The sequence below is a fragment of the Pseudorasbora parva genome, chromosome 7, assembly GCF_024679245.1.
Source record: "Pseudorasbora parva isolate DD20220531a chromosome 7, ASM2467924v1, whole genome shotgun sequence".
Classification (NCBI taxonomy): Eukaryota; Metazoa; Chordata; class Actinopteri; order Cypriniformes; family Gobionidae; genus Pseudorasbora; species Pseudorasbora parva.
Genome location: NC_090178.1, coordinates 21,944,626 through 22,088,804, shown reverse-complemented (window position 1 = coordinate 22,088,804; position 144,179 = coordinate 21,944,626). Strand labels below are relative to the sequence as shown.

Sequence of the window (144,179 nt, the reverse complement as noted above, 5' to 3'; positions counted from 1 at the left end):
AAAGCTGTTAGTTAATAGATGTCCCTCATGGCCATGTTGGCCCGCTGACCAGACATCGTCACGCTGTAGCAGTACAGCAAGTCAGTCAGCCACTGCTCTCGAGTCTCTCCGCCATAGAAATGCTGCAAAAACAAACGACAGTCAAGAGAGTGTCGGCAGATCAAGTTTAAGATTTCCTCTATTGAAGCACAGTTAAATTAGATGCATGCATTTATAACCATTACGTATTATGATGTGCCATAATGCTCTTGAGGAACCATATGCTACCGTTAAGTCCTGTATGATGTGTTGCAGTAGATTGCCGTTGGCCATCATGTGGTTGCGTAATTGAGTATGCTGAAGAAGTAATGACAGGATCTGAGCCAAAACGGGGAGCTCTTCCTCACACAGGTCGCACACACGAAAAGACTGCAAGACCAATCGCAGGAGCCTTGGTACCGTACTCAATGCAGCAAAACAAGCCTCCCACACGGCATCCCTGAAAGACAGATAAACACACGTTTTTTAGTGCTTGATCAGAGACCACCCTTTTTTTTCTTTTGCGTTTTTTTAAAGCCAAAGTTGCAATAGTCTTGCCTATTGTGAGTTTAACAGCTTCTCAAACAAGAAAAAATGTAGGGCGGGACTTGTTTTTGTCCACCGGGAATTGATTGGATCATTGGGAGTGACAGGTTGCCCTGCCCTCGCTAGAAGTAAATTTGATTAAGGATTACGAGGGCGCATTAATTGAAAAAATAATGATTATATGCAAGGATATATAATTTATAATAATGAAATATACCATAAAAAAAAAGATTTTGATTTCATGGTGACTTTATTAACCACAAGCCCAAGTTTGTAACTAAGATTGCATATGCTATATGTAAAAAAGTTATGAATTTATTAATAATGGGTTTATATATTAATACACAATAATGACATTATTATTTAAAATAATTGTAATTAACATCTCATATATTGCAGAGAAAAATAAAAAAGACACGTTAAATTGCGTTAAAAACAAGCAACTATTTTCAAATGTTTTTATTTATTTATTATTTTGCTTTCTTCAAGAGACGGCCCTTTTTGGACTTTCCCCAGTCCTGTTTTCCAAATTCTCTTTGCTGTATTATCAAATAGTATTTCTTTGTGTACACTTTGTGGTGTATAAATGTTACTCTATGCAAATATTGTGTGTGTGTGTGTGGGTGGGTGTGAGCATGTTTGTGAGCACACCTCTTGCGGGCACTCTGCTCCAGTTGTAGAAGCAGATTGAGCATGCTCAGGCAACAGTCAGACAGGAAGTGGAGGAGTGTTTCGCTGGGCAGGAAGTTGACATCAAGTAACCGGGGAACACACCTTAAAATCGCTGCACACACGCAGTCTGGCACCACGGCGAGTCCACACTACAGAGAGATGCAGAGTTTCACAAAGGGTGTCTGGCTCCACTGCCCACTCGTATGCAAAACATTCAGTAGAAAAACAAGTTCACTCACCAGATTCTTAATGATGGCGTTCTGTATTACATCAAAACACTGTGCACGAGATCCCAGGGTGTCCAGGCAGTGACACACAACCTACAAACAATGTAGAAATATTTATGAACAGAGCAGGTAAATTAAGTTCACGCACAGAACAGTTAGGGCCGGTCTGAGCACCTCCAAATTCTGTGTAAACGTGCAATGCTGCATAAATGTCGTACTTAAATATGCAGCTCTGACCCACCTCAGAAGTTCCGTGTACATGAAATGCACCCGTAACGTCAGCACAAAATGTATCTATTGTGATGTACTGTACAATGCACCTGGAAAGTATTCACAGCGCTTCACTTTTTCCACATTTTGTTATGTTACAACCTTATTCCAAAATGTATTAAATTCATTATTTTCCTCAAAATTCTACAAACAATACCCCGTAATTATAACGTGAATTAAGTTTGTTTGAAATCTTTGCAAATGTATTAAAAATACAGGAAAGAGAAGGGTGCAGAACAATTTCTGCAGCATTGAAGGTCATAAAGGGCACAGTGGCCTCCACCATCCTCAAATGGAAGAAGTTTGGAACCACCAGGACTTTTCCTAGAGTTGGCTGGCCGACCAAACTGAGCGATCGGCGGAGAAACTTAGTCAGGGAGGAGACCGAGAACCCGATGGTCACTCTGACAGAGCTCCAGTATTTCTCTGTGGAGTGAGAAGAATCTTCCAGAAGAAAAAAAATCTCTGCAGAACTCCACCAGGCAGGCTTGTATGATAGAGTGGCTAGACAGAAACCACTCCTTAGTGAAAGGCACATGACAGCCTGTCTGGAGTTTGCCTAATTTTGCTAAATTCTCTGGTCTGATCAAACAAAGATTGAACTCTTTGGCCTAAATGGCAAGCATCATATCTTGCAGGAAACCACACACCATTTATCACCTGGCCAATACCATCCCTTCAGTGAAGCATGGTGGTGGCAGCATCATGCTGTGGGGATGTTTTTTAGCGCCAGGAACTGGAAGACTAGTCAGGGAAAGATGAATGCAGCAATGTATAGGATAACGACCCTAAGAACACAGCCAAGATAACAAAGGAGTGGCTATGGGACAACTCTGCGAATATCCTTGAGATGACCCAGCCAGAGCCCAGTCTTAAACCTGACTGTACATCTCTGGAGAGATCTGAAAATGGCTGTGCACCGATGGTCCTCATTCAACCTGATGGGGCTTGAGGGGTTCTGCAAAGAAGAAGGAGAGAAACTGCCCAAATTAGGTGTGCCAAGCTTGCAGCATCATATTAAAAACAACTAAAGCCCCTTTCACACTGCACGTCGGACCCGCAATATTCCCGGAACATTGCCGGGCCGCCTTCTGTGTGAAAGCAACCACGTCCCGGAATTGATTACCGAATTGAACCCGAGTCGGGGACCTAGTAACATTGCGGGGTTCGACCCGGGACGAGCGCTGTGTGAACAAAAGCCAAAACTAATGCCGCAACGTGAAAAAACAACGCTTGTTTTTTCAATAATACAACCCTGCAGTGCCAGAAGAGCTAGTCTGTGTTTTAAACGCAGAAAGTGTTCGTATACAAAAGAAACTAAAATTAAACAAGCAGAAACGTGCGTAAACTGGACAAGTCGAGACAACGGAGCTCCTTACTATCTGCGCTGAAGCTGAGATCGCTCGCCATTATACGTCACATCCGGATGTCACGTGTCAACAAGATCCGGGACCGGTACGGGTTGTGTGTGAAAGCGCACATATTACGGTATTTCGCTGGCAGTGTGAATGGACCAAATCTAGCGGCCCGGGAACAAATGCCGGGTCGCATTATCCGTGTATTTGCCGGAATCGCAGTGTGAAAGGGGCTTAATTGATGCCAAAGGTACTTCAAGAAAGTATTAATCAAAGGCTGTGAATACTTGTGTATAGGATTTTTAAAAATTATATTTTTAAATAAATGCTGATCTTTATATTATTCTTAAAAGTAACACAGGTTATATAAAAAAATCAGCAGCATACGTTTCCAACATTGATAATAATGGAGTATTAAATCAGCATATTAGAATGATTTCTGAAAGACCATGTGCCACTGCAGACTGAAGTAATGTTAAATTAATATATATTAAAATAGAAAAACATTATTTTGCATTGTAATAATATTTCACAATATTACAGTTTTTTCTGTATTTTTTGATCAGATGATTAAATAATAACCTTGATGAACTTGAGACTTCTTTCAAAAACATTAAAATTAGTAACATTTCCAAACGTTTGCCTTTTTCGGTACTGTGTGTATGTATAAGTATATGTATGTATATTATATTTACACACAAAGTAATTTGTCATCATGTCTTAAGTTTAAAGACAACAAACAAAATTATCTGAAATGTTTATAGAAATTAAGCTACACAAAAAGACTCAATAAATGGAAGCTAAAATGATTTTAGGATCATCTTCAGAAGATAGTAATTTCACAGACTGAAAGCTGAGAGACAGGTGACACTTTTTCTATCTCAGTCTACAAAGAAGCTTTGAATTATACATCACAACATCTTAACATCTGACACACACGCTCAGTTTAGGTCAGACAAAAATAAATCCCCTGGCCCAGACAAAAGAGAAGTCTGCAGAGAACAAAGAATCCTATAGCACCACACACACACACACACACACACACACACACACACACACACACACACACACACACACACACACACACACACACACACACACATATATACAGTGATAGGCTCAAAGGGTTGGACACCTTGCCACTACAGCCGGTGTGTTGTAATGGAAGTTGACACTGGACAGATTAGCGACACCCTGCCACTCTCTGAACTGATATTTTATGAGCACAAACAATAAATAAGTGTGTGAGTGTATGTGTGTGAGAAATCTAATAGTGCTAATAGGATTAGGGCAGATTAGATTAAACAGATGAAGGCGGAGCGGAATGTCATTCAGAGCAGGTTATTATCAGACATTAATCAGGCTAACAGTGTTAAGAACACATTACGCATGCTTTAGATTAGAGACGCCTGATTGGCAATAAAGGAATGGACCCCCAGCAGCCATGTGCTCTCGCTCTCTCACACACACCACTCAAGCTTAATTTGATGCTAATTGCCAAGCTATATATCTGAGAAACAGTAAGTGAGAATTTTCTTTAAGAGTGTGATGTGAAATCCCAGTAGGATTAGAAGCAGCCTTTTTAGCACATTTTCCTGTTTTAGAACATTAAGATTTTCCAGCAGAGCTGTAAAAAAGGTGCTAGAATTACTTTCATAAAAAATTTAACTGATTTTATTTAGTGTAAAGATTTAATATAAAACTTTTTTTTAAAATACACTATGGTCAAACGTTTTTGTTTTTGAAAAAAGTCTTCTGCTCACCAAGGCTTTATTTATTTGAGTAAAAACAGTAATATGGTGCAATAGTATTACAATTTAAAATAACTCTTTTGTATTTTAATATATTTTAAAATAGAATGTATTCTTATGAATTTCAGCAGCCATAACTTAGTGTTTAGGGGTAGGAATAAAATAAAACAAATTATATTATAATAAATACTTTTATTCAACTTATTCACTAAATTAAGTGACAGTAAAGATAAGACAGTAAAAACATATATAATGTTACAAAATATTTGTATTTCAAATAAATTATAAATCCTTTGGAACTTTCTATTTATCAAAGAAAAATTCCAGAAAATTATTAAGCAGCAAACACTAATAATAAGAACCATTACTAATAATTGAGCACCAATAATAACAATTAATAATTAAGCATCAAATCAGCATAATAGAACGATTTCTGAAGAATCATGTGACACTGAAGACTGGAGCAATGACTGCTAAATCACTGGAATAAAACGTCATTTAAATTGTAATAATATGTCACAATAATTACTGTTTTTACTGATTTTCTTTGATCAGATTAAAAAATACAGTTATGGCTTGGGTATACTTCCATTTTCCGCATTCTGCACCGTCTACTGTGCGTAAACCTTTTTTTTTTTTTTTTGAGTGTGCGCATACACTCTTTCCACGATCTACTGGACTTTGTTTTAAAGCGCATGAACTGTTATATGCGCACTGCCCCTGCAGCCAAAAAAATTGGGCTAAATCCAGGAAGCCCCAATGACAAAATTACATAACATGGAAAGTGAATGGTCGAAGTATAGTTTGGACTTTAGTTAACATAAGAGTCTTCTTTCAAATTATATTACTTTTTTTAAAATTATAAATAAATGTAGGGGAGAATTTTCCTCATTAAGGCCCATTATTCTACATCAGCCTCACCTGCTGGCATCATCTCCCCCGTCACTCCTCATTACCGTATCAACGGCGATGCCAGCCATCCCTCTACACATATACTGCCTGATTGACTTGGACACAAAAAATGAAAAGTCCAGAGAATATTGCATGGAGGAATTAGCTGTGTGAGTGCAGTAAAAAGAGGGGGGCAGTGAGAGTCAGACCCTGGCCTGAGGGTGTGGTTTTGTTGGGTTTTAATTCCCGTGTAAAATGTCAGGTGGTGATGGTGTCCGCTGGCTGGCATTAGCATTTGCTTTAGCCAGGAGCGCTCTGATAACCAGCCCTTATTGAAATATGGACACCTACACCGGTGCGATGCGATAAACCTTCCCTTGCTCAACGAACTGGCCGTCTCCAGGGAGAAACTAAAACACACTTGTGAGTGGAATAACAACCCAAGTGGCCCTGCGCTGATTCAAGTGAACACCTGCTTCTTAGTAGAAGTTGAAAATTCCACCATGTTGGCATGAAAAATACAATGCGAGTAAGGTGAACAGCATGACCTAATGTGCAAAACACTGCTTGGTTTAAAAACCAAGACTTTTTTTCACATGCACGAGAAACTCTGTACAAACTAATTTTCTAGTGAGCACAGGAAAATACGGTTACCGTTTCCTGTTATTGTATATCTAATTTTCACATAAAAGAATTGTGCAAAAATATTGTTTTTGAGAATATTTCTTTTGAAGCTACTTGTGCATACCCAAAAGTGCTATTAGAGCAATTTAACTCATTTATTTAGTGTGATTAATTATGAACAAATAACATTAATATTAGCACAATTAACTGTACCCAACTTGTACGTAAATTATATATTAAAGCGATAGTTCACCCAAAATGAAAATTCTGTCATCATTTACTCACCGTCAATCCAAACTTGAGTTTCTTTGTTCTTCTGAACACAAAAAAAGATATTTGGAAGAATGTTTGTAACCAAGCAAGCAGCGAGAGCAACCATTCACTGCCATAGTAGGGCATATACAGGTTTGGAACAACTTGAGGGTGAGTAAATGATGACATAATTTTTATTTCTGGGTGAACTGTCGCTTTAAGGAATTTTCCTGGCTTGACTCTTGAAGGTCTGTTCACAATAAAGTGATGTCTGAATTGTATTTTTTTTCATTTTCATATTCACATGTGATTATTGTGAACAAAAGAAAAAATGCGGTATCAGGTGAACCTGTGCAATACAACAGAAAGCAGACAGGCGAGCGGATTGACACCAGAACAACCAAACGACTGACACGAGCCAGACTAACTGACAGAGGATGAGAGAGGAGAGAGGGACGCTCCCAGGGGACAGAGTGGATGACAACAGGATTAGAAGCATACGCCAGCGATTGACAGCAGAACAACTGACATAACATGCATGTCGGGACTGGCAGATAAAAGAAAGAGAGAATCACCTCCACCACATCCCAGTGATGTAGAAACTGCTCCAGGGTGGTAGCGAACACACTGAGGGGCGAGAGTGTGGAGGTAGGCAACAGGCCGTCTTCATCCGTGTCCTGCAGGGCCCGTAACATCTCAGAGGAGAAACCTGAAGCAGAGGATCATGGGAACGCCTCTTTATCAATATCAAGCATGCTGTCAGTACTCGTATCATTGAACGCGACGTCTGATGTGTGTGTGTGCGTATGCAAGTGTGTGCGCACCTGTTAGTGTGGTGAAAAAGAAACTGAGGTAATCTACATCCTTCACTGGCACATCCTGTGAACTGCTCAACCAGCCACTCAGAGGAGACCTGCAGGGAAGCACACACGCATTACTGTGCAGTGGTCCAGCACTGATCCGCTCTCCCGTTACACATCTCACACTGTACCTGTGTGTGTGCGTGTGGTGAGAATGTCAGTCTAAAAATACTGGCCACCTGAGATCCTTCATTTCCTTTGAAATCAAGCTCCCACCACAAACACTCACCTTCAGCAAATGAGAACACTCACTGTATTAAGGAAATACGCTGGGGTCATCCTCACAATATAGCAGACAACACTTTAAAACATTCCTGAAGCACAGGATCATGTTAATAATTTAAACCGTTATGAATCAGTGTACTGATTCATGATTCGGATCGCCAATGTCACGTGATTTCAGCAGTTTGACTGCAGTATGCTAATCAAATCTTTGTTTTGAAATCGGCCCATCACTATACAAGTCGTTATTTAGTTTTTTTGCGCACAAAAACTATTCTCGTAGCGACGTCTTTAGTGTCTTTTATGGGTCTTGAGAGAGGAAATGACATTGGTGTCAATGAAGGCCTTTCTGAGCCATCGGATTTCAACAAAAATATCTTCATTTGTGTTCCGACGATGAACGGAGGTCTTCTGGGTGTTGAACGACACATAGGGTAAGTAATTAATGACTGAATTTTCATTTTTGGGTGAACTCACCCTTTAAGCAGCAAATCAGCATGAATGATTTTTAGAACGATCATGTGACACATCAAATTACAATCTTGAGGAAGCCATCCTATTAACAGCTCACTGTCTCTGCACATTAAGCTGGGATAGAAAAAAAAAACTTTAACATCTAAATAATTACACAGCGCCGTTGAGCTGTAAAATGTATGCATGATTTAATTTTATTTAATTTGTTTACAATTTCACAGCTGGTTTGTTACAGTTGAAGCCTGAAAATCACCCAGGTAATTGCTGTGATCAGGCACAGCGGGCAGGAGAACCAAGAGGTCACCAACAAGAACGTCACAGGTCAGTCCGACATGGGCTACATATGACTTTGGACTGATATGTGTGCGTTCAAGGAATTAGAGGTGGACAAAGTACACAACTTCATTACTTGAGTAAAAGTACTACTGGTCAAATATTACTCTGTTACAAGTGAAAGTTGTAAAAACAGATTTTTACTTGAGTAAAAGTACAGAAGTATTTGTTTTTAAAAGTACTTAAGTATCAAAAGTAAATGTCCTTTTTTATGTCAACACATTATTGTTGTATAAATGCACATTATGCCATCATGGTTTAAGCCAGTCAGTGATGCTCCATCAGACATACTAGCATACGACTAACTTAAACTCATTTAAATACTTGTATAAAAGTTACAACGCTCTTTACAAAGCTGCTGTCACTTTAAGGCTGAATGCACAGATCCAATACACTGATACACATCTGATATTCTCCAACTGTTTACCTTCACTTAAGACATAATTAACTTTGTTTATGTGAATACTCGTCAAAAATTTTGCTATAAACTATAAATCAGTGTTCAAAAAATGCAGTGAAATCATTGAACTTCACGTGACTCTACAAGGGCGATTCCCGAAAGGCTTTCTGCAAAAACCAAACACCTTTTAAAGAAGAAAAAATTTGTGATCGACCGATATAACGGATTCCCGATATTTTTCCCGATATTTAAGCATTTTCCCATAATCGGGTATCAGTTTTGTAATATCGGATTTCCCGCCATCTTGTGGACGTTTTGAGAATTGCATACAAGCGCGCCATTAACGGACTGTCTGAGGGGAGATGAGTCAACAACGGTGTTCAAAGGTAAAATAACCTTCATCCCTTAATTAATAAACTTTGTTTAACATAACATTAATGCACAATTGAGATTTGAACAAATAAGACGTTATGAGATTATATGATGTAGTTTAAACTTGGCGCTGTAGAGACGAACTCACTGACAGAGTCGTCAGGTAATCCGTCATGTCACAATAAAGACGTAACTTCACATGAATTAAACAAAACAGCCATGAATGAGAGCATGTTGGAAGTAAAAGTGCTGAACTTTTTTCTCTCTCTGCGTTGTTTATGCTGTCACGTTCAGCCGTTCTCTCACTGAGTATTCTTATAGTTATGGGAATTAATAGACTCAACTCTCATTTATGTTCTCCATTTGAAAATATTAGACTTTATAAATGTATTTTGCCTGTTGTTAATATGGCTGTATTTATAAATAAAAAGGTGAAACAGCATTAATGTTAAAAAGACTGCACTATATTTAAAAAAATGCAAATTTTCTCAGACTATTTATTGATGTAAATGTCTTTTGTTCTGTATGTAAGGGAGGGAAACTGCAAAAATTACATTGTTTAAAAAGCTTAGTTTAGTGCTGTTGCTGTAACTGTAAAAAACACAAATAACACAAAATAAATATCGGTTCTATAGACATCCAAATAATCGGCACAAAAATATCGGCACATAAACATCCAAATAATTGTTATCGGTTATAAAAAAAATCAATATCGGTCGATCACTAGAAAAAATCATCCACTGACTTTCAAAACTGCTACAGAACCAACTTTCGACTTTGATAGAAATGTAGTGGAGTAAAAAGTATGATATTTGTCTTAAGTTAAAGTTAAAGTTTCCAAAAAAAATACTCAAGTAAAGTACAGATACTCAAAAAGTGTACTTAAGTACAGTACTCAAGTAAATGTACTTAGTTCCTGTCCACCTCTGGATTTTTTTGGCAAGATATTGTTCAAAGTGATCATTTATAGTCAAGCTTTTCTGAGAAGGAAATCAGAAAGAACCCGTGTGTGTGTGTGTGTGTGTGTGTGTGTGTGTGTGTGTGTGTTAAAGCTATTCAAGGACAATCCACACAGTCTTATGATTCTCCCTTATAGATGTGGATCAGCCTCAAGGCCAATAAAGTGAATGAATATCTGATCTTTTACTTGTTTTGATTTCATTTCTCTTGTGATTGTGGAATGAGCATGTGCTGGACTTCCTTAATGCATACTGATTGGCATATTTCCCATCAACCCATTAGTAAAGGGGCTGGACACACACACACACACACACACACACACACACACACACACACACACACACACACACACACACACACACACACACACACACACACACACACACACACACACACACACACACACACACACACAGAGAGAGATGCACCTAGAAAAAAAAAACAGTGCTACTGTTCACTCTTTCTGTGTGCCAGACAGACACAGACACACACACAGACAGAGACACACACACACACACACACACACACACACACACACACACACACACACACACACACACACACACACACACACACACACACTCTCTCTCTCTCTCTCTCTCTCTCTCTCTCTCCATGCCTAGAAAAAAAACAGTGCTACTGTTCACTCTTTCTGTGTGCCAGACACACACACACACACTGTCTCTCTCTCCCCCTATAAACTACTAGCCCCATGGCCACCATTCAATACTCATCAAGAGTTAGTCTCATTTAGCAAATGTGATCAAAGTCAAATTCTTGTGAAGGACAAAATGTTCAGTTCATGTTGTTCTGAGGATTGGCTCTCTTAACGGCATGTCACGCAGTTCTGCCATGAACAGAAGCAGCCTTAAGTAATGCTTAGCCTATCGCAGGGGAATCCTGTCGCCGGTCCAGATTTTTTCAAAAGTGCAGTCGGTGTGAATTTACTTGCCGTAACATTTGTTTTGCAATTTCGGTGCAACTTTTAGTGGGGACCTTGACGATCGTTCCATGTCTCATCCAAAGAGCAATACTGCCCTCTGTAGGTTTCTGAGCATTTTTAGCCTAGTGTCGTTGTTATAAGCAAACAGAGAGCCCAGAGGAAAGGCAATGTATCCTAGACACATTCACACAAGCCACACAGGGACTCTAAGTCACACAGCCAGTGTTCTCAAACATTGCTCCCTTTAGGGTTTGAGGGGAAACCACAAATAAAAGAGTGGCTTTAGGCTAGTGGCTAAAAGAAACACAGTGGGGACGCAGCATGTCACAAAGATACACACGCAAATGTACTTGCACACAGCCTAAGGCCCTCAGCACGCAGAAGAACTCACAAAGGAATATTCTGTCAATCAAACATAACTAGTCAAATAGTAAATAATATATATAAATAATCAAACGTGGATACTTATGATACCAGTCTTCTTGTAAGACTTTCCCCATTTGTTGTTCCAAATAAGGACTAATCAAAATTATAAAAATGTAATTGAAATTTGATAAAATGCACGTCTTTATAATGCTTTTTTCCCTGTTTTGTCTATTTCCCTAATTTTGTCTATGAGATGGCACTGATATTTTATTATTATTTAAATACTATTATAGTACTTGTTAATATTCTGAACTTGCTTTTATTTATATACTGTCAGTTAATTGTTTGTCATTAGTATTAGTTTTCTATTTGAAATATTTTTATTTAGCTATAGTTTATTTTTATAACAGTTTTAATATTAGTACTTCTGCTTAAACTACTTTCAATAGGCTACCAAGGAAACTTCCAATTTTCACACGTTCTTCATCTAATATTTTACTGTATTTCAGGTTTATTTTTATTAGCAAAATTGATGTTTAATAGATTTTAGTTAACAATAATAACAATAACAACACTGATGAAATGACAGTATCTAAGTAAGGTTTCTTTGCAGTTTCATAAAAATTAAAATCTTTATTTCATTAATCAATTACTTGTTTATTTGTGGTAGAGTATTCAACAAGAAAACTACTCATAATGCCCATGATATCCCTGATCCTTTCCAATGTGAGAACTTCTTGCCAAAAACTGCAAAATACTAAAATGTTGTATATACTAAAGAAATCGATAAAGCGGAATCTACTGAACTTACTGCAGTATGACCTCTGCTTCACTGCACAGTGACTCGTGGCTCCGTTCCGCCTCATTACCGCCAATCACAGATAATGACTAATGGTCACGGCCAATCAGAGTTAAGTGGGAGAATTGGCCATCCTCTGATTGTGCCACACAGTGCTTGGCTGTCTCCGATTGGTTAAATTGTTTGATTCTATTAGCAGTGAAAACTCTGGGGCTACTGTCTCCTCTCGGCAGTCGCAGAAAACAGAGTCACGTTCTAAACATATCAGTCAGATGAAGACAGATACTCCCCTTCCAAGGCTGAGCTGCACATGCATAACCAAGTCTTGGTCAAATCCACATTAATGCACTTATTTCCCCATGTTAGCAAGTATTAGGGTTACACTTTATTCTGATGGTCCACTTTAGACATTATACTAACTTTAAGTAACTTTGCTACATTGGGAACTACATGTCAACTACCATTCATTAGAATATCATTAGACTGCTAGGTTAGGGTTAGGTGTTAGGGTTCGTGTTAGTATGTAGCTGCAAAGTTATTTATAGCCACGTTGTTTAAATAGCAAATGCACTCGCGCCCATCTGTTTGCCCATGGTCTGAAAACGAGGTGTGTTCAGGTGCATTGTTGGCACATTGCTATTTTGAGGCAACTGAAATCAACTGCGCCTGGACCAACTGAAACCTGTTCTAAAGTCAACAGCACAATATTTTTTGTGTTATTTCAAGGGCGAATTAGTAAAATGCACCGATAAGTGGGTGCACAACACACATACACTCTGCTTATCACACACAGGGACGCACAGCAGCACACAAACCTTTTTAAATATTAAAAATAAAAGGATACTTCTTCCATGTTCAGTCTTTCTGCTGGCAAATTTCGCCATATAAATAGCGAATCCACCATAGTGTAAGCACAACTGGCTTTTAAAGGAAATGAGAGAGGGGACTCTGATTGGTTTATTGCACGTTATGCCCAAAACAAACCAATGACTCATTAAGACACTAGGTACAGCCCTTTTGGACCATGTGCCTGGGTGTGCGGACTGCTTTTTTTCCCGTCGTTAAACTAGCAAAAGCAGTTTCAGATTTTAGATTCTCAGATCATTAAAATAGGCATCAAAAAAGTGTCAGCAGATATTAAGTGAGTCTACTAATACTCTACAAATGGCTAGATGACATGTTGCAAAGTTCCTTAGAGTTAGTAGAATGTCTAGAATGTCTAAAGTGGACGATCAAAATAAAGTGTTACCATATTATGTTTGGCAACGGTCGACTCATGAGAACTATACTAAGCAGGAGTGTTTATGAAATATATGCAGGTATACTGTTTTAAATGAATTCTCTTTTTCTATAGAACAGCACAGTTGTATTCCTAGCACAGTTCATTCAATAATGCAAAGTAAAACACTTCACAAGTGATTATGCAAACATACTTGGAATACATTTTTTGCAAGGTTTTAGAAATATTCTAAATGTCAGAGCGGCACCTTGGAGGCAGACTTTAGGACTGCATTAGTGCATGCTTATGTGTCATAACCCTCATACCTCAGGTGTATGGTGCGTATTAGTGTGGTGGCAAGGCTAGCAGACACTCTTCCAGTGTTGCAGACCTGGCTGAGACAAGCCAGAAGCTCTGTGGGAAACGCTGGCAGGAAATGGAGAATCTGAACCAGCCTCTTCTGGGACTCCACAGGCAACACAACCACACAGCCCTCCTGTGGATCTGCGACGTGGACACATACATATATATCACACAGATTAGCATAAACTGAAAAACATTAATATAACAGCTATGCTCAGCCTGAAAAAGTTCTATAATAATGTTAACCATATTTTTTAAATACAATGAATGTATACAATAATAATACTAATAAATAATACTAATAAATACAAAACTACTACTAAAACGACTTTAGAAATTCCTAGCCCATGGTAAATTGCCCTTTGGGGTTAATGGTTCTATTTTGAGATTATTCATTCTTATTGTGAAACTTGATGAGACAAGAAAGAGCTCCACCTAGTGACAGATTTATCTAACTGCTAACGCTCAACAGTGAAGGAAAGAATGTGAAAGAGAGGAAGGAAAAAAAAGAGAGAAAAAGTTGTCCTGTCAGTGATCACAGATAGACAGACATTATTAGCTGCTGACGCACACTACTGATGTCATGAGTGCAAACACACACAAAGAGAGCGCTGTGCTCCCGAAACACAAAACTACAGAACACTTATATCACACACAGAACCGGAGACACCACCACTCTAATACTCTCCCTCACTACCGGCCAATCCCATACACAAGACTCTCTCATGCACACACACCCACACACACACTATAGACATTATGTGCCAGAGAGACAAGCGCACAGCCATCTTTAGAATTTTGTCTTTGAAACTTCCGTTTTGCGGCAACTCTGTATATTTCTATGGCATCGCTTTTAAAGAGAAATTAGCTGGTAAAGTGGGAGTTCCTAAAAGTTATCATGAGCATTGTAATGTTTGAAGTGGATGTCTTAATAAATGTAGACTGGGTAGATTTTAAAATGATGAATGGATGAAATGTTTCTTGTTGTAATGCAATTTGTCATTAGCATTGTAATGAATGGTTCATTCATAAATCTGTAAGATCTTACCTTCATGCTGTGGAAATACAAAGCAGAATACAGAACACAACAAGTGCACCGCTGAAAGGGGCAGGGCTACTATAGACCTAATGTAGTGAGAAAGTATTTTTTTATAGGCATATATGATTACCATAAAGACTGCAGGCATTTTTCTGAAGACTCTGAAGAAGGTCTTTGTTGCCCCTCGCGGCAGCTGGCTGTACTGTCTCCAGCAGTTGTGCTGAGAGCTGAGGATTCCTGTTGCCCAGCTGAACCAGCTGTACCGGCAGTGATGCCAACCAGCGTGCCAGAATCCTGCTCCTGTAAGAGAGGGAAACTTCAGTCTCTTCTCATAATCACAGGGTGCACTCAAACAATAAAAAGATGCTAGGAAAAATGTATGGCAAAATTGTAAGACAACTAAAAAGTCAGATCACACAGATAAAGAAAAAAAAAACTAAAAATATATAAACACACAGGGTTTAATATGAAGTTGGCCCAACCTTTGCAGCTATATCAGCAAGTTTAGGAGCGTGTATGGAAATATTTTTGACCATTCTTTTAGAAGCACATTTGTGAGGTCAGACACTGATGTTAGATGAAAAGGCACGACTCGCAGTCTCCACTCAAATTCATCCCAAAGGTGTTCTATCAGGTCAGGACTCTGTGCAGGCCAGTCAAGTTCGTCCACACCAGACTTGCTCATCCATGTCTTTATGGATTTAGCTTTGTACACTGGTGCACAGTCATGTTGGAACAGAAAGGGGCCATCCCCAAACTGTTTCCACAAAGTTGGGAGCATGAAATTGTTTAAAATATCTTGGTATGCTAAAGCATTAAGAGTTCCTTTCATTGGAACTAAGGGGCCATGCCCAACCGCTGTAAAGCAATCCCACACCATAATCCCCACTCCACCAAACTTTAGACTCTGCACAATGCAGTCAGGCCAGTACCGTTCCTTTGGCAAACCCCAAACACTGACTCGTCAATTAGATTGCTAGACAGAGAAGCATGATTGGTCACTCCAAAGAACAAGTCTCCACTGCTCTAGAGTCCAGTGGCAGGATGCTTTACAACACTGCATCCGAAATTTGCATTGCACTTAGTGATAAAAGGCTAGGATGCAGCTGCTCGGCCATGAAAAACCCATTCCATGAAGCTCTCTACGTACTGTTCTTGAGCTAATCTGAAGGCCACACAAAGTTTGTGATTTTTCATGGCCTACCACTTTGTGGATGAGTTGCTGTTGTTCTCAATTGCTTCCACTTTGTTATAAAACCACTAACAGTTGACCGTGGAATATTACGCGGAATAATTATAGACTTACCTCACGGTACCACGCTTAAATTCACTGAGCTCCTGAGTAGTAGTAGTATTTAAATGTATTGCCATATCAGCATTACTGGCTATTACATACTAAACATTTAACTACATAATTTCATAATTAAAATATAATAAAAACAAACATTTAAAAAACAAACAAACAAAATGTGTACAATTTTATAAAAGATTATTTAAATGTAATTGTGCTAAAAATGGTAAAAAAAAAAATTTTACAATTAGATCTTTTTAACGTTTTACAGTCAAGTTGGTTCTACAGTATTGACATTTTGGTGCTTCTTCACACTTTCTAAGCTCCTGAGAGTGACCCATTCTTTCACAAATATTTATAGAAGCAGTCAGCATGCCTAGGTGCTTGATTTTAAACACCTGGAGCCATGGAAGTGGCTGGAACACCTGTATTCAATGATTTCGAGGGAAGTCCCAATATTTTTGGCAATATATTGTATATAAAAATGGGTTAAGGGAAAAATGGGTTTAGGTCCAGAAAAAAATGTGGGCACCTACCTAGCAATATGAGGGTGGTTATGATGCTCTTGAATGTAGAGCTGACTGAAGAAGCGCAGCAGAAGAGTGCGGACGCTCACACCCAGGTTCCTCTGCTGGTACTGCACATACACAGCCTGCAGGAGGTCATCTGTCACCACTGGAAACACACATATACACACACATTTTATATTCAGCAGACCTTTATTAGAAAATAACACTTTGTCCTCCATAAAGAAAAGGCTCTTGCCTCGGCTGCGCTGGGTGACAATCATCCTCCACACCACCTCCAGTAAGGCTGCCAGGTGCTTTGAGCTCAGCTTGCCCCCACTGGACAACGTCTCCCTAATAAAGACCCTGATTGGTCCAAGCCAGTCAGCATCTTCAGCTGCTATGTGATCCTGGCCCCTAAGACTGAGGGTCACCATAACTTGACACAATGTGACGTTTACCGCCAACGGTTCCACGTTAGCCCCAGGAAACGTTTCGCTTGCTACTTGCTGCCTAATTCTGAAAATGTAAAAAAAAAAAATAGATAGATAATTATCCTCATATAGCGCAGTAGTTCCCATCCACTAGGAGGCCGCAAGGGTGACTTCAAAATATATAATTATTCTTATTATTAAAGGAACAAGGCGACTTTTTGGGACTTTAGCTTATTCACCGTATCCCCTAGCCTGGATGCCAGCGGAACTCAGCCCCGCCCAGAAACTGAAACTGTTCAGACCAATGAAATCATCAGGGCGGACTTTAGACGATGATGGACAGATGATAAACAGTAACGCAATCATGCACATCATCAAAGGCAGATTGGATTATATTTGTTCAAATCCTAAACGGAGAGCTTGTTTGTATATGCATTCACCTTCACTATTTCTCTCTGAAATGATGATCATGTTGGTAAGTAACTGTGTATACTTAAATTCTCTTTTTTTACAACACCGGCAAAGATTGTTTATTTCAGCGTGCGTGCAGACAGAGTTGCCAAGTTTTTACAACGAAACCCACCATCTAACGTTACTAGCCCAAAACGATAGCTTTTATGGGGGGTTAATAGTCGCTTCAACCCGCAGACATGAAAAACAACCCGCGGGAAAAAATGTGGACTTGGCAACACAGTGCAGTTGAATTCTGTTGACATTTGACAACTAACGTAATGCGTTGCTTCGTTGCTCTGATTGGTTGTAGGTCTATCCAATTATTGTCTTTCCTGGTTTGGTTGAAACCCACCCCATAATCACAGCCCAATGGAGCAGTTTCAGACTCATATTCTGACTAGAATTGAGTATGACCACGTGAGGCTATGTATCCACCAGATTCATGCATATCATTCTCATCTCTGTGTATCCCATAACTCTGTCGGACGCACCCACCGCAAGCCTAGCTTAACACAAAGATTGGAGGTAAACAGGTCCATCTAGCCTACTGCTCAATAAGTGACACAATAACGCCAACATTTTACTATTTACTAGTTGTGATGTGTATAGTTGCATCGTGTACTAAGACAGACGGAAAGTGAAAAGTTGTGATTTTCTAAACCGATATGGATAGTTGGAACTACACTCTCATACGGTAGCAAAGTTCTGTGATTATTACGCAGAAATTAGATTATAGTCCCAAGCCATAAAAGCGAAAGTCCCAAAAAATAGCGTTCCTTTAATATATTAAAATAATATATTAAACGTATCTAGAAAGTGATCATTAAAGCTGCTGTCCGTAACTTTTTTTGTTCAAGATTTACACAAATGATATAATGAAAAGGTACAACATGAATCCATTTTCCAAACTGTGTTTTTGTCTTACTCTGAATCATTATAGAGTATGTATAATAAGTGTTTATATTGGTGCCATTTCAGACCAGACTGATAGGAACCGCTGCGGTTCCTAAACAGAGAGCAGTAGCTCCGGCTTCAATGTTCTTCCACAAGACCCATGCAGTTCTGTTTATTAACCGCAAGAGCGCAAAACTTTACGGACGACAGCTTTAAGTTCAGTAAAGCACAGTTAGTTTACATAAAGCACATAGAATATATAACATATAATGATGTGCAATAATGTATACACTTTTTATAACTATGTAATCTACTTTTTATTTATTTATATATATATATATTATTTTACACATTTTGTTCAGTTGGCATAACAGTGCTGGGAGAGAAGAGTCAGTCAGTGTCAGTGTTTTTTGTTTGTTTAGTTGGTTTGTAATATGTGACATTTTTTAAAATAAAAATGTGTGGGAACAATCGTAATAAATTTATAACGCTTTCAAAAACATACAATCAATGCAAACAAACACTACGTGGACTTTTTGGTCACCTCTTTCCATCAGCTTTCTTCTTGTGTCTTGCCACTTCTAGGAGGCCATAGGGGAAGTTTTTCATGAAGTGCTGTTTAAAATCTGTCAGGTATGAGTTTCGGAACCAGACAGCCTGCCCAAAACAGAAACAGGGTTTATGTTAACGTCCCTGGCTGCATAACATCAGTGATGGAGCCGCTGCAGTGTAAGTGAACGTACCAGTATGTCCTGTTGATCTCTCTGTGGGGTGAGTCTTCTCAGTAACTGCAGAATGGTGAGGATCTGGAACATAAGAGCCATGGACTCCGCTGAGAGCAGGTGGCCACTGTCCGTCCGTACGCGCTCTCCACCTGCCGCCTCAACCCAGATCTCCAGCAACAGAGGCACCAGGGTTCCTGCAAAGCCCTGCACGGTCTCAGCTGAGCAGAGTTCCTTATTCATTCCAGCCCCTGGCTTAGAGTCTGGCCTACACAAAACAGACATAAAAAATGGACATTCTGATTATGAAACGAGAAATTAGTCAGCAATCATTTACTGTAACAATAAAACATACCTTAGGCGATAAGTGGAGCGTGGGGTGGGCATGGCTCCAGAATTTTCAAACACTTGGATGCTGCCCTTCCCAAAGACATGCTCCTCCCAACTCACATCTACAGGTGCCACTGAGCCTTTCTCTCCAGCCCACATTCCAAGGCCCATCCTACTGGTCACACCTTCCTCCAGAGGTCTTTCCTCAACAACTGCCTGCAGAAAATTGCCCAACCTGCATGCACAAATTATTATAGTACAATAAACAATAACACTGTAAATTACACATAAAGAAGGGGGAGAAAAAGCCAACATTTTTGGCACAATACCTTAGCAGCACAGTAAGTCTCCATTGTTGTGCTGTAACAGAACGATTTGTGCTGATAGTCAGAGCATAGCCCCCTTTCCCAGATTTATCCGGCCCTGTTCCAGCTTTCCGCCTTTGGGAGATGAGCTCCAGAAAATTGGCAAGCAGAACTGTATGTTTCTGAGACAGAAGTCCAGGATAGTGCTCAAGCAGCACATCCAGGACCCGGAGAGCATCTTCCTGAATGGGTTCTGAGATGTGGGTCATGGCACAAGTGAGGTGGGCGCTGAGCAGGGGGAAGAAGGGTGCTACGCGTTCGGTGGGGATGCACTGAGCGATGAAGCGCAGCAGACGCACAGCAGCTGCACGCACGGAGCCGTCTTTGTCTGTGAAGAGCGCCGCCACCTCGGAGAGCACCGCTGATGCATGCTGCTCTACCAGAGTAGGGTTAGCTGAGAGTAACTCCCGCAAGCCCACCAGAGCTCCCTGCTTCACGTTACTGTTGAAGTGGTGCAGTTGGGACAGCAGATCCTGAGAGAGAGGGAGACAATGGAAGCGTAAAATAAAAGATAATGAACTAGGGGTGTAAATTGGACATTTCATCTTGATATGATTTGACACCTGATTCTCTTAGCTGGTGATACAATATTTGCAGATATCTGAAAACATGTCATAATGCAGCAACAAATTAATTAGATTCAGGTGCACTGCTAGCAACATATCAAGATTACAATTGTATGTGTCTATTTTGCACAACCTGTTACATTCTTATTAACTCACAAATGCAACCAAAATATAATATTAACAATTAACATTTAATTGAACTCTTCAGAAAAAAAGTCTGTATTTCAATTAGGATCTTCCAATACTCCAGTTTTGGAAAGAAAAAATACATAAATAAATAAAAAAACGTAGAGAGTTAAAACCTATAAAAATTTGATGACAGCTAATTGACAATGCAGATGTGGCTAACATGAGTATGTCAAAATAAAGGTAAAAAAATACCATTTGGATAAAATATATACGCATATATACATATATCAGTCAAATTGCATTGATACGTTGCATTGAAAAAAATAAGGTTAGGGGTGCAGACATATCGGCCATCATATTGTATCGGCTGATATATGTTCATTTTTTGTGTTATAGTTATCGGCTTAATAAGAAAATTTGGCAGATAAATAAAATTCCGATAAATAAAAGATTATTTCCTTCAGTTGAGACACTTAAGATGTGCACTGTTTTGAATTGCTTTTAAAATATTCTTTTGAATCACTTCGAAAAAGAAAATACGGTGCAATTCTTGTGCAGCACAAGTCTGTCATATAGGCTACATACAATTATCTTGAGAACATTATAATTTTGTGCTTGGGTTTTAAATTTGGTTCTCTAAATTTGGATTTAGATGTATCAGCCAAGATATCAGATATCAAATATAAAGAATTATTGGTATTGGCCAAAATGTTCATATTAGTGCATCCCTAATATTGCTAATCATTTGATCAATTTTAATTTCACATTTTATCAATTTGAATTAATCACATAAACGTTGCACACCTGTGTGTGATAGGTGCGTAGGAGAGCAGGACAAAAAAAGTCCAATTATCAACAAATGAAAAGGGAAGTCCCGCACACTATCAACTTGCAGTTAAAAGTGATTTATTATTGCAACGTTTCGATCTTTCTCAGGCATGCCTGAGGAAGATCGAAAGATCGAAACGTTGCAATAATAAATCACTTTTAACTGCAAGTTGATAGTGTGCGGGACTTCCCTTTTCATTTGTTGATCAATTTTAATTAACCACAGAAAGATAAGGGTCAGTGGAAAGTGTGAGAGTGTGCTATCTGTACCTTGATGTTGAGATGCCTGTGTGTGGTCGGTCCTGAATTCCCATGCTTCAGCTGCTCTGGTAAATGGATAGTTTTTGATCTAAAGTTGACGTCTGTCGCATTGTCAGCTTTTGGCTTCTTTAGGCCAACCTTTAGCTTATTTTTCTGGAAATCGCCTTGCCTTTTTCTCTTTTTACTCATTCTTCAGTTGTTAAAAGAAAAAGAACTGTAACAAAAATAAACAACACTAATATGGATTTGGAGCATCACATACTAGTTAAAATATAACATGTTATAAAGGTAATAAGGTTTAATTCCATAAGCCTTATATCTAAATTATTTTCCAGACCAAAACAGTATAAAAACATTACACACAGCAAACAAAATGGTCCAGCTCTTCCTGTGTATATTGCATTGTAATGGAATATGGTTATAAGAGCGCCACAACAATCATCACAGTACATATAATATATTATCAGCTTTTAGAGTATTATCAGTATTAGACGATTTACATTATTAGATCTATGCTATAAGCTATAAACGTTTGATATGTTGATTACTTTTTACAACAGTATGCAAAAATAGTGTGTCTATCAGCACTACACATTCATAAACAACGCACTATCGGCCATTAACGCAATTGCAAAAAGACATTTTACTCATTTTGAATACGAATACCACAAAAGAGCAACGACTTTAGATAAGTTTATTTTACTGACCACAGAGAATCACTCGTGCTGCTGTTGAGGCATCGGGGGGGTCCTTCGCCTCTATTGCGACAAAAGACTGGCTAAACAGAAGCCTGATTAAATTTCACAAGCAACTATTTTCTTTCACTATTTACTTAATAAATACATAAATCCAAACATTTACAGTGTGTTATATTTTAGCTTAAATATCTATGTAGATACTGCATTGCGCAGTCACAAATCAAGATTGTAAGGCAGTCTTTTGTCAGGAGATGAAAAAGAGCTCGCTTCAGAATTAAAGTCATGAGTCCAGTCAGGTTCTCTTCACTTCATATGTGTGTCTCAAAAGTTTAAAGCAACTCTGTTAATTTGATAAGGATTTAATCATATGTACTGTACAAGTAAAGATCGTAACGCCGGTACTGGGGGCAGAATTGCGTTATAACGATCGTCCTTTATACCGAGGACTTTTATTTTGTAAAGAGACGGGAAACGGACAAGGGTCTTTGTTGTGTTGTTGGTTATTTTAGCCCGGTTTCTCGTCTTGTTCTAATTTTCAAAATCATACACGCTTTTGCCAAACACAAGGTTAGTAAAGCAAGGCTGAACAGGTAATCGTTTAATAACGCTTTAAAGAGACGTACTGTAGTAAGTTTTCTGTGCAGTAATCGCCCTTCATGTTACAATAAGTGTAAATGCAGCTGCGAATGGTGCAGCGTGAAATCGCCTGATTTTTGTTGTATTGCCGCCATTGTTTATTTTCGCTAACAGCCGAGAGATAAGGACCTTGTATGTTAGTTGCAAAATAAGTTGTTCCAATATCCCTTTGCATGTGTTTTAATAACATCAATAGTGTAATATTTGGCAATTTGTCTTTTACAGCATGGACGCTCGACCAAATCCTAATAAGAGGAGCAGGTCCGGTGGGAAGGTGAGCTATAATAGTGCACAATATCACATCAGGCCCACTCCATCAGCGGTATCCTCACCCTACCCTGTGGATCTAGACCATTTACAGACCTAGTTCTCAAGCAGTGATCACATTTAAAAATAACAACAGGAATTGATTAATTATAAGTTGGCCCCTTCTATTAAATGTAAATGTATCTATACATGCATGTTATTGATCTCATTGCAAACGATTTAATAATTTATGCATGTTTTGTTTTATACATGCAAATTTATCCATATATATAAAAAATACACATACATACATACATACAGTACAGGCCAAAAGTTTGGACACATAACTATTTGTAATGTTTTTGAAAGAAATTTCTTCTGCTCATCAAGCCTGCATTTATTTGATCAAAAATACAGATTTTTTTTTAAATATGGTTATGTATTACTAAAATTTAAAATATTTGGTTTTCAATTCATTATAATTTAAATTATAATTTCTTCCTGTGATGCAAAGCTGAATTTTCAGTATTGCTATAAATTTCCTTTACTATCATTTTTTTTATTAATTTAATACATCCTTGCTGAATAAAATTGCTGATTTATTTTAAAAAAAGAAAGAAAAAAAATGACTGACCCCAAATTACTAACCAATAGTGTATATTGTAAACAAATTCTTTTTTCTTTTTTTACATTTGCTGCTGCTTCTTTTTTTTCTTTTTTTCCCTTTTTATTCATCAAATTATTATAAAAAATTATCACGGGTTATAAAATATTAGGCAGTAGAACTGTTTCCAATTTTGAAAATGAATCATATTAGAATGATTTCTGAAGGATCATGTGACACTGAAGACAGAAGTTATGATACTGAAAATTCAGCGTTGCATCACAGAAATAAATTATATTTTTGAATGAATTTAAAGTATAATAAATTGAAAACCAATTATTTTAAATTGTAGTAATATATCACAATATTAAAAATTTTGATCAAATAAATGCAAGCTTGACGAGCAGAAGAAACTTCTTTCAAAAACATTACAAATAGTAATGTGTCCAAAGTTTTGCTTTTCTCTGGTGACATGCAGGACTTTCCCAATTATTTAGTTCACTTAAACCAGGGGTCCCCAATCTCAGTCCTGGAGGGTCACTGTCCTGCACAGTTTAGCTCCAACCCCAATCAAACACACCTGAAACAGCAAATCAATGTCTTTATAGGCCACAGTAAGACATTGATTAGCTGTTTCAGGTGTGTGTGATTGGGGTTGGAGCTAAAGTGTGCAGGACAGTGGCCCTCCAGGACCGAGATTGGGGACCCCTGATTTAAACCCTATCCCTGCCTGGACACCCGCATTCATCTGCTGCTGTTGTTGAGTACAACTACCGCATCTTAAAATACAATTAGCAACTGATGCATAGAACAATGAATGTACATTCCAATTAGTAATGGGAAGTTCGGATCATTTTACTGACTCGGATCCTTGAGTCTAATCTAATCAGAAAAAAAAAATGTCTTAGTCATTTAGTTAATTTCAGCAGAATATAAGTGAAATGTAACATGTTAATAGCCTGTCGAGGGATGAACTAACGACTCTGACCTAAAGACTCGGGAGGTGATCTAATCACGTGCTTCCTGTATAGAACCTATGGAATGCTGCGCATATGCAGTCAACACAACATGAAAGAATCGACCTCTGAGACATCTTGTTGTTCTCAAGTCATAAATATTTGTTCGAAATAAACACAAAAACCTGTGGTATAGGTGTTTCATGGCCGTATACACAGTCCTCCATCATACAATCTTCAATCAACTGATAGATCAAGATGTTGAGTGAAGGGCAATAGCAGCAAAATATACAAGAATCAAGAAGTAAAAACAATTGCTATAATAAAAAAAAATTGCAGAGGGGGAACCAAATAGGCCAGAAATCATTAGACCTCTGGTGTAAAGTAAGGCCATTTCAATATAGAGGGTATAATTAATTTTGGTAATTCGTGCACTACTCAAAACCATTTGTAATTGATTTGATATTGTTAGTGCTTGAATAATTTCACCAACTCACCAATGTGTCATCAAGCTCAGCCTGACACGGTGATGCAAATTGCCTGTTTGATGGTGCTACAGTTTTAATAAGAGGAATCCCCTCTTTTGTATACTAGCTAGCATCATCATTCAGCTGTTATAATACAGATCTTTCAGCAAAATGAACTGGAAAAAAAGACTGATCTCACTGTGACCAACTGTATTTGGCATAGTGTTGTAGAGGTGTGGGAATCCTGCCTTTTTCTTCTTTTTTTGCTGAACATGACACATTCCTTCCTTCTCAAATTGTTAATCTCTAAGAGATTAATAGTAAAATATGAATCTCTGCCCCTAATGGATATGCTATTCAAAACGCAAATTATTCAGTAACAATGTGAGCATTAGTGATCATCTCACATTCATTGCATAACATGTATTAATGACATGTATAAAAAGGATCCTAAAGTGGCTTAAATGTGTTTTTTTTAATGAATTCAAATATTTTGAGCATCAAATCAGCCAATTAAAATTCTTTCTAAAAGATCACGTAGCTGAAGACTGGAATAATGGCTGCTGAATTTTCAGCTTTGCCATCAAGGGAACAAATTACATGCAAGCATTAATATAGTTATTCCAAATTAAAGTAATATTTCAAAATATCAAATAAATGAAGCTTTGTTGAGAACATACTTTGTTTGCCTGATAGAGCCCCATTCTTTGGGAGATGAATAAAGCACTTATTTTTTTCTTCTAGCATGAGAGTTTTTGGCGAAGAGACACTTTGTGTTCTCCCGTCCAAGGACTGTCAGCCTCTACTCTTAAAGTGGAGCGTCCAATTCAAGCAGAGGAGGGCGAGCTCTGCTCTTCACCTCCGTACCTGTTATATCTCTCTAATTCCTCTCTATTTCTCTCCCCCACCAACGATTTTATTTGTCGCCTGTGACAGAAAAAGCAGCAGCTCTACAATGGTGACATAGGTAAGTGCCACCCTCAGAACCCCTCAGTTCTGCCCTTCAGCTGTGCCTGGCCTTGGTAATGTTATTGCCATGTGCCACTTCTGGGTGTTTCAGAGCTTTTGAGCTTCAACCCTGAACACGTCACACAAGCACAGCTCTCAAACTAGCACCTTTTTCAAAACAATGCTTTGCACTGTGTACATATTTGAACTGCGGTGTGCCGAACAACATTAGAAACACAACATCAAGCTCCTTCGAGCAACATTAGAAAAATCAAGACCTGTTTTCACCATGTGCTGTAACCTCAGGTCGAGATCCAAATATACCAGGAGATGGAGTATCCCACCTTCGATCCCCTTATGCCCACTTAGGGTCATCTAACCATATTGATTGTGGCGCCCTGCTTAGAGCGTGCATTAAGCTGCCTAAGGAAAGTTAACAGGAAATTCCTTACATTTTATGTGCCACATTCCTTGAACTCAATTAGAACAGTTACTCTGCTGCAGTGTGATCGGCTGAGGTCTCAACCGATGTGCTTTTGATGTCACACTTTGCTTGTGACCAGAAATACAGCGGGCATCACTGCAGCGTTTTTTTTATTCAAATCTGTTGTTTTTATATGTTGTTCAGTGTTAAAGTGCAGAGATGTGTGGCTCACTTTTCTGACCACAATTTTCCATCAAATGTGACTGTTGCCTATGTAGGCCTGGTGGTAACTGATGAACGAGTGCTTTAAGTACTCCGCTAGTTTTGTTTTTCAGATTCAGTAACCACTTAGTACTTTTTCGGTAGGGTGGGTGCACTGTCAACTGTGCTTTTAAGTCCTGGTTCAATATTCCTGCCCATGTGCTATTTGATTTTACTAATTCATATGTTTCATCAGTTTTCACCACCAAGAAGGGATCCATCCAGACCATCCCCAGCCTGAACAAACGGCTCAAATCAGTCACAGACAGTGTTATTGGTGAGTAATGAAGTATATTTTCTTTCCTGGTATTCTATAATACAGCTTGCCGGTAAGCACAGCTCTGTGATCAGCAGTAAATGCTGCTCCATCTGAAGGCCAGAGGGCGCTCTCGAGCAGAAACTCCAAATATGCTCCACAGAAGTACAAAAACACAATTCATTCAAGAGAATCCCTATAGGTATCATACTGCCTATAGCTGATTAAACAGAAGATTGAAACACTTTGATCAAACATGACTATTAAATACATGACTATGATAATATATGGTTTATCGGAGTTCTTCAAGGCTTCTCTAGTATTTTCATTATAATAAAGTATTTATACTTCAATGTTAATTGACAGCCTTTATCACTGTACAAAATATGAAATGTTGTCAGCCTTATTCTGTGTAAGAAGTCATCCTCTTTCAGAAGGATTCTCAACTGTAATTATAAAGTAGTTTGGAGGAAAAACATTAAATGTGAGTTTGAGTTTTGTTGGACAAGAGGTTCATAAATACTTCTCATATTTGGACATGTTTGACATGCTTTGCTTTCACAAAAGCATGTTATAAGCATTTATACCTCGCAGTGTTTACTACTGATTACAGAGCTATGCTTCATTGACAAGCTGCGCATAAAAAAAAATATTTTAAGTGTATTTTCGGGTTAATTTAATTGTGCAGCCCTACTTTAAATGGAGTATTCATATGATTGAATGTACAAATGTGCTTTGTGTTTATAGGTCTGCAGTACATATGGGAATATCGAAGCCCATCTAAGTCAGCTCCTCCTCATTACCAGTGTAAACTGTGTGCACTTCAGCAGCTGCAGAATGAAATGGCTATTCACATCAGCGGCTGGAAGCACAGCTTCAGATACATGGTATGATCTTCACAATCACTTCCAGATAGATATCTTAGATTATCTCTGCCCATGCTTCTGATATAATACACATCCACATTATAATTATTATTGTTGTTGTTTTTTGGAAAACAGAAGCAGTACTACAAAGACAAGGTTCCTTATGAGGAAGAGGAAGCGCATAAAGATCCATCCATCAGGAAAGCCATTAAAGCTGCTGCTGCCGAAGTGGAAAAAACTGAGGGAAGAGGTCAAATTAAGGTGAAAGATGCTGATGTGCCCTGAAGATTTTGTGTCTTACACATGTAAGACCTTTTAATTATTTATTTATTTATTTTTCTCTTCCAGATGGTGCTAAAAGAGCCATGTGACGTTACGGCGTTTCAGGGCATGAGTAAGTCAGTTGTCTTGTCATACACCATTATATATCCATTATCTGTTTTATTTGGAAAGGCATAATCTTAAGTCTAAAAATACACTACAGCATAATGTTTGATATCGTCCAACTCGATGGAATCAAACTTTGAGTGTGTGGCCATCATGCACTACATGATTTTCTGTTAAATCTGTCAGCTCAAATCTAGAGTTGGCTTGTCCAGACTAAAAATCTGGGCTAAAGTAATGTGGTGTATCCCAGCCTTAATGAAAATAAAGCCGGTTGTTGATGTAGAAATTTCAAAAAAACTTGGGGTAACCCCTGTCACTGACACTTATTCAGTCTGGTTGGATGACATTACCATCATCAGAAGACATTTCATAAAGAATAAAATAATTTAATTTAACTAGGCAGATTCATATTATTTTATTATTGCATATTTTTCCAGTCTAGTTAAAAAGCAACTGGCTTCAACTGGTATTTTTTCTTAATATTCTGCACTCAAGAGCAACTGCAGGGGCGCTATATAAATGTTGGGGCGGCAGTGGCTCAGTGGTTCATGTAGGTTGTCTACAAACCAGATGGTTGGTGGTTCAATCCCCGGTTCCACCTGACCAAGTGTCGAAGTGTCCATGAGCAAGACACCTAACCCCAGCTGCTCCCGACGAGCTGGATGGCGCCTTACATGGCTGACATCGCCGTCGGTGTATGAATGGGTGAATGGGAGGCAAAAATGTAAAGCGCTTTGGATAAAAGCGCTATATAAATGCAGTCCAACTTAGGGCTGGGCGATATGACGAAATATATCGTCTGGACGATAGAAAATGTCTATCGTTTTATATAAGGCTCTATCGCTTACGCCACGATAAGGCGTTTACGGCAGAACTTTACGTCAAGATGCACCTCACGCCACGGCATGCCCATGCACGCTGCAATACATAAACAAACATGGAGAAAGACGGTAGTAGACGCGGTTCAGATCAGGGTAATTCTCAGAGTAATTATGCCAGAATAGTGACATAAGCGCTCAAAACAAACTTCAGACACAGACGCTGCAACGGGCTTTTACGCGTGGCACACCATATAGCCATATATTGAAATATTTTAATGGCAGGTGTAGGGATGGCGAATTTGAAATAACAGCCGCGAGCCGCGCTCCAGCTCTCTCTATCTCTCTCTCACACACACACATACACACGCACTGTCCTCCTAGCGCTCCCGTCCACTCACGTCACTTTTTTAAAATCCCCCACAGCGCGAAACACGAGTCCCGCAAACGCGCCGCCGAGGAGCTTGTTTGTAATCTGAGGACAATGGCTCCTTAGTTTCGAAATGGTTTGGTCAAGGTGATGGCGTTAGAAAATAAAGGCGTTTGTCTAGCGTAAGAAGCTCATTTGAAACATTGCCGCGGCTCATTTAAGAAAATGACAGCTCCGAAGAGACGTCGCGGCTTTAGTTCGAGGTAGTGCTAACAATAATAAAAAAAAGACGATCAACACCTTATGTGTTACCACTGAAATGTAGATATTTCCAAATGTAAGCCCATCTTAAGCGAAATGCACGCTTCATACTGTCGTCTGCTCTGGCTCTAACCTCGAGTGTTTAGCCTGTTTACTTTTTGCAAACCTTGTGAGCGCACAAACCCAAACGCTGTGACCTCGCGTCAAATGTTTTTATTGGTTTATTAAGTACAAACAGGCGAGTTATGGAAAATTGAGTGTGAGGAATATGTTCACTTCACACAAAAAGATTTTGGAATGAGATGGCTAACTGTAGTAGCGTTTAGTCCACTGTATAATAGCCTAATTTAGAGATCACTTTTCTTTTTTTTTAACCGACAACTTTGATCGATTAACGTTGATACGGTCAGCCATCGGTCAAACGGTCATCGGTTAACATCCCTAGGCAGGTGTTAACTTTACCAACAGTCTTGCTTGAAAAAAAGGATCCTTTATTTGTTTTGTATATCATTTCAAACTGCATTTCCACATTGCAATTTTGTATAGACTATTTATAAACTGAATTAACAGAAAAATTGCTATATCGTTATGTATATCGTTATCGGGATATCAAATGAGCTATATCGGGATATGAATTTTTGGCCATATCGCCCAGCCCTAGTCCAACTAGGGCCATATCTTATCGTTTGCGATAAGCAGATTTTGAGCCCCATTGACTACTATAGTAGGAAAAAAAACACTATGGTAGTCAATGGGGCTCAAAATCTGCTTGTATACAAACATTCTTCCAAATATCTTCCTTTGTGTCTTCAGAGGATTGGTAGTCAAGAAACAAGTCAGTGTTTGTGCAAGGAATTTCATTAGTAGCAGAAAAATAAACGGATATTGTAACATATTCGGTTTATTTCTTGTCCATATCTACATAGATGTTTGCTCTATCTAAATTGTGAAGACATTCTTAGATCATCTGGCACAATCCCAATATCGCTTTCCTCTTAGCCTCTCTTACCTCCAGTTCCACAAGACATACACTCAAAGTAGTCATTTTGAATCAGGAAGCCTCATGACCCATTAAACTGGGAAATTGAGAAAGGGGAAAGTTCATGGGCATGTTGTCTAACCATATTTGTGTATTCAAATATACTGATGAATTCTATGTATATGCCATCCAGTTATTTATTCTGATGTTTGTTTTTCTTAGAGTCCGCACAACCCAATCTAGGATTTACAAAAACTGGTATTCTTGGGCCTCCTCCCAGAGGGTTCAAACAAGGTATTCTTGGGCCTCCTCCCAGAGGGTTCAAACAAGGTAAGTGTCTCACCAGTGTGTTTGTTTGTGTTGATTTAAAGCGAATTATGTAGAGAAAAAAAGTGTTATTTGAAAAGGGAGCCAAAAGTGTATTTGGCTGACCTTCTCCTTGCATTCTCAGGTGGTCCATATGGAGGTTCCTTTCAAGATCCTATGTACATGGGGGATTTTCCACCCCGGGGTGGCATGATGTCTGATTTCCCACCTGGCAGGCGTGGAGGTATGGATGGTCCTCATATGAGGAGAGGTCATTCTGATATGGAAGTTTTCACTAGCCCTGGTCGCTATGGTAATGGCATGTCTGGACCAGACAGGGGGATGATGGAACAAGAGGACAGGCATCGTTTCCCTGACGATGGACCCATGGGCATGGGCCCTGATGGATTTGGTCCTGGCCAGTGTAATGATGGTATGGCCAGACCTTTCCCTAATGACATGTCTATGAACAGCAGCGGGGACAGATTGATGGGACAGGGCCCTAAAGGCCTGGAGAGCAATAGCCTCCCTGCAACACTGCTCAAATATCTGGTATGGTTTTCTTTTGCATATACAGTGTTTGTCGAAGCACTTCATTTGTTTACGTCATCATCTGTTTGGAGTTAATAAACTTTGTGTTTTCTTGTTTTATTATTAGGACTCTTTTCGTATTGAGAACGAGGACGATGCTCAGATTGTCTTAAAGGTCACACAGAAGCTGACCGACGTTCTAATGGAGTACCGCCTCAGAAGCATTTCATCAGTAAAGACTTCCAATTATTACTTCTCTTCTTCTTGTTCTATTTCTACTTCAAATTGCAATTCTACATCCTGTTTACTGGCTCAGATCAAATTTCAGGAATTGAATTGGAACTTTAAAAATCACAAATTCGCTATGACAAACGACTTTGGATATTCTATGAAAATATTTGACCTCAGAATCTTAGTTGTCCCAGATTAGGTTGTACCCATAACTGCAGGTAATTCATCAAAGAGAAAATGCACAATTTAGTCAAATACTTCTAGTGTGCAATTGTAAAAACTGGCTGTTTGGGTGATTTAAAGAAGCAAACAGCAGTTTTATATTTTTCCTTATGTTGGTCCAAGCTTTCAGTGAGTCAGTTAAACCACTTGCAATTTGATTTGTTTTTTTGTGAACAGGATGTGGGGACTGTGCTCCATTTCCTTTAGTCTTCAGTGGTCTCAAGCCAGTTTTACATTTTTTATATATAAGTTTGTATAAATATATTTTAGTGCAAAGTAACCATATACCTAAATCAAATGCTAATAAAGGATAAAGACACTAAAATTCTTAAACTGATTAGTGATTTTTGTAAAGCCGTAATTAAAAAGAAAGAAGAGAAGAGTAGCAGCGGATATTAATGCTTTTTCCACTTCCTCATTCAAGCTAAAATTACACCCTTGTAATATTCTTTTTTTCCCCCTTGAAAGACGTGCCATTGTCTTTTGTAAATCTACCATTGTCTTTGTAACCTTTTTAATCCAAAATTTGTCAAATTTTTCCCCACCATTTTTTTACTGTCTTGTGGATATATTTAGTTGTACTGTCCTTACTGTTTTTGTGTAATGCTGTGTTTTTGGAGTGTGTGTGTGTGTGTGTGTGTGTGTGTGTGTGTGTGTGTGTGTGTGTGTGTGTGTGTGTGTGTGTGTGTGTGTGTGTGTGTGTGTGTGTGTGTGTGTGTGTGTGTGTGTGTGTGTGTGTGTGTGTGTGTGTGTGTGTGTGTGTGTGTGTGTGTGTGTGTGTGTGTGTGTGTGTGTGTGTATATATATATATATATATATATATACATACTGTTTTTGTGTAATGCTGTGTTTTTGGAATGTGTGTGTATATATATATATATATATATGTATGTATGTATGTATGTATATATGTATATATATATATATATATATATATATATATATATATATATATATATATATATATACATATATACACATATATACATATATACACATATATACATATATACACATATATACATATATACACATATATACATATATACACATATATACATATATACACATATATACATATATACACATATATACATATATACACATATATACATATATACACATATATACATACACATACATATATATACACACACACATTCCAAAAACACAGCATTACACAAAAACAGTAAGGACAGTACAACTAAACACATTATATAATATATATATATATATATATATATATTATATAATGTGTGTGTGCATTTAAAAAAAACAACGTCTAAAGAAGAAGATCTAAAGAAAGACAACAAGTCATCTATCACATGATTAGCGTTGTCTATGAATTATTAAATTAAAAATTTGTTCTTGCATCTGTGTTCAAGTCAAAATTTGAATTGTTTTTCAGGTGCCAAGTCTGAAGCCCCTGCCCTCCATGAGTTACTCATCCTCATGTCCTCCAAACAGTTCTAATGATAGATTCTCCAGCGGCATGCCAGGTATTGCACATTTAAAGGGTTAGTTCACCCGAAAATGTAAATTGTCATTAATTACTCAGCCACGTGTCGTTTGACAAGACCTTTGTTCATCTTCGGAACACAAATGAAGATATTTTTGTTGAAATCCGATGGCTCAGAAAGGACTTCATTGACACTAATGTCATTTCCTCTCTCAAGACCCATAAAAGGCTCTAAAGACTTCATTAAAAAGCCCATCTCACTACAGTGATTCTACAATAAGTTACTGAAGCTTGAAGTTTGTTTTCACTTAGACTACTCTACCTTCACAGGTCCATCAAGATTCTACAAATGAACCCTCACGTGATGGATGTAATCCAGGCCTGGATGCAGCCTGCTTTGCCTGTTTTTGACATGGCTTTCTTCACTTTGTTCATGACCAAACCATTTTTTTTTCTTGACCTTTTAGGCTGTTTTGTTTTTACACTGTATAAATAGGTGGCTTTATTTTAAATGATTACTTTTTCTTTCTTTCTCGCTTGAGACATGAGAATGGAAACGTATTTGTGTGCAGTTATTTGTAATCGCAACCATTTTTAGTGAGTGATTTAAACAGTCTTTAAGCGAAGTCAGTGGAATCTTCGAACAATGTGACATCTTGTTCTAAAGCTCTGTTGCTGTTATTGTAAAATAAATTCATAGTTCCTTAAAGAATCTTATTGTTCCTTTTGTATGATTTGTGGAAGCAGTTCCTAAATCCATTGAAGACATTCTCACTCCAATCCAGTTGTCCCATAGTCTGATTAAAGCATCTTGAAAACTTGAAATTAAGATCTTATTTGAATCATGGGAGCAAACACCAGTTATTTTGCCAAGACATTGGAAAGACAATTTACTGGAGAGATGATGTCTTCATGCCCAGTCCATACCCTACAAGGTGGTAAAAATGTTCATGATTAAAATAGATGTACACAGTCCTCCTTCCTTATAGAGAGTACATATGTCAACATATTCCACAGCCTCTCATGGGAGAATGTATGCTACATTGCTTGTACATTCCTGTGTGGATTCAAATAACTTGACTCTGTGTCTCTGACATGTAATCCTCAAACACATTTTCATTCACTTCAAACTTCACAAAATTGCAAATTGATTATGAATACTAATAAAAAAATATTTCAGAAAAACACTATGATTTTTGTCTTCACATCTCCATCATTTTAGCATTTGGATGTTCTTTTATATCACTGTCCTCCGGTTGAGTTCAACATCTTCATTAGGGTCGAATGGTGTGAATTTCTCTGTTTATTGGTACAATGAATTGTTAATATCTGTAGCTTCCTTACACTGGGAAATGTGGTAGGTTGCATTAATGGAACACAACCATACTGATAAAACAACAAAACACCCTTGTTGTTCGATTTTTAATTATTGTTCTTAAATATTCACGTAGACCATTTTCCTCTCATTTTCCCTTTATGTAGTCCATTGCAAATTACATTGTATGTATGAAGCTGCATCACTGTGCCATTAATGCAGTTCTGTCTCAGCCTTAAGTGCTCTTGGTAAGCTTTATTAATTATCAGGCATATAAAAGGCATGGTGTGTTGAAGTTGATCATACTAGTTTCATAAACAGTCCTTGATGTGCATTTTTAAATGCAAATTAATGATTTTTTAATGACAAATTAAAGACTGAAAAATTATCACTGAAATTGCATGACATTTCAATCAAATTTAATTGCAATATAACATCAAAACAAATTGATCAAGTCACGAAGACATTGGAAAACAACTCAAAGTGGTTGTTTTAGAAATAGGAATGTATATGTAAAAATAAAATAAAAAAAAGGCAAATCAAAATACTGCCAACCATACAAACATGGTCAGAAACCATTTTGAACATTGTTTGTAACATTTCTGATGAACTTCAAATATATACAGTCTAACTGAATAACTCAAATTTAATTTTAATATGCAAGACAAGAGGTCTGTGATATATTGTTTTTTTTTTTAATTGAAGCCAGTAAGCTGTATGTTCAGCAGCAACAACTGAGAGAAAAAGGCAACAAGTGCAAGAGTTTTAAATATGGCATTATTCATTTAGAGTACTCCTTAACAGTTTGGCAACCATTGTATGAAACAAATATTGAGGTCTTTTTTTTTTTTTTTGTATGCTCCTTCCATTCGGTACTCTTCTTCACAGGGCATCTTCAATTGTTGTACCCATAATATTGCTAGAGCATATTGCTTGCCAAATTTCTTAATGCACAGCTTATTACAGCATTTGGCGTGAGAACACTTGTTCTAAATCTACAAATTAATTAGTAGTCCACATTAACATGGATTTAACACCACTGCTGGTGTCTGAAGGTGCTGAAAAAAAATCTCACATCTCACAGTTGTTCAACATGTGCCAATTATCTTCTCCATCTGTTGACGCGTGATGCAAGTGAGTAGAATTTTTGCTCCCATGAAAAACTTGCCATGAAGACTCTGGGCTTGTCTGGCAATATCCTCACATTCGAACTGCACGATGGCTTCCCCAACGCCATTGCCCTGGCTGTCCACAAGCAATACGATTGCATTCTCACAGATGTTAAAGCGCAAGAAAAAATCTCTCACCTCTTGTTTCCTGATATCTGCAGGAAAATTGCGTGCATATACACACGACATGGTTAAATGTGTATTTTTATATGGCTTTGGCCTCCAGGCTTTAGTACATCTGTTTTTGCTGAGTATTGCAAACATTTCTTCTTTAGTAATAGATGACACTTCAATGTTTTTTAAGCCAACAGTCGTCCCATTCATGTTCAGAGCTGAGGTGTGATCTTCTGCACGCTCGAAGGTAATGAACGCAGTGCTTGTCCTTTCTCCCCACTTGTTTAATAAATGTTTTATTCTGTGGTTTGGGATTGCATGACAGCCGAAAATGTTCTTGATCTCCGTCTTGGTTATATTCCTTGAAAGATTATCGACCATAACGCAATGTTCGTTTTGAGGGGACGGAAAGTTTCGGCAGAATTTTTTAGGAGATCCTGCCGAGGGTTGTTCATCCGCACTTCTTTTGGTTAAGAAATCTCTAATTGCGTTTCTATCCGTGTTGACCTTCTTTTGCTCTGGGAAAGCATGAGGTCTGATGTTTTGCATGCCATTTTGAGACTCCTCCACAGCATCAGTCCACATCTTCTCATGGGCAAGTCTCACCTCAACATTGAATTCTTTGAATTTTCTGTGGCTGTATTTCAGCCCTTCCTCAGCATCTGCAAAACTTGCCAGCTTCGCCAGACAGCACCAGCCCAGTTGCAGTCGGACTTTCGTAATGACCTCCAACACCGGGAGTCCCCTTAGGAATTGGTAGATCTCTTGTTTGGCAACAGAGTCAGGAAAACCATAAAGCCGAAGGTAGCCTGGCTTACATGTACTAAGGTTTTCTCCACTGCTTTCATGCTCCTTAGATGCCAAGTCATAAGTAAGAATATGCTGGGTATCTGTATTTGTTTGGTTGTTAATTGTGGAATGGCTGATTGTTTTTGGAACGTTATGGTTGATATCTTCAGGCATTTGGCTGGCCGGACTTTGGCGATTCACTTTGTTGTAAGAATGCGGCCCATGAATGGCAGCCATTAGACTTAGCAAAAGAGCTGCATTGGTGTCAGATGGCATTGATGGTACTATTTTAGTCTCTACAGTGGACTTTGGTTTCCTCAGTCTTGACTCCATTTTTCTCTTCAATTCAGCCAAACTGCTGATATGTAATGAAATAGCAGAGCCTCTGAGGAGTTTTCCAGAGTAGCGCATAGCTAGTTGGCCTTCTCTCTCCGTATTAAAAATAATGAAAGCTTCCCCCATCTCACCACCGATGATATGAACACCGCCCTCAGGTATGTGCAAGCCATGGAAAAACCTGCGAATATCTTCAGATCCTGCCTCTGTGTTTAAACCTTGCAAACGCAGAACCACTACTGTCATGATCAAATTCTTCTTACAAACCACTGAGATCTGTTAAAAAAGGCAAAAAGTAAACTTTTAAATAAGTTTCTCGAGCAACAACACACACAAAAAACACAAATCGTGTACAAACTACTTTTTGTTTAAAACTTTCAAAGAGTGCAAACAAATTCACATCAGAAAATTCACTTCCAGCTAAACAATCGAAAAAAAGTACTCAGACCTGTACTTACCGTTTGTTTTTCTTTAAAACATATACTTCTTACAAATTTTATTCTGCACAAGACTTTCTCTGTCAGAGAAACCACGCGGTAACCTGCAAACAGCAAAGCACGCGTCCGGTCTGTGGCGGGTAACCGCTCAACTTCCTTTCAAGACTTTTTAAGAGGAGCACGGCAGCGCGCACGCAACACGCGTTTCTGAACGTAAACAGGAACAGATACGTCATTCAGCGTCATCTGCACCATGGCGACGGGGACGCTGAGAGCTTTCGTGTGCAGTTGCTCGATCGTATTCCTGTTCAAATTAAACACCTTTTCTTGCCAGCAGTTTTCTATATCTGTCCAGCAGCCTTCGGATTGTGGTGCTGAAAGTTATTTTGATATTTCGAGCTTGTCTTGTGCGAAATGTGGACCGAATCAAGTCAACAGCAAATCAGGTACGTAGAACGCGCTAACAGATTAGTTTGCTTTGTTTTGACCAACCCAGCCTGCACATGATAGAAGTTTTACGCTAGAAAGAAGTAATTTACTGAGATATCGATATATCTGTTGTTCATTTAACCTAGATTCATGCGAGTATGTCTCTGGTCAGGCACGCGAGCTGATAAAACGTTATGCAAATGCAGCTGCTCATAACACCACAATAAATAAATACATGCTAAATGTAGAGAGGTTTATTTGTCATTATTAAACCTGAAAGTTTTATAACATGCTTCATTGTAAACCTGCTTGTACGTTGTGTATATTTCTGCCATATAGGACTGACATGTGAGTGTCAGACTGGTTTCAGGGTGCTGGTCAGTAATGGGGCGTCCATCACGTGCCAGCAGTGTCCAGAGTCCAGTCAGGTACTGTTTTGAATTTGGATTACTCATTTGACATCCCATATATTGTTACTGTATTAATAACATTAAGAATACTAATACTATTTTACAATAATATGATTACTCTCATTCGCAGGGGGTCACTCAGGATGGATATGGATGCATCCGTTGTCCTGGAAGTGTAGGGGTGAATGGCAAGTGCCAGTGTCCTGAGGGAAGCGTGCTGGGTAGGTAAACGGTGCACAGTTTTAGGTAAAAGTTGCTGTTTTAAATAAAAAAATAAATAATTGTATGGCATCTTATTGTATTTGTCAGTGGAGAGAGATGGAAATGGGATTCCATTAAATGAAGCGAGATGTGAAGCATGTAGTGCGACAGTACCTGCTTTTTCTGCCCCTGATAAGACAGGCAAAAGGTAAGACTGCCATTCCTATCAATGACACTGGGTTTTCATGTTGCATAAAAAGTGATTACTTTTGTCCGGACATGTGTATGCTTAGGTGCGTGAGATGTGAGGACTCATTCATCAACTCATCTCAGTCATGTGTTTGCGGGGCATCAAACGTACTGGTGAGAATTTCTTGCATTTGTTTACATTTATGTATTTGTTTATGTGATGCATTTGAAGTGATGAGACAATTCACACTGTTTACAGGCAGGAGGGATGTGCTTCCCTACAAACAGTTTGCCTACTTCAGTTGCCTCAAATGTCATCTTTGGCCAACTGGTAAGAGTCGAAAGTTGATACTATGAATTTGTTTGTGTACTGTTGTTAGTGTGCTTGGGTTCATTGTTTTAAAGTGTAATGTGTGTTTGTGTTACACAGACCCTCTCTCTTCCATCAGCATGGTTTTCAAGATTCATGTATTCTTCAGCAGCTGCCTGTTTGGTAAGTTTCTACACACACATGCATTTTCATCTATTTAAAAAAAAAAAGACCTGTTATATGACCTTTTACAAAGTGTTGCATTTGGTAGTTGTGCAATAATTTTTTTAATCTATTCGTTAAGTAATCGTTATTCACTGAGAATAAGGATTATATAGTTTGTTTGATGCTAATGTGAGATGACAAATAATAAATATTTTTGAATTAAATTAACATTTAAACATTACCTTGTTATAATAGTGCTTTAAAATTAATATATTATGTTATATATTATATAACTGTAACTATATAACAAATTTGGTTATATTAATAAAACTATTAATATAACCTATTAATATACTATTATACTGTTATACTATTAATTATATAACACACATCTTAATACCTCTTAAGCAAACTAAGCATTGAACATAACCTGTTCCGAGGCAGTTTATGTTTAGAGACTTAATGTAAATACCTAAAAAGTTACCCCTGTTTTTGGAACCAAAAGTTGAGGTTATTTGCTTACTTACTCATAAAAAATACCTAGGTATATCACATAGCCTGCTTTCTGGAATACGCCCCGATTGCTCTGCTGGATCATTGTGTTGTGTTGACCATATGTTATGCCCCTCACCATAACCACATGATTTTAAGCCCACTATTACTAATTAAACTTCTTGAGGCAAATTTTAACTATCACTGAATAAAAAACAAACCTTTTCCAATTTTAATAAAAAAAAGTATTCTTTTGCAAAAGAAAAGTCAGCAGTCATTCCAAGAGTGGCTGCAGAGTGTGTTCTACAACCAAAACATTTCTTCCCTCCATTATACTATCTCTAACCGCCAAGGTCAACACTCTGCTTCTTCTGTTATTTTCCACAGATAATAAACACTAGAAAAACTTTCCCACATTTCATACTCTTTCACAAAGCCGTTCCCATGCATAGCAAACATCACACAATTGATGTTTTATTAACAAATTTCGGGAGAATTAAACCTAATTAAACACAAGTGGAACAGGCTCAGATAATTAAACCTAATTGAATACGAGAGGAGCATGTTAAACTAATCAGTTAATCAATGATAGGAGGTGTATATATACAACTGTAGCGATAACAAGTCTCGGGGAATAATTTATTTAAATGGTACTCATACTCATGAGTCTATAATGTGACTCGCTGGTTGTATATTAGTTATTAATTTTATAACGGGACTTTTAACCCTGTTATTATCAAAGTCGATTTCAGTCATCCAGATTTTCCTCTCGTCTCGCGAGTGGAAAAGGGGATTTCTTCATCGAATATCAATCTTACAAACTCGAAGAAATATAAATCTGTTTGATCAGGACAAATAATATTTCATAAGTTTTTACAATTTGTATTACTGAAATAGTAACACAAAAATCAAGCTTAATTTGTAGCTAAGATCTTACGTCATCAGTGACTTCAAATCCATGAGCAAGGCATTCACTTCAATGTAATTATTGGGTTTTAATTTGACACTAGAGTATACAAAACTACGATTTCACACAGGGTGAAACATGCATATATGTGGGTAACAAAACAACATACAGGGAAAAATCTAATCTTAACGAATAAAACAAAAGTAACATAGAATGAGAGAGAGAGAGAGAGAGAGAGAGAGAGCTGCAGACAACTTTTATCACGCAGTTCTTTCCAAGAGGCCCCAACTTAATTCATACTATTCCCGTAAACAGGAATGCTCAAGACAACCTTTAAGCGCAGTTTGATTGCGAAATAGGATACTTGCATTTAAGTTTTAGGTGTGTAGGTCTGTTGCTGTTTCTTAAGGATCTCTTCAAGGCAATGATGCTTGGATTCCGGGTGTGATTGCTGGTCGTGTCTTTCGGGCAGGTTTGCTCGTTTCTCCTTGCCCGCTCTCATGCTCAATCGTTCATCTCTCCAGAGTGGCAGAGTGGCAGAGTGCCATCTCTTCATCCCATCTCTCAAGTTGGAAGCGCCGAAGCGCGGGTCTGTCTTTTGGCGGAAGGTGCTCGCAAAGAGTCATTGTGGGTCTAGGTTTTATAGATGAGATAGGCTGAGATAATTCAATCAGGAGCAGAATGGGTCACAAGACCCCCTCTGTTCCTATTGAAAGCCCCCACTTTCTTGTGACTCAAACAAAGATGGGTGATGTATTAAGAGCCCATCTTTCTTTCTTTTCCCGGAAAGTGTATAGTTTCATATTGATGCCATTTGTCGCATCAATATGAATTCGGTATTCAATATTTAAATACCGAATTCATTGCCGTTGGGAGTCCGCGATTCCAATGATACCATGAATGACAGTATTGAAATTCGAGAATGCAGAGATACAGAATTTACAGTTACTAGCCTACAGAAATTGATTTCACATGCAGTAAACATCCAAGTTACTTCAAAACATCATATAAAACATTGCATCATCACAATACATATATTTGGTACATTGAAGAGGTAATTTAATCTAAAAGTCCATATATTGCTGATGTGTGTTCTCAGAGCAGTTTCTCTGTGTATGTGTGTGTGTATGGGTCAGAGGTCGAAAGCAAAGGGGGGTTGTTTGGATGACGTGTATGCTGCAGCCCAAAAGGCCTGAGGTGTCCAGGACTTCAACACACAAAATCCTTTCTTTGGGGATTATAATGTGGCGCCTCATCAGTTAATTAGTAGTATAGTTGCAGTACAAGGGACTTCTGTAGGGTGATTACATCATCCCAGGATACGTGATTATCTGAGCTCTGGTCATCCGGTCATATGGTTAATTATTAACTCACTACCATCTCCCATTGTCGCTACACAGCTGATGGGGGGAGATACTCTGGGTTCAGGCAAAAATTCTGAGCCCGGAGCCCTCCCGGGATAGCACGCCAAATATGCACAATCTACTCTATTTAATTGATATAAGTGTGAACTCGTGAATGTTTTTTTAAATATATGAACACAGAAATAAATGCATGCATAGTGATTAAATAAATATTTCTTTGTTGTGGTACATTTTAAATGATCACTGAATAAGAGACAAACCTTTTCAGTACATTTCAGTAAATTGTTTATACCTTTGCAAAGGAGAGTCAGACAGTCATCATTAATGCATGCAGAGTACATTTTCAGTTACTTCTTATACCCTCTATGACAGTCACTGCTCCCTCTTCAGCTTTCCATACGTGGCAAAAGTCTTAAGCATATACGTGACAACCCTGTACCCTCAAACTTTAGGCACATGAAAACCTCTAGGGTCATGGACATGGGACCTGCACAAATAACCCTATTTGTCTTACTTTGAGGCCCTCCACTGTATCTTATCTCCCAGCTAATTTAACACAAAACATGCATAACACAATATTCGTTCATGTATAGATATTTGTGAACACAAAAATACACATGCATCATGATTTAAATAATTGTTTCCCCTCTATGATTAGTTTTTTCCTTCACGTCTTCTATAATTGAATTTTTCTTCCACAAACTCAACCAGGCATCGTCCCTTTTTTGCACATACCCTGGGAATTATTTAAATGAGGAATATTGCGATGTGTAAATTCCCGGAAGAACTACAGACTACAATAGAGGCGGTTAAGAGAGTTTGGTAACAGTGCTTACCAATATCAAGCTTTGAGTCAGTTTTGCAGGTCTCGTTAGTCAAGCTGGAATCAGCTGACTGTCAGCACATCTACATCTACCTATAGGAACACGGCATCTATCACAGCATACATATAGACTTAATTTCTGAATTATTTTGTACATTTAATATGAACATTAACGATATCTGCAATACATTATGTTGGTTCTGTTCTGTTTACCCTAAACGGGGTTATTGCTGCTCTCCCTGCTCTTATCCATGCTAGTCTCCATGATGCGCTGGGAGTTCTTACCCAAAACGGAACCATTTTGCCAACCCAAACTATATCCTAATAGTCAATCAATCATATTTGACGATAAAAGTCCTGACAGTAATAGAGAATAAATCCATTTGAAGTGGGCTTTGTAACTTAACTCAAGCAGCAACATTATGACCCATACTAACGAAAGTTGAAAATGTAAAAATGCATAATAGGTCCTCTTTAGATGTTTATATGCCATACTTCTGAACAAATATGTGTTTTGTTCACTTTGTTCTGTAGTTGTTCTCTAACCGGACAGCATGTCAGTCTCTGGGCAACATGTGTGTGATGAACATGCACTCTTCCAGCACCATCAACAATGATGCCTGTGGCCTCTACAACACAATCTACAGAGCAACAGCTGCTCAGGGCAGCAGTCAGGACATCTCCTACTGGTAATACATATACAGTTATTATATTGTACTATGCCATTTACTATTGGACCATTTTAAATTGACTAAGAGAGCTCTGTCCAACAGAGAATCTTCCAGTTATTATTTATTCCGTTACCGTACAACATAAAACAAGCTAATTCTGTTCCACTGTTTGGACACTGTTTCTTAACTTACTGTTATGACATTGCTGATTTCCCCTTAACCCTTCTGTTGATTTGCTTATGTGTGAACGGTTCTGCAAATGAATTTGGCCCATTTTAGGATTTTATTTTGGCATTTGCACAATTTAGTTTTTTTCTTAAATTATCATTAATGAGGTCTGTAATCAACCATAGATGATCCGTAAATTTCAATATAAATTGCATCTGTTATATACTGAATACACAGTGTGATTCCTTCTAAATCAACTGCTTTATGACTGTGATGAAGAGTGAGAAGAACCTAATTGATCTGATATTACATCAGTTATATATTACAGCTGCTTACATCATGATACTGTTAAGAAGTAGCACTGTCAAATGGGCAAAAGGACCCAGTGTCCTCGTATTTGTGATTCTCATAGACAATGTTGTGGCTGCAGGAGGACAAACCTGCCGTGGCTATACTATGGAGAACAGCTTGGGTTGGCATCACGAATTCTACAGAATGAACCACTTCCTGTTGGATTCAGCTTTAAAGGGGCACAAAAGGTAAACACTGTGGAAATCTGTGGCCTGTTGCAGAAGCTAGTTTCAGTTGCTACCCAGGTAAGTTTGAGATCAGATGGAGCAAACTGTTTTTTTCGGGCTCAAGAAGGACTCAATGGATTGGTTTTTAGCAGTGTTCATCACCATGGTAACTTAAACTACACCAATAACCTGGGTTAAAGATCGCAAACCCAAACTGGACCAATCAGCTGCAAGTAAAGAAGATGCAATAAAGCCACACCCCCTTTATCTCTCGATCCAAATGAAAGCAGTTTATAGTGAAAAAACTGTAGAGACAAAATTACTCATCTTTTGGTGATAATTATTTATTATATTTATATTATATTCATTATAATTAATTTATATTAATATAATATTTTCATATAATTATTATATTAATTGACAAGTATCCAAATATTAATATAAATATAATACATATATTCAAAAATTCTTTTAAACAACATGTATTCATTTAAACTCTTTGTGAACCTATAATTATTAGGCATATTTCTTTGTTTCACATCATGGATTAATATAATCTTTCAGCTGCCTTCTCAAACTTTCGCTTTATTCCTGCTTTGTAAATGCATTTAATTTAATTGTTAATTTTCAAAACAATCTCTAAGTCTTCAGAAGAGAAGTGAATTGCGCCGTCTGTCTTGCGAGAAGTGAATCAAACGGACACTGTGATTGGCTGTTTGCCGCATGTCACACTTTCATGCGCTTCAGACTCTGGATTAAACCTGAGATGAAAGAGAACGTTTATACCTTTATATTATATGTTTATATAGCTTTGAGAGACCATTGAACTTAATCTAAACCAGACTGGATCATTCTGGATTTGTCAACTGTAAATCGACTTTGAAACTCAGAGTTTGTTCAGCTAGCTTCATGCTACAATACAATACATATTGTAAACATAAACATACATGTTGTCATTTTCACAAACCGTCTTCCCACTTTCAGAACACTAACATCGAGCTGCGGGCCGCTGTATATTCTGTGCGTGGGGAGTTTATGAGATGGGAGAGTGTCGGTGGAGGAAACCTGCAGGTAGGCAGACCAATTTCTTGGGTTGGGTTTACGAAAAAAATGTAAGAATAAAATTATTCTTCATTTCTATATGTTTCTTATTATTTACTAAGAAGTTAGAAAGCCTGTCCTATTTTTATTCTTTTTTTAATAAAATATTTTTTTAAATTAAATTCCCATACCAGAAACATACAGCTCTGGAAAAACTTAAGAGACCACTTAACATTGATTTTTCAATGTTAAGTGGTCTGCTGGTCTTTTCATTTTTACCAGAGCTGTATATAAAATAATAATTTGCTTAAGAAAAAATATGTTCTTAAAGGGATAGTTCACCATAACTTGAAAATTAAGTCATAAATTACTCACCCTGAAATAAATAAAAAATTATGATGTGAAATAATAAATCATTTATAATACATACTGCAATATTCCATGAAAAATAAGGTATTTTGATTTCAAGATTATTTTAACATTCTTACTAACTTCTTACTTACAAATTTCTCGTCATAAGATTTCCGTGAACTTGACCCCTCTTTGTGAAAGCTTGTAACAAATTGAAAAGTATTGTGCAATACAAAGTTGCTTAATTTATCATCTATAGCTCTGTCCAGATACCCTTACCAGTCAACAGTCCGCCTTCACGTTTGGGACAGCCTACAAGCAGAGTGTGAGTCTCAAATATCTTCTATTTCATCCATGGATGCTTCTCATTTCTTATTTGTGCATTCTCGTTTCCTGCTTCCTTTTCTTGCATCTGTGGAAAGAAAATGAGGATCTTAATTGTATATAGGAATATTCTTGATCACAAAGTGTTATCAGCCACGTTCAGTGGATCTACCCTTATGTTGTTTAGGAAATTCTTATAAATAATAATAAAGCAATATGCCCATTTGAAATGTATGGTTTAATCTGTAAAGATAAAACAAACATGCAAATTGTTGGGGCAGATGTGAAGAGAGAGGAGAAATTGTATGAGTGTCAGGTTTTTTGACAAGAAAAACTTCCACATAACTGTGCATCCTCGCTTATAGCTCCTCAGAAAGCTTCCTCACTCCTCGTTCCTCTCCTCCTCATGGTGCAATTAGAGAATTAAGATGTCCTTTAAGATAGCCTACTTTGATTGGTCAGAGGCTGGAGGACATAGTAGCGAGGAAAAAAAGAAGTATCAATTTGAGTATTTAGAAGAATTCTATGTGTTCTGTCATATTGTATTTAGCAATTTGTTCTGCAGTTTGTATTATGCATGTTTTATTTTCAGCTGAATATGTGGATGTGTTTTAAAGTTGTTGTTTTTCTTTCCTTAGTGTGTTCTTTCTGTGTCAGAGCTCTTGACTGGTTATCCAGAGCCTGTGTTCTATGACGTGTTCCTGGTCATTCAGAAGGCACAGGAGGACAAGCGTCTTCTTGCAGTGCCTCTCCTAAATGTCAACCAGCAGTTTAATGGCCAGTTCACTAATCAGGGTACAATATACAGAGACATTTTTTGATCAAACACTGTCATATGTGAAGGACTTGCTGCTAAGTTATCATAATGCCACCTTCTCCTGTGTCAGGATCTAACATGAATAACTGGTTCCTGACCCGGAGGCTGATGCTTGTGGACACGTTGAGTGGAAGAGAAAACTCTTTGAGTTCTTCACCCAGAGCCATACGTGTGGCCTCTGACATTAAGATCGGGTAAATACTATGCACTCCCAACTGCATAATAGCTATAAGGGCTTTTCACACTTAAAATGAAGTCATTCTAAACCCCAGCTAAATGGGATCCTGGGTTTTCTTGCTTCACATTTCACATTACTCATTAATTGTTCATAAGCTGATGTTTCACATTGTACAATTCTAAACCCTGGGTTAACATAAAGCATTACACATCCTCATATCACACATTGCTGACTTTACTATCATTTTTCTGACTTTTGTGGACTTTTCGGACTATAAAGTTAAGAAGGAAAAGTATTTTCTTCACTCCAGTTTTACATTGCATCAAAGGCTGAAACAATGGTTTATGATATACAACCAACAGTGTTTCCTTGACTGTCCAAAGCAGATGAATATAAGGCATGTGATTGGGTGCTGGTTACTAAGCACCTAGTCATAACATTCTACTGCCACACCGTTTCACACTGTACATGTTTGGCACTGCAATGTGGGGTTAGGATAAGGTTTTTCATAGCCCTGGTGCTTACCCCACTTCTAAAAGCTGGGTTTAAGGTTTTAGTTTAACAAAGAATGAAAATTCGGTTATTAATTACACTCATGTCATTACAAACCTGTAAAACCTTTGTTCACCGTTTATCCAACCTTTGACACGGAAGAAAAGAAATGCTTGAATGGTCATTATTTATTTTTATTTAATATTTTTTGCACTAAAAGTATTCTCGTCGCTTCATAACATTTAAGGTTGAACCACTGTAGTCACATTGACTATTTTTTAAAAATGTCTTTACTACATTTCTGGACCTTGAAAGTGGTAATAACGTTGCAGTCTATAGGGGTCAGAAAGCTCTCGGATTTCATCAAAAATATCTTGATTCGTGTTCCGAAGATGAACAAAGGCCTTGCAGGTTTGGAACGACATGAGGGTGATTAATAACAGGAATGTAATTTTTGGGTGAACTAACCCTTTAAGAACAACGACAACATGGGCTTAAGCACAGTGTGAATAGTTTGAGATCTCACTAAGCTTGATGTCCTGCACTGAACAGGTTTCAACTGGTTCCAAATACACAGAAGGGACAGGTCTACCCCCCTTTGATGACCGTGGTCTATTCAGATATACTCGTCACTAACCCCAGCACCCAGACTGTTACTGTAAGTCTACAGCATACCTTTATATGTAATCCTTTAGGCCAGGGGTTCTCAAACTGGAGACCACCACTCTCTGCTAGGGTATTTGCAGAAAAGAAAAAAATCTATGAAAATATAATAAATAGTAATACATTTATATAGTACATTTTATAGTAAATAAATTATTACCATTTTGACATGATTTGACCATTATTACCATTGTGCTTTATAAAACGTAGGTCTGAAATCATACAATATTATATGCATGTTAAAGCGTTTATATGACCAGATAACTGTTATTTTCTGGTTTTATGTATGCACAGGTGTCGTTCTCTCTTGAGTATACAATGGACCAGGTGGAAGCTCGGATCAAAACTGATGTGAGTATGAACGGGCACCGAACATAATTATTTCTGTTTTCTGTTGGTCAGGACGTTCTGGTGTTTGTTGTAATGCTGTTTGTTTATTTAAATGTGGATTTATATCTAGATTGCTCTTGGTGTGCTGGGAGGGGTGGCTGTTGTCCACTCTTTATTGAAGACAGCAAGCTGGAAAAGAAGAATTGCATCTCCTCTCATTGACCTACAGGTAAGGACTTACATTCAGACACGATTATAAACACAATGCAAAACATATATTCATAATAATGTCCCTTTTTATTTCAGACCATTATGAAGTTTTTGGTGTTCTATGCTGGTGACCTAGCAAATGTTTTCTTCATCATCACTGTTGGAACAGGCCTCTACTGGCTCATATTCTTTAAGGTTTGCATTTGTCATGTCTATGGGTGATACTGTCTAGTCTATTATGAGCCTTACATAAATCTTTTTTTTCTTTTTCTGTCTCTCTCAATATTTTCCAGACAGTGGAGGCAAGTCTGTCACCTTTTATGTTGTTAGTGTAGTCTCATCCACTTCTCAAATATCAGTTTAGTGTCTTTGTTTCTGTGATTTTCTTCCACTGTCCTATCAAATGAGTTTCTTTTCTAGGATGTGCTGTTTACATACCCATTATGTATTGACAGGGTTCTTTATGTCTAAAGGCCTGTTAACATCAAGACAATTGTGTAATTTTGTGTTTCTGACACCTGATTTTCATGTTAAAAGCTACACTATGTAACTTTTCCTTCCGCTAGAGGACGCCTATTCAAAACAAAGGCGTAGTTTGATGACACCAGGTCTGAGCGCAGAAGCTTAGGACATGTGGTTTTCACCTCACAGCCGGTGGAAAAGAATCAGGATAGGACTTGAGTGTTGAGGGAGTTGAGCAAGGCCGTTGGAGCGATTGTTACACAAACACACGGCTCGCAAGCAGCGGGACTTTTATTATGACGGGACACAGTCGCAGGCGCCATTTCCGTTTTTCTGGTCATTAGAAAGAGGTAACGCAGCTCTGTTCATCATTTTGGATACATTTAAGTGTGTTTAAAATTATGTTATGACGTTACTTTGTGCGTTCGCTCAGTGGCTGCTGTGACACTTGTTCACACTGCTCAGTTTTTTGCCAAATAAAGCCGATGACTCTCTCAGACGTCCCAGTTCCTTTGTTAAAATAGCAGTTTTCTCAAAATTTACAAACAGTTGGAAACATTTGGAATATTGTAAGAACTCAAACATCATTACTTCAAGTTGACTCGGATTGGTTAAGACATAGATAAACATTGAAAATCTCCACACATAGACATAGTTCGAAGTGTATCTCCAATGATTATCCGGATGACAGCAGGGGTCCTGATTTAATGACCCACCAAGGTCACGTTTCAGTGTTTGTAGATGTTCACCCCACTATAGCCAGGGCCTGTAACAAAAGGTACTGCTGACACCCACACACATACAAAGATACACAGCTTCTTCAAGGTTGAAGTTGGTTGAGCTCTAGCTCTGATCAGGAAAATTTCCCAAAACAAGCTGATAAGATGTTCTTTCTGAAGAGGTTCAGACAATTTTTCTCTAGGGATTGAAGATGAAAAATGAACTGTGAATTGGTCACATAGGAAACTGGCCTGAGTGACCTCAGTGACCTAGGCTGTCAATGTCAGCTAGAAAAGTAAAAAAATGGTTGGTTTCTTTTTAAAAAATGTTCCGGTGAAAAGACATGTAATTCTAATTAAGTCTCATAAGCTTGAGGCTCAACATTTAGAAGGATAAATATTGATTAATACTTGATTACAAACAACTCAAAATTATATTGAAGCAGCAGGTGATTCAAGAATCCACCCCTTCATTGTAAACAAAGGATCTGAAGGAGGCTTTGGAATTGGACACTCTTTTTTCGTGCTGCTGGGATGCATTCGGTCTTGCAATACAGCCTCTGAATAAGAACACAGGTTGAAAAGCTACATTCATACCACTGACACTGCAACAGTCATAATATGACGTCACACTCCACGGTGTCTTGTCTTTTTTCAAGAATAATTCAACATATAATCATCTAAAATGTAAAAATTGAGGGGGAGAGGGTGTTTGGTGAGTAAAATGTGTGTTTTTTGGCAAGGTTGCCTGCTAAAATTTGCATTCATGGGTCTATTTATCACATAATAGTTGCTTTAACCAGCGGACATAAAAAACCCGCAAAAAAAAGACTTGGCAACACAGTGCAGTTGAGTTCTGTTGACATTTGACAACTAACGTAATGCGTCGCTTCGTTGCTCTGATTGGTCGTAGGTCTATCCAATTGATGTCTTTCCTGGTTCGGTTGAAACATGCCCTATAATCACAGCCCAATGGAGCAGTTTCAGACTCATATTCTGACTAGAATTGAGTATGACCACGTCAGGCTACATGCTAGGTGTATATGACTTTCTTTTTTCAGTCAAACAAAATCATATGAAAATCAAATGTGCGAGCTATGTAAAAAAAATGCCCTGGCTTTTCCAAGCCTTATAATGGCAGTGAATGGTAAATGAGGTTTGAAGGTCAAAAAAGCGCATCCATCCATTCTAAAAGTAATCCACATGGCTTCAGGGGGTTAATAAAAGCTTTCTAAAGAAAATCAATGTTTTTATTTTTTTTAAAGACAAATTTAAAGTAAGGTCTTTGTAGCCTAAAATAACTATCTTCCGCCAGGCAAGATCCCCCAGGTAGACAAGTCGACTTGTGCCAGTAAGAGTAGACATATGCATTACCAGCCATACATTTAAAATAAAATGTTTATCGCACCAAACTTGTCTTGGTGTGAATGGGCCTTAAGATAGAATCAAGACAAATAAAAACAAGGTTTTTTTATATATCTCCAGGCCCAGCTATTTGTGTCCGTGTTGCTGCCATTACCAGCTCAGGAGGAACGTTTTGTTGTTTATGTTGGTTGTGCCTTTGCATTGAAGGTGAGTACAAATATGTACATCAGCTTATATACTACAGTCTGCATAATTTAAGTAATATTTTGTCTCTTCTCTCCATTCCCTTTCTTTCTTTCTTTCCAACCCAACTCTTATTTTTGTTACAGACTGTACAATTTCTTCATAAGCTCTTTGTTCAGCTATCTGTAGATATTTTCTTCATAGACTGGGAAAGACCTCGTGGTAAATCCAGTAAACATGTGGAGGGTAATTACATTACATTAATGTGTTTTTCAAATACACGTTCCATTATACCTAAAAAAAAAAACTATACACCTATACAGATTTAACCCAATTGTCTAAAGTTTTTTAAATTAATATTCCATATAAAAGTGTTTTAATGTGCTCAGGGTCTGGCGAAGCAAAAAGTCAAGCATCTCCTGTCAGTATCTGGAGAACATATTTTGTGGCCAATGAGTGGAATGAGATTCAGACCATTCGCAAGATCAACCCCACTTTTCAAGTCATTGCTGTGCTCTTTTTTCTGGAGGTGAGACCAGCGTGCTGCAACATCTCTGATCTACAGTTTGCCTAAAGATCTTATTCTCAAACGGGCCACTCATATAATGCCGCTTTGTTAAGGATTGTGTTAACAATTAATGAATATTGTGCTTGCAGGTGGTGGGATTCTCAAATTTAGCTCTAAGAGACCCCTTGTCCAACCTGCATCGGTCTCCTGAGGCATACACACCTCCATACAGTCTCATACTCCGCTACGGTGTGGCTTCTGCTATGTGGCTCTGCATTGGCTTAATACAGGTAAAAAACATAAAATCTCAACGACAAGCAGTCTGACTCTTTGTGTTTCACCTGTGCTTTTTCACAAATTCCTTTTTGTGTCATTACTTTAGATGATATTCTTCACAGTATTCCATGAGCGCTTTGTGGAAGACAAGATTCGCCAGTTTGTAGATCTGTGCTCAATCAGCAATGTAAGTATTAGACAAACTAAAAATATTGCAGTTGAGCAGATAGACCATATTACTTATAGCCAATAAATGTACAATTTTAGACCATAATGTAGCTTTTTCCTTTAAATGTATATTTTTGTGGCTGTTAGGTCTCAGTGCTGCTGCTGTCTCATCGATGTTTTGGCTACTACATCCATGGGCGTTCTGTTCATGGTCATGCTGACACTAACATGGATGAGATGAATACAAACCTGAAGAGGGAGGCGGTAAGATGGACTTTGAGTCTTACATTTTAAATAGAAGTATGAATGGGAGACTTATTTTATTTGTATGTGTTTTAGGAGAATCTGTGTGGCCAAAGGGGACTTTTGCCGAACTCAGACACTCAGACATTTCAGATTTCAATAACCAACCGCCTGCGAGTACAATATGACCGGATTATTGAGCCGATCAACAGGGTATAAACACAACCACACACACTTATATTAACTTATCCAAAAGAGGACTTGTTTTTACATAAAGCCAAAAATGGTAATGATTATTTTTCTATACTACGAAATGTTATTATAATATACAAGATAGCTTTTTACATTTTTAGAAAAAAACTATTTTCCTTTTGAAGACATAACATTTACATTTATGCATTTAGCAGATGCTTTTATCTAAAGTGAGTTATATTGCATTGGAAGTATATAAGTTCATGCATTCAGTTTGAGCTACAGGAATAAACATCCCATGTTAATTTTGTCCCTGAAGTATACTAAGCACACTCACACACAAATCTTTCAGCAAGGGTGGCTAACAGTGTCTCTACCCCTACAGAGAAACGGTCCTTCAAGGTTGGTGGATGCTTCAGCCAATCCTTGTGAGCAGAGCACAAAAGCATACCATACGATGAACCGATTCCTGGGCTCTGTCATCGATCATGTGAGGACTGCATTTCATTGCTGCTTGTGATTTCCCCTGTAGTATATTGTGGTTTTGATTTGCTTATTCTGAATGCTTCGTATTCTCAGGCACATCGTGAGATGGATTACATCGTGAAGGATAAGCTGCTATTTGAGAGACTCATCGGAATGGAGTTCATAGAGCCACTGGATAAAAGCATATTTTATAATGGTAAAAACACTGATAATCATATGCACACAAAATAAATCTCAGTCATTAGTGTTCTGAGTTATTATCTTTGTGTTTATCTTCCTTCAGATGATTCTCACTCATTCGCTGATGTCCTCTTTTATGGTAATGAGGCTGTGCTGCTGATCTTTGACACACTCTTTTTCTGTGTGGTGGATCTGGGCAGTCAGAACTTCATTCTCGCAGCTGTGTTAACATACATCCAGCAACTGGTTAGTATATGTGGATGTGTTAATGGGCTGGTTTTGTATGATTGTTTTGAGGTGATGATTAAACTGAAGATTTAATGTGCTCTCCTTTAGGTCTTCAGATTAATCCGAAATGGAATGGGCCGCAGGAACCTAGCCAGCAAAACTCTGGTTGACAAAAGATTTCTCATCTAGTTCCTCTGCCTTTTCTGCCTGCTTACTGTTTCTATTGTTGTAATGTTGTTTGTGTTTTATGCCATGGCAGCCTTCAGGTTTCGTCTACAGCCTTTTGTATTTTTTTGCATATAAGTATTATTTGTGCAAGATTTTTTGTACTTTCTTAGCCAAGACATTTTGGAGTCTAATGCATAAATGTTTTTATATTTAAATATTTTTGATCAATTAAATCATTACTTGGTTACATATGGTGGACTTCCTGAGTAAATCCGATACTACATACAGAATAGACCCTGTTTACACCTGGTATTGTGCATTTTGATCGATCAGATCACAAGTGGACGATGCTTAACACAGGTGTAAACAGGTTATAAAACATTTTGAGCTCGTTCACTTTCAACCTCTTCCAGATGTAGTTGGAAACTGATTTAACCGGATTGCTTTCGTGTGGTTGAATCTGTCCGAACAGCCACAAAAGACAAACTGACCTACCGCATAAACATTATGGGAAGTGTGCTGGCCAAAAGGGATTTAAACTACATTTGTATTATACAGCCACAACATTTTTGTATGCTTACGATTCACTATGTGCTGCTGAAAATTCCACATTCAAGTGAAAAAATCCAATAAAAACTGTTAAACGAAAAGGGATTTAAACTTTGTTGGATAAAGACCCAAGTTAGGTTTGGGGACAGAAAACTTACCAAGCACAATGTTCTCCTCCTCATTCATGATTTCTATTACACATTCACAGCGTTTGGCATGGTCTTGTGGCTTTCAGAGCAGAAACAAAAGCTGATCCTCTCCTTATGTTTTTTTCTGTCCACTCAAGTCTCCAGGTTGGTTTAGTAATCGAAAGATCTGGAAAAAAAATTGTTTAGCTACCCATAGACCCTCACCTTAAAGAAATAAGGATGCGTGGTTGAAAGTGGACAGGATTAAAAGACACAGATAAAAAAAAAAAGTATGTAAACAGGTATGTCTCCCCTTCCTCTACTTGTGATCCGACCCAAACACATTTCGATACCAAGTATAAACAGGGCCATAGACATAATAGATTGCGTTAAGTTTTTGAAGGAGCTCAGCACATAGTCTGAAGTTTTTCAGAGCACATATGTGATGACTTGTAAGTGCTCCTTTTGTTAGTTTGTAAGTATACATGGTTCTCTTGGAAGTTATATATGTCCGCAAATTGTTTTTGATACTTGTGTAAAATTGATTACCAGGCCCCAGCGAGGATCGAACTCGCGACCCCTGGTTTACAAGACCAGTGCTCTAACCACTGAGCTATGGAGCCAGACCTGTTGTGTTATTGTCCTTATTACATTTAAAAAGTACAAAAGAAACCTTGCATAGCACTTCAAAGGGTGTGTCCAACATTTCACTGTAGCTTTGATTGTTCAAAGTTTAGATGGAATGACAAACAGATGACTCATTTGTCACAAATGGCATCTTTCTGTCTGCATAACTTTATTTGTTCAATCCTAGCTCATATATTTACAATGACATTTATTTGCAGTGTAAATTTCAGGCAGTGATGATGTGATGAGAACTGTGCCGAAACAGCACAAAGACCCAAATTCCACAAGAGGCCCAAATTTAAATGTTATTGACCCTGGGACTATAAAATAAAAGATCTGTCATTGTGGCACCAGCAAGTCTAACCTACATGGTTATTACACCAAGGATGCTTGCATCAACTGGAAAAGGTTTAGGTCCCAAGATAAATGGGTCAGAAGTCGTCCTGACAATCACAAGGATAAATCATGAGTAGTGCTGGGCAACGATTAAAATGTTTATTCGTGATTAATCGCATGATTTTATGTGATTAATCACGATTAATCGCAGTATGAACAACATTTTATAATGAATACAAAAGTGGTGCTATATGAACAAAAGTGCAATAACATGATTTGCAAACACTAAACAAATAAGGTGCTTTTTACAGCAGTTAAAAGTTAGTAACAGTTACAATATTTCTTGTAAATATCAACTTAAACATTAATTTAATCAACTTCAATTAAATTGGTGATATACATGTAGTGATTCTGAAGGAATATTCTCATCAGCTTTTGCATAGGCCTACTTAAATCTGCATATTTGGGATATTCACCAGAGGGTGTTATTTAATTTTATAAAGGCCATTTTTTAAAAATCTTATTAAATGTATGCATCATCTTTCATGTTAATTTCTTACATTTGATTAATAAATTCAGTTATAATAGTAAAGACACTATAGGCTGTTACCAATCAAATTAAATAATTTAAACTGCAAAAAATACAGCTGCAATAAAAAATAATAAGATTGTTGTTCTAAATAAAACATGCAATTATACTTTTAAACATAACCGCCAATATGGGGCAGTAAGTGATCGTCTTCATAAGTGAGTGATTGAATCGTTCATTCAAATGATTCATTCAAAACACTGAATCATTCAGTAACAAAACACCGCGCTGAGTGTTGCTTTCTTTTGGAACTATTTTCGTCAGTGAAATCATGGGTGAAATGGAACAAAAAAGGTTGTTTGGATCTAAAAATGTAAGTAACTTAATATTAATTAGGCTAATTGTTTATTGAACTAGGCTACACCATTTGCTACACAATTCACGATTGCAAAGTCGACTTGTGTTATTAACAATATCATAAATCATAAATATCAACAACTACAAAAAGCTCAGTTTTACCCCAGTATGTTTCTTCTGTGAATATTTTGCTGCTCAATTGTTTTGATTTCTCCACGAATGTCTCTCACAAAGACAGGCAGCGCAAGCCTCAACGCGACTTTGTTACCAGAGGCAGAGATACACTCCACTATCAATCGCTGTTTACATTGAATATAATAATAATAACAAAAAAAAAATCTGAATCATTCTCGCGTTTCTGGTTATTTTAATATTTGATTTGTCCCAGACAAAAAAATGTCAAGCCCTTGGCTTACAGACAGCACTGTATTCTCCTGTGACCAATGGGTGTTTCTGAATGTGTATTCTGAGGCAGTGAGCAACGGCCTTTCAACATACCGGTAATAATAAATAATTACGTTAATGCGCAATAAAATAATTGTCGGCCTTAATTAATTAATGCGTTAACGCGATAATAACACTTTCCCAGCCCTAATCATGAGTTAAGAAAAAGGAGGGGGATTCCCTACCAAGACAGAGGGTTTAAACAGACTCCATTTTGAGACCTTTTTTAACCTTATCCTGGAACACAGGACTGAAACCACACTCTGAAAGGCACAGAGACTGACTCAACATATCAAGTAGCATTAGATCAATCCCAAAAAGTAATAAAAACACAACCATCAATCCCATTTAAGAATTAGAAAGTGGGTCATATCATTGTTTGGCTGCAGTTTGCAGTAATTAAGATGTGTCCCAGTTTGTTTGCACATGAAGTCTGAAGTTCTTTATCTTGGTGGCTTTTGCAGTGTTGAACTTTATCAGATCTGTTTGATTGATTTTGTTATATTGGATTGACGGCCATTTTATGTTTTGCAAAGTTGGTTTGATACTGGCTCAGAAGTGTCCTCGATTGCTCAGGCCCCAGTGAGGATTGAATTTGTGACCCCTAGTTTACAAGACCAGTGCTGTAACCACTGAGTCTAACTTTTCCCCCTGTCCTTATTACCATCTAAAATGTACACTCTGTATCTGCAAGAGGTTTGTCTATCTTTGTATTATTTGCATATGACTATCAACACAGTACTACATGGTAGGTCTAGTGTGCCAAAAGGTCAATAGTAATTCACTTGTTCTATCAAGACTGGACTATTGTAATGCTCTCTTGCGTGTACTGTCAAATCTCTGCAACTGATCCAGAATGCGGCAGCAAGATTGGTCTTTACAGAGTCAGAGAGAGCGCACGTCACACCTTACTACTTGGCAATTGCCATAAAATTGAAGGCACTGGTATTTGCTTACAGAACGACCACTGGCTCTACACCCCTGTACCCAAATTCATTACTTCAGACTTTCATGCCCTCCAGAAGCTTGTATGCGAGTGAATTGTGCTTTGTGGTGCTATCCCAAAGAGGCACAAAATCACTTTCACAGACCGTTACCTTGACCTTGACTGTTCCCTGCTGGTGGAATGACCTGCCTAACTCAACCAGAGCTGCTCAGTATTTAGCCATTTTCAAGACACTTGACCCATTATTATTCTATATATCTATTAAAAAATTCCTACTGTGCTCGACTAACTGGGAGTAGCCATAGCATATTGTTTCCTATTATTGGTTTGATTGTAACTTGGAGTTTTTTCTTCATGCATTTTACAAGAGTTGTATGTATATTGATGTACATTTCTGTTGCATGTACTCTTCACAGGATGCATGTTTCTGTTGCTCGTTCGCCTCACTATTTCTGTTGCTTAAACGCCTCAGAATGTATGTTTCGGATGCATGTATGCCTCAGGATGTAGGGGTGAGAGGGGCACAAAGTAATGCGGGGCTGTAACACTCATGGTGTAAAACTTTCCACACATGCCAGCATGACGAAACTTGGTGTATTTACTACTTGCAATATCAACACTATATAGAGAAAAAATTCTGATCTAACCAGCAAAACTAGCCGAGTTTAAATCTGAGTTGTGCAATGAGCCCATTAGAACTATAATATTATATTTTATGAATTCTATTGAGAAACTACAAGAAAAGGGGGAATAAAGACCAAGAGTCAATGTTCAGAAGTTATTAATTATTATTATGTTTTGAACTGTGCAGTATATCATGTGTTTTGTGGTGTGTTATTCAAAAAATCCATTATTTTATATGAAAAAGTTAATAATTGTATTTTATACAAAATTTTTGAGTTTTTCTTGCATTTTTTTTTTTTTTAATTATATCTGATAACATTTTAAGCTGTCATATGGTCATGTTACAATGTACCCCACCCATGGGGCATGTTGTCACATTTTGCTTCCATTCTTTCCGGGTAAATCACGAAACAAATATACACTGTATTTATGAAAACGAAGCCACGCAATTGTACTTCACGTGGGGAAAAAATAATAATACTCTGAACCCCAGTGAATTTACACAAACTGAGACAGTCAAAAAATGTTGTGCCCTTCCCTCTTGTTTCTGTTGCCCAATATTTTTCTTAAGTTGACAAGCAGACTGATTCTCTTCTGTGCTAAGGCCATAAACCTTGCTTGTCAGCATTTCCAATTCACATTCAAATCCTTCTTCAACAATTATTTATTTGACAATTTGTATGCATCTTTTGTTTAATCTTTCTTGCTGTCTAATTGAATCATCCCCCTTCCCTTAAAGATGAGGTCGGGGTTTGTTCTTCCTCCTCTTCTTCTTGGCTTCCTTCTTTGATTTCTCCTGTTCCTTTTGTAGACGTTGCACAATCATATCACTCAAGTTCGAGTTCACCTGGTAAATTTAGGATTTAACTTGGTACATTTAAAATGTGTAACAGGGGTTTATCACTAGATAGCATCTCATCTTTTAATCATATGATACAACACAATACATATCTTTTAAAAAAGATGTGCCCTTATAACCTTAAAAAATAACCTTCCCCCCTCCCACATGAAGCAACATCTTTTCTCTTCATTGATAATGTGTTTACTGACAGAAGGGCGGTATGTCACTCACACGAGATCAAAGCAATAGCAGCGACAACAATTTAATCAATTCGTGATGGACAAAAAGTCCCGCCCTGAATTATTTAGGTTGTGAAGCCGTTTCACTCGGATATACATTACAATAGGGAAAAAAGACTTTCAAAATTCCTGTTGAACACAGTTGCTTTGTTATTCAAATTGAATGGCCCATTTGGTTCACACCTTTACAGACACAGACAGAGTTGATTGCATCTGAGGCAGTCAAAATAAAAGACCACTGAAAATACACAAAGATATGGGTTTACACTTCTGAGTGCTTTTCTCCCGTATGATTTTATCTTTTGCATCTTTCCAGCCATTTTGCGTCTTGTCTACTGTTTTGATAGTCATATTGTTTGCAAAAAAGTTTTTTTAATTGCTTAAAAGTAATTTTCATGTATCATTTAGGCCACTCACATAGATATGTTATGGGTGTGTATAATATGTTTACCAGCATTAACAGAAAATAGATTGGGGAAAGCCAACATAAAGTCAGTTTTGTTTAATGATAAAGAATTTTTTTTCACAGAAAAAAAGTTTTGAGGGATACAATTATTGACTACATGGGGACTTTAAGAGTGCATATACACTACCATTCAAAAACATTTTTTAAAAATGTTTAAAGTCTATTAAGCTCGCCAAGGCTTAATTTAGTTAATCTAAAATAGAGCAAAATATTAATATTGTACATTAATATAGGCTAGTGAAATACTATAACAATTTCTTCACAGATCTTCTAATCATGATAACATGCAAATAATAATAATAAAAAAGCAGGCAAAATTACATGAATAGGTCAATTAAACATGTAAATATTTGTTACACAATTAAATTGTTCACAGTTTGAACAGGCTTTAAACTTTTTTTCAGTGTCAAGAGTAGCTACAGCAGACTGCATTTTTTATCTGCACTGCATCAAGCCACCTGTGTAATTGTGTGCCGCGTCACCTTCTGTGCGGTTTACCGCGGCCTTGTCACTCTTCTTGGTCAAGAGCCACTTCCTCTATACTCAACTCCTGTAAGAGATTCAGGAGGAGTCAGGTTGGTGTATAATATTCTCTTTTCTTGATTATGTTATCTTGATTATATTATCTAGGTTCTACACTGATCCATACCCCCTAGGCAGTTAAGATAACAGCCAAGACATTTTCCAAGCCAACTGGGTGGGGTGGGTTAGCCATTCAGTTCTGTTTAAGTCCATATGCATCTGTCCTTTAAATTACATGCTCCACACGTCTCTGGGGGTTAATAAAGGCCTTTTTGAAGCAAATCGATGCGTTTGTGTAAGAAAAATATCCGTATTTAAACCTTTATAAAGTAAAGTTTTGTCCGATCGCCTTATTCAATTTATGGAAAAAGTGTTGAAAGAAGTTAAAAATGCGTATGATCATCAGGCGTAGTGTGAGCATTTTGAACTGCAGAGGCACTCAACACTTTTTCCACGAAAGGCGATCGGCCGGAACTATACTTTATAAAGGTTTAAATATATTTATTTTTCTCACTCAAACACATCGATTAGCTTTCATTTTTGGGTGAACTATCCTTTTTGCATCAATACTTTTCCTATTTGCGTTACTGGCTTTAGCAATACACGCATTTTTTTATTATATATTTGATCAGTTTTCTACCTTTCTAGACAATTTACTTTCATACTGTCTACATATTTCAATGTTATTGCCACCAGAACCCCTCACATAATGCAACATATGCCTATGTTATATTTACAGGATGTGGTATACACACAGTTAACAGTTGTGGTGAGACCTGGTATTTATTTAAGTAGTCTTGTGCTGTCAGGTCAGAATCAGGTCTGAACCTCCACTGGCTTGTTTAACTTATACCAACACTGCAAAAAATGTTTTTCTTACTTAGTATTTTTGTCTTGTTTCTAGTACAAACATCTAAAAAATCTTAAAACAAGATGTAGTAGACAAGCAAAAGTCTTGTTTTGGGGAAAAAATAACTCAAAGAGAGATTTTTTGCTTAAAATAAGCAAAATAATCTGCCAGTGGGGTAAGAAAAATAACCTTAATTCAAACAGAAAACAAGATTATTTTTCTTATCCCATTGGCAGATTTTTTTTGTCTATTTAAAGCAAAAACTCTCTTAATTTTGAGTTAATTTTTTCCCAAAACATGACAATCATTTTTATTTGTCTAGTAAATGTTTCTAAATGTAAGATTTTTTTTATAGATATTTTGACTAGAAACTAAATAGAAATACTAAGTAAGAAAAGCATTTTTTTTGCAGTGAGTAATCTATGTGTATGACCTTTTACCCTTTAATGAACAATACAAAATCAATAATCAGTCAATAACCATTTGAATTAATTCATGCTTACCCTCCAGTAGATTCTGGTTGGTTGACCTTGGCCTTGTAAGATGTACTAGAATGCTCTTTCTATTCTTTAAAAATTGTCTTTATAAAATGAAGTAAAAACTGAACAGTATTTCGTCTTTATAAAAGAAAAATGTATTTAAACAAAAGGTAAAAATACTGGTTACACAATACACAATACTTAATACTTGTTAGCAAAATATCAAAGGATTAAAGATTATAATATTCAGTTTTTCTAATCTCAACAGGGCAGTCCTGTATGAGTGGACAAATACGCAGGCTAATTACCTTGTATGCAGTTCAAAGCAATATATTTGAGCAATTTGAGTATATACTCAAAACTCATAGATAACTAATTTCTCCACGAGGATACACCTATCAAACAAATCAAAAGATGCACAACCAAGAGACAAAAGACAGGGGAATTTATACAGTCTTCTACATTGATCTCAATGCAGTTACTTCGGGTTTTTCCAGAGGAACTAAAACTGAGGAACTGACTTGTGTTACTCCACCGACAGAGGATGTTGATTTCTTCATTCTTTGCCATCTTTGGACATTCTTCCTTCTCTTTTTTCCTCTTTACTAGTCTCGTGTGTGTGTGTGTGTGTGTGTGTGTGTGTGTGTGTGTGTGTGTGTGTGTGTGTGTGTGTATGTGTGTGTGTGTGTGTATTTGTTAGTGTATTTGTAAGTTCACAATACCCTTTAATATTTATATAAGAATCTTCCCTTACAAGGTACACTCAAAAAAATGACATGTTGAATTTACGTAAAAAATATGGGGTAAGTGGTTGCACACAACTGAGCAATTTTTACAAATAACAATTTAGTTATATGAACAAAACAATTCAAGTAAAACTGGCACAATTTCTTTGAGTAAATACAAACCATTTAAACTTGTCACTGTTACATAATATTTATATGTGCCGTTTGTTATTTTATGTTTAATTTATTAAGACCATATGACCACCATATGACAGCTTAAAATGTTATCAGATAAGTTTATTATGTAAGGTGAACACTATTATCAATTTAATTTGCCTTTAACAAATTTAAATAACAATCATATATTTAAAAATAAAATGCAAAATTAACTCATTGGACAAACTAAAAATATTTAATTGATAGCAGGAATTCCATCCAATGAAATTGTATATATAGTGCCCACAGCCTAAACACAGGCACCACTCTTCTGCATAATGGTAACCACAAAAACAGAAACTCCTCAATGTCCAACATAACTGAACATTAAACACTAAAATAAACAAATAACTTCTTTCCCTTTACTGAAAAACACATAAATAACACTTTATTCCATACATTTTCTCTCATAGCGCAGTCCCTAGCAAAGCAAGCTGGGAACTACAGATCCACTGCCCAGTTAGTTACGTCAGCACAAATATTTTAACGCAAATTTATTAAGTAAACTTCAGTTTTAAATATACAGTGCCTTGCGAAAGTATTCGACCCCCTTTAACTTTGCGACCTTTTGCCACATTTCAGGCTTCAAACATAGATATAAAACTGTACTTTTTTGTGAAGAATCAAGAACAAGTGGGACACAATCATGAAGTGGAATGAAATTTATTGGATATTTCAAACTTTTTTAATAAATCAAAAACTGAAAAATTGGGCATGCAAAATTATTCGGCCCCTTTACTTTCAGTGCAGCAAACTCTCTCCAGAAGTTCAGTGAGGGTCTCTGAATGATCCAACGTTGACCTAAATGACTAATGATGATAAATAGAGTCCACCTGTGTGTAATCAAGTGTCCGTGTAAATGCACCTGTTTAAAGCGCAGAGAGCATCATGAAGAACAAGGAACACACCAGGCAGGTCTGAGATACTGTTGTGGAGAAGTTTAAAGCCGGATTTGGATACAAAAAGATTTCCCAAGCTTTAAACATCCCAGAAGCACTGTGCAAGCGATAATATTGAAATGGAAGGAGTATCAGACCACTGCAAATCTAGAGAAGACTGATCAGAGATGCAGCCAAGAGGCCCATGATCACTCTGGATGAACTGCAGAGATCTAAAGCTGAGGTGGGAGAGTCTGTCCATAGGACAACAATCAGTCGTATACTGCACAAATATGGCCTTTATGGAAGAGTGGCAAGAAGAAAGCCTTTTCTTAAAGATATCCATAAAAAGTGTTGTTTAAAGTTTGCCACAAGCCACCTGGGAGACACACCAAACATGTGGAAGAAGGTGCTCTGGTCAGATGAAACCAAAATTGAACTTTTTGGCAACAATGCAAAACGTTATGTTTTGCACATCCATATTTACAGTAGACTCTCGCGATTAAAAAGAGACCAAAGTCACCATAATGCGTCAAAAGGATCGAAAGTTATTACTCATTGAATTGAACAAATCATAACCTGACAGGAGCACATGAGCTAAATAACAGTCACTCTAAAGTGGCGTTTAGGCTTCTAACTTCATGAAACATGCTCCAATCGTTGAAAACAGCACATCATACTTACAGTGGATGCTCCCGGTTGAAATGAGTCCAAAATCAACATAATCCATTGAGTGGATCTCGAAATATCCCTCACCGATGTGTGATTGATCTGTGCAGTTTTGAATATTAGGGCCATGCATTTGTATAGCAGCCAGCGGGCGGTGCACTCCGGTTTAGATGAATAACTCAAGCACTCGTTACGAGTTGATCAAAATGGACAGATACATTGGAATGCTGAGATTCTAAGCTTTAAAATTACATCTATTTTGTTATTATTATGTATATATATATAATATAATATAAATATAAATACTATATATATATATATATATATATATATATATATATATATATATATAGTATTTATATTAATATTATATTAATAGTATTTCATGTAAATAATATTGTAATACTATAATATGGCCTTTCCCAGCATTAGATTGTCCAAATGTAATAAAAAATTATATTTTCTTAAAATATAAAAAGTGTTTTTACAAATGATACCTACCATTTGACTCTCCTTGCTAAGTATTTTATAAGCAGTTTATCAGCACTAGATTGTCCAAATATACAAAAATGTATATTTTCTAAAAATATAAAAAGTTTGCAAACAAATGATACCTACCATTTGACTGTCCTTGCTATAGTTTTGGAGTTATGAGTCTTTAAAGTTGTGCATGTCATTCAGACAAAAATACTCTAAAATACCCTAAGGGCTTAAGGGTTTAAGTCCCTTTTTTGGTGGTCTCTCTAGAGCGCCCCCATTGGCCGTCTCTCCATAGGTTCCTGCAGTTACCGCAGCCCGGCCAATCAGAGCACTCTATTACCGTGCAGCGGTAACAGAGTGCTCTATTACCGCACTCTATTACGCCATGCTATTACCGTGCAGCGACATTGCGCTTGACATCGATACCTTTATATAATAAAGTTTTGCTTCATATTCTCCAGAAAAGAAGCTTATCCCATACACAATATCGAGATACCTCTCGATAGGGAACTCTTGACGAAGTATCGTTTGAGTGAGCACAGTCTGACTGTGGAGATGGGCCGACACAAGCAGAGCTGGAGAGCCAGAGAGCTCAGACTGTACTCACACTGCCCTGATGGAGTCGTAGAGGAGGAGCTGCACTTCCTTACACAGTGCAGCAAATATAACAACATCAGAGAAACATATTGCACCCAAATCACTCAAATGTTACCTGAATTCCAGCAAGTAAGTGACATCGACAAACTCTGTTAGATCTTAGGAGAAAAAGGGAAATGTTTCATCTCTTCCAAATAAGAGCCACAATGCAGGAACTTTGCAAACTCAGGATCAGGTCATAAATTTCATCTCTGCTTAGCACAACAGCTGCAAGGGTATAACACCTAAAGCAGGACATAGCAACAACAACAAAAAAACAAGCTCCAGACATTTTTGTACCTTTTTGAACGTGTATTCTAGAAAGACAAAAAATCATGCAAACACATCTGAGATTATATATCTAACATAGCAGATGTAGCACTCAGATAAAATCAACCTTTGTCACAGTCAGGTGGTTGGATGAAATGAGTGAGGACTCAAAGATGCAGATAAGGGTCTTTTACTGGTATAAGATTCAAATATTATCAGATTTGTCTCATTTTACATGAACACAAAAAAACAGACATGAAAAATTAACTTAAGAAATTAACTTTTGCTATAGTTAAATAAATGTTCAGTAATATCTTCCAAAGATTTTTTAATTTTGGCTCAAATTTTTTATTTTTTGAGAAAAGTTTAAAAGTTTCGTCACCCTGGCATGTGTGGATTTGTGAATGTGTGTAAATAATTTCTGTAGTTACATTTTTAATTACACTGCTGATCTCAATCCAATCGAGCATCTGTGGGATGTGCTGAACAAACAAATCCAATCCATGGAGCCTCACAATTTACAGGACCTAAAGGTTCTGTTGCTAACATCTTGGTGCCAGATACCACAGCACACCTTCAGGGGTCTAATGGAGTCTATGCCTCAACAGATCAATGCTGGTTTTGCAGCAAAGGGGGACCAACACAATATTAGTGTCATGATGCTGGAGTCAGTTCAGGGAAATGGGAAATGGAGTCCGGGACAGGCGTGGATGTAACACATACAGACTTTTAGCAACTCTACGATGAGCATAGCATTTTTTTTACGTTACGTGAGTAATCCACAAAGAATGGCCCCCTGCTTGGTTCTCTTCTATTGTTTTGCTATTCATATTCATACACTGATATCTACTCAAAAGTGTCATTTAAGTGTCTTACAGGCCCCAGCGAGGATCGAACTCGCGACCCCTGGTTTACAAGACCAGTGCTCTAACCACTGAGCTATGGAGCCAGACCTGTTCTGATACTGTCATCATTAACATATGAAAGGTACTGACATTTTCTGTTTGTCTGTAAGGGGTGTGTCTGTTAGCATTGTATAATTATTCCCCAACAAACAGTGAATCAATTTCTCACAATGACATGTAACTGGACCTGTAACTTTACATTCTTACGTTGTAGTTGTTAAAGAAAATAATTATATGAATATATGACTACATACATGACTATAAACCGAATAGTGCATGGGCCTACAGTGATCCAAAATGTTATACACAGTGAGTACAGTGAGTTTCAATATTTTCTACATTCAATGATGAGAGTTGAAGCTTGGCCCCATTTAACTCAAATCAAAGCACATCGCCTATTAATATTACTCTGTAATCAATTAAATTAATATGTCCTTCACGCATTCCCTATTTGGCAACACCAACTTTAAACTATCAAGAGCAAAGCTTTATCTACCGCTATTAAAGTATATGTTAAGCTATATAAAAATATATTGACAGGCACTTTTACAAACACTCTACTGCTTAAGTTTTAGGATCAGTGTCAGAGGAAACATTTGTGTATAGAAATCCCTGGCATATATTTAGTCAAGTTACCTTCATTTATATAACGTTTTTTACAACACAGGTTGCTTCAAAGCAGCTTTACAGTGTTAATATGAAATTAAGTTTTGTTTTAGAAGAAACGTTTTTGAGTGATTCATTTCTGTTGTAGAAACTGATTAGTTATTTAATTTGGTGCCATTCAAATAACACCATCTTCAACTAAAACAGAAAACACCCATCTGTGAAAATGGCGACGTGTTTATAACCTCTAAACATCATTTGTAGCATAGGTTGTGATGGTAGAGTAAGAAGAAGCCAGAAAAGTACATTAATATAAGAATGGAAGTAGCTTAGAATTCTGAAACTAAATACTTAAAGGTAGGGTAGGTAAGAATTGGTTAAAAAAAATTTTCCCAAATTTGTTTAAACTTTCTTTATATATCAATACATAATTAAAATGTAAGTACTCTGAAAAAGAAAGTATACAAATTGAGTGTCTGTAGACCTCTCACGACTGTTTTAAAGACAGCTCATTATTTCCATTCACTCCACCTTCTCCCTTCTGGGCTCTTTCCAAAGCCACGCCCCTAAAATACATGAACGCGCCTCACCGACCAATCAGATGGAAGACGCATTATTTACCTGAGATGAGTGCATGTAGTGACATCATGTCAGAACAACATGGAAAAAAAAATCTAACTTTATCAGTATGAATATAAACACGAGATGTCTTTTAGTAGGCTACCCACTATCAAGCTAGAATACTGATACTGGTAAAGTTTAAAATATATTTTTGTTTGATTCGGTAACCAGCTAGTTATATTTATAAGGCAAAGAAAACGGGTAGCATTGATAGGAAACAATTCAGTGTAAACATGCTTTCATTTGAGGCGAATAAAGTCTGTTTTCACGTTAGTTTCGCAGCTGCGCACACACCCCAAGGGCTCTGGTCTAAATTTAGATTACAGACACGAGCGCAGCGGGATCATATGCGCGAGTCCGCGCAAAGACAACAAACATATAGTCCCATTTGAATTCTGCACAGAATGCTGCATTTCAACGCGATATGAAAGAGATTATGATGGTAAACAGTGTTAGAGGAAACTGGCTTAACCAAAAAACAGAGAAAGGTCTGCTCTTGCGCTCTAGTCAAACTGTATATTAACGAAACTCTATTGGCTGTTTCAAAAAAGGGGAGGAGCTGCTAACAGCTAACAGCTGAAGCCTTTCAGGGGAAATTCCGTCAACACATTGAATAATGCGATGCGTTACAAAGCACTTCAGTGGGCCTTTAATTATGTATTGACATATAAAGAAAGTTTAAACAAATTTGGACAAAAGTGTTTTAGATCATTCTACCTACCCTACCTTTAATAAGGCAATTACTCAATTCATTTTAAATGCTCAAGATGGGTTAACAGTGCCAGAACATTTGAACATTTAGAATTGCTAAATATAATTGATATTTATTCATAATTATCATTCATTTATTTTAAATTTGTATTCTTTTATTTTGAAGTGACACCTGTTAGCTCTCTCTCTCTCTCTCTCTCTCTCTCTCTCTCTCTCTCTCTCTCTCTCTCTCTCTCTCTCTCCCCTGCACTCTGTGAATGTTCGGTGACAGGATAACAGCAAGTTGGTGAGTGAAGAGCTATTTGTAATTTTAAACTATTATTTAAACTATTACTATTTTATATATTTTTTCTTTTTATAACACTATATTTTAAAAGTTCACTTAATGTAGGAATGGTTGGCATAAAATATTCAAAATCAATGGGATATATCAAAACATTAAAAACAAGAATACGGTTGATTTTGTCATTTAATGTAGACATATTACAGGATTTCTAAATTATTAGAAAAGTTCCATGTTTAGCAAAAGCAAAAGTTGTTTAGATTGTTTTGGTCACACTCTTTGCTCACACTCTAAGTCATATTCTTACTATTAACTACGACTTTTTCCCCAATAAAATCCTAATTACTGCTAGTCAATTATAAGGTTGTTGAATTTAGTACATATTGCAGAATAAGGCATTAATATGTGCTTTATAACTCATAAACAGCCAATATGCTAGAATGTTCATGCAAATAAGCAACTAGTTAATAGTGGTGAATTAGACCCTAAGAGTAGCCTAACCTTTTCTTTTGTTTTTTTGTTTTTTTTGTTTTGGTAATGAAAATGGACTGGAAATAAGCTGTTCTAAAATGTACAACCACAGATGGAAGTGGTCAATAGCAGCTAAAATGCCCTCAAAATGCGATAGTGAAAATGTTGATGTCTTCTCTTTTTTGTGTGTCTTTGGACATGTTTCTAGTCCGTTAGGCATGCCCACAGTTTCGATTTCCACATAAACCGATACCAACAGTTTTACTCTTGATGAAAGCAACGCAACTCTTTATATTTTAGTGTAAAGCTAATATTAACAAGTTTTGTTTGAGATCGAGTTATTTAAATATTATCACTGAATGTGTCTTCTGATCTGAGAGTTGTTCTGTTTTGATAGCTTTTTTAATTTAGTTGATATAAAAGAGTTGTCTTGTTCAATATTTGTTAATAGCTTTGTTTCATTTTGTTTCAATAAAATATGTAACATTTCTATTCATACAGTGCAAAAAGACATCACAGTCCAAGTGATTTCCATCTCATAAACAACTTTTCTCAACCTGAAAGAATGTTTCGCTCAAATGAGAGAGGATGCAAGGAACTATACTTTGAGGGGAAACACCTGAAACTTAAAAATCTCAAATTGAAGCAAATTCAGAATGATTACCTTTATAATTCAATTCCAGCTCAACCTGAGGAGGTGGAAATTAAAGTCTCAACCCTTAGGCATAACACTGACCTTCAAGGATACCGTGGCATCTGGGATTCTGAAGGGTTTAAAAAGCCATTACGAAGTGACTCGTCAACACGTGATCTGGTATGGTGGAGCCCAGACATTTCAAGACTTGATATTACTATCGCTGAGGAGCAATACTTGAATAACGAAGAATTTTACGACAAAGTGAAACCATTCCTGCACAAGTTTACCTCTTCCCCAGCCTTCCTGGCATCCTCTCGCTTGGGGAACTTCCGTTTCAGCATGCCAATCGATCAGTTGTTAAAAAGCTACAAACAACAGTTCTGTGCAGGCCGGAATCCCCAAATTCGGGTTTTTGAGACTGTGGTCTATAAGCAGGAAGTGATGTATTCTATTGTGATTCATGCCCCTCGTGCACAAGACCTGTTCTCCGAGTATCCCGTGCTTCAGAAGAGTCAAGATGCAGTGTGTGAGCTTCATGAAGACACCATTATATGGCGACCACAAGCAATGAGTAAAACGCATAAATTCCGGCTGTCTCCTAACATGCGACCTATTTTCATACCAAGAGCAAGACAAAATTACATGTGGGATAACATCGGAGTGGCCTTTCATGTTCCACATGGACAAATCTTCAAATTCAGTCAGGCAATTCTGTTTAAGAGCCTCAGACTCTGTGAGGGCGCTGAGCCTAAACTTACCTCAGAAGAGTTTGTGAAGTGTGATTTTGGCCACATCAGGCCTTAGAGTAAATAATATGACAAATGATCCATTACCATTTAGTTGGTTCAAAAGTATTAAAAGTCAATATGAGCAAGGTTTTTGTTTTCACTAATAAGTGTGAAATGCACAGTATGTGGAGGAAATATGTGTCTTTTTACATGCTGGGTTGGTATATCTTATGCTGTTTTAATAAAGCACTGATAAGAAAATAGATGTGGCCTCTTTTTTTGACCATTGATGGTTGGTTTTTGGAAGGGAGAGTCAGAAATTATAGTTCTTTATCACTTTTGCTTTGCTCCCTGCAGTTGCTCTCTGTTTAGATCACAAAACACAGGCATATATCTTACATTGAGATGTTTCCACTTCATGAGAAACCAGAACACACTTCACTTTTATATGACTTAAAGTTTGACTAACCTTTGCTACGTTTTTAGAGACTAGTATAATGAGGAAATATTGAAAAATATATGATTAATTCTTGTTTTTTTTGTTTATGTTCTTTATGTTAAGTGCTTTGATCCTTCTTTTAATCACATTACGCTGATTATAGCTTCTATTCGTTTACACACAGCATTTTATGCAAATACAGTATCACCGTTACTTCATTTTCACACTTTTATCAACATAAGTGTGTGTTCTTTGTTCTTTAAAAAAATATGTTTTCTGTGAATGCCCTTCACTCTGTTCATTTTGGACAGTTTGGAAATGTTTTTGGGCAGGGACTTTCATTTAACTCCAGAAATAAATTTACTTAATATATTTTAGTTTCACTTTCTTTTCACCAGATAATTTTACTTTCTGTTCCCTTTACAGATGAAAAAACGATAGTGAGAGAGAGAGAGAGAGAGAGAGAGAGAGAGAGAGAGAGAGAGAGAGAGAGAGAGAGAGAGAGAGAGAGAGAGAGAGAGAGAGAGAGAGAGAGAGAGAGAGAGAGAGAGAGAGAGAGAGAGAGAGAGAGAGAGAGTTACCCTTTGGAATTCCCCACATGTGATGTGCAGACATGAGAGGACAATGTACCTCCTCCTCCTGGTATCATTGCATTCTAATTATTAATGACTAATAGTGCTAGAACAAGTAGACACACAGTCAAGTGTTGCCTTTATTTTTTTTTCCACTTTAATCTTTATTTTCTCTACTTTATTCAAAGTAATGCAAACATATGTAGTTATTTGTTTTCTTGCCAGATATTATTGTTTTAGTCTTTAATATTAGCTACCTTCTGACCTTTCCTTATGTATGCACTGGGGGAATCGTATGCACTTATGTATAGTGATAATGTTTATTGTTACATCTTTGAAAAGTAAATGAGATATGTGTATTCAAAACTCAAACGAACAGTTTTAAAGTAAATTGAGAAAATATAAATGTTTTTCTATATGGCAATGCTGTACTACTACGGAAAATAGGTATGTTGAAATTTGGCAACATTGTACCACAGTGGAGTTGCAGTGGAATTTCCATTGTTGTGTAGCCATAAATCCTTGAGAATCCTTCACACCTACAGGGAGGGAAGTTGAAATTATCTGATTGGTCAGTTTGAATCTCACATTTGGGTTTCAGGCGCATGTTCAAGAAAAAAAGATAGATTGTAATCAGGAAATGTACAGTTTTCTACCATCTTGCTGATAACGTTTCTTTAGTCGCAACCCTGCAGCCTGTAGGCGAACCACCCGTAGCCTACATTTTTCTGAATAAAGTAGAAATCCTTATGGCAACTCCGTATAATGGGTAAAATGCAAGAAGTGCCTATAGGCCTGCCAATTTGAATTATACAGTGACAGTATTTTGAAGGGGGTGTTTGATTTTGTTTGCCAATTGCTGTGTGTGTGTGTGTGTGTGTGTGTGTGTGTGTGTGTGTGTGTGTGTGTGTGTGTGTGTGTGTGTGTGTGTGTGTGTGTGTGTGTGTTTCTGAAATAGGAGGAGGAGATTCACTCGATGAAAAAACATTTTTTCTTTCTCGTTGAAGAAGAAGTAGCTACAGTCTGAAAACAGCAGCCTCGTAGCAGGTAATATTATTTTAAATTAATGCACGGGTTTAAACGGGAAAACGATCGCTTTCTCACTATCACAAGAATTCGACCGTTTAACCTCACTTAGCCTAGACGTAAAGTAGGCTAAAATTTGAAATGACCGCTATGCGTTCCTTCTTTGCAATTAGGCTACTTGCATTTTTTTTTTTTTTTTGGCACCAGACGTTCATTTTAAAACGACTATCACGATCCTGGGGTTAAACATGAGGGAAAGTTAAATAGAAACAGTTGCACAATTCGTTAGGGTTGCCAACTTCTGGAAAGGTGGCAATCTAGGGACACTTAAGGCATTTAAAAACGTGTAGTAGGCTACGGTGTATGCAGTTAGGTTCAACTTACATTGTTGGTCATTGTTAAAATCAAACATATTCTCTGCTCATATTTTTGATTTTGTTTTTTTCTGAAGAAAGACAAACATGAAAAAGAAAGCAAACATTTTAAATGTGATGCATGTGTAGGATAGGCTAATTCAATATTTTATAGAAGGGGATCCATACAATTTTCAGTTGAGATTTGGAGTCTGATTACACGATGGTTAAATAACTTTAGAACAGCATTTACGCAGAGCCGGCCAACATTATGAAGCTGAAGACTCGGAACCGCCCACAAAGTCAAAGTATCTCCCGTATCTCAGACCCCTCGTTTTTCCCGAGAAACAGCTCCTTCTGCTGTTCAGAAGATCGCATAACACCCTTACCAAAATGCCATTACGGATGTAATATTACGGTGTAGTTTTATTTAAAGTTTTCCAAATAAATGGAGGCTACAAAAAATAACGATTTTACAATTTGCGATTTTTTACATAGTCTTTTGCCTTCCCTGCTCAATGTGCCAAAAATCTCATTGCGTTCTCCTACTAACAAATTAGGCCTGCAGCATTTTTTCTGAGTGTGGGTGGTAATTGAAAGAAAATTGCTGATGGAAGAGAGACAATTACAGATTTAACTATCTTCTGAAAAATATTATGTGATAGGCTATTATACTGCCACAATGCTGTTGTTTTCCCCCCCATTCCAATTCAAATACTTCTTTCAGTTCACCTATGCTAATGGTCTAATTAACATAGTATACCTTGCCTTTTTGATATCTTAAATGCAAAGCAAAACTCAAATAAGAACAGACAAAACACCAATAATAAACAAGTCTGTACTTGTATTTCACTAGGCCTATCACATCATCTTGCTGTAAACATGACAGCAAAGAAAAAAGGAAGAACTGTTAGTGACTTAACTTTTCATCTTTAATTGCATAATTTAAAATAATAAAATGCAATAAAATAAAAAATGGTTCTTTCTACACAGTTGAATGGAATGCAGATTTTTTTTTGAAAAAGTTTATTTCTACCAAAAATAAAAGCTTTGTTTATGTTTGAAAGAAATAATAAAAAAAAATTTTTCTTCTACTCTTCTTCTACTCACCAAGGCTGCATTTATTTGATCAAAAAATAGCTACAGTAAAAGCAGTAATATTGTGAAATATTATTATAATGTAAAACAGCTGTTTTCTATGTGCATATATAAAGTGTAATTTATTCCTGTGATCAAAGCTGTCTTTATCACCATTACTCCAGTCTTTACATGATCTTTCACAAATCATTCTAATATGATGCTCAAAAAACATTTATAATTAGTGTCGAAAACAGGTATATAACCAAGGTACATATCCAGGTCTGACCTGTAAGGCTTTGAGTATTAACACCTGACCACTCTTGTGGGTGTGCTGTTACAATTAAAAAACATATAAGGGTAACATGACAGCCTGATGTAGCAACACAGCTACAACTACTAACATTAATAGCGGGTGTGCGAATTATCAAGAATTGACCATAATCAATCGTATTGGTGGCACTGAGGGGCCCCTAAATAAAATTCTGCTTAGGGCCCCATAAGGGCTTGGTCCGGCCCTGTTTTTACATAATAGGTTGTTTTATTAGAATAGTATTATTATTGGTTATTGCGTGTTTTAGTAATGATCCAAGAAAATATGCTACAATTTATTTTTCTCTATTTAACACGAATAAAAAGAGTGAAATAGACGACTTCCTTCCAGGAGCATGTTTTCTTGTGTGGCTGAATGTGACTCATGAACAATAATTACATTGGTTGCATTCGCCGAAAAAAGATTTGCCGAAATCAAAACGCTGACATTGAAAGAGGGATTTGCCATGAGTGTGAGTCTTGTGCTGCGTTCCAGTTAGTTTTTTACAAGCGGCAACCTCCCGCGATCTCTCTTGAAGCCAATACGGAAGTAATGTAAACTGTAATTCCTTAACTGGCCACTAGAGGCAGGCTCCAGAAGGGAGCAGAATCTCATTGAGCCCCATGTTAAAATTCTCAACTTTAAAGCAGAAAAAAACATGTTTACAGCCTGGTACAAATTGTGGTTTTGGCTTATAAGGCTAATTTTGATCTTCATGACAACTCTGAGGGGGGTGAATTTTTTTATAACTCATTCGTTTACATTATATAAAGCCTTAAGGTTCTGCATAATTAAGGGCGTGGTTACAAGTGAATAGCCATTTATCCGCCGTCTATAGTTATTGCGTCACCTCAGCTCCGCGCACATCCCGCCTTTTTGCCCATTTTCTGTTATCCGGGAGTGACACGCGATGACTCGCTCACAAGATGGCAACGCCCAGCTCGCCCATACTTTAAGCTTCAGAATGGCTTATCAGAATCCTATGGGTGACGTCACGGACACTACGTCCATATTTTTTTACAGTCTATGGTTTTTTATTATGCCCTTCACTTCCTAACTTCTCTCCTCTCGTTCACTCGAATGTGCGTCAATGTTTACTTTGCTTGAGTGCCCACTACTGGCGAAACCTTTGAACTGGAACGTCCTAAGCCCTTGATCACTTGGAATCCATATGCAGTTGATTTATTATTTAAAAAAAATGTCCTTTACGAAATTGTTTACTGCCTGAAGTGTAGACTCGTGTCCTGGGTCAAAATTGAGGGAGCGAGTGTCTGTCCATATAAATTTCCCTCATCCACTTCACGAATTGGAATGCACTTCAAAACGGCGGTGAGGGAAGTTTGCAAGTTTTTTATTATTTTTTATTATTATAGATTGTTCAAATAGAACATTTAAGGCATTTTTTTACAATCATATAACCTTTTTTCGTGTTAATACAGCATTCAAATAAAAAAAACAGAACAAAACCAAACACACACAAAAAACAACAACAAACAAACAAACAAACAAACAAAAAGGTGTCATGGGGTCTTAATCTAACAAAATATACAAGTCCAAAGCAGAAGAAAGTTTCTAGGCATTTCTGTCCATCATCCACTTAAGAGATTTTGCATATAACTTCAAATCATTCTTCCAACTAGTGAAATGGGGTTTGACCTTTAGATACTTATATCGGTGGATAAAGTGTTTGCCTAACACAATCAGGTTATTTATCAAAAATTCAAAATTTGTATACTTTATAAACACTCCAACTTTAAATGAGGTCACATTTCAAAGGGTATATGAATATATCTTTAGATTGGGTCCAACTTTGAAATGAAAGCCAAAATTAATTTACAAATTCACACTGAAAGAAAATATGTTCTACTGTTTCAATGTCTTTCTCACAAAATCCACATGAATTATTTTCCCAATTGAACCTCTCAGGAAGTTCGCAAGTGCGTGTCAAAAAGTGGAGTGGAACGCAACACCGATCGCTGTGAAGCGGAAGCGACTAGTCAGGCAGAGGATTCTGCTGGGTCTTAAAGCCTTCTGCGAACAGTATTTGCCAATCAAAAATGATTTGTCTCATGGGGTTTGATTAATTCTCAATTTAGTGCGGCGAGTAGCCTTTACGGGACGAATAGTTTTGTATACATATTTGTATTTGTATAGATTTAATACGGAGCGCTTCATTGATGTCTTACATATGGGACGATTCTGTATTATATGGCAACCCTACAATTCATACATGACTGATGTTTTATTTAATCATTTTTAATGTTTTGATGTTTGTTCATCTAAATTACTTTTAAAAGCAGAAACTGTTAAACAAGAAATATATACATGCAAACCTGTCAAGTTTTTGACAATGGTTTATTTTTTATTTATTTTTGCTGGAAACCTACCATATATGTTCTTCTGTTTCAGAAAGAAAATGAAGCGCATAAATAACCGAGATGTTACAGAGACATTCATTGAGGGACAACATTTGAGTTTGTCAGACCTAAAAGAAGTGCCTAATATAGAAAATGGGTACTTGTATAAAAACAACATTCCTGCTTATCCTCAATCTGTGGAGTTCCGTGTCGAGAAATTGTCTCATGTCACTGGAGAAGAAGGCCTTAGGGGTATTTTTCACAATTTAGGCTTCCGACAGCCATCAGAGCTGGTGGCTAGTGATCAGCACCATTACCTCTGGTGGGATTTATCAGTCACACCTGATGACATATCCGCAGCCGAAGACCGTTTCCTTGCGTCATTGTTCCCTCATCAAAGTGCTGCTCAAATTTGCAACCAGAGGCCCGTTCTTGAGCACTTCACCACCTCAAAGGCCTTCCAGAAAGAATCTCCCTATGGAAACTTTCGTTTCACTTTTTCATTTAAGGAGCTTCTCTGGCACTATGGCGAGCAATTCTGTGGTGACCAAAGTCCAGTGCTGCGTGTTTATGAGACTGTGCTCTACCGACGAGAGGTTCAATATAAGGTCCTAGTGCACCCTCATGACATAAACCTTTATGACCATTATCCTCGACTTCCTGGTAAGGAAGACGGTGTGTGTGGATACAATGATGGGGCCATGTGGTGGCGCTGTCAAGCCCCCTCTGAAACCTACAAGCTGAAACTTGAGGTGAACAAGTCGAATCGTAGTGTTCATGTGAGCCCCCACAGAGAAGAATACTATGTGTGGGATCATGTGTGTGTAGCTTTCCACATGGAGCCGGGGTGGTTGTTGCATGTGGACAGGAAGAAGCTGTTAAAACGTGTGAATGCATGTGAAACATCCAAACCTTGTCTTCTGAGAGCCCCGGAGACTCCACTGAGTTTAAACAATGCTGAGCGTGTATTAGCTGATCTTAAGGCCAGTATGAGCTAGGCTGGTGCTTGAAGCTAAACTCACTGCAGTTCAGTAAATAGTAATGTCACTCATGTTTAATTAAAATGTTTAAAAGTGCACAGTTGTAAAAAAAAAAAAAAAAAAATGTGAACCCTGTTTGTGTATTTCTGTTGCATTAATGGCTCCTATCAGGTATCATTGTACATTGGGTGAAATTAAAAGATTTTAACTTACAAAGATTTTGCAGTGGCCTCTTTTTTTTAAAGGAATGATATATTTGATGATAACTGCTGGAAACTTTATTTGTTGGCCACAATTTTAGTCAAACCTTTTCTGTTACTGTATTTAAGCACTTCAGCAGTTGTATGAGTATATGCATGCATCTTATAGATTTCCTCTTGTTTTAGAAAATTAAGATTTGAGAAATTTACCTTTGCACTCTTTGAATTTAGCTGAAAAGATTGTCACATTCATGCAGAAACCCAGATAATGAGAAACAATTTCATTGTCTTCAGAAAATTATTCCATTCTAGTTGCTATTTTTTTCTAATTTGGTGCAAATTACCAAATTAGCTTTACCTTTTTGGTTCCAATAAACGTGTTATTGTCACTATTCATCACCAGTGAGAGTGCCACGTGATTACTACCAGAGGGCACGGCTTCCCACCCTGGACTTTCATTCCATCAAAAACTATGACCCATAATCCTTGACCCGGACTCATCAGGACTCAATTATTACATCCACCTGTCTCTTTAACCTTGTTGCTCAACCTAAGCCTGCTTCATTTTGTAATTCACAGCAAGGTTTTGTATGTGCACTGTAAAATTTAATTAGTTAAAAAAATTAAAAAATAAACACCCATGCAAACCGATTCCCTTAAAGCTACACTGTGTAACTTTTTTAGTTTATTCTTAGCTAGTTCTTTAAAAAATATGTGCTCATTAATGTATATTTATTTCTTTCAAATAATAAAGTATTCTCGTAAGTTTATAATATGCCATTGAAAATCCATATGGGTGAGGGGTTCGAACATAGATATGTATAGCCTACATATGTGGGTTCGAATGCCGGTCGCCATGTTGCCCCTCCATCTTGAAAGTACATTAGCCAAAGAGGGACATACCCATAAATTCAAGCTTCGCCTTTCGCGTTTTAACACTTGATGGCACAGTGTCGAATGTGAAGAGGGGGATTGCCATGTTATCTTGGACTAAATCGGCCACTGTAGGAGTTTAAACGAAATCAGAATTGAGAGGAACAGAAACTATTATTCACTGGATGGTCATACCTTTTCACCGCTAGATGGGGGGAAATATCACACAGTGTAGCTTTAAAAAACAAACAAGTAAAGTGAAATAGGAGTAGTATTTTGTGCTAACAAATGCTTAGTTAGTATAATTCCCTTACACTTAGTTATAGTAAAAAGTCTAAACAAGGACTGTAGAAAGAACTTGATATTTTACTTTAGATTTAATCTTTTTTTTTTTTTTTTTTTTTTTGATTTTTGACGGGAAAAGATTTAAACTTTACTTTATATATCATTGTTACCATTATTGTGTTTTGAATGCTAAATGTTGAAGTCTCTGTGTGTGTCTCAAGCATGGTCAACGGCAGGATTGTTGTTACAAATATATTATATCAACCCAATAAAAAGTTTCACAGGTGTTTATGATGTAAGTGTTAGCAATACAATTATAAATGATCATTATACAACATAAAGGGAAACATTGGTTAATTTTAAAAGGTGACCTTCATTTCTGAATACATCATTAAGTTGATTATTCAGTCAGAAGCTAGGTCAACTTTTAACAACAACCTATTTATTATCTTCCTTTGAAACTGCAGATTTCTTGTGACATCGCTCCATCAATAGGAAAAGAGTTATAATAAGAGGAATGTTCCAAGTGCTGCAGCCAAAGGAAATACTGGTGAATTTTTATTTTTATATTGTGCTTGACAAAATGGCACTGGTTGGCAACCCAATCAATTAATCTTAACTTGGGTTTTCTGAGTAAATAAGTAATATGTGGGTAGATTTTTACAATTAAGTTAAGTAGCCTATAAGTGAACTAAAAAGTGTTAGCTAGAACACTTAAGATTTGTGCTAGTGTTAGTCACTGTTGGATTTTACAGTGTGTCACACTGCCTCTCTGGTTTCTCATATTGGTATCTGGACTTTCTGTTTTTGGACAACCCTTTTGCCTGTCAGTCCTACCTTCTTTGTTTGTTTGGACTGCTTGGATGTCCCATTGCCTGTGATTAAGTGTCTTGCCCTACTCTCTTTAATAAATATTTGGATGTCCAACCTAAAATTTAGGAGCAGTTACGTAACAGTAATATCCAGGAGCTAAAAAATTAAATTATTATCACTTGTTTGACAGAATAAAACAGTCGACAGAGCTGCGCATGCGCTCGCTGCTAATAGCGCCACGCTGCGGTGGAGGGAGGACTTTCAGTGAACGAGAAACATGAGTCAGTAGACTACGTGAACGAGAACGATTCGTTCACCTAAAAGATTCGTTCAAAAAGAACGATTCGTTCACGAACGACATCACTATTACTTAAACCAGAAGGCGGGAACTGGGGGGAAGCTGCATATCCTTTTCAGCAGAACTCTGGCAGAATAACAGAACTTGACGAACGAGAACTATAAGGTAGGGAAAATTAAACAATGACGTTAATATTTTATGTTTAAGAGGTGTGCTACAGTATACTAGCATATTTGTCTCGATTTAGCGCGATACAAAGCATTGTCGGGTAGGCTGTTAAAGCGAAACCCCATTGTGACTCTAAAGAGGTGAAAATGACTCATATCTCAAAAAGAAATAATCAAAGTGATATTAGGTTTCAACATTTTTACTAATGAGTTACCCTGAACTATGTAGGCTATAATGTTTTGTGCTAGCTTGATAACATTAACATTTTGAACGGACATATTTTATTAACATTGTTGAAAGTTTTATCATAACTTTGTGAAAACATTATAACAACATGATTTTATGTAAAGGTGCTTTGAAACAATGTGTATTGTGAAAAGCTCTACAAAAAATGTACTTAGACTTAAATAATTAGTTTCATTAAAGTTGTTCTCACAACGTTTTATGCAAACATTCCTGAAACATTTAGCAAATATTAATAACATCATAAAGGCATTCCGTTTCATGTCCTAAGAACGTTTCCTTTCAATGTTATGAGAATGTTCATGTACAAATTACACTGTAGTCAGTCAGAATGTTTTATGATAACATTATGAAAACATTCACTATACAATAATATAATATGATGTTCCAAGAATGTTGTAGGCCTACTCAGTATGTTTTGATAACTTTATGAAAACATTCAGCAAATGTTTATGAAAAATTCAGCAAATAAAAATAACATTAAAGGATGTTCTGAGAATATTCTAAGAAAGCTTTTTCTCAACATTACAAGAATGTATAGTAACTAACTATTTATAACATTATAAGAACATTCCATAAGCATTATTTTAGAAACTTTTTGTCCTAACATAACTTTTAAAAATGTTATTTTATTTATGTAAGAAACAATAATGATGGATGTTGAAGATCTTGATGAAGAAGTTTATTGCAGCAAGGCAGTGAGAAAGTACGCGAGGCATCTTGGTCCGGTGCTGTAATGAACCCAGATTCAGAACATCCAAATATCAGACCTTTTATCCTGTTACAGTTTACCACAGTGACTTTTGTAAGGCTGGAATTAACTAGCAAATGCCAGGGCGTCTGATTGAGGAAAGATTACTCCCCGAGAAGACAAAAGACACTTTCTGGAAATTAACATCTGATCTGTCTCTCACGCACCATTCGAGATGCAAGTCTCACCTCAGAATCATTCTAATCTACATCTTTCTCTTTTGATCCCCTCTCCCAATTCTCTCGCGTGCTTAGATCACATAAAATTCACCCAAAATCTATATGTCTCAGTGTGATTGGTAGCCTACAGAGATCATCCTCACAGTCATCCTCACAGAAGTATATCAAAAAATATATAATAATGTCATAATAATCATAATGTTTTAAGAGTTAAGAGATATTTTGCTTAATGTGTGATGTGTCCTGTCGTCAATACAGTTCCCATTGTGAACACGTGTTTACATTTGAAAGAGTTTTGCTTCTTCTGGGTATGGATATTTAAAGAAATGTGGCAAAGAGATCAGGGCTTGAATCTTTACATGGGGACGAATCTTTACATAACCTCCATTGGGATTTGGATGGGCTTACACTCATAATGTAAAGGAAATTGCTCCTGTTGTAACAGCTGTGGTCTACTATGCTAATTAAGTTGTGACACCTTATTGTCTGAGATGGTTCTCTGTGTCCCATACCCATTTTACCCAAATGATAATCAATATAACTTGTCTATCTTCTTCTCTTTGATAATTTAGGGATGCCTCATTCTAAAATATACTTTGGAGTGGAATATAAATTGAGGCAGACTACAAATTCTAACAGAACGTTCCCTGTTAGCTGGAAAAAAAATTACTAGTTTTAGAAAAATTTGAACCACAAAATGTTTTTTACTGAATATCCTAAGCCCACACATAGACCTAACACTTTTACAATTACAAACACACAGACCTAAGACTAAATGTTACTTTTAATAGCTAATGGAACGAATGACATAATGGACGAATCTGTTTTTAATCCCCGATTTGAAAATAGTTATTTGCATAATAATGACTAGCCTGTTTATTTTTAAGGTTAAACATTTTGAGAAGCATTGTGTCCATTTAAACTGGTATATATATATATATATATATATATATATATAAATTTTAAATTTATTTTTGTAACATTTGATATTTAAGATAAAAAGACTTTAAGGAATATATATGTTAGATGTTAGTTGTGCAAAGTAGCAAGCTTGTTTCCATCTAGAGGAGAAATCAGGGCAAGACAGAAATGACAAAATAAATTAAAGGGATAGTTCACCAAAAAATGAAAATTCTGTCAGCAAATACCCACCCTAAAGTTGTTCCAAGCCTGTATTAGTTTTTTTTCTTTTGCTGAACATAAAATAAGATTTTTTTTTTGAAGAAGGTTGGTAACAAGACAGTTAATGACTATTGACTTCCATAATTTTATGGTAATTGCCACCGGCAACTCTGATCTCCAACAATCTTAGAAATATCTTATTTTGTGTTCAACAGAAGAAAGTAACTCATACAGGTTTGAAACAACTTAAAGGTGAGTAAATAAATTGTCATTTTTGGGTGAACTCTCCCTTTAAATAGAGTTATCCATATGCAACATTATTTGCACTTGTCTATTTATTTTTTTAACTAAAGACCTTTCTATTTATTTCTTTATCTATGTTTTTTTTTTTTTTAAATACTGTTTAACCTTTTATAACTAATGATAAGCTAATCCAAATTTTTTCTTTGGTTTCAGAAAGATGATACGTCAAAATGCACGAGAATGTTTTGGGAAACATTTTAAAGGACAGCATTTGTATCTGTCAGACTTAAAAGAAATGCCTGATATAGAAAATGGGTACCTTTATAAAAACAACATTCCTGCTTATCCTCAATCTGTGGAGTTCCGTGTCGAGAAATTGTCTCATGTCACTGGAGAAGAAGGCCTTAGGGGTATTTTTCACAATTTAGGCTTCCGACAGCCATCAGAGCTGGTGGCTAGTGATCAGCACCATTACCTCTGGTGGGATTTATCAGTCACACCTGATGACATATCCGCGGCCGAAGAGCGTTTCCTTGCGTCATTGTTCCCTCATCAAAGTGCTGCTGAAATTCGCAACCAGGGACCCATTCTTGAGCATTTCACCACCTCAAAGGCCTTCCAGAAAGAATCTCCCTATGGAAACTTCTGCTTTACCTTTTCATTTAAGGAGCTTCTCTGGCACTATGGCAAGCAATTCTGTGGTGACCAAAGTCCAGTGCTGCGTGTTTATGAGACTGTGCTCTACAAAAAAGAGATTCAATACACGGTTGTAGTGCATCCTCCGTCCGTAAATATTTATAAACATTGTCCTGATCTTCCATATGATGAGGATGGTATTTGTGGATATAATAATGGGGCCATGTGGTGGCGCTGTCAATCCCCCTCTGAAACCTACAAGAATCAGCTTGATGTCAACATCTTTGATGGAAGTGTTAGTGTGAGCTCGCACAGAGAAAAATACTATGTGTGGGATCATGTGTGTATAGCATTCCACATGGAGCCGGGGTGGGTGCTGCATATTGACCAGGACAGGCTGTTTAAAAGAGTGAAAGTGTGTGAAATGTCCAAGCCTCCTCTTCTCAGGCCCACAGACTCTAAACTAAGTTTGCAGGAGGCTGAGAGTGTATTAGCTGATGTTAAGGCCAGTTTGAAGGCTGTTGGTTGAAGATAAGCATAACATGCATATATTACATTCATATGGAATTACAAAGATAAGGATGCCACACATGGTAGTTACGTAATTTAAACCACTTCGCATCATTAAACAGCTTAAGTGCACAGCTGACAAAACATATTTCATGAAGTTATTTCAAACTGTTAAGTCACATATAGATTGTTATATTTATGTGATTGTTATCCACATATAGATTGTTATACACCGGCTTTAATTTTTTATTTACATTTTTTATTGAATTTTTTATTTTTATGTATGTGTGCATGCATTTACTGAATTGTATGTATGTATCTGTATGATTTATGCTATCTTGTGTAAAATGATTGCAACTGGAATTTTGCTTGTTGACCAAAATACTGAAGGAAAAAAAAAATCATAACAACTGGAAACTTGGATATATCCTCAATAAAGCACATTCTGCCATTGATGATGCAAACTAATGCAACAGTTATGCTAACCATGTTATCAAGATAAAGCTTAATCTCTTCAGAGTTTTTTTTTCTGTCTTGTTTGATGATTTATTAATGCACCTTTGGACTGATCTCCATAATTAAGTGATGAATGGAGCACATTTTAGCATTCATGCAGATGATTATATACATTTATATATATATCATATAACTTAAATCAAATGTATTAAATTAAATGTGGTTTATTGCAATCTACTATATACTACAATCTCTTCAACTTAAAACAATGGGTATCTGATCTTAGTGAATGCTGATCATTGATGTTACTTGATATCAAGCTGTTCTGTTGCTGAATAAATAAATATAACTATATACTCCGCTTAGTTCGCTACCACTACATAGTTCGCTTGCTAGTGTTTATCAGGTAAACCAGATTCATACATCCACACCTACATTATTTTGACACAACATCCAAACTATTTGGCACTTTTATATTTCTTTAAATTGTGATAATATTAATCATTTAAATCTGACTTGTTTGTTTCAACTTGTTTCAGGAAAATGATATTAAATGTTTCTAATCAAAATTACTTTCTATTACAAAACAGGGCTTTTATTTCATACATGTCCTTTATAGAGGACACCAGGACGTAAAGCATGTTTATCAGACATTTTAGGAACACAACAAGTCAGGGAAATAAATTAGATATCGATATTCCTATAAAATATTACATATTATTATGAAAATGTTGCCAATTATTACTCCCATTCTTTTTACAGTCTATGCTCCCATTACTACACTGTTAAAAATTGCTGTAAAAATACGGGCGATTTCCAACAGTAAAATACTGTTATTTGAATAAACAGTTTAATCCTGTAATTTAACAGTCTAGGTTCCATAAATTAATTACTTGCAGTAAATTTACAGCATTTATGTGTAAATCCATTTGTTCCTGGAAAAAACAGTATTGGCCTGTAAAAAATATCACGTAGGGGCGGGGCATCTTCAACGCGGGTTTTTTTTCAAACAGAAAGGAGACAGTCAAAGAACAGCAACACTCCTCTGTCTAGGCTATTTTAAAGAAGGACAATGTTCAAGGTGAGTTTATTTCTTTGCAGTTATTCTATTATGTTGCTCCCAACCTATAAAATCGCCTTTTTCACAAGGTATTTTTGACTGTGCTAGCCCTAATCGCATTTTGCAGACAGAGCTCTCAACGGCATTCGGCCTTTCGCCTGCTAATGAATATTCTCTGAGCTCCGATTTAAAGTATTACTGCGAATGTGCTTGGTTGAAGTTAAGTTACCATTTAGAAATTATTTTGGCTTGCTTTTGTAGTAACATTAACCCTTATCTCGATTCACACGAATTTCTGGTTTAGTAAGTTAATGTTTCATGATGCTAACGTTAATCTAACCAGATGCATTAATGTTATTCGCATAACGTTAATATCATGCACATAAGATGGAGAATAATTATAAAACTACTCGAAATATCCAGAACCATGATAGCAATTAAAATGTTGTGGTCAATTTGATTAGTTTCCATGCAAATAATGTAAAGCTGTTAAAATTCCCAATGCAAAATAGATATTTAACGTTTTATATATATATATATATATATGTATGTTATATTTTCAATTTAGTGGTCCGAGTACTTGCTTTTTTGTGAGATTCGCATGTAACGTTATATAGTATTAAAAGTCAAAGAGGTTGTTTTTGAAAGAGGAGGCAGATATTCTTGACTGCACTCGTTTTAGCAGACAGTTTTCAACAGCTTAAGTTTCACTATGCAATGTTCTCCATGCTCTGACGTCGAATTTCTTTGCTTGGTTAAAGATTAAATATTTATTAAATAATAATTGTATTCTTTTTTTCTAGGAATCAATCACTTGTTTTACTGAGTTTTACTGACATCGTATGCATCCCTAATCATTGGTGAGTTTCACGTCATGTAAATTATCAGAAAATGTATATTTTTGTGTAAACTGTTGTTTTAAGTGTTGTGTATAATTTGAAGAAAAAAATCATTTCAGGGAGGGCAGATAACTGTACTGAACACTGGATGATTACCCTAGACTAGAGGGTCGTGTTGTTTGTAAGGGCATACAATCACGATTTCTGAATGCAATTGGAATAATGTTTACAATGTTCTGTCTTCAATTGTCAGTATCCAGAGGAGGCATGTGGCACATTGGAATTCATTCAAAGGTATTTTGTGACCTTTTATAGTACCCTTTAAATTTGTTTATTTTCTTTTATTGTCCCGTAATTTAGCAAATGTATATTTAATCCAATATTTAAATTGATAAAAGGTAGATTTTTGTAAGTTTTCTATTTTAAAGTGTGTGTGTGTGTGTGTGTGTGTGTGTGTGTGTGTGTGTGTGTGTGTGTGTGTGTGTGTGTGTGTGTGTGTGTGTGTTGGGATAAACCCCGAAAGAGGTTCTAAGACCTGCAGAGGCAAGGTGGTTTCAAAGAAGACTGGAAAACTTGTCAGCAAGAAGTCTGCCACTGTCAATCCCAAAGTTGCTTCTCTCTCTATGGAACCTCATCGATTTCGAATGGAATTTCGTCTAGGTAACTAAACTTTATGCCTACTGACACTCCCATTTGTGCAGCTTCCTAAAAGAATCAACACCGCTTAAAGGATAAGTTCATCCCAAAATTAAAATTTCCTGATAATTTACTCACCCCAATGCCATCCAAGTTGTTCATGTCTTTCTTTATTCAGTGGGAAAAAAATTATTATTTTTTTGAGGAAAAATTTTCAGAAATTTGCTCCACACAATGGATTTCAATGGCAACCAGAATGTTGAAGTCCAAATAAATATGTTTCAAAGGATTTTTAAGTGCTTCAAATGACTCCCAGCTAAGGAATCCATCTGTCATTTTCTAAAAAAATAAATAAATAGTATATACTTATTAACCACAGTTGTTCATATTGTGCTGGTCTCCGTGCCAGGCATGACGTCCTCACATTGGAAAGGTCTCGCATGACATTATTAGACATCCAGGATATACACACGAAATGACCATTTTAAACAATAAACTGACACAAAACCATAAATATGTAATTCAACATACAATACAATGTGAACGATAATCCTTCTCCATACTAGTAAACAATGGGGTGGTGATTACTTTTGACCTTTCCAATGGGATGACGTAATGCCTGTCACATTGCAGACCAGCACAAGATGAACAATTGTGGTTAAAAAGTATATACATTTAAATTTTCTTAGAAAATGACAGATTGAGTCACTAGATAAGACTCTATTCCTCAGCTGGGATTGAGGAGAGCCCTTTGAAGCACTTTGAAACAGCATTTATTTGGACTTCAACATTCTGATTGTCATTGAAGTCCATTGTGTGGAGAAAAATCCTGATATGTTTACCTTAAAACACTTAATTTCTTTTCCACTGAAGAAAGAAAGACATGAACATCTTGGATGGCATTGGGGTGAGTAAATTATCAGGACATTTTCATTTTGGGATGAACTAATCCTTTACCTGCCTTCATATTCAGTGGTAAGAAAGTATCTGAACCCTTTGGAATGATTTTCTGCATTAATTGTTCTTAACATTTCATGTGATCTTCATTAGTCACATAGACAAAAAAAAAGTGTTTAAGCTAGCTACACAAACAATTATAATCTTTAATGACTTTACTCAACACTTCCCACACTCTCAGGGCTGTGTAATAAAAATGTTAATTTGGTAAGTGACTACCTTGTTGTTACCTCTATGAACCACAAATGTTGTTTTTGTGTCGTAATGGTTGTACATGAGTGCCTTGTTTGATCTGAGCAGTTAACCTGCTCAATGTTCTTCAGAAAAATCTACCATGTCCTGCACAGTTTTGGTTTTCCAGCATATTCTGCACAATTGAACCCTTTACAATAGTGACTGCATGATTTAAAGACCCATTTTTTCACAATGAGAACTACTGATGGACTCAACTATTACAAAGGGTGCCAGGGGGAGGATTTTATTCTGAAGAACAGTGGACAGTTTAACTGCTCAGAACAAACAAGGGAATCATGAACAATTATTACCAAAACAAAATTAGATTTTTAGGAAACAAATCCATCTCTGAGTCCATATAATGTCATTGATTGGCTGTCGCATGTCTGACACTTAAAAAAGAACAGCGATCGTGATGGTAATTCATATGAACCCAGTGGATAAATCAATGCCTTTTAAAGCCAAATGATAGGTTTGTGCAATAAAATAAAAAAACCTAAAAATGCTAAATTAAATAACTCATTGCTTCCAGTCTACTGTCATATGAGCACTTATCAGAGGGACATTGTGACGTGATGTAAGTGCATTGTGAAAGCTTGTTCGAGAAGTAACACAGAAGCAAAGATGACCGACATTTCGCATGAGCTTCACTTACTTATGACAGTAGAATGGAAGTAATGATTTATAGTTTAGTTAGCATTTCATTTTTTGTTTGTTTTTCTAACACAAAAATAAAGTGAGTTAAAAATATTAATATTTTTATTACACACATCTACGGTTTGGTTTCAGAAGACATTGATTCATCCACTTCAAGATTGTTGTGTTTTTTAAGTGTCAAAAGAATGGCAGCCAATCAATGCGATTGTCATGTGTTATATATAGCATGGGGGTTAGAAATTTTGGATTTTTGGGGTGAACTATCCCTCTAAGGACATTGTGTTTGTCTATACTTGTGACTGGTAAAAATCAGATGAAATTTTATGATCAACTAATGCAGAGAACCAACCAATTCCAAAAGGTTGAGGGTTTACAGCTTTTTTCCCCACTGTACTCTCAAATGTACTTCTTCTGCTGTAAAAAAAATGTTTTACACATTTAACTTAACAGCTCTCTTTACATATACACAATTATAATATACTCCTAAATCTACTAAATAAATGTACTCCTATCCGGCCAACTGGAAAAAACACAATCACTTTCTTTTACACACAGCTAAACTTTCTGGTCTTGTCTTGACCCCATAATCTTTCTGTTAAGATTGTTTTTTTATGTTTTTCCTCTATGCTGTAACAAACATTCAAAACAAACTGCACACTCAATTGCTGTTTAAGATTAGTTTAGTTCATTAACATGATCATTTTATGTCTATTTTGAAAGTTTTCACAGTATGTGATCACTAGTTTTTGCCATGTGCTTTATTTTACCACTAAGATTTTCTTGATTTTCTTTCCTTTCAGACCTGGATTTCCTCTAAGACCAGATCTGTCAAAAGCTGATGTGGCACGTGTTGGCTGTTTTTTTGCCTCTTCCTACGTTTTTTTCACCCATTGGTTCTCTTGATTATGTGCTCTCAGATCTAGACTTCCTCCCAGGCCAGCTCTTTTAAAAGCAGGTTTGGGATGTTTTGACAGTATTTTTTGCCCTATCAAGGATTTTTGATCTTTTGGTTCTCAATGATTTCTAAAACAGTATTTAAGGAAAGAAAGTCAGAGAAAATACATTTTAAAATGCATTGAATGTATTGTTAAAACCTGTTTTAAATAAATGGCAAACAATGTACACCATAATCTATTTCTTTATTTTTTCCATTGAGTAAAAAGTCTGTTTGGAATGTCTGTAAACATTATGGTACATAGGGATGTTAATAGATATCAGACAATAGAGTAAATAGAAAACAGTATTTATATTAACTTTTTTTATACTGTAGAATTGTAGTTGGAACCATTGCTGGCAGTACTTTGTGAAATTACAGAACAGCCATACAAATTAAAAACTGTAAAATTACGGTAAAGGGCTGGAACCACAGCTGCCAGTACTTTGCTGTGAAATTACAGCATTATTGAAACCGTAAAATTACGGTAAAGGGCTGGAACCACAGCTGCCAGTACTTTACTGTGAAATTACAGCATTATGGAAACCGTAAAATTACGGTAAATGACTGGAACTAGCTTGCCAGTACTTTACTGTGAAATTACAGCATTGTTGAAACCGTAAAATTGCGGTAATGGGCTGGAACCACAGCTGCCAGTACTTTACCGTAAAAATACGGGTGAATTTTTTACAGTGTACACTTCCCTTTTTGTTATTTGCTCCAAGAACACATTAATATGCAAATTACAGTGTATATTGGATGTATGGGCATTTTACCCACATATTGCATAAAATAAATTGGTAATTCAATTCATTCTGTTATAGCTTTCATAACACAGTCGAGATTCATCTTTAAACAAAGTTTGGTTAAATAATAATAAAAACAAATCCTTTAGCCTGAAAATTGATTGGTGAATTAAGAATTATGTCACGTATGACTGAGGAAATAGCATGATAACATATGAATAAAATGTAATATTTCAACAACAACAAACAAACAAAATTTGTTTCATATGCACTAAACAAGGTAACGACATGGGGAAAAAATACTAAATTTAACCCCCGGGTCTTAAACCCTAGGAGGATAAGTTAAATAGAAGAACTTGAGATTATAATGTTTATCAGATATAACGTGTGTTTTCCTGGACTTGGTTTTAGCTCAATGCTTCCAGCTGAAAGCAGCAACGCCAGCACCATATAAGGCTCTCACTGACTCATACAGATGATGTCATCACCACAGTCCTGAGTGGAGATTCTCCTTTGCCCTGGCCTGCACACACAGTGTGACAAAAAGAAAGAAAGTGAGGGACGTGTGGTGAAGAGGAAAGAGAAAGAAAAGAAGATACATTCGCAGGGAATGATATAAAAAAGTGAAGTGAAGCTTGCTTGTAAGCTGTTTCAGGGTTAGAAAAACACGAGAGAAAGAGGGATAGAAAGAAACTGACGGGGAAAAAGAGTGAAGTATAGCTGGCAGGAATTGTGACAGTTGAGGGAACTTTAATCTACAAGCGGGAACTTCGGTTAGAGGAGTCTTCTTACCATGGGGAAGTCAGGTAAGTGTATAATTCATTTTTTAAATCCATGTCTCACTTTAGCATTTGTGATTTTGTCAAATACATATTTTATTCAGTCTCTGTCACTGCTGTCCTCAGCTATTCAATGATGTTTTGTCAGCACAGTTTGAGTATATGCTTTAACAGTGTGTGTGTGGGTGTGTGTGTGTGTTGAGGATTGTTAGCTACTCAATCCTTTCTTTGTATGAGCAATAGCATCATGCAGTTGGATTTAAGCCTATGCAGTAGTGGCAAGCACAATTGTTTGGCTACATTTGCCCTGAACAAAAGTTTTTGCTGATAGAGAACAGATTTGGCCATAATTTCAATGCATGATCTGAATGTTCAGTCACTTTTTAGAAAATCTATTAATTTTTCAAAAGTACTAAAATATATACATTATTGTTTACAACAATCCAATTTATTTTAAATAAATGGTAATTTTAATAAAATAGTCTATTAAAATAGACAAAAATTAAATCTTTGTAACATTTTATTCTAATAGTGAAATACTACTTCTTTAACACTAAAACCATACAGACTTTATTTTTGCAACTCAGAAAGACCAAACATACTGTAAATGGATATGACCTTATTTATATGTGAAATATATGAGGGTACAAACATGAATAGACTCCAAGTTCATCATAGTTTATTTCCCCACTATACCAGAGGTGTCCAAACTTTTTACTATAAAGGAACAAAAATCAAACTTGGTTATATTAAGTGAATGTTAAGTAAATGTTGGATTATATCCAACTGTTATATTAAATATTAAAGCAATATTTAATATTAAATATTAAAGCAATATTTAATATTAAATATTAAAGCAATATTTAATATTAAATATTAAAGCAATATTTAATATTTACTATATTCTCTTAATTTCAGGGCTAAAATAAAGCAAAAATGTTCAGAGAAAAATATAATATAATTTTATATTATTTATTTAATATAATTTATATTATTATTATAATATAATATAAATTATATAATTTATATAATTTATATTATTCAAGATATTGCAATGATTTATTAACCAGTTAAATGAGTAATTTGAGTAATATATAATTTAGGATTTTAGGCTGTATATCTACTGAGTTTAGCAAAGAATAATTGCACTTTCTAATCTCTTGCTATTGATACCCTGTTGACTTTGCAGCCTCCAGGCTTTTTTGTGAGGAGGTGCTGAAGACTCATAATGAGTACAGAAGGAAACATCAAGCCCCACCTTTAAAACTCAGCAGTAAACTGAGTCGTGAAGCAGCAAGGTGAGGTCTTTTCTCCCATATGCTTGCTCTGCTCATTGCTGTTAATTTCTTGTCTTCTAAAACCACCCATTTATTTTCTGAAATTGCTTTCATCTTCAATACAGTTAATGCCCTTTAATTCAGCTGAATGCTTGTGTCTTATAGATATGCTGAGAGCCTTGCTAGCACCCGGATTCTGAAGCACAGTGCCGAGTCTAGTCGAGGAAACTGTGGAGAAAATTTAGCATGGGCGTCTTATGATCAAACGGGTACAACTCCTCTTCTTCTGTCACAAAAATGTCCACCTGACAGATATTTACATAGATATAATAGCAAAGACAGATTTTCTCAACAGCTGGGACTCATTATGAATTGACTACCTCCATGTTCGGTCTAAAGTTGATTACTAAGTGGAATGGAATGTCTGGCCAGTCTGGGGTGATTTGTAAAGTGTCACTAAATCTATAGTGGGGTCATATGAAGTTTAGCTGTAAGTTTTTCTTTGGAATCATCAGTTTAATATTATAATTCAAAACCCATATTGCAAAAATGTTCAAAAACACATTCTATAGAATATACCATTTTGGATTAATTAATTTGAACTTGATCATAACTGAATTTCTGGGGCCTGTATGTTTCACATTATAATCTATGTGTTTGTGTGCCTACAGGTAAAGATGTGTCTGATCGCTGGTATAATGAAGTGAATCAGTACAACTTTAACCAGCCAGGATTCTCCTCTGCAACTGGTAAGAGTATTTATACTATCTTGATTATTCAAGATTATTTTACTTGATTATATTATATTATATTATATTATATTATATTATATTATATTATATTATATTATATTATATTATATTATATTATATTATATTATATTATCAAGCTACCCGCAAAGTTTAGTTCTGACTCTAATCCAACACACATTAACCAGCAACTTATGGTCTTTCTGTGCAGTTATGCAATTTTGGATTTCATTCACTTCCATTCCTTGCACCATAACCCTCTGAAAACTGTCCAAAACATCTCTGAAATTACAAGAAAACCAGCTTTGGTTGGTTTAAGAATTTCTTTTTAGTAGGGAAAGAATGCAAATGTCATTTATTGACCTCTTGGCTCAGTACACAGAACTACAAAATATGACTCTTAATGGCTTGCTATGTCGCAGGAGAGTGGAGTGGATGACATATTTTAAAGTCAGCATGAAATTAATGCGTTTAACACATTACTAGTCTTGTGGTGAACAATAAATTGACAGCAGGGCTGTACGCAAGATTTTCTAAATAACGAGGTCCCAAAATGCAGCTTGCTAAGGGGGTTTGGTGGCAGCAAAAAAAGTAAACATACGGTGAACTGATATGTTTTTCTGTATCATATTCTTAGACAAGTGAATTTACTGAAGGCTACCAAGCTTACAAATTACATTACATTAATCATGTAAATTATATTTTCAATTAAAAAAAGCGAAATTAGACAAAAGTAGTTTGCCTCCCTGATTATTTCTGTTGGTCGTTCAACAGTTCTATCATAAAAACCAGCTAAATGTTTAGTTTAGCTACTTGCATCTATCTCACACTTTATGACTGTTAACTGGACAACATGCTCATTTGTGAACAAAGTCTGCCAAATAAGGTCATCTCAGACATTTTGACATTTATGAGCACTATTGACCACTGATGCAGCTCAGATGGGAAGGTTAGTTATCTTGGTTAGGATACTTCCTTGCAGCACCAAAGTAGTTATATATATATGCTATATAATCCTTGGAAAAATACAGAGGTCTGGACCTCAATGGTGGGTTTGGCCCTAATTGACAGTTATCTTCATAATCTTTATTTAAAAACAGAAAATTTGCTTCCTTCCTGGAATGGTGTTCCTTCTGATGGTGTCAGTTTGTTCTGATTTGAGTTTGAATGATTGAGCAGAGCATCCTTAAAAAGGTGGTGACACTAAAATCAAGCCTTGCCATCTATTTTTTTCTTATTCACTATTACATATCACTCGGAAATAGGTCACATGCTGAAGTCAGGACACAACTTCCGGCTCAGAAAGTATTATTTATTCATTTTAAACAGAAGCATTAAGGCATGACATCATATCCTGCTGCCCGTATTTGTTGTAGTGTCTAAATTAATTCTGCATTAAACTAAACTTTGCAGGAATGTTGATCTGAATTAAACAGTATTGAGCCACCCTTTCTTAGAATAACTTAACCCAATATAATACCAACACACATAGAAGATAAGTTTGGCTCAGTCAGTGTAATACTATATTCTGGAATATTTTCTTTTAATTTATGTTAAGTTCTCAGATGTGACTCATCCTACTGGAATGAAACTTTCCAAAGCTCTCCCAGGCACAGGAAATTCCCCATAAAATTCAGTCATGAAAAGTCTCTTACAGTATGATGTCTCGCTTGCAGCTGTTATCTCACCCCCTTAGCTTTTTTTATTCACCTCATCTGTCATCAGCTTCAGCCTGCAGGATATAAGTAATACCACTCACTACCTTAAGAGGGCAGACCATATTTGAAGGTTTCCCAATTTTACAGCATCCGTGAAAACCCCTCAGAAGTGACTTTATAGACTGTGGATAACATCTGTGCTAACTCTCAATCTGTAAATATGTGGTTGGGAATCTAGGAAAGGGTGTTCCTTTAGCTCAGTTGGTCAAGAATGGTGCTGTCAACACTGTCGGTTGATTCTATGGGGAAAAAAGTGATGAAATCCACAGTAATTAGTTTTGGATAAGCATCTGCCAAGTCAATAAAATGGACTAAAATGGACCCTCATTCCACTCAAATGTTTCCACTCTGTCTCTCAGCGTATAAATATTTAACGGAACACTAACACAACCAACACATGGTATATGTGAGTCAAACATGCATAAACACTTTGTGACAGTCACACATACATCCAGATCCTTGATTCAATACACACCAATTAATGTAAGAACCATCTTTTTGTTCTAGGTCACTTCACTGCAGTGGTGTGGAAAAGCTCGAAGAAACTCGGTGTGGGTAAAGCTGTGGCCTCGGATGGTTCTACCTTCGTAGTTGCGCGTTATTTCCCTGCAGGCAACATTACCAATCAGGGCCACTTCCAGGCCAATGTCCTGCCCCCTAAAAGCTGATCCAAATGTAGCTGGACACAATGAGAACAAAGGTAGGGAGGGTAACAGAAAGAGGCCAGGGAACAGCTGAAATTGCAGAGACTCTTACTTGGAGGACCAAACAGCGACTGCATAGCGCAGGCTTTGGTTGCCTTAGATACGAAGGTCTTACTTGAATAAAGAGCTTTACTTTACATTTTAGACACATTTTCATTTTATTAACTTGAATACAAAGAGGCTTATGTTAAACCTAAAATGTTATAGCTAATGCTAGTTATACAGGTGAAACATAAAACTATACTTTCATAGTGGTAAGGTCAATGTGGGCCTGTGTGTGCCACATACTTCGATATGTGGATGTCAGCATAACAGTATTATTTTTATGAATGAAGTCTTAAAACAGATCTAATCAGTTTTGGTAACATTTATCCCTTTTATGGTGATTCTTCAGTATTTGTTTGATTATGCTTCTGTCTTTGTATATTGATATGAATTAAAATCAAAAGTGTTCAAATAGTCTCAAATCTCATTTAGCATAGTAGCACAATCTTTACAATTTTCTCAAAGAATTACACCTTTGTGAAGTTAAAAACACTTCTATAATCAATTTAAGTGCCATGTGCACAATTTCTGCTTGCAAGATATAAGATAAATGCATATAACCCAGGGGAAAATTTCAAAAAGAAAATATTCAGGTCAGATTCAAACCATCAGTTTTGAGGACATAAGCTTTTATTTCTACAATCCTTTGATCTAACATCTGAGCCATTAAGGCAATATTAAAAGAGTGTATGTTCAAAATGTATGACAATACATTTTTGTCTGTAAGGTGCATTTATGTGATTTGTAGATAATGTTGGGAAACGAACAGCTCTGGTTGTAACAGATTTATTTCAGCAGGAGGGTGCAGTATAGCAGCATTACTTGGGAAAGAAAACACGCAAGGGGCAGGGAAGATGTCTTTTCCTTACATGGTCAGCTCCTAAGAACAGACACAAAAGGTGAAATATTAATAGCATTCAAAAGGTTTGTGAACTATCGCTGTATTTACAGGGGTAAAACGTGTAAACAGTAATCACTGGTTTAATAAAAGGTTAATAAAGGGACTAAATTATGTCTTTGCAGTTTAAAATGCCAAAAGTAGGGTTCAGGTTAGTTTGTTTGCTCAATTTAAGAACATTATATCAGTTTATGGGAGGTCCAAAAAAAGCAAAATACACATTAGAGGGATTCTCTACTAGTTCTTTCTACTAGTAGGAAATCTAGTGTAAAAGCAAGTATTACACTAGGGCCCGGCTTCCCAGACAGGTCTTAGATTAAGCCAGGATTAGGCCTTAGTTAAATTAGGACATTTAAGTAGCTTTTTCAAACGTGCCTTAGAAAAAAACATTACTGGTTTACATCTGTACAAAACAATGGCACATATTTTAAGAAATACCCGTGCAAGTTCGTTTCCGTTAAAACAGCTGAAACAAGCATTTAGTCTGGGACTGGCTTAATCCTTGTCTGTGAAACTGGCCATAGATGTACAAATGCCGAGTGTTTAATACAAAAGCAATCTCTCACCATAATGGCGTTGACAATGTCATTCTTGTTGTGGCGCAGTGCACGGACTGCTTTAGCTCGAGACACATTAGCCTGGGCCATCACCAGCTCGATATCTCTCTGCTCCAGCCCACCTTCGTCCAGCTTGCAAACAGAGAAAGAGACTGTTGATCACCTTAATTCATTCAAGCACACAAGTTTACCCAAAAATGCTAATTGTGCTATATAAATAATGACAGACTTCTAGTAATTTGTAATCCTTAGAAGAAAGAAGCTCATAAAGGTTTGGAATTAATTAAGGTAAGAAAATGGAGACAAAATCTAAATTTCTGGCTGATCTTTCCCTTTCAAGTAGGAAATGTCAGATTTGTACCTCCTCTTCTTCCTCACTCTCTTCTTTTATGGTCAGGCTTGGTGTGATGTCTGATGGCAGAGGTGAGGGGTCAAGAGGAACCTTAAATTTCTCTGCCGCTGCCTTGTGTACCTGCTGTGAGAGGTCCTCGATCTTACAAAGAGAAGAAGAGAGAGACCGAAAGCCCAGATGAATGAACACAGGTCAAGATATAAATATTAGGAATATAAGGAAATCTGTGCCACTGTAGTCAGCTTTTGGAAGATATCTTTTTCTTATTGCATATGAGAAAAGACCAACCTTGGCCTCCCCAAAGACTATGTAAATATCTGAGGCAGGGCTTTTGAACACATCAGGACGTGTAATAACAAAGAGAATGTTCTTGGACTTCCGGATAGTGATGCGCGTCACTCCATGGATCTGTTTCAGCCCGAGCTTTGACATCGCCTTATGATAACAAATGGAGGAAAAGATAGTATGTCAGAGATTTTGTGTACAATACAGTGAGTCTTAAAGTTGTATGAAATGTGCTTGTGGATGTGCAGACCCACCTTTCGTGCTTTTTTCTCACTTCGACTCTGCTTAGCTCTGCTCACAGACTCATCGGCAGGAGAGTGTGATAACTATGAGAGAAAATATGAAAATATGAAGTATAAAGAGAGTATGGTAGGACCTATCGTTGTTCATCCAGTAGACTCAACTAGATAAAAACACTGCATAAAATACTGCATGGCTGTACTTGTTTACAGTGAGTATGTTTACATGGACAACAATACGCCGATATTAACTTGATTAAGACAGTACTCCGATAAAGAAACTACCATGTAAACAGCGATTTCTAATTACCTTAATCCGGCTAAAGTCATCCTCAAAGTAAACGCAAATCGAATTAAGACATATAGGGTATTCCTATTTTAGTCGCATTATCGGAGACGTACACACCTTAATCTAATTATTAATGTTGTGTGTTACAGGACACATACACACACGCAGTGGTCAACCCTCTGACAGAAAACAACCCTCTTTTTTTTTCTTTTTCTTTTTTTTTTTTTTTTTTTTCTTACTTAATTTTTGCCATTTCATTCATATCTAGAATCAACCTGTATGCAATAACACTCAGCCTTTATATTTGTTGTTAATGTTATTTCCTATCAAGATAATATTCTAATATTATGTGTAATACATGTGTCTATTGTATTGTTATAGTTTGTTTGTAAATAAAAAAAGAAAAAAAAGAAAAAGAAAACAACCCTCTGTCATCCAGTTCCTCAAAGTTTGTTGTGATGGCAGAGGAGGCCCGATGCTGGAGAAATTGTATCCGCCATTGTCGATTTGCATGTGTGATGTGAAAAATAATTAACTGCACTTAAAGTTTTCGTAAAATTTGAAAATGAAACTAACTATTTAACTATACCAAAACTATTTATGGTACCATAAGGAAGACAAACTGTATGTTGATATGTGAAATTCTGGAGGGAACGTCAGACTGCATGGCATGGAGACGTAATGGCGTGTGCATTAATCAATCTATGTTCAATAACATGTAAAACAGGAACATGAATGGAATAGTCTAAAAGCAACTCATGTAAACACCTGAATTGGAATATTGTATTATTCAGAATAAGGTCAATGATTAGATTAACGCTGTCCATGTAAACGTAATCAGTGACTCATATAAGTACATTTTGCCGTGCTTCACTCAGAAGTGATCTTTGCTGCTTGTTCAATTTAATGAATTTAAACGAGCTAGTAGAACTAGTGAGTATAAATGCTGAAATGAAGCCTGGTTTTCACAGGCCAAGAGTCAAGACTAAGCCAGTGTATGCACACTATACTGTCCATGTCAGAAAGGTAATAAAAACATCATCAAAGTAGTCAATATGTGACATCAGTTGGTTAATTTGAATCTCTTGAAGCATCGAAAATACATTTTGGTCCAAAAATAACTAAAACTTCGACTTTTTTCAGCATAGTCTTCTCTTCCTGGTTTGTGTTCAGTCCTCAAATTAAGATTCAAACGGTTATGAATCAGTGAATCGATCAATGAATCTTGAATCAATCAATTCATAAATGTTTGAATCTAGCCTGGATGTCAGCCGAACTTAGCCACGCCCACAACATTTTTAGGTCGAGCAGTTCGGTCTGGCCTCGCTCCATAGAGGAGTAATTATCCCCTGTTATAGAAACTGTTCGGACCAATGAAATCATCAGGGGGGGCTTTAGACGATAACGGACAGATGATAAACAGTAACGTAATCATGCATGTCATCAAAGGGGCTTGGATTATATTTGTTAAAATCTTAAACAGAGAGCTTGTTAGTATATGCATTCACCTTCTAGCCTGACAAGCCAGACCCACATCAAGATGTTTGGTCTGGAAACTCACCATAGACAGGGCTCAATCCGAGGGGCGGGATAAACGGTTGTCTTTCAAACTCCCTCCGCACGCGATAGGATAGCGCTACACCAACCAGAGCAACGAAGGTGAAGCAGAGCTCGCTGACTGATTAAACATTCATCGTATCCGGTCGGCCAAACTCCGAACACATCTTCCCTTCTTAAGAATGACTTCAGTGCCGTTCTTTGTTTTTTTCTCAGAGAAAAGCTTAACTCCAAGTCTTCCAGAGTCGCGGTCAGAGCTGATTCAAAAGACCGCCGCCGTTCGCCAGTTTCTGTGTGTACTAGAAACACACAAACGCAACTCGGCCGTCGTCATTATGGCCCCGCCCACCGACTCTATACATGATGTGATTGGCCCGTCCAGATTGTGAGGAATACAGCTCAGAAGGGTATTGAGAGTTCCTAGACGACACTTGCGGGCAAATTAAATTTGCTGCCGCTAGGGTGCGTCTAGATTTCTAGGCTATTCACCTTCACAATTTCTCTCAGAAATGATGATCATGTCGGATAAGTACTCTGTGTATCATTAAATTCTTTTCTTTTTTTACAACACCGGCAAAGATCGTTTATTTCAGCGCACGTGCAGACAGGGTTGCCAAGTTTTTACAACAAAACCCGCCAACTACTAGCCCTAAACAATAGCTTCTTGGGGGGGTTCTCTGGGAAAAAATTCTGTTTGGGGGGTAAAATGTGTGTTATTTTGGCAAGGTTGCCTGCTAAAATTCACATTCATGACATGGGTCTATATATCACATAATAGGACTTCGCTTCAACCCACGGACATAGAAGAAAACCTGCGGGGGGGAAAAACGCGGACTTGGTAACAGTGCATTTGAGCTCTATTAACATCGCTTCGTTGCTCTGATTGGTTGGTCTATCCAATTGAGGTTTCCTTTCCTGGTTCGGTTGAAACACCTCATAATCACAGCCCAATGGAGCAGTTTCAGACTCATATTCTGACTAGAATTGAGTATGACCACGTCAGGCTAGTTTGAATTTTTATTTGAGGATTAAACACAAACGCAGAAGAGAAGACAATGCTTCATAAAGTCGTAGTTTTTGTTATTTTATGACCAAAATGTATTTTCGATGCTTCAAAAGATTCTAATTAACCAACTGATGCCACATATGGACTACTTTGATGATGTTTTTATTCCCTTTCTGGACATGGACAGTATAGTGTGTATACACTTGGATACGCTCTCGGTCTAAACTGTGTTCCGAAGATGAACGGAGGTCTTACGGGTGTGGAACAACATTAAGGTGTCATCATTAATGACATCAATTTCATTTTTGAGTGAGCTAACCCTTTAAATCTTGTCTGTGAAACTAGGGCTAAGTGTTATTTTGACCAAGTTTTTAAATAAAGATAAGAAAATTAGTTTTGTCCATTTTTTTGTTTGGAGATAGAAGTGATGAGTGGAGCTACTGCTAGGTTGAGAACCAGTAGATACAGTATGCAAGCCATGTTGCTTTACTAAAAAAGCTTTAATTGTACTAATGTTAGTACTTTTCGTAACATCATATGTTAAAACAAAGTAACATTAAGTATGCTAACGTGCTACTCCTATGTTAGCTAATAGTAAGTTACACAGCTGGGATAGTTTGATGTGTAATTGTATTGAGTTGAATGAAGTTTAGCCAAAGAATTATGTTTGGTTTGTGGTTACATCTGTACTGCTGTTTACAAAGATGGTTCATCAATCTAAAGCTCACCTGTGGATTTGAGGGTCTCGGTAATGTCCCACTGGGTTCCTCAAGCTCAGGCACTGAACCATCACTGTCTGTTTCATTCCCCGAACCTACTAAAAGGCATAAAAAATTAAACACTAAAATTGCTTTGCTTTACAAGGAGCCATGAAGCAGATACTTGAGAAAGATGCAAATTCTTTATGGTTAAAAGAGATGATGAACATACTGTTGTTTTTGAAGGTGAGATCCACATCCTCTCTGCCTTTTGATCTGTAGATATTTGGGCATAAATCTTGCTCTATACTCTGTCGCTCGGCTTGGTTTTGCTGAGTTTTTACCAACGAGTCTGGTCTTGGAATGATGTAGGGTAGGGTCTCTGGGCAGGGTAGGGTTTCATCTAACCTGTTCAGTGTTCTTTGGGCACGGGCACTGTCTGTTTTTCCAATGGATGTTGAAGGCAGGGACTGTTCTGTTCGGTGTCCCGTACATACTACTCAAGAAAAAGACAACATGTATATAGTGAAATACTAGTAATTCCTAGGATAAAAAAATTAAAAATAACTAAAGAAAAAAGAAACAGTTTACCCGGAGGGTTCTCATGTCTGCATGGTTTTGCTGTCATGACTGTTCTCTGACTTTCATGATGGCATGCGTCTTGAATAAGAAGCAACGTTTGTGTTTGTTCCTCAGATTCCCATGCTGCTAAGTCCATACTGCATATTCCAGTGGTTTGAATAGGACTTTCAGAGTCAGGCTGACTGAATTTGTTGTCTGGAGCTGGTTGAATATGTGAGAAGATAGCAGATGTTTGAGAAATGTCACGGGCAGACTGTGACTCCTGAATGGGGGTAGAGAGATCCTCCTCCTGGACAGCTGTGGTGGAACATGTGGGAGAGACCCCGTCTTGTTCTGAGCTGTTCACCCTGAGTGATAAATTGCCCTCTACATGATTGTCATTGATGTCTCTTGTGCTTTCTGTCAAACTTACTCTGCTCAAAGAACTGTCTGAAAGTTCTTTCTGCCCATCTGGCCTTGTGAGGTCTGTTGTCGGAGTTGCAACCACTGACTCTGTATGAACAGACTCAGGTGGATCAATACAGCTAGGGTCAGGAGATTGAAAAATTGATTGCTCTGGTGTTTGAACAGGTTCAGTGTTCTCTGCTATAGAAACATCATCTTTATGCTGAGTTTCACCAAGTTCCTCTCTCATTGAATATATCTCAAAGCTTGCTGCTTGATTACCTGTAGCCTCTATTTCCTTTCCTTGGCATTGGATCTTTTCATTATCCATTGGGGCTAAAACTGCAATGTTGGATTTAAGAGGATCAATTACCTTTGGTTTTGTGGCATGACTTGAATTAGCATTCTGTGCTGTTTTGGGGGTTACCTCATCACTTTTAGCTTGAGAAAGACCTGATTTATGTGAATCACCATCACGCTTATTATTCTGCTCCAGATATGAAACCGTCTCTGTAAAATCTTGTGCCTCTCTCTTTTGACTTATTTTTGTTTCCTTCTTTTCCCTCTCATGTGAGTCAAACTGATTTCTCTCCTGATCCTGAGGGCTAGTTGTAGTCTTTTGTTCAAGAAGTTGTTTGTCAGTGCTTTTAGGTTCATCATTTACGGTTTCATTTTTGTTTGCTTTTAATTGAATTACTTTTTCCCCCATAACCTCACTTGGAGCCTCATCATTGGAATTTGATGTCTCTTTTTGTGAGACAGAGCTCTGTTGGAGAACTGTTGCTTCTGAGGAGTCAGCAGTCTTTATCTCAGTTGGTTTCTTTCTGAATGTGAAGCAGCCAAATGATCCCCCTTGCAAGTTGAATGCAATCTTGTTTTGCGAGACAGAATCTGTGTTTATTTGGGTAATTTGTTGAGAATTTGAATGACCCTGGGTTGAAACTGGACCAAGATTATCTGCTTGTTTAGAAATTAGTGTTTTTGAAGAAGATCCACATAGATCAGTGTGTTCTAGGGAAATGATTGATGTTAATGTGACATTATCAGATTCTTGACACGATTCCAGAACTTGAGGCTGTTCAGGAGTTATTTCAGCACTTTTCTTCCTTAATGTGTCTGAAGATAAATCCTCTGGAATGTTGAAGTCTGTATTTGGAGTTTGATCTTTCACATCTTTCCCATCATCTGAAAGCATATTCATTGCAAGTTCTGATGAAGCACTCTCAATTAGGGGTGCGCAAGTTTTTTCTGGATCATTCCACGATGACGCCAGACTCTTATCAGAACTGCAATGTATGAGTGGATTGCTCTCTGGATTTTGAAGGTTATTTGCATCATCCTCACCCCCTCCTGCCTCTGAAAGATCTTGGATCGAGCTCCAGCTGCCAATGTTTGACTCAACCACACCAACATCAATGTCTGCCATTTTATCTTGGAGGTCACAATATCGGTTGTTGTCTTCATCGTCACCCATAACGTCTTCTCCAGCGGCAATGTTATGAGACAACCCCTTACTGTGCACTGATCTAGCTATCTCACACATGAGCAGATTTTCAGCCTCAAAGTCACAGCATTCATCTAAAGACAAGGGATCCCTTGGTGTCCAACTCTCAGAGTAAAGTTCCCTTTCTGTAATGCTGCTCTCAGAGTTCTCTTTCTTTGGTGAAATGACAAGTCTACTGTATGTGGAGCAGGACATATTTTGAGAGCTATGGTTTACATCATCATTGCTAGGTTGATTCTCTGTCAGATTATCTTGATTCATGGAACGTTCAAAGGGTAAAACATCAGCTGAAGTTAAGTTATCTGGCACCTCACACAACTCAGGATAGGCACAAACCGGAATGTTTGTGGGGCTGCAGTCATCCAGATATGTTAGTTGGGGTACTCCCTTATTTAGGTCATTGGTTGCAGTTTCAGCTAGCTGCAATGATGTGTCAATCAACTCCATGCTATTTCCATTTTTTTGATCCAGTTCCTGGCTAATACCTACGTTAGTCTCATAGCACATGTCAGCAGCTGTAGCACCTGCAACACAGAAGTCATTTGTACTATCATATTGTTTTACTTTGTCTTGATCAACAGAAGATGTTGGATTATCTGTGGGGATCTGCTGTCTTTTCTCTGATGTTACCATGAATGTTGAGGGATCTGTACTTTGTTTGCCTTGCTCATCCATTGTTTTGATCTGTACAGTCAATCCTTTTGAAATCTCACCCTTCAGCATCTTTTTTTCTGACATTTGTTGTGCAATTACACTTTCATCAGTAACATTGCAGTCTGTCAGATTCTCTTGCAATTCTACATGTAGAAGCTCAGATGATTCTGAGGATATCTCCATTTCGCTCTCACTGCCAGAGGATTCAGGTTTTGCATGGCTTACTGGCTGCAAAGGTTCATCTGGCCCAGGGAATTGTTGGGAGAGTTCAGCATGCTTCTCTGTGCAGTACAGATGGTCATCTTCCTCCCCATTATAAGATGTGGAATCAATTGACTCCTCAGTGTCATCCGGATAAGCAAATGACTCATCTACACCATCATTTATTGAGTTCTCTGAAAGGGAATTTAGAAAAGATGCAGAGGTGTCGTCTTCAATTGGGTCTTCCACTCCTCTTTCACCCCTCAAAGCTGGCTCTTTTGGCTCAGCATCATCATTATTTACATCTTCATTGTCACACTCATCTTCGTCATCCTCATCATCATACTCATCTACATCGGCTTCCTCCTCTCCAGCAGCATATGCATCCACATCATTCCCCTGCTCATCATCTGTGGGGAACAGGGTTATATCCATGGAATCTGCCTGGAATATCAGGCTTCCATGGAAAGGCAACATAGAAGCAGGAATCATTGCATCACTCTCTGGCCCATCCTCCCTAGAGTAGCCATGGAACAGAGGAGCAGAGGATCCTATCTCAAGATATACGCTATTACTGTCTATGTCTACAGTCTCTGGAGAGGGAGTGACAGGGGTTTTGTTCTCTCCATCAAGTGCAGAAGTTGCATTATCCTCTGGCGTTAGAGGGGGATCCAGGCTCATAGATGGCTCTGAGAAACAGGCATTGAAATTCATTTCAAGACTGTGATGTGGATTGTCAAAGCCTCGAGTTGCAACAGGGGCTCTCTGGAAATCTCTAGGCCTCACAGTGACCTCAGACATCCCTGTGTCCTGTTGGTAGTCTGTGTTTCTCTTGTTGCTGCTGCTCTCTTGTATAGAAACATGTTCTGTCACCCAATGAGGCCTACATGTGTCTCTTGTTGGAATATCCACTTCACAGGCCACGTCTTCCAGCAACGCTGGCATATCAGGTTTATACAGGCAATCATCTCTCTCATGACCAGGTCGCTCATCTCCAAGCTCATCACCTATCTCTGAGAGGGACCCCACGTAGCAAGCAGGAGCTTCTTGCAACTCTGTCTCAGCTGTTAAGTTTGGGGAGCAGGAGTGTGAGGTGCTGGAGGTGTACGAGGTCCAACTGCCTCCCTCAGCAGTCATGTAGGAGCCAGAGGGAGAGGTAGGAGGGGAACACAGATCAGACTCATCAGTTGGAGAACCTGGACTTTGGCTTGGGCTCCCTGGGCGCCATTGTTGCTTGAGATGTGAGCAGTAAGCCATCTTAATGGGGGTGGATGGGGCTGTATAGTAGCGATCAGGATCCAATCCTGGAAGGACACCAATGCGTTGTGGGTCAACAACATAGGAAGGCTCGGAAAATGACAAGGAAGGCACTTCACCCTGAGATAAAGACAGTGGCTCTCCCTCATTGTCTGGGAAAAGAGAACTGCTGTCTGTCAATTCGGCATCTCTCACTTTGGACTCTAGGACTTGACATTCAAATATCTGACCCATGGTTTTCTCCTGTTCTGGAACTGAAGTCAAACTCTTACCCTGATCTACACTAGAACTCAATTGACCAGTGTCTAGTTTTGCTGTTTCATCCAGCCCAATATGACCTTTCTTGGTGGGTTCTGAGGGCTGGTGTCCTGAACTAGACATGTCTTGACCTCTCTGTTTTCCTAGCAGCATTCCACTCTGCGTCTCCATGTTTTTCAGCAAAGCCTCTTGCCCCATTACAACCCTTGAGTCCATGGTCTCTGGCTCTTGAAAGTCACTTTCTATTTCTGATCCAGTTAGGACTTTGATCCGTTCCATTTTCATAGGACCTCGTCTGCAGGCTCCTCTACCAAACCGCCCTGTTGTTCGGCTGATAGTTCCAGAATGCCCTTCTAATTCAAAACTTGCACCCTCTGGCTGTGGGCGAGGAGAGGTGGTTGGTTTGGCCATTATCAGACGGGGTCCAAAAGGAGTACTTAGTGGGGAGAGTTTTGGAGGGCTGCTAGGAGAAGGACTGGAGGCACTGTCTGTTGGAGTTGAGGCTGAAGAGCTGGATGTTTGACCAGAGAGATCTAAAAGATTGGATGAAACATAATAATATATTTAGTTGCATGTATTAAAATGTAAATTTAATGTTGAGTTTAACAAATATTTTTTGGCAAAGAAATCCTTTACTCTGTGTGTTTACAAGAAACATAAACATTTTGATAATAGTCTTTCTTTGAAAATCCCTTATAAAATCACTTCAAACTGTACACAGCCAGCGGCTTTTAATCTATCTATGTTGCCTCAAACATTAATTTTCTCTTAGTAGTGCTTAAATGTCACTGTATGAAATATTCAATACAGTATTGAAAAAGGTAATCTGAACTGCAGTAACAATGGCCTGGTTTCACAGAACAGACTTAAATTAAACCAGGATTAGGTCTTAGTTTAATTAGGACAGTTAAGAAGCTTTTATAAATTTGACTTAGAAAAAACAACAACACTGGTGAACATCTTCACACAAAACAATGTCACTGAAACATTTTTGGATGTGCCAGTGCAAGTTGAGTTCAGTTAAGACTGCTTAAACATGCATTGTGGTCTAGGACTAAGTTTAAGTATTGTCTGTGAAACTGGGGGAAATTGGTTTAAAGTGAACTGAATGCAATAAATCTATAAAAACAAATTAATTCCAGTTTTATAAGGTAAACAACTAGCAGCTCTAATACTAGAGCAGAGTAGGGTGGGTCGGTGGGATAATGGTACAGGCCAAAAATACTTAAGATGTGATGGATAGCCATTTGATATCAGTGTAAGCTTCTCCACTAAGACTGATCAAACTTAAATATGTCATGACTAAACAATTTAACTTGTATTCAGGACAGTGAGTTTTTTTTTTTGGTGGGGTTGTGATAAGGGCCTGAATTGTCAGCCCCGTGGGGAGCATTTTAATGTCCGTGGAGTAATTGGTCTTTGGGAAACAAGGTTCTTTTTGCCTGCATGTGAACTAAGAGTGACAGTAGAGATTTCAAAAAGAGCCAAATGAGCAGCAGTGTCAGCAGAAATCTTTTTCCTCTCTAGATTTCTAACACCACTGCATGCACAGACAACCCAGCATGAATTCCATTTTGGTCTAGGCTGGTTTATGCTGCTTAGAGCTGATGTAGTAATGGTCTAGCTGGTGGACCAGCATAACCATGCTGTTCTCAAATAAAAATGAGTTGGTGTAGTTAGTCCACCAACACTTCCCATGATGGGGACCAGCAATCAGCCTCCCATATAGTCCCACCATGCAAAACATACCTGATGCTGGTGATAATGCTGGATTGTTCAGAAAGGAAGTGGAAGTGAATACATGTATTCAGATAACTGAATGAGGAATTTTATTTTATTTTATTTTATATATCTTAACACTGTTAAAGAGCATAGGAATATCAGCTGTCATTGCTGCAACAGGCACTGGCAGTGATAGTCATGTAGCTCATTAAACTCAACAAATGCACAACATTCAGTGCATTGTATTTGTGTGTGTTGAATTTTTTTAACATGATTAGCACAGAGTAGTTCCTGTCACCTGTTCACTTACTGCACTTATTATCTGGTTTGTCTGTGGCAAAATGTAACTGTTATTAGCTACATTATTATTTCCTCCTCCTTGCTTTAATCTGCTAAATTCTCCCAGCATTACAATGCACCTGCAATAGACTAAATATGGATTATGGACCAAAAGTAATGTAATGCATTTAGAGACAGTAATATTGTAATTTAACTAATTACTTTCAAATAGTACCTAGTAGTATATAATCATATAATACTATACTATACTATACTATACTATACTATACTATACTATATACTATACTATACTTTATATTTAGCACTTTGAGATTTTGTTTAATTTAAAGTGTTACAAATAAAATGTATTATTATTATTATTATTATTATTATTATTATTATTATTATTATTATTATTATTATTATTATTATTATTATTATCATCATCATGTATTACATTTTGTAAGTACCTTGTCCAACTTTATTTCAAACTGATACACTGTCATTAAAGGGGTGATGAATTGAGAAATCAACTTTCCCGTGATCCTTTGATATATAAGGTCATGGTAATATAAGAATATCCTGTAAGTTTCTAAACCAAAACCAGAAACTTCCTTGTAAGTAAAGGAAAAGCTTTTATAGACACCAGGCCCAAAAAACAAGGCTCTCAAATCAATGATGTTTTTGAAGGGTGAGACTCCGCCTCTATGTGCACGCTGCTTCTGTAGCCCCGCCCACTGAATCGTGGAGCTAAACGAGCAATAACCACACCGAAGATAGCAAGATAATCGTTTGTAAACAAGACACAGGTCGACACTGGATTTGCAGACATACTGATTAAAACACAATGCTGTGCCTTCTATATTTGATACGACAGGAATGGTGCAGCACACTAATGTGTGTAAAACATGTTTTTATATATGAAAGTATTGCATTGTTACAGATCGTATTGATTATGTGTATGTGACGTATCTAACAGAACAGCACGCTGTCACAGGCTGGAGAATCCCTTATTTGTTGGTTCACTGCGATTCGGGTTCAGACTCTCAGGGTTCGCAAAGCCCAACGTCCTGGGCACATCGACAGGCAGGTGAATCTTAAATAGTAAAATAACATTAATTTATTATCAAGAGTTCACTCTCTTGACTTGATTTTTGAAGAGCGCGTGCGTGTGGTTCGCGCTTATATCCACCGATCGGGTGGGCCAAGTAATAAAATAATATATCAATCACGGGCGGATGAGAGATAAATTATTGTGTTTTATTGATATTTTTTTAAGACTGAGCCCCATAAGAGAATTATTCCGGCCGCTTTCAAAACAATCCCTCCCTCATGTGAACTGACAGGGGAGCAGAAGCTCATTAAATATGCAAATCTTATCCAATCCCCCTAGCCGTGGGTGTTTACTTCAAAGTCTCCAGTGCGACACACCCATCAAAACCCAGCGTTCAGGAGAGAGCCTCAAAACCAGTGTAGATTACTATTACTTATTAGTTAGGATCTTTTTGAATGTTAAAACCCCGTGAACATCATAAGTTGACCTCAGACAACAGTATACAAAAATAAAAAAGCCAGTTCATGACACCTTTAATATGTAATTTTCTCAGTTTCTTTGCTTGGCAATGTGTTTAAAATATATTGTATGCAAAAATATACACAATGATTTTGCTGAGTACTATAAGTTTGTCTTTGCATCATCAAAGATTTAACATGCATGCAAATTAACCTGAGCACTCAAAACACCAACAACACACAAATACCTAAATGTCGTAAATAATAATATACACACACACACACACACACACACACACACACACACACACACACACACACACACACACACACACACACACACACACTTCCTGTTTTGTGCTTGGTGATTGCCTCTCTGTGTTCTTCTCCTTTCTCATTTGTCCATTGTCTTCTTTGACCTTCTCATCATGTGTATCACTCTCTTCGATTCTCTCTCTCTCTGTTTTCCCTCTCTGTATCACTATCTTATCTCCTCCCACTTGTCTCCTTCTGTGTCCTAAAAACATAACCACAGGCCAGATCCATCTTATTGGGCCAAAATAATTTATATCACTGTGTCTCTACACATCATCTAAACCATTTCAGCTAAATTGTGCATTTGTGTGCATTCTTGACAGTATGCTTGTGTGAGACTATAGGCTAATTGTTCTGCTTAGTCACGATTCAAAAAGATAACGTCACGCCTTCTGTTTTCTGCACAAGGCAGCACTGTTTTGGAGCTGTATGCAAAGCAGTCGTTGTGTGTGTGTGTGTGTGAGAGTGTTCACAAGTGAGTGGGGCTTTTGTTACTTCAACGTTATTTGCAGAGCAAAATCACTTATGAGGGAAATGCAGAACTGTATGCATGTTTTTAGAGCAAGTTTTGTTCTTATAAAGTCAGAATTGTGAGATATAAAGTCAGAATTGAGATTCTGAGTTATAAAGTCCAATTCTGAGGGGAAAAAAGTTTATATCTCGCCATTTTGATGAGATCGCTCACAATTGCAACTTTATATCTTGCAATTCTGACTTAAAACTCGCAGTTCTCACTCCATTCTGTCATTCTTCTCACGCCATTGTGTTTCCAGAGGAAGTTTTGCACACTTTGTCCAACTCCAAGTTACACCTGCTTGAGGCCTTCCTCAAATAAAACAACAGATGGAGGTATGTTTTTGTGTGTGTGTGTGTGTGTGTGTGTGTGTGTGTGTGTGTGTCCTCTTTCTTGAGTGCCCTTCAGATCCCTGCTGTATGCCAGGTAGGATGACTAGGTGATGCTTAAGTTCACCTCTTTGGATCCAAATTTTAAAATCTGCTTTTACTGGTAAACATGAACTGGAACAATGGAAGTGAGTAGAAATCATCAACAATCCGAATACGGTTTCAAATCTTACACTGATATCTGATGCAAGAGGGGCATTCTACCAAATATTTCTTTTTCTATTGCTTACAATAGACGTCATACATGAAATTCTATTCACTGACGTATCAATTATTATGAAGATTGGGATGCATAGTTTAGATTTTAAACAAAAATGATAATGAGGCTTTATGAAGCAGTGGCTGACTGAACAATGCATTGTCCTTAGAGACGAGTGAATCTAAATGATGAAACATCCCTGTTATCTTAACAATAGATCCCCAATGGTGGGTCTCTTGTGTCAGCTGCAGTATGCTACTTGTCAACAAATGATTCTTTGAAAATATTTTCACAGCTAAAAACTTTGATGTTTCAAAGTGGGTGATATGTATGGAGCTGGCCTTGTTAACACACATTAACTCCAATTGTCTGATCATTTCATGTCTAACCTATCTGATTCCTTGGTATGTGCTTTTGATGTAATTGAGAGGGACTGAATAGAATCAGGCCAAGCAAACCCGATCAACATCCACTCAGCTTATCTAGCTCTTACACTGTGCCAACACATTATTCAATTAAAGAACATCTCTGGTACTGTCACAGTGCCTTTAAATATTCAGTAGCAGCTCAATAACAATGAATTGTGAATAAAGAGTTCAGAAATGGAAAGCACTTGCTTTTGTAACAAAAGATGCTGAGGCACTGATTCTTTTCTGAGCACAAAACATAATATTAAGTAAATCTGAATGTTTACAACAGAAATTATACAGAGAACTGCATTATAGGGTATGCCGAAAAAATGCTGTCATATTCCACACTGCTATTGAATACCACACCCCTATCACCACCAAACACAACCATTATTGTCCCATCGCGCCTCATACTGTTTTGTGATGCCCAGTTCAACACGTATCTGATTTAGAGACGCAGTTGACTGAGACAACTACAGATTTTACGAACCCACTGTCCCAGGTCTCCTTCTTTTTAGTTCAGTCATCTAAAGATAGTGCCGACAAACTGTCACACAGGAGGGATCTCTTTTTTTAGGGCAATTCAAACACGCATATACACTCCCGTCTGTATGGTTACTGGAAAATTCCATGTTATTTTTCAGATTTTACACTCTTTGCTAAGTAATCCATGTTGAAGGTAATAAGCATTTATTTTAAGCACACTAACTTTGGTGCATTCACTGCACCAAGACAATTTACTTTACTGATTGGTGAAAAATCAAGGACCATGTGTCCGTAATGTAACCACCTACCATAATCACAAAATGGGTCGACAAATGCTGTTTACGTAAAAGCTCGGTTTAATGTAATTCAAATATACACAGACATTCAGGAAAGTCAGCTGTCTTCTGTGTTATTCGTTATTGTTATTCGCTTCCTTGTCAAATGTTATTCGCTTCCTCGTCAAATAGGCAAACAAACAAATAGCATCAATATCCTATCTCAAAATAACATTACATCAGATCAGTGTTTTGTGCAGGCATGTTATGGACACCTATGCACTTGTCCTAAACAGCCTTGATTCCAACTGATGTTGGGGTCCTGAGAGTGATGCTGTGTCATGCTCTTGTAATTGCAGGCAGGAAGGAGGAGTGTGTGTGTGTGTGTGTGTGTGTGTGTGTGTGTGTGTGTGTGTGTGTGTGTGTGTACTACAACCACTTAACACACACATTGCACTTTTCAGACAATGCTGGATGATGTTTCTGGGTGCGGCTGATTTCTGGCTCACTATCCTAGCATATAATTATATTAGACACATGCTTTCAGCCGAGCATCCTTTGTGTACTCCCACTCCTTCCACTTATGTCTTTCCATGTCCCTCATGCAGCATGCAGTGAACTGTACATTTGCTTACCTGGTCCTGGCAGCTCTAATTGCGGGTCTCCAGAGTCCAGAGGGCCCTGCGTGGGGCCGCTCCGATGTGCAGTCTCACCAGGCATATCCGTGGGGCACAGCCTCTGACGCACTGCCTAAAAAACAGGAGCCAGCTAACTGAGGACTGAGAAAACGAGTCTAGGATGTTGCCTCCGCAGTGCAAAGATACAGATCCGTGTTTTCTGCGTGTGCATTTAGTGTGCATGTGAGAAAGAGAGAGAGGGGCTGCAGAGACACGCCGGTAACAGCATGGGGAATCTGAGCGTGAGCTGCAGTATTCTCTCTGATTACGAGAGCGCCCGCCCCATTCGGACTCTCTGTCGCTCTTATTACCCCTCCCTTCCTCACTGCTGTGCTGCCTCATAACCTCCCTCCCTCCACTCCCTCCCTCCCTCTCTCTCTCTCTCTCTCTCTCTCTCTCTCTCTCTCTCTCTCTCTCTCTCTCTCTCTCTCTCTCCCTCCTTTTCTCATGCTCTCCCTTCAGCAAGTGGGTCTTGGACAATGATGTCAGCAGATTTCTGTATCTCTTGGAGGATGGGGGATAGTAATACAAAACACAGCAGGAAAACAGGTAGAGATGCTGTGCACTGAAAATAAAATCTAATCTAATAACCATGCTTAAAAAACCCCAAACATTTGAAACAGCATTATCTTGTTGGTCTTAGCTGGTTTAAGCTGGTCTTCCAGCCTGGCTAAGATGGTGTTTGCGTGGTTTAGTGTAAAAAAAACCCTTCCAAAATCATCAAAACAGACCTGTTGGGAGGCCGCTAAACCCCCCATGAAATCATCTTATTAGGAATTGGAATATTCAAACTCCCTCTGCACGCGATAGGATAGCGCTACACCAACCAGAGCAACGAAGGTGAAACAGAGCTTGTTGATAGATTAAACATTCACCGTATCCGGTCGGCTAAACTCTGAACACATCTTCCCTTTTTAAGAAGGACTTCAGTGCCGTTCTTTGTTCTTTTCTCAGAGAAAAGCTTAACTCCAAGTCTTCCAGAGTCGCGGTCAAAGCTGATTCGAAAGACCGCCATTCGCGGTCTAGAAGTTTACTAGAAGCACGCAAACACAACTCGGCCGTCGTCATTATGGCCCCGCCCACCGACTCTATACACGATGTGATTGGCCTGTCCAGAGTGTGAGGAATACAGCTCAGAAGGGTATTGAGAGTTGCTAGACGACACTTGCGGGCAGATTAAATGCGATTAAAGGCGTCTAGATTTCTAGGCTAGGGGCTGTTGTCACAAGACAAAAAACATTGTGTTGCAACGGTATTGTTTCAACTGTGTATTGAAAAAAATAGCACCCTGTGTTGTGATTCCCCTTGTTGCATGCCAAGTGACGATTCTCTGACAACCAATCAACGTTCCGCAGTGAGTCTAGCTCCACCCTTCAGGTACCGGACTACTGTGCTAGGTGCCCCCAATGGAAGGGTCCCAAAAAGTGCTATGGTGGTATTTTGGTACCATTTACAACTTCTGACAATTTAAACGGAAATAATTGCGTACCGTACTGTACCGTACCATAATGTAACACCCGGTAGAAACTAGCCATAAGATCAAATCAATAAGATTTTTTTTTTCAGCAAGAAGCAGTTACATAGCAATACAGCAAAGAAACAAAATCCAATAAAATCTTTACTTCCTTCTCTCTTTTAAGAGTATACAACATGCAACTCGCTCCCCAAGGAGCATGGTATTAGTTTTAGCATCACATTTCCAAAATGTTTGTGCAGGCACAGATGTGCTTTGAGTTTGACAGACTGTTAAGAGTGAGATACTTTAACTAGAATATATTGTGTTAAATTATGTATTATATTGATAATATTGATAATGAATTCATAAAAAAGTTTTGGAGTATCTTAAAATGACAAAAAAAAGTAAGAGGCGGTAGAAACAAGCTTTTTGTGTTTCGAATCGACACTAGATAAAACCCACATAAATCAATGAAACTGAGCTTCATCATGGAAGTGAGTGAGAGATACTGCAGTAAATTTAGATACGGAGTACATGGCTATGTTTCCACGGCAACTGTGGGGGAGAACTCATGGATGCTTCAGAAAGGGAATCCAATATTCAGCAGGTTCCGGCATTGGCAGGACTTGGGGACTTTCCTGAGTTTTTCTTCTTTTTCTGCATCTCATTTTCGAGCTTTTCCTGGAATTTTAGGTAACTGCATAGCTTTCTTTATGACTGGAACAGTCAGAGAATTAAGTACTTATTCACTTCTCTCAATACAAAAGTGAAAGTGAATAAAAAGAGAGACAGTTACATAAAGCTGGCTCTCTGACTTGAATACATCCAGTGGAAAAGGGTCACGTGTTTTCTTAGTAAAATTATGGACCAGTGTACTCAGACACTGTGCACAGACCAAATGCACTGACACTGACACTATGATAAAAAAATGTTCATTTGTGCTCCTCCCCCCCCCAAAAAAAACAAAAAAACATGTGCATTAACAGGGAGTCGGTTCTGCATTTGGTTCCTATAACAGTATCAACAGTTTTGCGCAGGCCAGTTAAGTTCTCAGAATAAGACATTCTAAATGGATGGAAATGAGTCCTGATATTGAATAAACAGAATGAAAAATGTATGATGGGGAAGAATAATGACTCATCACCTACCCTATAGGCTGCAGAGAGGTCAGCGCTCCGTCTTTCTTCAAGGCTCTTCAGAGGGGTCCCTGCATAATGCAGTCTGACTGAACCAACCCAAGCTGAGTCAACCTGCCCTTCAAGGTAAGGAAGACAGAAGGACCAAAATAAAAAACTTGTTTGTTTTCTATTGAACTGATGTCACTCATTGCCTGGCCATAAAATGTGCAATAAAACCTCTTACAACAATAAAAGGTCATCGCTAGACATAAATGACATGGCCTGAGCTCATTTATATCATAAGGCAAAGCTGAAAGCGGGGCACAACCTAACATTGGGTTAGTTGTAACACATGGTTTAAGACGTTCTACACATTCCAGGATGATGAAACTTGTATTCGACATACAGTGTTGCCATACACTGTCAGAAAAAAGGACATTGCTGTCACTGGGGCAGTACCCTAAGGTATAAAACCAAAAAGGTACTAATATGTATCTTTAAAGTACTTCTATATACCTTTAAGGTACTAATATGCACTCTTAAAATACTGATATGTACCTTTAAGGTACTAATATATACTATTTAGGGGTGAGTAAGGTACAAAGTTGTACCTTTTTACTTGTAACTCATTAACATTTGTTTTCCCATTTATTGACTGACAGCTCTCTTGTCCCAATGTTGAGCTAAATCGTAATTGTGGACTAGTGTGTGTTAACATGATGGTTATTGTAATTGTAGGCTCAATGTGAGTGTGAATTTACTAAACTCATTTGCACACACACACACACACACACACACACACACACACACACACACACACACACACACACACACACACACACACACACACACACACACACACACACACACACACACACACACAAAAACGATTCAGTATTCCTCTGACTTAATTAAATCTGTGAAATGCAAAATCAGAATACTATGCAAACCTCCAACAATGAAATATATTCAATATAATAATATATTTAATTGTTGGAATAATGAAATAATGAAATGAAATGAAATAATGAAATGAAATAATATTTGTTTCAATATATCGCTTATATCTATAAGAGTCAGTTAAACCATATGCAAAAATGACTTTAGATTTTTTTCGTTTTTATTGGTGAAGTGTTACCTGAGTCTTATTATCTACTTTTGGTGTGAAAGGGTCTTTACATTTGCTCAAAAATACGCAGTAATTAGTTATGTTTAAAGGTAGTAACACACTATTGTAATGCATTACTTTTGTTTTCATTGATGCATGTGGGAGCAAAGGCTGGCCAGTGTGGTCCGATCATCACACAAGAGGGATAAATTGCTCAAGAAGTTAATGCTGGTTCTGATAGAAAGGTTTAATGATACACACTGCATTGCAGTTTGTTGTGTATGGAGCTGCATAGCCTTAGACCAGTCAGGGTGCCCACGTTGACCCCTGTCCACTGCTGAAAGCGGCAACAATTGGCATGTGAGCATCAGAACTGGACCACGGAGCAATGAACGAAGGTGGCCTGGCCTGATAAATCAGACAGGTGCAGATGCGTTGATTATCTGGGGAATACATGGCACCAGGATACACTATGGGAAGAAGGCAAGCCGGCAGAGGCAGTGTGATGCTTTGGGCAATGTTCTGCTGGGAAACCTTGGGTCCTGCCATCCATGTGGCTGTTTCTTTGACACGTACCACCTACCTAAGCATTGTTGCAGACAATGTACATCCTTTCATGGAAATGGTATTCCCTGGTGGCTGTGGCCTTTTCCAGCAGGATAATGCGCCCCAAAAAACAGGCATGGCAACAGATTAATATAATTCGACTGATCCTTTTTACAGAAAATATTCAGATGTAAATCCATTTGTAATCATTAACATTTACACAAGCAACTATAATTTAAATACACATTTGTATTGGATCCACGTATGGATCCAGGAACCAAGGAACACATCACAGACTTTTTTGGACATTTCTAATATCACTGCCATCCTGGACTTCACTTTGACTTCTTTTGCCATGGACTCAACAACCCATTACAATTCAAAAATCTTCACAAAAGTTCACAATTGAATAAATATACTATATTTGGGACACACTTTAATTTTGAATACTTTTTAGGACAGATAGTATGTGAATTAGGATGCAGCAATAGTCACTGCGTGGTGCAAACAAACAGCAGACACCTTTTACAGTTCCTTCTGAACAAAGAAATCGAAATCGAGTTTATGCTGCATTCACGCCATGCTGTAATCGTAGATGGCAACCATGTCTTCCCGGAGTTGTTCATGTCCTTAGACTCGGATATAATGTGTTTCTCTGGCAACAGTTTCAAATCAATGTTAAACTGAATATGCATCTGTTAGGTGGTACAAGTAAGAGCTCTGTAAGTTGTTTATGTTCATTATTACTGTAATGTTATGTGCTTTGAGACATTACAGTCCTTCCAGGATTTTGTGGGCCTTTTTTGTGATTGTTGCGGCCTAAAATGCCTGATGTTGCAGCCACTTTTCTTAAAATTTGCGATGTTTTAAAGTGCTCATATTATGCTTTTTTTTTTGCCTTTTTCCTGTTCTTTATTGTGTTTTAATATCAGAACTACACCATACCTGGAGGAGGAATATAGTGCGGCCCCTTAAAGAAATGCACGTCTCCCATTGAACTGCGGGTATTTTGTGTGTGTGCCGAGATTCACATGAACAGTGTGAGAAACACTTGGAGCGCTTTTGTTCAGAAAAGTAAATTGCGTATTCGTTTTAGCCGATTGTAATGTAGGCCTATTTACTATAAAAAACATGTACAGTAAGTGGTGATGGTGTTAATGATTTACCTCTGATATGAGTGAGAGTGAGCTTCAGTGCATCGCTCAGACTGCTGAGAATGTGCTTGGTGTAAAAATTAGGAGGCCGCAAATAATTGGTCAAAGTTGCAGGAAAGTTGCGGTGATTGGTCAAAATTGCGAGTGGCACTAAATTTACGGGGATTTGTTGAAGTTGCGTTAATAGTTGTGATCGCATTATCGCGAAATCATGGAGGGACTGATTAAAGGGTTACTTCAGAGATTTAGCATATGGCTTTGTATCAGTAGAAACAGTATATTTGAATGATCGTGTGACCTCATGTGATGAATGTAATCTGACTCCTACTGCATTTGTGCTGTGTGACCCTCGCTTGGCTCACTCACATTATATTGAAGACACGTTCAGTTTTTAATTGTAGTGTCTGTTCTCTTAACTGAACTGATTTTATGATAATGAATGTGGTGGGAAAGTGATCCAGTAATCCAGTAGCAGTGGCTTTGGGGGTGGCCTTATAGGGCAGCGAAGCAAGTGCATTCTGGGAGTTGTTGTCTTTCATCCCCATGAAACAAAAATACATTTTCTGTCTTTTATAATTTCTACTACATTAATGACCCAGTTTAAGTAAGTACAAAGCTTAATGCTAAATCTAAGTAATTTAACGCCTGAAGGAGGCGTGTCTTTGGAGAGCACTGGAGTCTTTGGACTTTGGACACTGCGTGTCTTTGGAGAGGGTGGGATCTCATGCTAGCCTCTCAGAAATTGCCTACCTTAACTTTTAAGTAAAACACAGCATATCTGAGCAAACATCAGACAAACTTCAATATGTATTGTTAATTGAGTCAGCTATTTGTTAAAACTACGTTTATTAGATTCTGATCCATATCAGGACATTTGCTCAGCACCACACCAAACAAACCTCAGTGTGTTAATGAAATCTTAAATCATTGTAACCAATACAAAAATGAATTAAGATCAGTTTCACATTTCATCATAATGTTATGCTCATTACACAAAACATAGAACATCACAGCATGCCTAGACAGCCAGCCAACATTTTGTTGGGGGGAAATACAGCAATGAGTCACAATATGCTCTTGCTCTTAGATGAAAATACATGATTATTTTATTGATACCACACATTGCAAACAGAGGTGCTTGAGGTGAAAGTCTAAATGGAAAAAGCCATTCTCTGCACAAAATCTTTTCAAGATTTCAGGAGAAAGGTCCACTAAGACTGACCGGAGTGCACAACCCCAGATAAACCTGACGGCAAATAGTGCAATAATGGCCTTTCCGAAATAAATATTTAAGGCAAAACATTTCATCCAATATGTACTTCTTACATACTACCATGTTTTACATATATTTAATTAAATCACAAGCATATTTGCAAATGTACAGATATCAGGTGAGGCATATAGAGTTGGTATCATTTTACTTTTTCATTAAGCAATAAGAGTGGTACTTTCTAAGTGTAATGAAAGTATCTTTAAGTAGTGAACTCACTATCCCTTTCTCCATAAATATTTCCATCCTAACATCTGTCTCCTTGGAAACAAGTAAAGCCCCATTGTTGTCTAGGCAACCACATAAAAAAACAGAAGGTCTATGTATTTATTAAAAGTGGACCTATAGTGTGAACGTCCAGTTGTGTTTGAGAATTTAATACAACACTGATAATTTAGTGTGGTTGATATGGAGTTGTTTCCCCCTGTGGTGAACATTGATATTCCCATGAGATCAGTCACACACGCTTTCATTTCACAACATATGCCCAGCTCTTTGGCTCAGTTTCCTTTTTGGGAAGGCAGCTGATACACGACTCGGTTGTTTCCAAGCATCTTCTGATTTCTGGAGGCTCCGCTTTCTGTTTGTGCAGAGATGGATCACAGCTCCCAGTCTCATTTGATTTCCACTCTGGTCTTGGGGTGGATCATGGAACTTGAGGATGCTGTAACGGTCTCGCTGTGTGCATATGTAGAACTCAATATCTGTATCCTTCCTTTCTTCACCTGTAAGTCCTGTTATTTTCTGGCCTTGTTGATGTCTAAAAGCTGCCTGTGTCAAAAGCGTTTAAAGTTATTGACAGGCTTGATGGCTCACTTAGCCATGTCCTCAGCCACTGCCTTCCCTAATTTGTCTTTCAAGTAAGCCACTTTCTGCCAATCAGACTTCAGCTCCAGCCATTCAAAGTACGGCACCTGAAAGAGGACACATAAGGAGGGAGGTTGTGACAAATCAATATGCTTAAGAGTAAAAGTGCAGTCGCATTTGTTATTGTTTAGCACATTGGTTCTTTGCAACAGGAAGATTTGCTGCGTTGGCAAACAGAATTCTGCTTGGTTTGAAAGCTACTGCTTTATACATCATTACATAAATGAAAATTGTAATTTGGCTAATGTATGTGACCACAAAAATCTCTCTCAGAAAATGGAGAAGTGTTACGAACTCTTGCCATTAAAATGGCTTGTGTCAGCTAGCGCATCAAATGGAAGGAGCATTATGTCAGCCCTGTGCTCAGTTGGAAGTCAAGACGAGTCCAGCCAACTCTATTAAACTGTACCCCAGGAGGCAGAGGGCTAACAGGATTGTCCTACATGCCTCAGACAGAGCCTGAGTCCTTTTCCGCAGTTCTGTCTTTAACTGCTGCTATTTATAATCCAAAGTCAAGGGGGACTGCCTGCCATGTAATAGCTATGACAATAGGGATATAACTAATCAGGCTAACAACACTTGTACTATAAAAAGGAGAGAATCCTTTTTGTATCATAAGAACTGTAATTATGAGTTGGAAAACCATCAGTAAATGATGTACATCTAATCCTGACCACCTAAACCCTAATATTCACGTAACTTATCCCTGAGGTATGTTTAGAAGAAAATGCATGTTACATTATAATATAATAACTATACAAAAAAAGTTAATAAACATTCTAAAGGGCTGTTCGGACCAAAGACAATAACTGAAACTATAGTTTTGATAATCTTTCTAATTGTGTTACTATGATAAACTATGATAAAGACACAGAGTTATGATATTTTTGGAATCAATTTTAAGATTTTTTTTTTAATCTAGCTTGATCATTTAAAGTGGCAGAAGACATTAACCGCAGTGTGGGCTTAACAGATGCTAATACACAGTAATTATCATTATAGTAGTTATTATTCTTAGTGTAAACAGGTCGCACTTCTATGAGAATATTGTTGTTATTTTTTGAAGCATTTCTCTGATTGCTTTGGGAAAAGATTATAAGCATCAGAAGTGCCAAAAACAGTGCCATCGTGTGGCAGGTAACATTTATAGCAGCCATAAACCCTAGTGCTCAGCTCTGTTGTTTTATGCATTTAGCACACAAAAAAGCCTGACGATGCTAAATGTTCAGTTTTCTGATATAATTCACATATTAAGTGTGTCAATAAATTAAATGTAATAATTATAATAATACTAATTATAACATTACTAACATACCTTGTTTATTATACTGTTTATAGTAGAATATATTATCATAAAATATAGGCAATAGGCTTATATAAAAATGAGCCTATTGTGAGTCTATATATAAAAATGTTAGTAAATGGTCTTGAACTTTTATAAACCTGTAGAGTAGTGATGAAAATGAGAAATGTTTTTATCTCCTATGCTCGTATTTCACTGTGTCTCACCTCCACCACTATAAACCCAGCCAACTGTAGGTGGCGTTTCTGCATGGCAAAGCGGCCCAGAAGATCCTTGCTCCTCAGACAAAAGTTAGAAAAGTCCCAAGACAAAAATGCTATTCTGCAAATAGACAAGCACATCGACACAATCAGAAACCATCTATTTATGAGAACTTAAAACAAAGCTTTCACTTGAACACTCACCGTCGTGCCCCTGCAGGTAAGTCACCTGGTCCACCGCCTCCTGGTAAATGAGGGGCTTTCAAGTTCTCCAAATCAATAGGCTTATTTTCTGAATCTACCACAAGCTCTCCATCTGCGGCGAAGATATCAATCAATCTGTTAGATCCATGAATGGGAATCAAACCTATGACTTACATTACCTTGCAGTTGCTACTCACCTATTGTCCAGCCGTATACAGTTTTGACAGCAGTGCGGAGGGCCTGTGTCCGGCTGTTGGTCAGGCTCTGGAGGGCTGCGTGTAGGCTACTCTGCTGAGGGGTTTTGGTCTCCACTTTCCTTTGGGGAGCTGGCAGCAGCACAGGAGGGGTTTTAATAGTGATTCCTAAAGGCTCCAGCTGAGCAAAGGCTGTTATCTGCAGCAATTTCAGCCGATAGTTCTCAGTCCGATCCACAATGCCGCCTGTTGGATGGGTCAGGAAAATTTTATCACAGTTACACAAAAACATGATATGACTGCAGACTGACTGAATGAAGAATGAAGCGTCTGACGATTCAGCAATTTGTTATTTTGTGTCCTGATAATAGCATATGTTTAAACAGACATAAGGATGAATAATGACAGTATTTTCATATTTAGGTGAACTATTCCTTAAAGTACAGTGTACAGTTTGGTGTTGATAATATTTTTAAATGTTTTTGAACATTTAAAAATCTTTTAATTTTTTTTTATTAAAATTAATTTTTATTTTATTTTATTAAAATTAAAATTAATTTTTTTTTTAACATTTAAAAATCTTTTAAATTTTTTAAAATTAAACATAACAGAACATATGTCTGTTACGTTTAAACAGACATAAGGATGAATAATCACAGTATTTTCATATTTAGGTGAACTATTCCTTAAAGTACAGTGTACATTTTGGTGTTGATAAGATTTTTAAATGTTTTTGAAAGACTTATGCTCACCAAGTCTGCATATATATATATGTATATGTATATTATATTATATATTAATGTGGAATAACAGTATATACAGTATAAATAGTAAAATTTTAAATAAATGTTTAATGTAATTGGGATTGTGCCTGTATGCCTGTCTTATTTTTATCATCATCATTTTGATATGTTAAAAACATACCGCTTAATAACTGCTTAATATTTTTGCGGAAAACATGAAAGTTTTTTCTTTTTTCTTTTACAGATTATTTAAGGAATAGAAAGCATTTATTTGAAACAGAAGTCTCTTGTTATAACGTGATAGTCTTTTTGGTCACCTTTCATCAATTTGGCTTGAATTAATTTCTTTAAAAAAAAAAAAAAAAACTTTACTAAGCCCAAACTTCTGAACGAGTGGTGTAGGTTAACTTTACCTATAATCTGTCTTGGAAAAAAATCGACAGTGCTCATATACTGCCACCATGTGTTTCGAATGAGAACAACAAATGATATTTATCATTCGCTGCATAAGAAACATACATTCAGCAGTTTTCCCAAAATATTTTTTTTTAGCACATTCATTCCTTCGCACCTGAAAGCTTCTTCTGAAAGTCATGCGTCGTAACAGAGGAGATGTAATCAGGATTGGCCTGGTTTAGCACACACAGCGACCAAACCACATCTGTTTTCAGGAAGGGCTCTAAATTCTGAAAGGAACCTTCCAGAGCTTTGTGTACCTATAGTCACACAATAAAACATATTACACACACACATAAATACACACTGCACTGCAGTTAATAAAGGACAAGAATACATTACAACTCTAATTGGTTACCTTTTGGTAAAACTCCTCTCCTCTGCCAAGCTGGAAGTTGAGTTTGGCGAAAGACATGAGGAGATTACAGACCTGCAGAGTGCTGTAGTTTACACTGTAACTCACATAGTGCTGAAAAACCACAGAGGGAAAATAATGAAAATATGTGTCTGTAGATGGATACTGGCAAAAAGAGAGACTATTACAATCAAACAAAATAAAAGGAAAGTATAATTTACTTTGTGGTGCTGGTTTCTTGAAAATAGCCAGAAAAAGACTCTAACCTGAGCAAAGCCTTCAAACAGAGGCAAGTGGAGCCACTTGAGGAAGGCTAGAGACTTGGCACAGCGGGTGACATCGATGGAACTCAGTTCTGATAACCTAGGCAATAGCTCTGCCGCTATTCTATTCAGTACCTGTGGCTGGTGAAAATTCAGCTTACCTTTTATTGAAAGGAAGATGAGAGGATAATTAGATTTTATACAGGCAAAACCTAGGCAAAAACCAAAGCTATGACAATTCCTCACTGACCGTAAGTGTACGCGATGTCAAGCAGTAATTGTGTTTTCAGTTCAAAGGAGGATTTTTGGTTCAGGTGGTATGAGAGAGCTCGTAACAAAGAAACGGCCCTCCTGTTTTGAGAGGCCAGTGCTAATGCCACCTTCCGGATATCGTCTGCACTGAAGCTCTCTGCTAACTCCAGAGCCTGGAAAGCACAAGATGCATTGTTAGACAAGCAAGTCACATAAGCCTAATACAACATAATGCAATTTTAATAGTTGTCAAATATTTTTGGTTGGCTAGGTGGCTAAAGGCATTTTTAAGTGTGTGTACTCACTTTGTCCTCCAGTTTGTCCATAAGAGAGGGGGAGAAAAGCAAAGCACGGCCCATGAGAATGGTGATGGTACGACTGTCACTCAGTTCTGTCCAGCGCAGCTCAAGATGTTTCAGCAAGGTTGTGGTGAGCGTTTCATTTTCATACCTATCAAAAGACAAAACAACATTAAAAGAACAACCCAGCTACCTACTAGACCATCTACAGTTGGAATAAAATTGTTTACAATTTTATTAATGATGTATACAAATAAGTTAATTCAACACAGGCACATATACATACTCTATTCATATACACTACTATTCAAAAGTTTGAGACCGCAAGGATTTTAAATAATGTTTTTGAAAGATAATTTATGCTCACCAAGGCTGCATTTATTTGATAAAAAAATACAGTAAAAACAGTCAGGTACACTCACCTAAAGGATTATTAGGAACACCTGTTCAATTTCTCATTAATGCAATTATCTAATCAACCAATCACATGGAAGTTTCTTCAATGCATTTAGGGGTGTGGACCTCGTCAAGACAATCTCCTGAACTCCAAACTGAATGTCAGAATGGGAAAGAAAGGTGATTTAAGCAATTTTGAGCGTGGCATGGTTGTTGGTGCCAGACGGGCCGGTCTGAGTGTTTCACAATCTGCTCAGTTACTGGGATTTTCACGCACAACCATTTCTAGGGTTTACAAAGAATGGTGTAAAAAGGGAAAAACATCCAGTATGGGGCAGTCCTGTGGGCGAAAATGCCTTGTTGATGTTCGAGGTCAGAGGAGAATGGGCCGACTGATTCAAGCGGATAGAAGAGCAACTTTGACTGAAATAACCACTCATTACAACCGAGGTATGCAGCAAAGCATTTGTGAAGCCACAACACATACAACCTTGAGGCGGATGGGCTAAAACAGCAGAAGACCCCACCGGGTACCACTCGTCTCCACTACTAATACGAATTTGCACAAGCTCAACAAATTTGCACAGTTGAAGATTTCTGTCAAGACATTCAGATGGTAGAGTCAGAATTTGGCGTAAACCAAAATCCATGTTCTCATTCTGTTTACGCCAAATCATGGATCCATCCATACGTTGGATCCATCATGCCTTGTTACCACTGTGCAGGCTGGTGGTGGTGGTGTAATGGTGTGGGGGATGTTTTCTTGGCACACTTTAGGACCCTTAGTGCCAATTGCGCATCGTTTAAATGCCCCAGCCTACCTGAGCATTGTTTCTGACCATGTCCATCCCTTTATGACCACCATGTACCCATCCTCTGATGGCTACTTCCAGCAGGATAATGCACCATGTCACAAAGCTTGAATAATTTCAAATTGGTTTCTTGAACATGCCAATGAGTTCACCAAAATGGCCCCCAGTGATCAGATCTCAACACAATAGAGCATCTTTGGGATGTGGTGGAACAGAAGCTTCGTGCCCTGGATGTGCATCCCACAAATCTCCATCAACTGCAAGATGCTATCCTATCAATATGGGCCAACATTTATAAAGAATGCTTTCAGCACCTTGTTGAATCAATGCCACGTAGAATTAAGGCAGTTCTGAAGGCGAAAGGGTGTCAAACACAGTATTAGTATGATGTTCCTTATAATCTTTAGGTGAGTGCATATGTCACAGGATCCTTCAGAAATCATGCTGATTTTGTAATCAAAAACAAAAATGAATCATTGTTGGAAACATTTGTGCTGCTTAATATTTTTTCCAGTATACTTTCATGAATAGAAAGTTTAAAAGAACAGCATTAATTTGAAATAGAAATATTTTGAAACATTATAAAGGTCTTTACTGTCACTTTTGATCAATTGAACATGTTCTTGCTGAATAGAATAAAAAAAACCTTGCTGATCCCAAACTTCTGAATGCTAATGTGACAGCTTTATATAACTGACTTATTTAAGTGATATCAAATAAATGTTAAAATATATGCAATATGTCACAAAATGTTTTAGCAATTTGTTGGTATATCTGAATCAGTCTCAATGGAGCACTGTATAATAAGGCTGATTCATATCCACCAAACCAATTGGGGGTCACAAGCAGACGTTTATCCAAATATTTTACATCATTGGCTGATTTTTTTAGAAGTGACAGAAAAATCTATTTGACAGATTCTGTCAAAAAAGATTATTTTTAATTAGTCTGTCTGCATGTATATTGAACTCATGCAGCTAAAACAAAAATCTGAATAAAATAAATAGTCTACACCACTGAACAACTAGTTCATCCATCAACTGACTAGTCAACCCTAAACTGTTAATTTTTAAATGGGAATGTGCTAATGTCTATGACTAGGAATTAAGCTTTGTCTAGCATATGAATCCCACCGTCTTTTGCGCTGAAAGGCAACCCAGTCCACCAGGTAGGCAAGTTGACGGTAGGTGAGGCGCCGGATCCTCCAAAGCACTTCATTCTGGATGGAGTGGAGTACAGGGGCATCAGGAGGGAGACCCAGCATAGTGAGTGTACGCAGAAGAGCCACCAGAGATCCATTCCACACTGAGGACACCTGTGTAAGAACAACAAGGTAATCTTCCACCGGCACAATACATCTTTATGAGTGACTTTTCATTCAAGCAGCTACCCAGACTGGTTATCATGATTACCTGATGGTTTACAGTCTCCAGCATGTTCTCAAAGCGTGGATCCTGCAGAATTCCTTCGCCGCCCTTCCCCATGATCTGCAGGTTCAGCTGGACCAGACACCTGGCAGCATCGCTGGCAGATCCACCTTGCTCTGCCCATAACTGAAGCACTTCCTGTGGAGTGGATGCCTTTTCAACAAGTTTGACTAGTTCTGTACATTCATATGGAAATGGCGTGTCTTCCATCCTGGCCAGTTCATTGCCCTGACAGAGGTGCCTAGCAGAAGGTAGGAACCAAGACACAGACATCGGGAACAACGGCTCTGTATGGTGGACTGTGGAAGTCTGTAGTCGGGCTGAGGCCACGGCAGCCTGAGAGCAGCGAGGAAACCATCGGGCCCATCTGCACAGCAGCCTGGTGGTCATTTTGGAAAGGGGACTTCTTCTATTCAGCAACCGATCAAAGCATTTGCACCCACATCTCACCTGTGCAGCTAAGAGTCAACAAGACAGCACAAATTATAAAAGCCAAATTTATATATATATATATATATATATATATATATATATATATATATATATATATATATATATATATCCAGTCAGATGATGATGATAATATTACATTTGATTCATGGATGTAGAATTAAATGATTTTTTTTATAACTAATTATATTTTACTAGTAAGGACTCTTGCTTTAAAAAAAAAAAAAATCAACACTTTTGAGATTCAACACTTTCCGATTATACTGCATGTAGACGCTATATGAAGATCTTTCAGATATCTGAATTTCCCAGCTGTCTGTCATATTCTGACCTTGCCAATTTGGGCAGGCGCCGCAATAAGCTTATGAAACTGTCAACGTGATCAACCAGAATTTTCGGCAACCCAGTAAACCTTGATACAGTTTAATAAGCATGCAATATCGTATATATGCCTGTAGACAAAAACAACCGATATACCAAATACTGCTTTCTTACCTTGTCAAAATAGATTTTATAAGAGTGGCGACGACATTCACATGGAGGAACTCTAGGTAGGTCGCGGAGGTTTTGCGTCAGTGCGAACCGGCACCACCTGATTTCGACAGCGCATCGTGATTGGTCGGAATAACTTTGAGTAGAATGAGTCAAAGCCATGAACCAAGCTTTTTTATCGACTCCAAAAGTAGAGTATTTCTGCATCTGGGGAAAAAAACTTGCTTAGTGAAATGCTTAGTGTACGGTTAACTAAAGATTTTTTTTTGTTTTTTTTTTAATACTACTTTTTTATTTATTTATTTATTTATTAATACTTTTTTATTTTATTTGTAATAACACTTAGGATTAATACTGCCTCAGTATGAATTTATACCAGTTTGTTAGAGGTCAGACATAAGGAAAGATATTACTTTCTTTTCAGAACCTGCTCAGTGACTGCACTGGTGGGTTTATAATGGGCTAAATAAGGTTTTCTTTTAGATACAGTGAAAGCACACACTTTTTTGTAAGATTGTCATTGATTAACACCAAGTAAGTTCTTCATGTTCACGCCTATTCCCTAAACATAAAGTAATTCATTTAAAGGTTTTGTTCACCCAAAAATGCAAATTCAGTCATTAACTACTCACCCTCATGTTGTTCCAAACCTGTAAGTCCTTCATTCATCTTTGGATCACAAATAAATATATTTTTGATGAAATCCGAAAGCTCTCTGACCGCTCTATACAGCAATTTAAAGCGTTATTTGTTGATCCAAAAAATGTAATTATGTCATTAATTACTCACCCTCATGCCGTTCGACATCCGTAAGACTTCCGTTCATCTTCGGAACACAAATTAAGATATTTTTAGTTGAAATCCGATGGCTCAGTAAGGCCTTTATTTGACATCAATGTCATTTCCTCTCTCAAAACCCATAAAAGGCACTAAAGATGTCGTTACAAAGCCCATCTCACTACAGTGACTCTACAATCATTACGAAGTGACGAGAATAGTTTTTGTGTACCAAAAAAAAAACGAAATAACGACTTGTATAGCGATGACCGATTTCAAAACACTGCTTACTGAAGCTTCAGAGCTTTATGAATCAGTGTATCGATTCATGATTCGGATCGCAAAGTCACGTGATTTCAGCAGTTTGCTGGTTTGACACGCGATCCGAATCATGAATTAATTAATTAATTAAGCTGCTCAGAGGCTTGAGGAAGCAGTGTATTAAAGTCAGTATTAAGTTGTTGTTGTTTTGCGCACAAAAACGATTCTCGTCACTTCATACAATTATTGTAGAATCACAGTAGTGAGATGGACTTTGTAACGATCTTTACTTCCTTTTATGGGTCTTGAGAGAGGAAATGACATTGGTGTCAATGGAGGCCTTTCTGAGCCATCGGATTTCAACAAAATTATCTTCATTTGTGTTCCGAAGATCCTAGGTCTTACAGGTCTGGAACGACATGAGGGTGAGTAATTAATGGCATAATTTTCATTTTTGGGTGAACTTTAATCAACACTTTTAAAGCTCAGAAAGTAGGCCTAAAGACATTGTTAAAATAGTCAATGTGACTCCATTGGTTCAACCTTAATTTCATGTAGCAACAAGAATAGCTTACTTTTTGTGCTAAAAACAAACAAACAAAAACAACGACTTTATTCAACAATTTCTTCACTTCTGTGTTAGTCTCCTACTCAGTTTACATTGGCCAGCTCCTGTGTGAACATTACATGCATGTGTCATGGTGGCCACGTTACCAGTGGATCTGGATCCAACTCCTCCCACTTTATATATCCCCAAACCTATCCGGCTCTCCGCTCCCTGGATCTCATGTTCTGCAATGAGGGGCTCCTGCCTGATATTAGGCAGCGAACGAGGTCTACTAGAAGAAGCTGTTCATAAAACGACCAGCAGATGGCGACATTGATTAACAGATAGTGCAGTTCTCCCTTAGTTGGTCAGGCATGCTTCATTTTACATGATCTTTTGGTGATGAAAATAGGCAAGTACGTTTTCTAAAAGCTATCTTAATTTAAATCATATTTGAGCTCTGGTGATTGGTAAGCTCAGTCCGAGAGATCCAGGTTTTCTCGAACAATGTAACTGATTGAATTAATCAAATCCTTCATTAACCGTTCAGTTGTATCCTTCTCTAATGGGAAATGGGTGCACAAATGCAGAATAATAGTCTATTCTGGGTTCAGTAATAGCATGAAAGCAGCAAACAAAATGAAAATTTTTGCGTCATTTTGTAGAGGATGATTTTGTCTAAATTAGCATAATCTGTGTCTTTAATGGAGTGCTGCAACAGTCAAGATAGCAACATAATGTCCAAGAAGAAAATAGAAAATTATACATTCTGAGAGCGGTAGAGTAGCCTACAATATTTCTGGAAGTATAGTTACATTTTGAAATGGCACTATAGAAGGCTATTTAGGAGAGTATATAATATAATATAATAAATATAGGCTAGTCTAATATAATATAATTGATTGGTTGCTGGATCAGGGATCAAAAGAGATTGTCTCTTGAATTTGGTAAATTAACACAATGCCCTTTGGATTGGAATATATAATGTAAGAATATGATGGAGTGCCGGCATTTAGTTTCATCGCAAGGAAGTTCAGGTCTGCCATCTTTCTCCTCACAGATCTGGTGCCAGGCAATGGAGAGGGTAAATGGTTCAATTTCATACAAGGCTGTTATTTTTTTATATTGAATTTAAGAGATAGAAAAGGGCAAGTGAAACATTTTCAGTAATGAGGCGGCTCAACTGGAGGTGAATGGAGAGGATAAACTTTTAGAGGCAGTGCAATGTGGAGCGGTTCCATTAACTACCTTTTTCAAGTGGCACTTTGGAAAGAGAGAGGGAGAGTAAGAAACAAAGAGAAGAAGGGACAGTTACAGTGGCTGATTGAACCCTTATCCGGTGATTTACGCTCCATTCCATCAGCTCTCCGTGGCGAACAGAGTCATCTGGTTAATGGTGTGATTTACATTAAGGACACAGAGAGGTGCAGCCCGTTTTACAGTCTTTAATGCACACATCAGAACTTTGACATGCTTCGTGGTAAGTCAGGTTGATTTGCATTAGCTTCTATGTACCTCAAGGTGCTTTGAGTCAGTTCCCATAAGCCTATTAGATTTGTGTAATGTTTTATGCCGTTTGAAGAAAGACATATTTTAACCGACCATTTAAAACTAAATCTTCTACAAAATCCAATCTTCTTGTATAACTGAGAATGTCTCTTAAACAGAGCAGAGATAGTTAGTGGGCCGTGTTACGTGAAGTTAAGAATCTGTCAATCACACACAGCTTTGGCTTTGGAGATCTGTTTAAATAACCATCAGATAATCTGAGTTCATACTGAAGTTAGTCTGACGTCCTGATATAAGAGGGTAAATGTGTGAAAGGTCTTAAAGAACACTGTGAATGAAATAGTGAATGCCTATATCTTATACATTTCATGGCTTACAATATTCTCTCTTATAATGATGAAAATATTTTGTGCATGTAAGGGGAGCAAGTTCGGTTCATCATTGCCCAAGGAAGCACAGTTATGAACACTCCTAAACCAATGGGAGTGGGGATTTTTAAATGACTCTTCCATTACTCATTGTTGCACTAATAGGTGTTTAAAAGTGATTGTCTTTATGATCTATCTTTATGAGTGAGTCATTGAATCATCCACTCAACAGTTTCATTCAAAACCAATGATTCATTCATTCAGAAAGCATTGCCACTGTGTTCCTCGGATATGCAATGTTGATTGTGCTTTGGCTTTGATTGGATTTTTTTTTTCTATTTTCCTTTCTAAAAATTGTCAAAGTAATATTGTGTTTAAAATGTAAGTTACTTAACTGAACTTGTATGAAAGAAATATTACACAGTCTAAATATCAAAATATCAATACAGAACCAGAACAACACTCTTGCTTGTGTGATATTAATTAGAACGTATTAAAGGATAAGTGTAAACTACTATTCCATAATGTAAAAACAAATATAAGTAAGCAATTTCTAGATCGCTTTTCCCTGAAAAGTGTAAACTGTGTTGGTATGAAGACATTGCGCAATCGTGATTATCAAAACTTCAGAATATACCGTATATATATATATATATATATATATATATATATATATATATATATATATATATATATATATATATATATATATATATATATATATATATATATATATATATATATATATACTATGGTCACCTTTTGCAGTGTGCACGAAGACCTTTTCATCTTGTGTGCACATGCTCAGTGTTATTTTGTGTCTTACATTGTCCTTTCAGGTATGGTCACATACACGCTCACACCCCCTGATTGCTTTTCGTGGGGAATGTGAAAGCAATGTATACATCTCCACCGAAGCGAATCAGACCCCATTCTTTTCATCTTCTTTTACCCCTATATCTTTTTCGCTTGCTCTCCCTGTTGTATTGTTGTTCCACCACCTCTCTAACTGTAAGGTTGTGCCTGTCTTTCTCTGTCTGGTGTTTGCAAGTTCCATTAAGACATGATGATGTTCCTGAAAGCCCGTCTGAAGTGTGTCTCGCCACTGGCTCAAAAGTTTGTTGGTTTTGTTTATCTTTTTATTTTTCTTTCATCACAGCCTTATTTTTCTGTTCTCCTACTGCAATGCTCTTTGTGACCTGTCTGGCGAGAATGTAGACAGGAAGACATCAGCTCTGAATTCCAATCACTCTGGGATAGCATAGGCATACGCATAAAAAATATGTGTTTAGAAACATGTACATGTATATCAAGGACATTCTCTGAGGAGGCAAGAGAGGCAGTGTCTCATCAAAAAAAAAAAAAAAACCCGAGAAAATACTCAATATTACAAAAAATAAAACAGCACAAATATTACAACGTGTGACATTAAAGGGTGTAAATGTCACTTGTTTTTATAAAGTAACACTGACCAACAGTGACATTCACAGGCGTACAACACCGGTTATAACAGGCATTAATAACGGGAGCGGATGCAAAGCGAGTGCTTTTAATGAATTCCTATGAAAGTTATGCTTCCATGTGAACTGAAAACGCGCCAGTGCGCGCACACCGTGACAGCTCGTCAGTAAATGCGCGCTCTGTGCGGCCAAGCAGATTTTAGTTTCGGTTTAAAATTTGCCTATTCTTAATGAAAAACACTACACAATGACAAACTCCCTTTATTAGGCGCTTTTACATTTCACTTTGAAACCAAATTTCCCGCGATCATCTGTCAGCTCAAGATCTGATTCTGCGACGTCAGATCTGCGACGCTCGGATCAGCAGACACATTCAGTTTTTATTTGAACGGCCTGTTCTCTAACTGAACTAAATTATTTTATTACTATAAAAATCAAAAAGCGTTGGAAGCGGCTGTCATCCAGGCACAGTTCTTGGAGAAGACAGTTGTGTGCACCTCTGGATGGTGCTGTGAACCCAGACACATTGGCGAAAACAAGATATCAAGCGAGTAAACTAGCGCGAGCAATGCAATGCAATATTCACTTAGCTTTTGGCGTGCACACACCATAATGGTATGAGCACACCAAACACAAATTTTCTTATTTGCATGAGTAGATTGCATATAAAAAGTCAATGCAAAGACATACAAATACATGCAAATTCGTACTGGGGGATATGAATGACGTGAAGTTGGCGACACATTTGCTGCAAACAATCGTGTCTTCTATGCAAGTTGAACATTTTAAACTTGAGCAGCAAATTAGCATGATACGTTGTTGCGCAAACCAATCAGTGAAGAGGATACTGACATGTCCAGTTTGACAGGTTATTAAAAGCCCTATCCCAAATGGCACACTTTATGTGCACTTTCGGTCTTGTGGATTTATGGCCGCTGTGTGTGTGTGTCCGTTAAGTCCACAAGACCTCGGTGTGTCCCATTTGTCATTTTAGGTCTCAGAAGGGTGCTCGTGAGGGCACTGAAAGCATTAAATTAGAATATCAAAATCATCTGCTGGAGGTTGATCTTTTTCCTGGCTAGCACCTATTGGTGCTAACTAGAATCGCTGTGCAAATCCAGAATTGACCTTTAAGGTCAATATGTGCCCTCGATACGCACTCGTGCAGGTTACAGTCAAAGCGACATTACATCCTGAAAGTGTGGACTCAGGAAGACCATGAGCGTTTAAGGTGCGATTGGGGACAGGGCCAAACTAGGTACCCATTATCCTCAAGCAGCACTGGAAGCAGCTGTCATCCAGGCACAATTCTTGAAGAAGACAATGAAATTCAGAGTTATGTGCATCTCTGGACGGTGCTGTGAACCCAGACACGTCAGCATTTGGCTTTCCGGTGTGTTTGGGACCTCCACAACAGGTACAGTGCAGCAATAGTTATTATCAGCAACATTTTTGATGATGGAAAAAAATGGCAGAAAGAAATATTTTTGTTCATGTGCGTGAAAACACTTTATTTACTCGAGTGATGCGATAAACAAGTTATCCCGCGAGTAAACTATTTGCGTAAGTAGAAGTTAATGCAAAGACGTGAATTCGCACCGAACTAGGTGCTAAATAGGAAAAAGATAGACCGTCACCATGGCTTCTATATTCTAATTATATATTATCAACCAGAATTTTGTGACTGCAATAGACATGAAGGAGTATAATGAATTAAGAGCTTGCTCAAGTACTGGGAATCTAAACCATTTAGTGTTTTCTAGATTTAAAAATGTATACAATGTTTAATAGGGAGCCAGTGCAGTGTTAACAGAACCGGGCTAATATGGTGATGCCTCCTGGCACTGTTTTTACACTGTTAAAGACTTGGATTCCCATCCTAAACATAGACAAAGTTTCAAAAACTAATGTTGGACGTTTGATGTGTTCTGTGTCAAAAATACTCCTTCCGGTTTCTCACAAGTTTCGGAGAGTTTTTTTCGAGTATGGGTCGGCTTGACGTTAATAGAGTGGAAGGTCCTTGTATGGGCCGTACGGGCTCTTCTCTCGGTAGGGTGCGCGCGCGCGTGACTAGAGCAAGAGAGAGGAAATGCACGGCCATAAACACTCTCTCAGGTGCAGATCCAGTCGTCCGTGAACACTTATGTGGCACGCCGCGCTCCACTTTATTCCTATGGGTGACGTCGAGCGACTTCAACGCTTCAGCACAGCATTCCGGGAAGGCAGCGCTGCATTTGAACCGATTTGAATGCAGAAATGACGGGAAGATTCACAACATCGTTTCAGTCGCGTCTCAAAGTGGATTTACACGCCACTGCTGTCACAGGACTTCACCAAATCATACCAAAGAAGTGTGTTTTTGACGGAGCGGTCCCAGCGATAAAGGTTCGGTCCTGCTTTGGAAGCAGACGGTGAGTAAAACTGCTTTAAATGTCTCTGCTATTGGCTACCGTCGCATGAGTAAACAACGATTGCGTGCTTCGTCATTCAAATGCGCTAACGGAAACTTGATTGCTGTTCTCTGTAACGTTACACTAGTCTGACGTGCAAAACCGTTTTGCTTGCTACCTCTAAGGTCTAGTCGCATACAATAGTTTATAAACCGAATCATGTCCTCATAAACTGAGAGTAAAGACACAAATGTTGACAGGCCACTAAATACAGTACATACCACAGAGACGGACGTCCTGATGTTGCTGTTTCTCCTGTTCAATTTATTTCTGCTTCAGATTTGATTCTGGATCATATCTGTATTAGCTGAGATAGCCATGCGTTTCTCCACACTTGAGGATGTCACCGCTTTGCGCGCTCGTCATTCTTTTGCCCCGCCCACACAATACGCCTCCAGCCACTCGTTTTTTTCCGGAAAGACTCGGTACAGCCTTTATAAATATAATAAAACGAAAGACTTTTTGGAGATATGAAGGATGCAATACTACTCTATAAGTACTCAAGTTTGACATGAGATTGACTGAAACTGAGTGTTTCACCCCCCCTTTAAGCGAGCAGGGCAACCACCCAGTAGAGTATTACAATAATCTAGCCTTGAAGTCATGAGCGCGTAAACTAACTGTTCAGAATTTTGAAATGAAAACATGTGCCGTAATTTAAATATATTTTTGAGATGAAAGAATGCAGTTTTACAGAAGAAACTTTCAAATGAAATAATAACTTGAAATAAATAGAAATTTACAAAGCAAAAAAGAACAAAAAAAAAAAAAAACAGAATTGTATTTGGTCTTTCTTTTTTATGTAATGTTTATTAAACCAGGAAATTTAATGTGATGGGCATACATTTACATTTTATATATATATATAGTATATGAAAAATCTGAATACTTTCCCTCGTCATTTGAAAACACCCCCGCACCCCACTGATATATATGTCCACTTTAATCAAAAGTTATTACTGCTGCAATCAAGCTGCTGATAACAGTACTTTCACACAGTCATATATAGCCTTGCCCATGTCTGCTGCTTTTCTTACATAATTGAAAGTATCCATGGGGGTCTATGAGTGAGCCTGTTCTAAAATAAATTATTCTGACCAAGCCATTTCAAGAGTGATTCTTTGTAGGTTTAGTTCTCCCAGAAACGAATATTTTGTTCAATCCAAAACTGTATATGCTTTTCTTTTTGTCTGAGAAGCACAAAAGGAGACATTTTAAGAATGGCATTGGTCGCTCTTTTCATTACAATAAATGGGGATTAGGGCGTTCAAGCTTCAAAAGAGGCACAAAAGCACCATCAAAATCATAAAAAAGGCCTATATGACTCGTGCACTTTATTCTAGTGGTGACGAAACAAAGCTTTGCGTTAAATCGTGGCTTTTTAACACAGTGGATGTTGATGAATTGCACGTACCAAAATACTGTCCCGCTAATTTCAGGCCTGGTTCTGCAATTGATTAGAAGAAGGAAATAAAGGTCACTTTTAAAGTGTTTACAATGAATGAAAGAAATCTCAGCCGAATGAAGCCTCGGAAATCATGGATCACATTAATTTCACTAAAATCAAATCAAGTTTCAATATGGTGCATCAATCTTCTGAAGTCACATACGGGTAAATTTAGGTTGTTATTCTCTGATAATCTTCCTCTTTGGTGAGCTCTTAACCTCCTTGATTTGTTTGCATGTAATTTGTGAATGAATCATTCATTCACTTTTTATTCTATTTTAGAGATGTGTATCAACATGGCTACTCACAGCACAGCTTCAGTTATAGGAAATGTGATTCATCTGTTCTGTTTGTCCCTTGTAGTTTTCACCGTGGCGATAATGGACTTATATTGAAGAAAATGGGTTCTAAATGAACGTGCACTATTGTGATTTTAAAAAAAAATCATCTTTAATTCAATTGGCCAGCATCAAAACAGAATTTTAAAAACAGAATGCACTTTAAGTGGGGAAGGAATCCATTTTGTGACCTCAGCATGTTCATAAACACACTGTGGCTAGTTCAAAAAAGACCTGCGTGCTGTAAAGATGCCAGCTTTTCAAACATAAAAAAATAACAATGACGTCTGTGACCTCTTTTTAAACTCTTCACTATCACACATGAGGATAGCTGTATAAATCTGGTAAATCTGTTTTGTAGTGCAGCCTGAAGAACATGGATTGCACCACAGAGGTGTGATTACTGAGTGCGAGACCTCTTTCCCTCACACATATGCGTGTTTGCACAAATACCCCCACACAAAAACGTCATACACGTCATCTTTCAAATGGGCTTAAGCCTTTAGAGACGTGACCTTCAACTCTGCAACTTGAAAAAGTGAAGGAAATAACTGTTTGAAATAAAATAAGTCTGAGAGGAAGAGGGACCAGGGGGACATTGTGAGGAGCGTGACCTCTAAATGTGAGACTCCCTGTGTTTGTGGTTGTCATGCACATGATTTAACTCCCTCTTAACTTTTTCAGACAAGTTTTTTTCCCAGCCGTTAAGAATTCCTGTGATCTTTTGGCTGTCGGCGGTCCTGTGCATGAATGAAATGACCTGTGATCAACCATGTCTAATTTAAAAGATTTAGAGAGTAAAATCTTCTGCGTGCCGCTTCCTCATGTAAGCAGGAAGGAAATGTGAGACAAACCATGGAATGAATAGCTAAAACTGATTGAAAGTTTTAGCTATTAATAGGATGTCAACTGGTGCAACTTAAAAATGTGAAACAAAAGTGAATAATGTAAGTGGTAAATGTACAGTCAATTCGTCATTATCGTCTTTTGCAAAATAACATGTAGGCCTACATTATTCCATTCAATATATTATCACTTACAAAATAAATATGTGGATATTAAATATAAATGACCTGTATAATACCTGAAAGCTTCCACTAAGGAAAAGTAGTTTGCTGTAATGTACAAACTAGTCAACAAGACGAACATTACAATAAGTTTACAATAAAATGAATACTGAAGACGTTGAGGTAATTTTCAATCAAACCCTGATTCCAGGGACATTGGCAAATATTTGTAAATGTGACCGCTACGTGAAGTGATTGACCAATCAGAACCAAGTATTCCAGAGTTCTGTGTCATAGAATACAACAGTGTCCCCTTCTTCAGCAGCCTTGAAAGTATTTTGCACAAATTTTCCCTTAGGAAATCAAAAATTCTTCAGCCATGAACTCAACGAACCGGCCACAAGCTTGAATCATATTAGAAAGCACAAACGTATTTGAAAATCTGACAAAAAGATAGGAGCTACAATCCCATTAAAGGTAGGGTAAGTGTTTTTTCAAAACCGTTTTTACAAAAAACGGACTCGGGCAATAACAAACTTGTAGCCGACCAGTAGATAAGGGGTGTGTCTAATAATGATGGTGAGAAGAAAGCGCTCAGTGCACGTCATTATTCAAAACACACGACACATGACGGACATTAGCCGAGAACTAATATTTTTGCTTGAAAATTGGCTTTTGCTTGAATATGCTTGTGTGTCATGTTCGCTTGTTTTGCGATCGTGTTGTGGCTCACTTCAGACTAAATAAACTTCTTTCCACACACCGTATGGAGCATCTTAGGCCCTGTCCACACGAACACGGGTATTTTCAAAACCGCAGCTTTTTCTACGCGGTTTGGCTGTTCGTCCACACGCAAACGCTGTATCCGGTTACTGAAACCAGACTTTTTTGAAAACTCCGGCCAGGGTGAAGATTTTTAGAAACTCCGGTTACAGCGTTGTCGTGTAGATGGTGAAACCGGAGATTTCGGCTTTTTAAGTCGAAGTGCGCGCCGCTCTCTCCTATGTTTGACGTCAGATTTTCCACATTATCTCCTTTTGATTTACGTGTGTCGAGTCTATGCGGTGGATTCTAACAACGCTTATCACATACGCTATAGCCTACATATACATGTTCAGTTATTTCATTGTATTGCAGAAAAAAGTCGCCAGAATGCAATAATACAAAATAGTAAAGCAAGTGTGTGAAGCTATTACAGTTCACTTCGGCCCTGCACCTGTGTATATACAGTTACCTGTCACTAAGTCCAAAGTAAAGGAACTTGTAGAAGGGTTTCACTTGAGCTCATGGCATCCCTCAGTCAGTGCAATGTGCATCGGTGCCGTGGATGGGACCCATGTGGAAATCAGGCAGCCAATCATAGCGTAGTTTTGCGTTCTCATGGGGACAGATTTTTTTTAAAAACCGTGCTCGTGTGGACGCGATTGTTTTTTAAAACGGAGGAGGAAAAACTCCGGTAATAAAAATACCCGTGTACGTGTGGACTAGGCCTTAATCTCATTTCCACACCTTATGAAGCATCTAAATCTCTTCACTGTCTGTTTCAAGCTACTATACTCTTAATATATGTTTGTTTCCTCTTTTCATGATCTTTATAACCCTAATCCGGTCAAATTGTAATATGTCGTTAGCTGGACTGTCGTGCTGGTAGGGGCGTGTTTGTTATAGTGATTTGAAATATCAACAACGATTACCAGAAAGCACTTACCCCATCTTTAATCATTGTGAATAAGCAATAAACAGCAGATACAATTATTTATTTAAAGATGTTTGTTGATTGTGTGTATTAAAATATTTTATAGCACAGCATAATTTAATACAGAGCATAGTTCTAATAGGGGCACATTGCAATGCAATGTAACAAAATACCCCAGAGGCCTGTTGCATGTTTCAGAGTAGGTTTAGAGTTGACAAATCCAGATAAATGGTGGGACAAAATATTTTTTGTGCATTCTGAATAATAAATAAATATATCTCCTCACTATCCTGCAACAGTCTAGTGCTCGTCCTCTCATTAACAGTGTTTTTCTCATACTGACCGTATTTTATACCTGATGACAAGTTTATATTTCTAAATGAATTTAACTAATAAAAAGGAACGCTTGTGTGCGAGGGTGCTTTTAGTCCAGTCTTAAGTAGACTAAATGCTCAGTACGTACATGTAACGTTAGAGGAAAATGACAGTCAACTAGCTATAGGTCTATATTGGGGGGGTGGGGGGGGGGGGGGGGGATGAAATGTTGTTTCATGCATACTGAGCTTTTTACACTGTTAAAGACTTGGATTCCCATCCTAAACATAGACAAAGTTTCAAAAACTAATGTTGGACGTTTGATGGAGTATTTCTGTGTCAAAAATACTCCTTCCGGTTTCTCACAAGTTTCGGAGAGTTTTTTTTCGAGTATGGGTCTACTTGACGTTAATAGAGCGGAATGTCCTTGTATGGGCCGTACGGGCTCTTCTCTCGGTAGGGTGCGCGTGCGTGTGACTAGAGCGAGAGAGGAAATGCACGCCCATAAACACTCGCTCAGCTGCAGATCCACTCGTCTGTGAACACTAATGTCGGTTATAGTCCGCGCCTCGCTCCACTTTATTCCTATGGGTGACATCGAGCGACTTCAACGCTTCAGCACAGCATTCCGGGAAGGCAGCGCTGCATTTGAACCGATCTGAACGCAGAAATGACGGGAAACTTCACAACATCCCGTCGCAAAGTGGATCTCCACGGTCACTGCTGTCACAGGACTTCACCAAATAATAACAAAGAAGTGTGTTTTTGACGGAGTTTTCCCAGCGATAAAGGTTCGGTCCTGCTTTGGAAGCAGCCGGTGAGTAAAACTGCTTCAAATGTCTGTGCTGTTGGTTATCGTCGCGTGAGTAAACATCAGTAAACGACACGATCGCGTGCTTCATCATTCAAATGCGCTAACGCTTACTCCATTGTTGATCTATGTATAACGTTACACTAGTCTGACGTGCAAAACCGTTTTGCTTGCTACTGCTAAGGTTTAGTCGCATACAATAGTCCATAAACCGAATCATGTCCTCCTAAACTGCGAGTAAAGACACACAAATGTTGACTAAATACAGTACATACCACATGTACATTTTTACACCATGTGTGTTACAACTAACCCTGCTCTACCCTTGTTTGAGAGCATAGGGAGACTGACTCTATCATGTCATTGGCACTTGGGTGTTAAAGAGCTCTTAGGGCATTAGTTTGCGTCAGTTCTCTGATTAGTGCCTATAGCAAAATGCAAAAATTGTCGAGTATTCAGTGCACATGTCAGTTTTGGAACATAAATAGTTGAGAAAGATAACATGTTGTGCAACAGTGTATTGGATCCGCGCAAAAGCTCTTAAAGTGACAGCAGCCTATTATACGCGCTGCTGTCTGTCATGTTATTCAAAGAACAAAATACTTGACTAAATAACTTTGGTAACCTTCATTTTAAGCCTTAATCTGTTTTAATTTTTTATCCAGTGTTATTTTACATTTGATTACTTAAATTTCTGCAGTATTTCTTATACTGTTAGAACCACCTGAAAAAATGTAAGCAGCATTCATTTGATTTCTCTCTTTATTCTATTGCCTTTATTTTTGCTGTTGGTTTCAAATAGTTTTTGTTCTATTTTATAAATAGCTTTTTACTTAGTTTTTGTTTTGTTAAAAGAACCAAAAAAGCCTCCATGTGCTGTGTGTAAGTGTTTTTGCACACAAATTACCCAAATTATACAAAAGGCAGTTTTCCCTGTTGTATCGAAAATACGTATCGAATATCGATATTTTTCAAGTTATTGTATCAAAGTTGGAAATTACAGTATTGTGACAACTAGTAAACACTTTGAGATCGCATGATGTCCCTTTACAGCAGTACAGGGACAGTCGCAATAAAAGCGACTGCAGAGCGATCTCTGCCCTGCACAGATGCACTTGAATAGAATGCCGAGAAAAATGACCCCACATGCTCGACTACCATCCAATCAATGTCACTTTCAGTTTCTTGTGCTCATGCAGACAGAAAGAACACACACACAATATATATATATATATATATATATATATATATATATATATATATATATATATATATATATATATATATATATATATATATAATTGTTTTGCTGAAGGACAAAATAGTGCTGCTTTGAGCTGCTGACAATCTTCAGAAACTGTCATCTTTTTTAGTTTTAAAAAAGAATGAGATGAGCAAACTAGGGGTTGTGATGCATTATGATAACCTTGGGTGTAAGAAAGGTAACCGATAAGAGACAGACACGAGTTTGGTTAGGTGTGGGGCGGAGGACAATGTCCTTCCCTTGAGAAAATAAGATGTGTGAAATGGATAAGGCCTGCTCTTCAAATGAAAGAGAGAGACAGTGGGAGGGCGAGAGAGAGAGAGCGATAAGACATGGAAAAAAATTCCTAAAGCCTGAGCGACATCTGTAACACTGAGCTGATGACAGCGGGGGATAGTCCGAAAAAATAAACATGAAGGACAGCTAAGTTTATTGAGCATTGTACGAAATTAGAGAGCTTTGGACAAGCTGATAAGAACCATACACTCTCCCACACATTCAAAAACATCCATGCTAATATTCATAAGAAAAAAGACAAATTGTCAAGGAAAAGGACAGTGCCGAGTCAATCTCTGCTCATTAAAAAGTATCTGTTACATGTCATTTCCCTTATTAAATTGCTTTACACAAGAGGCTGTTGACCATCTGGGTAATGTTATTGGGTGTAAGAAATCAGCTTCTTGATTAGCCATGTGAGCTAGGTCATACTAGTGTATAACCTAGCTCAAATGCCTAATCAAGAAGCTTATAGCCTGTGGGTCAGTCTCAAAATATGGAGACAGGCATGTCCCTTGACCTTTCAGTCATAAAACCTTTTCAATACTGAATAAATAAAATTATGTCATATTTTATTAAAGGGTATGAAATATCTTAAATATTCATTGAATTGAATTTTGCATTGAAATATTCCATCAAATCCATCCATCCATCCATCCATCCATCCATCCATCCATCCATCCATCCATCCATCCATCCATCCATCCATCCATCCATCCATCCATCCATCCATCC

At 37.5% G+C, this 144,179-nt stretch overlaps 10 protein-coding genes, 2 long non-coding RNA genes and 2 other non-coding genes across 19 annotated transcripts in view; 7 read left to right on the top strand and 7 right to left on the bottom strand.

Moving 5' to 3' along the window:
- tex10 (testis expressed 10) overlaps positions 1-22,573 on the bottom strand; it is a 22,675-nt gene extending 102 nt beyond the window's left edge. The window contains exons 1-16 of one of the 2 annotated variants that reach the window (XM_067448583.1): positions 22,443-22,573; positions 21,745-21,949; positions 19,916-20,424; positions 19,612-19,821; positions 19,278-19,524; positions 19,079-19,191; positions 17,013-17,272; positions 16,784-16,922; positions 15,087-15,256; positions 13,881-14,058; positions 7,431-7,519; positions 7,182-7,315; positions 1,476-1,556; positions 1,216-1,385; positions 268-478; positions 1-122 (exon numbers count right to left, since the gene is read on the bottom strand). The exon at positions 1-122 is cut by the window's left edge and continues 102 nt beyond it. In XM_067448583.1, coding sequence (XP_067304684.1) covers positions 12-122; positions 268-478; positions 1,216-1,385; positions 1,476-1,556; positions 7,182-7,315; positions 7,431-7,519; positions 13,881-14,058; positions 15,087-15,256; positions 16,784-16,922; positions 17,013-17,272; positions 19,079-19,191; positions 19,278-19,524; positions 19,612-19,821; positions 19,916-20,424; positions 21,745-21,924 — 2,802 coding nt within the window. In that variant the 5' untranslated portion in view covers positions 21,925-21,949; positions 22,443-22,573 and the 3' untranslated portion in view covers positions 1-11. Of the gene's footprint in view, positions 123-267; positions 479-1,215; positions 1,386-1,475; positions 1,557-7,181; positions 7,316-7,430; positions 7,520-13,880; positions 14,059-15,086; positions 15,257-16,783; positions 16,923-17,012; positions 17,273-19,078; positions 19,192-19,277; positions 19,525-19,611; positions 19,822-19,915; positions 20,425-21,744; positions 21,950-22,098; positions 22,376-22,442 lie in introns of those variants that run through there. The other variant, XM_067448584.1, reaches the window with a different exon arrangement.
- A 428-nt stretch (positions 22,574-23,001) lies between these two features.
- Positions 23,002-34,848, top strand: si:ch211-197h24.6 (uncharacterized). Its single transcript, XM_067448582.1, has 12 exons — positions 23,002-23,023; positions 23,295-23,343; positions 26,279-26,309; positions 27,172-27,252; positions 27,979-28,118; positions 28,233-28,358; positions 28,446-28,491; positions 31,135-31,242; positions 31,364-31,770; positions 31,877-31,981; positions 33,611-33,701; positions 33,992-34,848. Exons 2-12 carry the CDS (start codon positions 23,296-23,298, stop codon positions 34,012-34,014), a joined length of 1,206 nt encoding a protein of 401 aa, XP_067304683.1. The 5' UTR covers positions 23,002-23,023; position 23,295; the 3' UTR covers positions 34,015-34,848.
- A 527-nt stretch (positions 34,849-35,375) lies between these two features.
- rbm12ba (RNA binding motif protein 12Ba) lies at positions 35,376-37,994 on the bottom strand. Its single transcript, XM_067448581.1, has 2 exons — positions 37,843-37,994; positions 35,376-37,660 (listed from the first exon to the last, which is right to left on the bottom strand). Exon 2 carries the CDS (start codon positions 37,628-37,630, stop codon positions 36,065-36,067), a length of 1,566 nt encoding a protein of 521 aa, XP_067304682.1. The 5' UTR covers positions 37,631-37,660; positions 37,843-37,994; the 3' UTR covers positions 35,376-36,064.
- A 49-nt stretch (positions 37,995-38,043) lies between these two features.
- Positions 38,044-54,299, top strand: tmem67 (transmembrane protein 67). The gene is made up of 28 exons (XM_067448580.1): positions 38,044-38,267; positions 38,590-38,678; positions 38,791-38,881; positions 38,970-39,069; positions 39,155-39,224; positions 39,310-39,381; positions 39,481-39,543; positions 43,646-43,800; positions 44,381-44,489; positions 45,453-45,539; positions 46,120-46,185; positions 46,823-46,979; positions 47,072-47,195; positions 48,224-48,329; positions 48,629-48,685; positions 48,795-48,893; positions 48,971-49,069; positions 51,541-51,627; positions 51,750-51,849; positions 51,993-52,132; positions 52,261-52,401; positions 52,494-52,574; positions 52,703-52,819; positions 52,895-53,011; positions 53,376-53,480; positions 53,570-53,672; positions 53,760-53,902; positions 53,993-54,299. The coding sequence occupies exons 1-28, from the start codon at positions 38,075-38,077 to the stop codon at positions 54,071-54,073; spliced, it is 2,952 nt and encodes a 983-aa protein (XP_067304681.1). The 5' UTR covers positions 38,044-38,074; the 3' UTR covers positions 54,074-54,299.
- A 980-nt stretch (positions 54,300-55,279) lies between these two features.
- trnat-ugu (transfer RNA threonine (anticodon UGU)) lies at positions 55,280-55,352 on the bottom strand. Its single transcript has one exon. It is a non-coding gene; the product is annotated as a tRNA-Thr (tRNA).
- A 4,807-nt stretch (positions 55,353-60,159) lies between these two features.
- On the bottom strand, positions 60,160-62,465 carry LOC137083698 (uncharacterized). Of its 3 annotated transcripts, XR_010906578.1 has the most exons (3): positions 62,014-62,465; positions 60,788-60,910; positions 60,160-60,688 (listed from the first exon to the last, which is right to left on the bottom strand). It is a non-coding gene; the product is annotated as an uncharacterized lncRNA (long non-coding RNA). The 3 variants fall into 3 exon arrangements; XR_010906576.1 differs by lacking the exon at positions 60,788-60,910; XR_010906577.1 differs by lacking the exon at positions 62,014-62,465 and having other exon boundaries at positions 60,788-61,606.
- Positions 62,466-66,739: 4,274 nt separating this feature from the next.
- Positions 66,740-66,812, bottom strand: trnat-ugu (transfer RNA threonine (anticodon UGU)). Its single transcript has one exon. It is a non-coding gene; the product is annotated as a tRNA-Thr (tRNA).
- A 2,119-nt stretch (positions 66,813-68,931) lies between these two features.
- si:ch211-197h24.8 (uncharacterized) lies at positions 68,932-71,067 on the top strand. Its single transcript, XM_067449641.1, has 2 exons — positions 68,932-68,992; positions 69,962-71,067. Exons 1-2 carry the CDS (start codon positions 68,964-68,966, stop codon positions 70,899-70,901), a joined length of 969 nt encoding a protein of 322 aa, XP_067305742.1. The 5' UTR covers positions 68,932-68,963; the 3' UTR covers positions 70,902-71,067.
- A 1,718-nt stretch (positions 71,068-72,785) lies between these two features.
- Positions 72,786-78,135, top strand: LOC137083696 (uncharacterized). The gene is made up of 2 exons (XM_067449640.1): positions 72,786-72,883; positions 77,015-78,135. Exon 2 carries the CDS (start codon positions 77,022-77,024, stop codon positions 77,958-77,960), a length of 939 nt encoding a protein of 312 aa, XP_067305741.1. The 5' UTR covers positions 72,786-72,883; positions 77,015-77,021; the 3' UTR covers positions 77,961-78,135.
- A 2,254-nt stretch (positions 78,136-80,389) lies between these two features.
- On the top strand, positions 80,390-84,493 carry LOC137083695 (uncharacterized). 2 transcript variants are annotated; one of them, XM_067449639.1, is made up of 2 exons: positions 80,390-80,576; positions 83,335-84,493. In XM_067449639.1, exon 2 carries the CDS (start codon positions 83,335-83,337, stop codon positions 84,280-84,282), a length of 948 nt encoding a protein of 315 aa, XP_067305740.1. In that variant the 5' UTR covers positions 80,390-80,576; the 3' UTR covers positions 84,283-84,493. The 2 variants fall into 2 exon arrangements, with proteins under 2 accessions (XP_067305740.1, XP_067305739.1); XM_067449638.1 differs by having other exon boundaries at positions 83,331-84,493.
- A 1,248-nt stretch (positions 84,494-85,741) lies between these two features.
- LOC137083694 (uncharacterized) lies at positions 85,742-90,725 on the top strand. The gene is made up of 5 exons (XR_010906575.1): positions 85,742-85,800; positions 86,583-86,639; positions 86,872-86,912; positions 87,142-87,278; positions 89,903-90,725. It is a non-coding gene; the product is annotated as an uncharacterized lncRNA (long non-coding RNA).
- Positions 90,726-91,283: 558 nt separating this feature from the next.
- Positions 91,284-96,466, top strand: glipr2l (GLI pathogenesis-related 2, like). The gene is made up of 5 exons (XM_067448579.1): positions 91,284-91,588; positions 92,751-92,859; positions 93,004-93,107; positions 93,510-93,587; positions 95,813-96,466. The coding sequence occupies exons 1-5, from the start codon at positions 91,576-91,578 to the stop codon at positions 95,971-95,973; spliced, it is 465 nt and encodes a 154-aa protein (XP_067304680.1). The 5' UTR covers positions 91,284-91,575; the 3' UTR covers positions 95,974-96,466.
- Positions 96,467-96,661: 195 nt separating this feature from the next.
- Positions 96,662-113,839, bottom strand: nacad (NAC alpha domain containing). Of its 2 annotated transcripts, none has more exons than XM_067448577.1 (9): positions 113,512-113,839; positions 102,527-107,308; positions 102,168-102,431; positions 101,966-102,054; positions 98,401-98,472; positions 98,150-98,296; positions 97,871-98,002; positions 97,519-97,641; positions 96,662-96,934 (listed from the first exon to the last, which is right to left on the bottom strand). In XM_067448577.1, exons 1-9 carry the CDS (start codon positions 113,594-113,596, stop codon positions 96,920-96,922), a joined length of 5,709 nt encoding a protein of 1,902 aa, XP_067304678.1. In that variant the 5' UTR covers positions 113,597-113,839; the 3' UTR covers positions 96,662-96,919. The 2 variants fall into 2 exon arrangements, with proteins under 2 accessions (XP_067304678.1, XP_067304679.1); XM_067448578.1 differs by having other exon boundaries at positions 101,966-102,051.
- A 5,925-nt stretch (positions 113,840-119,764) lies between these two features.
- On the bottom strand, positions 119,765-129,040 carry tbrg4 (transforming growth factor beta regulator 4). Its single transcript, XM_067449637.1, has 12 exons — positions 128,922-129,040; positions 127,962-128,434; positions 127,683-127,864; positions 125,348-125,492; positions 125,041-125,215; positions 124,794-124,951; positions 124,531-124,641; positions 124,288-124,432; positions 122,977-123,219; positions 122,780-122,891; positions 122,582-122,696; positions 119,765-121,119 (listed from the first exon to the last, which is right to left on the bottom strand). The coding sequence occupies exons 2-12, from the start codon at positions 128,364-128,366 to the stop codon at positions 121,018-121,020; spliced, it is 1,893 nt and encodes a 630-aa protein (XP_067305738.1). The 5' UTR covers positions 128,367-128,434; positions 128,922-129,040; the 3' UTR covers positions 119,765-121,017.
- Between the last annotated feature and the right edge of the window lie 15,139 nt (positions 129,041-144,179).

Coding starts and splice junctions, on each gene's coding strand:
- si:ch211-197h24.6 (XM_067448582.1), top strand. CDS start 23,296: ATGGACGCTCGACCAAATCCTAATAAGAGGAGCAGGTCCGGTGGGAAG. Junction 28,492..31,134: donor TACGGCGTTTCAGGGCATGA/GTAAGTCAGTTG, acceptor TGTTTTTCTTAG/AGTCCGCACAACCCAATCTA. Junction 33,702..33,991: donor ATTCTCCAGCGGCATGCCAG/GTATTGCACATT, acceptor CTACCTTCACAG/GTCCATCAAGATTCTACAAA.
- rbm12ba (XM_067448581.1), bottom strand. CDS start 37,630: ATGACAGTAGTGGTTCTGCGTTTGCAAGGTTTAAACACAGAGGCAGGA.
- tmem67 (XM_067448580.1), top strand. CDS start 38,075: ATGGCGACGGGGACGCTGAGAGCTTTCGTGTGCAGTTGCTCGATCGTA. Junction 51,628..51,749: donor GTTGTGCCTTTGCATTGAAG/GTGAGTACAAAT, acceptor TTTTTGTTACAG/ACTGTACAATTTCTTCATAA. Junction 51,850..51,992: donor ATCCAGTAAACATGTGGAGG/GTAATTACATTA, acceptor TAATGTGCTCAG/GGTCTGGCGAAGCAAAAAGT.
- si:ch211-197h24.8 (XM_067449641.1), top strand. CDS start 68,964: ATGTTCGGTGACAGGATAACAGCAAGTTG. Junction 68,993..69,961: donor GACAGGATAACAGCAAGTTG/GTGAGTGAAGAG, acceptor CTATTCATACAG/TGCAAAAAGACATCACAGTC.
- LOC137083696 (XM_067449640.1), top strand. CDS start 77,022: ATGAAGCGCATAAATAACCGAGATGTTACAGAGACATTCATTGAGGGA.
- LOC137083695 (XM_067449639.1), top strand. CDS start 83,335: ATGATACGTCAAAATGCACGAGAATGTTTTGGGAAACATTTTAAAGGA.
- glipr2l (XM_067448579.1), top strand. Junction 93,108..93,509: donor GGCGTCTTATGATCAAACGG/GTACAACTCCTC, acceptor GTGTGCCTACAG/GTAAAGATGTGTCTGATCGC. Junction 93,588..95,812: donor AGGATTCTCCTCTGCAACTG/GTAAGAGTATTT, acceptor TTTTTGTTCTAG/GTCACTTCACTGCAGTGGTG.
- nacad (XM_067448577.1), bottom strand. CDS start 113,596: ATGCCTGGTGAGACTGCACATCGGAGCGGCCCCACGCAGGGCCCTCTG. Junction 102,432..102,526: donor CAGACATGAGAACCCTCCGG/GTAAACTGTTTC, acceptor TTTCTTGAGTAG/TATGTACGGGACACCGAACA. Junction 97,642..97,870: donor AGAGTGAGGAAGAAGAGGAG/GTACAAATCTGA, acceptor TCTGTTTGCAAG/CTGGACGAAGGTGGGCTGGA.
- tbrg4 (XM_067449637.1), bottom strand. CDS start 128,366: ATGACCACCAGGCTGCTGTGCAGATGGGCCCGATGGTTTCCTCGCTGC. Junction 124,642..124,793: donor TGTTTGAAGGCTTTGCTCAG/GTTAGAGTCTTT, acceptor GTGGTTTTTCAG/CACTATGTGAGTTACAGTGT. Junction 124,433..124,530: donor GAGAGGAGTTTTACCAAAAG/GTAACCAATTAG, acceptor GTGTGACTATAG/GTACACAAAGCTCTGGAAGG.